Genomic DNA, 122441 nt, shown 5'->3' on the forward strand with positions numbered 1-122441 from the left:
CACCGGGAGCCCGACGTGGGATTCGATCCCGGGTCTCCAGGATCGCGCCCTGGGCCAAAGGCAGGCGCCAAACAGCTGCGCCACCCAGGGATCCCCTTCTTTTCTTTTCTTTTCTTTTTTTTCTTTTCTTTTCTTTTCTTTTCTTTTCTTTTCTTTTCTTTTCTTTTCTTCTTTTCTTTTCTTTTCCTTTTTTCTTTTCTTTTTTTCTTTTCTTTTCTTTTTGTTGTTTTCGCTATTAGGTTGCAGAAGTCTTACTTTGGATATTAACTCCTTGTTGGGTGTATGGTTTGCAAATATTTTTCTCATTCTGTAGGTTGTCTTTTCATTCTGTTGATTGCTTTCTTTGCTGTGAAGAAGGGTTTTAGTTTGATGAAGTCCCACATGTCTGTTTTTGTTTTTGTTGTCTGTGCCTTTGGTGTTATATCCAAGATATCATTGCCAAGACCATTGTCAAGAGGATTTTTTCCTATGTTATCTTTTAGGAGTTTTATACTTTTGGTCTCATGTTTAAGTCTTTAATCCATTTTAAGTTGATGTGTGTGTGTGTGTGTGTGTGTGTGTGTGGTGTGAGATAAGGGTCTGATTTCATTCCTGTGCAAATGGATATTCAATTTTCCCAGCATCATTTGTCAAAGAGACTATCTTTTCCTCGTTGTGTGGTTTTGGCAGCCTTGTTGAAGATTAATTTCTGGGCTCACAACTCTGTTCTGTTGGTCTATATCTGTCTTGATGCCGGCACTATCTTGTTTTAATCACTGTAGTTTTGTTCTAACAGGGTTTTTTTTTTTTTTTTTTTTTAATCTTTAGGGTTTTCTCTATGTAAGATCATGTGATTTGCAAACAGATTAATTTACTTCTTACTTTTAGTAAGAAGAGTTTTAGTCATGAAAGTGTATTGATTTTGTCAAATGGTTTTTCTGCATCTATTGAGATGATTACATGACTTTTATCCTTCATTTCATTAATGTGGCATATCATGTTAATTGATTTGCATATTTTGAACCACACACCACTCTTTATAGTTATAGTTTCCTAATTAAACAGACCATCAAAATTTACAAATTGCACTTAGCTGTGAGGTCTTTTTGGTTTGCCCTATTCTATAACAGTCTTCTAGGCTCCAAGAGCCCAATTTAAGATGGGTCAGTATTATCTAGTTTGCTATTGCTGGAACTGTTCTTCTGAAACAGTCTTTTAATTAGTTTCCTTACTTTCATTTGTTCCCCTATCATTTATTCTCCAGAATTATCTTTTAAAATCATGAATCAGATCATGCTGCTCTGATATATAGAAGCATTTGCTGAAGAGAATGTGTGGTCAGGAAGTGTTTTTAAAAAAACAGGAATATTATGCCATATTCATATATTGTGGAGAATTGCCCAGGAAAGAGGGAAAGAACAACTTGGAAGAGAAATTGAACAAATTATAGGAGAGATGTTCTTGGGTAAGTGTGAAAGGACGGAATCAGGACATTGGCAGGAATTGCCCTTCAGAGCATAGGTAGTCACCCTTAGTAACAGGAAAGAGTATATGGGCACACCTGTAGGTGGCTTGGGAAGTGTGGTGAGGGGAACCTGATGATGCTCTCTGCTAATTGTCACTATTTTCTCATCTGAGAGTGAGCTAAGAAGGAAGTGGTGGAGGATGTGGTGAGAGGAGATGGTATAAAATAGTCATCTTAGGAGATCAGATTGGGGAGGGAAGAAATTAGAACAACCTAAGAGGGTTTGGAGGCAGTAGTGTCGGCATGAATCAGAGAGTGATCAGTTGGGCGGCTGAGCGGCTGAATGCTTTTCCTCTGCTTAAGGTCAAGTGCTCAGGTGGAGGTTTGAAGTATGTAGTGAGTTGAATTTTGACCAGAGTTGGAGTCCTGCCATACGACTATGTGAACGATAGGGGGCAGTGAGTTGCATGCACATGCAAGTATGATATTACCGAATCACGAAGTCTAGATTTTTTTTTCAACATAGTGATTTGATGATTACATACATTGCAAAATGCTCACCATAGGCATAGTTATACAAAGTTATTATGATATTATTGACTGTATTCCCCATCCCGTACTTTTTTTTATCCTCATGACCTACTTATTTTATAACTGGAAGTTTGTAGCTCTTAATTCCTTTCTCCTATTTTGCCTATCCTCCCACCTCTCTGCCCTGTATTTATGAGTCTGTTTCTGGATTTTGTTTTGTTTCTTTGATGTTGTTTTGTCTTGTTTATTTGTTATTTAGATTCTACATATAAGCAAAATCATATGGTATTTGTCTTTTTCTACAGTCCCTACATTCCTTTAGAGGCATTCCAGTGAATTTATTGAACTCTCAACTCTTTTATGGCCTTCATGAGTAGACATCTCATCCCTTTGTCTCTTTCCCTTCATCTTTCCCCCCATCTTGTAAAAAGAGCATAAAAGACCACTGGAAATAATCAATTTCTAGGTTTTTTCTTTCTTTTTATTTCCAATCAGCTGATACCATAACAACATCATTTTAGTACAACCAAATCTTTTGTGAATTAGGGGGTTTTATTTGAGGCCTATGAAATGGTTTATATGAGAGAGAGATATAAATGCTCAGAGTGCTGCCGTAAACAACTCTCTTTGTAAAATGAACATGGAACTTCCCAGTAGCCTTCAAATGCACAGAAATCATGATTATCTTGCTCTAGCACTGGGAGCAGGTGGGGCTGGGAGAGGTCCAGGAATACCAGTGGTAGCCTTGGGGTCAGCCAGGGAAGGATGGGAGGTGGCCTTCACCACTTGAATATAGTTCAAGGCTGTGAGGGTCATGATGTGGGAATGGAGGGACCAGAGCACTGTAAATCTACTATGTGCATCTGACAGGCCATCTGGGTACTTCTTATAGGAAAATTAGGAAAATGGCCATTAGCAAAGCCAGAAGGCTTAAGAGTTTAAGCAAGCTTGCAAAGGGAGTTGGGGATTCTTGTACAATTCGAGTTTTGGTGACTTTGAATGTTCGATCCCATTGAGTCAAGATAGCATTTCTGGCTCCCTTCCATTTCCCTGGGCCAGTCAAGCGGAACTGGTATGGTGTGCATGGGCCAAAGAAGATGGTCAAAGCCAGGCGTGGGTCCGTCAGGAGCAATGAGAATAGGTTGGGTTTTGCATTGATATTGGTCAGGAGTTCATCTATGTATGTGATGTAATCTGATTGTAAAGCTTTGCAGTAGCACAAGCCAAACCTTTAAAAAAGGAAAATTGGGGATAAAGAAGACAAAAAGATAAAATAATGATAATCCAGAACAAGAAAAAGTGCCAAGAGTAAACAGTGACAATAGAAAATTTGAAATGGTTTGTGTATTCTTCCCTCAAAGCCCACAGCTGTCTAATGGTTTTGTTGTTGTTGTTGTTTAAATATATGAGTTCCTTGACAAGATACTCTATAGGCATGGTACTCCACATGCTCATAATGCAGCTAGTATTTCTTTAGTTCTTTTGTCAAATAATTAGCAATTTCTAGAAAAAAATTTTTAAATAAATAATTTCACTCTTCCTAAATTTTTCTAAAACTCAATTATTGTTAGATTTTTATAATGTGAAAGTCCACAAGAACCCCTAATGCTGGTATCAGGCCCTAAAATCACTGACTGACCTTTGTGACAAGAAGCCTTTCCATTGTGCAGTTCTAATTAATTATCTATGTTATAGCAGAATTCCATAACGGAGATCAAATCGTATTCCAGGTTGAGGGTGAAATAGAGACATCTAGAATGTTTTTATTATTTTGGGATTTAGCGCTTTGACAAGGATAGAGCAATATGAAGTTTGAAAATATATATAAATTAGAGAAGTGATAAAAATTCTTAAATGCAGTGACTTTCAAACTTTCTTTTGGTCTCAGAAATCATTTTTTAAGTGAAAATTTATATTAAAGCCCAAAACAGATAAACAGTAAATCAGATAAAACCAGAGATGTTTTAGCTGGTTTAGGAGTGAGGAGGAGGCTAAGACTCCCTTCTTTGCTGGCCACCTCCCCTCTGTAATCCCTGGCCCTTGAGTACCAGCCAAAGAGCAGAACATAAGTGGAAACCTCTCCTCTAGGGGACAGGGTCAACAAAGTTATTCTGACAAAAGGCCAGATGGTAAGTACATTAGGCTTTGAGGGCCATATTATGGTCTTTTTTTTTTTTTTTTTTCATTTTATGGTCTTTGTCTCAACTACTCAACCCCCCTGTTGTAACTCAAAAGCAGCTATACACAATCTGTAAGTGAATAAATGTGGCTATGTTCTCATAAAACTTTATATTTGGCCACTGTGGTTTAGGTTTCATATAGTTTTCACATATCATAAAATATTCTTTTATCTCACCCATTTAAAAACATAAAAGAAAAATTCAAGTTGTCATCAGATTTGGCCCTCAGGCCATAGTCTGCAGAATCTTGCTCTAGAGTAGGAATCTGAATAAAACAATAGAGCTGGATACGGATTTGTTGAATGAATGAGTAAGCAGACCCTTCTGGCGTCAGAGGGAATGAACACAGCTCTTTGACTGATTATGAATAAGGTGTGGAATAATGTATCTGGGAGATGAGAGTTCATTATATTTGGTTTTGAATCCAGACTCCATGTGGCATTGGATAATCATGGTCTGAAGTGATGATCTGGGGACACTTAAACTTCTCAATTCCCTTTGTTCCCTCTTCCCTTAACAGGCTATCCTAGATTTTTTCCCCCTAAATCTCAGGTGTTCTTTTTCCTCCAGTGTAACTCACCTCTGTCTGCTATTGTTCTACCAGTTTGAGTTATGAATCAAAAAAGATGTGTAAGTGGTTGACTTGGTTAACTTACCCACTGGGTTTGTTTTCTTTTCTTGCGTTAACTTCCTCTGTCATGGCACTTTGTGGTGGTAACTTATTTATACCTATGAAATATACAAACAAGAAGGACAATTTAACTGCTTTCGTGGGTGAAGATGCTTTACTACTGCTCATCTTTTATTTTTAGTACCCAATGACTTGTCTGTTCTTCTGGCAATAAATGTTAGAAGCCCATATGAATTGGTGGTATATAACGCTACCTGGTAATAATGCTGTCACCCAAAAAGTTGTAAACATCTGGTCATCTCACTACTTATTTATTTATTTATTTATTTAAATTTTTATTTATTTATGATAGTCACAGAGAGAGAGAGAGGCAGAGACACAGGCAGAGGGAGAAGCAGGCTCCATGCACCGGGAGCCTGATGTGGGATTCGATCCTGGGCCTCCAGGATCGCGCCCTGGGCCAAAGGCAGGCGCCAAACCGCTGCACCACCCAGGGATCCCTCACTACTTATTTAATACAACAAAACCTCACAATTGAATTTTGTTACTCAATTGAAATTTTACATTTTCATTGAACTTGTTGATTCAGTGAAAATAACAGGTAGACACAACTTCTATTTTGTGGCCCCTGATTTATCTTTTGTGCTGGTAATGGCTAAGATTCATTACAATAGCATAATTCCATAAAGAATAGAATGAATCCTGCTTTTAAAGATTCTGTGGCGTTAGATAGGAGCTGGGGATGGTCTCAAAATTTCCAATATCCCAAATAACATGGCAAACCAAAGACATGTGCCCTGTAGTTTCTCATGCACATACCTTTCAGGACTCGAACAGCCCATCGTGCTTGTGTTTCTCCTGTGGGTATCATGGAGCCTAAGGGTTTGATGAGGCCAATGACAGCCAGGGTTGGTTTTGGCAGATGCACAGGGAAGATGTACTTGTACAGCGATGCCTGGCCATTTTCAACTTTGACTACAGTCTCATCAAGGAAGGGGAAAGCAAAGGTGTATCCAGTGGCAAAGACGATGATATCAATGGGCTCTTCCTTTGGGGTGTTGTTAAATACAACAGAATTTTCCTTCACCTCCTTTATGCTTGGCTTTATGAGCACTTTTCCTGTGATGATACAGCCTGGAAGCTCATCATTTAGCACAGGCTCTCTCAGCTGCGTCCTAAACAGAAATGTGGGCAGGGAAGAGATCTGCCAGTGACCAGTGTGGCCAGCTCTCCCTCCCCCTTCACTTCTCTTCTTCATTCTGGGACTCTCCCCTTGTCCAGGCAGGAGGTGCCAGTCATGGGAGAAGTTACCTCTATGGGAGGGATTCATGCATGTCCAAGAAGAATGATGAAATGTGCTTGCCATTTACTAGAGTTTGGAAGCCTGTGGAGAAGGGGGTCAGAGCTTTCTCTGGCTCCTGTTTCCCTTGCTGAATTTCAGCACTCGGTTATCACTGTCATTAGAGATAGGGCAGTGCTGAAGGACTACAGGGGAAGCCAGGGACTTCTACATCTGCTGAGGACTCCTGGGAGCTGTCTCCTCCTAGGAAGCGATTGTATGAAGAAAGCATGCATGTGTTTAATAGGAACAAGTGCAGGATTATCTTCTTATGCCTATGCCTTTGGAATCACTAAGCAAATGCTTTGTGAGATGATTTTAAATTAGCTGAGCCATTTTGAGCTTATGGTGAATGCATGGAAAGAGACGGTGTGTCAAAGTGGAAAGAATACTAGAATAGGTAGGAGGAAGGGTGGCTTCTTGTTCTAATGTTTATACTTAACAGAGCTTGAGGAAGTCATTTGGTCCCAACTGGTTTTTATTCATCTGTAAAATAGGGTTACTGACACTTGCCATCCTTAGTTCATTGGGGAGGATGAAGAGCATATGAAATAGTATATATGCAAAAACTTTGGAAATGATAAATGATTAAATCCAAGAGTGAAGGGATTATAGTTCTTTAGGCTCATTTCACATCTTCTAAATTTATGTGATTAAACAAAATTCTTTATGGTCCCACAGCTACCATCCAGGTTAGACAAAGCTATGGTAGACACAGCTCTGATGCCAGGAATCAGAACACTTGAGGGGTTTGGAGGTAGGAGGTGGAAGAGGGCAGGTAAGTTTTTCTTCATATTCAATCAAGTTGTTGTGTTATTGCCTGATTTGGTTATGTCAGTAGAAGGATCAAGGTTCCTTCTTCCTAATAGCCCTCAGCAGATACACTATATTTACCTGTCTTCTGGTACTAAGCCATAATTTGCATGATTGAACCAGCTGTTCATCTTCCTTGCCATCAACCACGTCACAATTGGAGTTGGGAGAGAATTTCTGAACATGTTCTGAAATCGAGTCATGAACACCATGTCCCATGGGTATCCTGAGTCAAAGACTCGGCTCATCACCCATGCCCCTCCAGTGGTGCTGAGGAACACCTGAAAGCAATCAAAGAAGTCACTCAGTTTGACACACTGCACAGGGTTGGCCTTGCCAGAAATTCAGAAGTCTCATGATTAGAATGATACCAAAAAGTCTGCCACCCTCAAAATACATCCTCAACAAGATAGTTTTGGCTCTTCCCTCTCCCGTTTTAAAGTTATTCTTTTGATATCATGGTTTGAGTATCTAGAGTATTAAAATGCCTGAGAACATATAATTGAGAATTTATTGTCTGCCAGACACAATGACAGTGAATGAGATACTGTGACCACCCAGGGGGATTGAAAGTCTCATGTGAAAAACAATGAGCAGGTGGTTACAATTTTGTAGGTAATAAGAACAGGGCATGGCAGCAGTTGAAAGTCATCTACAAAGAGTTTCAGTAGAAACCATTGTTTGAATTGACAATAAAGTTCAGTAATACAATTAGTGAATTCTTTTTTTTTTTTGTTTTACTTTACAGATTGAGTTTACCAGCTGACTAAGTTTGAAATTTCCAATAATTAGAGAAATATAAATAATAATATGCTACTCACATATAGTGGTCATAGTCGGTAAGACTGTGTTAATTTTTATTTCAGGACCTCCTTTCCCTTCTTTTAGGATAATTCCACCAAACTGCTAAATCTCTCCAAATCAATCAACCAATCAGGTTCCTTTTTGAAAGTCCTCAAAAGGAATATTAAAGTCACACACTCCCAATCCTTTTTCTTTCTTTTTTTTTTTTAATTTTTATTTATTTATGATAGTCACAGAGAGAGAGAGAGAGGCAGAGACACAGGCAGAGGGAGAAGCAGGCTCCATGCACCGGGAGCCCGACGTGGGATTCGATCCCGGGTCTCCAGGATCGTGCCCTGGGCCAAAGGCAGGCGCCAAACCGCTGCGCCACCCAGGGATCCCCCAATCCTTTTTCTTCATGGCTATTTTCACTCTCACAGTTAGTGACCTAATTATCTATACTTATTTAGTTGGCATCTGTGCCCCCCCAGGACTCTATTCTTCATGATGTCAGAAATCTTGTTTTTACTGTGTTCTTCAGTGTATTCCCAGTGCCTGGCACCACATTTGGCACATCAGAAGCCAACAACTAATCTGTATTTGTTGAGGAATGTTAATTACAATTATTACATAAATTCATACTAGGAAGAGACCACTGTGTTGGGGTGAGATAGTTGGGGATGTACACGGATTGTAGTAAAGGAGAAAAGGCACCAGAGAAGGGAGGAGTATGGTATGAGCAAAGGGGAAAACAGACGCAGAATCAGAAAGGGCTCAAAGTAGTGGGGGATAAAGATGAAATGGCAGATTTGAACCAGATTAAGGAGAACCCTATAATGCAGGGATAATCCATCTGCAATTTATTATTTGTATTTTTTTTTGTGTTGCTTATTTTATTTTATTATTTTAGTAAAATGAGTTTCCCTGCACATTTTGGCAGGAGCATGGAGCCAGCATAGCTTTCTTAGCTTCCACTGTTTTTGCAAAGTGATCAAAAGTGGCCTGTGCTTTCTCAGATCTGCTTCCTCTGCTGCTCTCTCCCACTTTTTATTTTTTGGTTGAGTATAATTGACTTTTTTTTTTAAGTAAGGGGAGTTATTAGAAGTTTTTAAACATGAGAGAATCATAATGAAAGGTGGCTTCTCAGAGGATTTGTTTGTTGGTGTTAGGGTATCTGTATGGATTGCCACGTGTGGGAGGAGGGACTGGGCATTTAGGGATGTGGGTAGTATTAGGAACAGGTGCTTCGAGTCAGAGGGATTTGCACTTGAAGACTGGCTCTGCCATCTGCTAGTGGCACAACTTCAAGCATGCTACTTAGCTTCTATAAGCCTAAGTTCCTTCATTTATAGTTAAGGGTACCGATATGATAGTACCTACTCCAGCGGCTTCTTTTGATGGCTGGTTGAGATCATGCAGTAAAGCATTTATTGAAGTGCTTGACATAGAAGAAGCCCCAGTAAATATGAATTATTCCTACAATTATTATTAAGAGGACAGTGCAGTAGCCTCAGTGTGAGGTAATATGGACCTGCTGAGGGTAGTGGTGGTTAACAAGGAAAGGAGAGAGCAAATGGGAAATCTTAGCAAGGAAAAGGATAGGATTTTTTGGGATCCCTGGGTGGCGCAGCGGTTTGGCGCCTGCCTTTGGCCCGGGGCGCGATCCTGGAGACCCGGGATCGAATCCCACGTCGGGCTCCCGGTGCATGGAGCCTGCTTCTCCCTCTGCCTGTGTCTCTGCCTCTCTCTCTCTCTGTAACTATCATAAATAAATTAAAAAAAAAAAAAAAAAAGAGTATATTTAAAAAAAAAAAAAAAAGCATAGGATTTTTTCACCTATGGGATTAGAGAAGACAAAGGTGTCTCCTGTAGCTCTTGTTGGATGACTGGGAACATGACAAAAATAGGAAGTCAGAGAAGTTGGTCTTGGAGGAAAAATGACACTTCAAATTTGCAGTAAAATTTATAAACATGTAAGAAAAAAACACTTGAAAAATCTGATTTTTTGCATGTGTGTGCTTTAGGCATATTTCTTTCTTTTATCATTTTTCACTGTTTGCCTGAGGCACACACCTTAAGATAAAGCTCTTCATTAAATAACATGAAGAATGGTACCTTTTTTGCCAGGCGGCTGGTCTCTACAGCAATGTCTGTGCCTGAATTCCCCATTCCAATCACAAGGACTCTCTTGTCCTTAAATATATCTGGATGTTTATACTGTCGGCTATGAAAGTATTGGCCTTTAAATGTATTTATACCTATAGAAAAAGAAAGTCAAATAAGGAATTTTACAGAATCAGTGAATGAAACACAAATATTGTTTCCTTAATAATTTCCTTTTGATGGATTATTTTGGTTGTTTTTAATAGCATACTCAGTTTTAAGAAAATCCAAAATATGAATACATGACTTTCTATGAAGACATAGAAATTAGTGAGTGATTATTTATTTAATGGAGGTACTTACTCCATTTAAAAGTTGGTAGAAATCAACAGGACAGTAATATTATATTTATTAATATTTGATTATATAGAACTTTTCACAAGCAAGGAGCAAGAGCAGAGAAGTTAAAGGAAACTGAATCAGTTCCTCTATTCAGCAAAATTTTTTTTTGGCGTCTATGTGCTTGGTACTGTGCTAGTTGATATTAGTGAAATAAGATAAATGAAATGTGGTTCCTTTTCAAAAAGATCCATATGGTTTGGGGGAAATTCACTGATAGTTCACTGTGGTGATTGACTATAACTCAGGCTGAGTTTGCTGAGTCAGCAAGAGTTGGCTCAAAGAAAAAGGGATTATGTTAGTCATACTGGGGTTTAGATCTACTGTTTTAACTGGAGAGGGAGAAATTAAGGAGTCAATCCCATTTACAATTGCACCCAAAAGCATAAGATACCTGGGAATAAACCTAACCAAAGAGGTAAAGGATCTATACCCTAAAGGATCTATACCCTAAAAAACACTTCTGAAAGAAATTGAGGAAGACACAAAGAGATGGAAAAATATTCCATGCTCATGGATTGGAAGAATTAATATTGTGAAAATCTCTATGCTACCCAGGGCAATTTACACGTTCAATGCAATCCCAATAAAAATACCATGGACTTTCTTCAGAGAGTTAGAACAAATAATCTTTTTTTTAAAAAAGATAATTTATTTATTCATAGAGACGCACGCAGAGAGAGAGAGAGAGAGAGAGGGAGCAGGCACCATGCAGAGAGCCTGACGTGGGACTCGATCCAGGGTCTCCAGGATCACGCCCTGGGCTGCAGGCGGCACTAAACCGCTGCACCACCGGGGCTGCCCTAGAACAAATAACCTTAAGATTTGTGTGGAATCAGAAAAGACCCCGAATAGCCAGGGGAATATTGAAAAAGAAAACCAGGGGCATGCCAGATTTCAAATTGTACTACAAAGCTGTGATCATCAAGACAGTGCGGTACTGGCACAAAAACACATAGATCAATGGAACAGAATAGAGAATCCAGAAATAGGCCCTCAACTCTATGAAACTAATACTGGACAAAGCAGGAAAGACTATCCACTGGAAAAAAGACAGTCTCTTCAATAAATGGTCCTGGGAAAATTGGACAGCCAAGTGCAGAAGAATGAAACTAGACCATTCTCTTACACAAAGATAAAATGGATTAAAGATCTAAATGTGAGACAAGAATACATCAAAATCCTGGAAGAAAACACAGGCAACACCCTTTTTGAATTTGGCCACAGCAACTTCTTGCAAGATTCATCTATGAAGGCAAGGGAAACAAAAGCAAAAATGAACTATTGGGACTTAATCAAGATAAAAAGCCTCTGCACAGCAAAAGAAACAGTCAACAAAACCAAAAGACAACCTACAGAATGGGAGAAGGTATCTGCAAATGACATATCAGATAAAGGGCTAGTATACAAGATGTATAAAGAACTTATGAAACTCAACAGCAAAGAAACAAACAATCCAATCATGAAATGGGAAATAGATATGAACAGAAATTTCACCAGGGAAGACATAGACATGGCCAACAAGCACATGAGAAAATGCTCTGCATCACTTGCCATCAGGGAAATACAAATCAAAACCACAATGAGATACCACCTCACCCCAGTGAGAATGGGGAAAATTAACAAGACAGGAAACAACAAATGTTGGAGAGGATGCAGAGAAAGGGAAACCCTCTTGCACTGTTGGTGGGAATGTGAACTGGTGCAGCCACTCTGGAAAACTGTGTGGAAGTTCCTCAAAGAATTAAAAATAGAGCTACCCTATGACCCAGCAATTGCACTGCTGAGGATTTACCCCCAAAGATGTAGATGCAGTGAAACGGCAGGATACCTGAACCCCAATGTTTATAGCAGCAATGTCCACAATAGCCAAACTGTGGAAGGAGCCTCGGTGTCCATCGAAAGATGAATGGATAAAGAAGATGTGGTCTATGTATACAATGGAATATCACTCAGCCATTAGAAATGACCAATACCCACCATTTTCTTCGACGTGGATGGAACTGGAGGGTATTATGCTGAGTGAAGTAAGTCAATCAGAGAAGCATAAACATTATATGGTCTCATTCATTTGGGGAATATAAAAAGTAGTGAAAGAGAATAAAGGGGAATGAGAGAAAATGAGTGGGAAATATCAGAGAGGGTGACAGGACATGAGAGACTTCTAACTCTGGGAAACGAACAAAGAGTAGTGGAAGGGGAGGTGGGCAGGGGGATGGGATGACTGACTGGGTGACTGGCACTGAGGGGGACACTTGGCGGGATGAGCACTGGGTGTTATGCTATATGTTGGCAAATCGAACTCCAATAAAAAATATACAAAAAAGTACAAAAACAATAAAATGAGCATTGATATCATTTGCAGGTCATATGTAGATTGTGATTCCTCCACTGGACTCCTATAAAACTCTTTTCATTCCTTCTTTACAGGCTACATACCCTGTGAGTGCCAAATAAATTCATTGTACTCTCTATGTCAATTTTCTGGATTCTTGGAGTGACCCTGTACCAGGCACTCCTCCCTGGCAGTTTGAGTAGTTTTCCTTATCAGGGATTTTCTGTGTGTACAAGAACTGAGAAAGGACTGGGCTGTCTTGTCCATTTTTAATTGTTCAAGCAGAGGCTGTTGAGCCTTTCTCAGGGATCTTGGAGAATAGTTCCTTGTATAGGGAAGAAGACTGGACTTGGTGATTTTCGATTCAATGATTCTATTCCATGGCAGTGTTCAGGATGTACTTTATTCTGACTTGACTTGAATAAGGTCTGGGGGCCATTGGAAGTGTAAGTTTATTGTGAGATGAGCCTTGAGATCATTCCAGGCCATATTTAGATGATAAACATTTCCTAAAGTTTTAACTTTTTGAAAACTTACTGCAGATAAAATAAACCAAACCATTGCATCTTCTATTCCCTCTGTATTGTAATCCAATGGAAATTTGATATAGATTAACATGAATCATGGTTGCAAAAACCAGATAAGGAAGCTGAAACCCAAAGATGACTTAACTTGACTCCCAAGATTCTTCTCCCTGTTGACTACTGACCTAGTGCCATATACTTCTGGTCTAGCTAAACCTCTACAGAACAAACAAAAATCACATTACTTTTCCCTTTATTCATTTATTGACCTTTGTGGCCTCTAAACTCAGCTTTGGTTGTATGCTACCACTGAAGCTAACAACTTGTGTAAGCATTGTGTGTCTTAGAACTTTCTGAATGTTACACATCACTTAAGGAGTGACACTGAACCTCAGGTGAAAAATAAAATTGCTTGCTAGTTATTTATTCTACTTTTTGGCACTTACAGGTTGTTTGGAACAAATGAAAATCAAAAATTGGGAGAAAGTTCTGGTTAGAAAAAAAATTCCTTTTACCTTACAACTTTATTTAATGGAGGAACTGTAAAAATTCATTCCTGGACCAAGCCAGTAGCAGGATGGCTCCCATGAGACAAATTAAAGTCAATTTCAGAAAATGATGTACCTGGAAAACAGTCCAGTGGCAAATGTGGGTTAGTAAGGAAACCAGTGCAGACCATGACAGCATCAAAGATGGCAGACTCTTGCTTTCCTTCATGCTGAGTGACTACCTCCCATTGGCCGGTGACAGTAAAATCTGGGCATTTTGTTACTTTGCAGACTTTAGTCTGAAAAAAGAATCATAGTCACAATTGTCAAGTTTCTAGTAAGGGCTTTCTGGCCCAGTTGACATTTCAAATGTTCTAGAGCACAGACTAAACATAATTAATAAGCATAAACTTAGAAATTGAATTGAATTATCAGATTAACCATTATTTTCTAAATGGAAGTATTCTAAGTTTAGAGTTGTGGTGGAGTATTTATGGGAAATGATGAGACCCAAAAAGTTTTAGTGATTTGCTCCAATTCTCACAGTAAGAATCATGGTCTTCTGATGTCTTTTTCATTATTCTTTCTGTTGTAAGAAAGAATATTTCATTATTCTTTCTTTTTTTAAAAATTTTATTTATTTATGATAGTCACAAAGAGAGAAAGAGAGAGAGGCAGAGACACAGGCAGAGGGAGAAGCAGGCTCCATGCACCGGGAGCCCGAGTGGGATTCTATCCCGGGTCTCCAGGATCGTGCTCTGGGCCAAAGGCAGGCGCCAAACCGCTGCGCCACCCAGGGATCCCTCATTATTCTTTCTGTTGTACACCTAGAGCTGTACTTTAATAGGGGCATGGATAATATAAATTGAAAATATAAATTTGGTCTTGAGTATCTTACCTTATGAAAGGTCCTATAGAGTATATTGCCGAAATTTTCCCAGATTCAGAGAATGATTGAGAAATGCTAATTTTATGGCCTCAATGTTCTGGGAGAAGTCCAAATTTCAGTCTATTTTTTGTTTTAATCAAGTACATATATATTAATGGGTGTGAGGTTCTGATTAAGAAAATATATAAAATAAATGTATAAGTCAAACTTAAGGCATAAATGCTCCACTGGCCAAGAGACTTTGCTGCCTTTCTTCTTCAGTTTTCAGAGAAGACAGGGTGTCTCAAGTCTTTCCTAATGGGGTCAGTATTTGGATAATATTTGAAGTGCTTGTTGGATTCCAACATTGGTATTAGGAAATCTTCCTTTTTTATTTTTTATTTTTTTTATTTATTTTTATTTTTTTTAAATCTTCCTTTTTTAAATAAAAGTTTGCAATTAATTAAAAATTAATTAGTTTTTAAATAGAATTTACTTTCATCTTAAAAATAAGAACTGTTTGTAATGAAAAATTTGGAATGCACAGAGAGGAAAGAAATCTCTTATAGACAGCTACTTGTATGTAGTTTCTTAAAACTTTGGTGAACATCTAGTTTTAAACATTTTTTCAATTATTTTATTTTTTAAAATGGTTTTATTTATTTATTCATGAGAGACAGAGAGAGGGAGCTCCCACTGAGCAGGGAGCCTAATGTGGACTTGATTCCAGGACCCTGGGATCATGACCTGAGCCGAAGGCAGATGCTTAACTGACCGAGCCACTCAGGTGCCCTTCAATTATTTTAAAACAGGCTTGGGGCAGCGTGTAGTAAAGGAGTGCTTCAGATTCAGAAACTCTGATGCATTAAAAAATATTTCTGTGGATCATGTCCATTCTCTGTGGTAGTGCTTCATTTTTACTGTGTGCCTTGCAAAATAAGGAAGTGGAATAAAATACTCTTTGGAAAACTGGAGTACTTTTATTTTCTTCCAGCTTGATTGAAAGATAACTGGCATACAACACTGTATAAGTTTATTTTATTTTATTTTTTAATAATAAATTTATTTTTTATTGGTGTTCAATTTGGCAACATACAGAATAACACCCAGTGCTCATCCCGTCAAGTGCCCACCTCAGTGCCCGCCACCCAGTCACCCCCAACCCCCGCCCTCCTCAAATAAGTTTAAAGTATATGACATAATGATCTGATATATGTATATACTGCAAAATAATTACAACAAGCAATAAGTTTAGTTTATATCCATTACCTTGCATAATCATAATTCTTTTTCTTGTGATAAGAACTTAAGATCTACTCTCTTAGCAACTTTCAAATATACGACACAGTTAACTATATATTAAGCATGCTATACGTTATATCTCCAGAATGGATTTATCTTATAACTGGAAGTCTGTACCTTTTGACCACCTAACCCATACCTCCCAACCCCCACCATTCACCTCTGGCAACCACCAATCTGTTCTGTTTCTATGAATTTGTTGTTTTTAGATTTCATATCCAAGTGAGATCATACAGTATTTGTCTGGCTTATTTCACTTAGCATAATACTCTAAAGGTCCATCCATATTGTTGCAAATGGCAGGATTTCCTCTTTTTTCATAGCTAACCAACCTTCCAGTGTGTGTGTATGTGTGTGCCACATTTTCTTTGTCCACATACCCATTGATGGACACTGAGGTTGTTTCCGTGTCTTGACTATTGTAAATAATGCTGCAATGAACGTGGGGGTGCAGATAGCTCTTTAAGATAGTGGTTTCATTTTGGTCAGTACTTTTAAGGTTGTGAATATGAATCTTATTTGCTACTAGTTTTGGTTATTCATGTTGCTTAGGAATTTATTACCATCCCCATCGGTAGCAGGGTGAGGGTGAGATCTAAGAGAAGGACAATACATGGATTTTCATGTTTCTTGGAGAGGAAAAGAAGGGGGGAAGAGAGTGTATTCATATGCCCCCGTCCTTCTACCTTTTTCCTGTCTCTGTTCTTGGAAATGGGAAGGGAGGTGGGTAAGGCATCTGAAAAGAACAATATTCAAAGATTTTTCTATTCCCAAGGATATCTAGAAAATATTTCCTTCAAATAGAAAAGATTTCCTTCAAATAAACATAGCACAGGATTTTTCTTATAAAGGGATACTCAAGAAGAGAATACCTAGGTACTGGTAGAAGTGATCAGTGTCCCTATGTGCTTTGGTCCCAAGCTGAGAATGTGGTTTGATATTTTTAGGTCTCTTTTGATACTTGGATTAAATTATTACAAGCCAAAAATTTATACACATGAACCCTTACAGAAAGTATCCACCTCCACATTTACTTAGGGTAGTTATGAGTACCAGACGAAAAGGAATCCAGCTAGGTGTCATCAATCTTGCCAGTTCCTCATCTTGTCTACAGAACCAAGGGCTAGGCTATTGAGAGAAATGGGAAACAGGCAATACTTCCTGACTACTGACTGATGTTTTGTGTCTTACCTTGAATCGAATGCATTTCAGAAGGCTGAACCGGTTTGCATACATTTTGAGATATTCCAGGAATTGAGAATTTGGCACATAGTTTGGATAATCTTCTGGGAAAGGAAAGTCTGAGTAACAAGACATCTCCTTGCAGCTGTTGGAAACCACAGACTTGTAGAGGCTGGCTCTGCCTTCTTCAACATGTTCCTGTACAAAAAATGTAAGCACATGAGTGTGTATGCATGTGTGCATGTGTGCGCACATACATGAAATGGATGTTCGTATTTAGACATTTCAAACAGTGACAAAGATTAAGGTTACCCTTTCTAATGGGATTTGTTGTCTTGCCCTTGAGGTAGGGTGAACACTGAACATTGAATTTTATTATCAGAATTGCAATTTCATTCATTACATGTTAACAAATAAGCCCAGGATGGACTCACCTGTCCAGCTTCACATGGCATTATTGCGAAATACAGGAAAATATGGAGATAGACCAGAGCCAGAAAGTAGTATCTGGACTATGGATTGTTGCTAGGTATTTTGGTTTCACAGGGTGTTGTCGAAAGGATTATGGAGAAGGGGGTGCAGATTATGAAGACCGCACAACCATGTACATAGTGAAACACTCATTTCCCCCTCCCCCCATTTTGACCTGAATAACTGGTAAATATCAATATCTCAGACAACTACCGCCAGGTTGAGTAATAAGCAGTTTTGGTATATTTAGATATTTAGTCTTTAATATACACTGCCTCTGTCTTTTGGATGTATTTTGGAGGATGTTCTGAGTTTAATGGGAATGTGGCTCTTAGTATTTTAATATTATTTGCCATTTTGGTTATGCATAGTTCTTCATTTTTTCCCTGTGATACAAAAATTAATTTTATTTGTGTGAAAAAATGGAAAGATGAACATAAACTTCACACATGGGGAGGAGGGCTCATTTTGTTCCTTCAAAGGATGTGAATCTAGATCTGCCTGAAATGTATAGTGACTACAGAGAGCAAAATTATGAACATATCTTTGTGGTTTGAATTAATGTTACTGATCTCATAAACTAATGGGTTCACTATATCTTTTTTTTTAAACCTTTTTTTAATTTTTTAATTTTATTTATGATAGTTACCCAGAGAGAGAGAGAGAGAGGCAGAGACATAGGCAGAGGGAGAAGCAGGCTCCATGCACCAGGAGCCCGACGTGGGATTCGATTCCGGGTCTCCAGGATAGCGCCCTGGGCCAAAGGCAGGCGCTAAACCGCTGCGCCACCCAGGGATCCTGGGTTCACTATATCTTGCTTGTCTGTGGCCCCGCCTCTGACAGTCTCACTTGTCCAGAATATATCTAGAAAAACTTACACTCAAGAGCCTAAGAGAGTTGGTTGTAAAATAGACTTTCCATACAGGCCTCCAACCTCCACTTGTTAGTGGACGGAAGTGGGCTCTTTGCCAATGTATCTCTTTTCTTTTTAAAGGTTGCCACATCCTCTCCCACCCCAACGATTTCCATTGCAACCTTTATCTGTTTCCTCTTTGCCTAAGGCTGTGGTCACTGGGAGAGACAGAGTTATGCACCTCTGAGGGATGAATTAAGATCAGTGATTTATAATCTCTGTAATCTTTGGCATGTCTCCCTAATTGGAAATGGAAGTGGTCTCCACATGTGTTTTCTGGGGTTTCTGCTGATCGCTGGTCCAGTTTTGCATGATGACCCCTGATACCCAGAACAGGCACTAAGGATCCCCCTGTGGGCTTTCTGGTAAGTATAGCCCCTGCTAGACCAGATACTTTAATTTGCAGGTTTGGAATTGGCCACCTGGTTTGAGTGCAGAGACACATCTAACTAGCCTTGGGGGTGTGTGTGTGTGCATATGCATGTGCATGCACAGAGATAGGAAGAGGAGGATTGGATGCCTTTAGAAAGCTCAGGAGGTTCATAGCATGTTAGAGCTGGAAGGCCCCGTTAAGGTCACCTCACTTAGGGATTTCCTCTCAGGTGTCAGAGGTATCTCAGAGTGGTCCAGTCATCTCAAGAGGCCACTGTGTCAAGAAAAGGCTGCAGAATGAAGGTGGGTGGTTTTTCCTGCTTCCCAGCCCCCTAGCTTTTTTTCAACCTGGTTTCAAGTTCTCATTTAATAAATGAAACAACAGGGCTGGAATGCCTTGTTAATTGGGCAGCTGCTGGATCACCCTCTTTGCCATCCTTTAGATGTCCTGTCATGGGCTTCACAATATGTGTTCACCACTGCCTCTATTTTTCTTACTTTTCCACACCCTTAAGCCCGACTCTTTCTTCACCCTCCACAGATGCTGCATTTTCCTGACAGCATTGCAGGGACTGACTTCGGAGATCATGCATCTTCCTTCCTCTCTACCTCAATGTTTTTCTTCATGTTCACTTTTCCTCCCCTCCACCTTCCCCCCACCATCTTAGAGGAGGTTATGCCTCTCCACTTTTCTGAGGCAAACCCTTCCATGTGCCTATAACTCCACTCCTTTCCTTTTCTGCCAGGATCTCATCCCAGTTTGGGCTCACATATGTAATGGTTTCAACCATCCTTACCTACTCTTTTCCCATTACCCTGGCGGCAGTCTGAGGATAGGATGCATCTTTCTCATTTCTGTGTTCCCCTGGGCCTTGCACGCAGGCATTTGACCTGACCAAGTCACACGGCCAGGTGTGGGCACAGCTGGATCTAGAATGCATTTCTCTTGATTCTTAGTTCAATGAGTTTTGGTGTTAATAATTAAGTGTCTGTGACCTATATAAGGTGCATTTTTCTCCAGTATGGACTAGGTTCTCTGGACTCACTTTTGCTTTGATGGAAATTACTTTAACCAGATAATTCTGCTACTTCCTCATCTAACTGAGAAGTCTCATGTTGCAAGCCAATTCTGGACTCACTTTTGCTTTGATGGAAATTACTTTAACCAGATAATTCTGCTACTTCCTCATCTAACTGAGAAGTCTCATCTTGCAAGCCAATTCTGGACTCACTTTTGCTTTGATGGAAATTACTTTAACCAGATAATTCTGCTACTTCCTCATCTAACTGAGAAGTCTCATCTTGCAAGCCAACTCCCAACTCTGATAGATTAGTCCTATTTTTTTCAAGTATGTGTTAAGAAGAGTTCTGAGGCTTATCAGAGGAAGTGTATCATGCTGGATTAGCAATGTCTTTTGGAGGAGGGGAGAGTTACAGCACAGGTGTTAGAGTTCCTCTATCCTAATGTGATGTTTGTACTTGGAAACATGGAAACAGATGTGCTCTTTCACCTCGTGCCCTTGGGGAAGTTTCTATGTGCTGATGGTCACATTTGGTGGTTAGGCACATCTCAAGATATGCAATTTGGGACGCCTGGGTGGCTCAGTGGTTGAGCGTCTGCTTTCGGCTCAGGGCGTGATCCCAGAGTTCTGGTATCAAGTCCCACATCAGGCTCCCTGCATGGAGCCTGCTTCTCCCTCTGCCCATGTCTCTGCCTTCTTTCTGTGTCTCTCATGAATAAATAAATAAAATCTTAAAAAAAAAAAAAGACATGCGATTCTTCTCTATGTGAGCCAAGCTGGACTATGCTGGGAGAACTGCAACCAACTAGAAGCCTCGGCCTCTCTGGCCTTTGCTCACTGAGTTAGAAAACACTTCATTCCAGTTCCAAATTCCACTTTTCTATAGTGAGAGGAGTGCTACGACTTCCTGTTAGCTCCTTATGGGCTCTGAGGCCCGGATATCTGAAACCTTGCTTCTTTTCACTGTTCTTGATGGCTTTCTCATCAACACTTACTGTTCTTGTGCTCTTGAGCAGGAGGGGAAGCAGGAAGCTTGGAAGTGCTGATGCGAATACTTTCCTGGCCATGCCATGGGACTCACGGGGCTTCAGTGGCCCCAGTAGTGCCCCCGAGGCCCCCATCGGTCCAGGCCTTCTGCTTCCTCACCTCACTTTCCTCTCCAGGCTGGACTGTAACCCTGCTGAGGTTTGAGACTATTACTTTCTTTTGCTTAGGGCTTCAAAAAAGGCTCCAAACCCACATTCTTTACTTCCAATGGTTCTTGGCATAGATTGGGGCTGCCTGGAGAGCAGGACCTTGAGTAAAGAGCTCATCCTACACTGAGCCCTGTGTCACTTCACCTCAGATGGAGGAGGCCTGGGAACAGAAGCAGCTCCAAGTGGCTCTGTCTTATAGGCAGAGGCTGACATTCCTGCACTGCTGGGTTCGTACTTTTGTCCTGAACACCGAGGTCCCTGGCCTTGAGTCAGACCCTGTAGTTCTGCTCCTGCTCCCCTTATTCTAGGCTTTCTTGGCATGTCCCAACCTCTCCGTTCCCTGCCACCCTTTGGGGGCATCTCTCTTGGCCCTAGATCAAGTTTGCGAGATGGCTCATACATTCCCCACCCAAGCTTAGGCTGTGCCCTGCTTCTTTGTTTTACGAATTTCAGAGGTCTTCCTGGCTCCCTGTTCAGCAGATGCTTCCAAGCCCTACCCCGCCACCCCCACCCCGCCCGTCCCGGCCCAGGGCGGTCAGTGTCATGGGAGAAATTCTACTTCTTTTCACATCCGTGCAGTCTTTCCCGACAGACACATCGCACAGCCCCGAGCCCCCCACTTACGGTGAATCTCCACAGCCCCCCGAGGTCGTCACTCCTCTCAAAGCATGTGGGCTCCAGTCCTTCCTCCAGGCAGCACTTGATGGAGGCCAGGCCACTGACCCCAGCTCCCACAATTGCAACCCGCTTGGCCATGTTCTCCTGTGTGGGGAAAGCAAAGCAGAGCTTTTTATTCACCAGTGGAAGCCCCACCCCATGCTTGGCTCCTCTAGCCAACCAGGAGAGAACCAGGGAGATGAAGAAATGTGAGAAATGTTCAGGCCACTTCTTTGCCCCTGTTCCTGGTGAGCTCCCACCCCCTCACTTGGAGCTGCTGCCCAATGTTAGCACGGTTGCTGCTGAGACAGAGGGGCTGAAACTGGACCTTTTAGTGGAGAGTTTTGCATCTGGACTGTGCTGCTGCCTCCAGCCTCCCTTCACTGACTCCAGAATGGCATAGAGTAGTGACCAGAATCACCTTGTCAAGCACGTTTTTCTAAATAAACATATGAAACCAGAGCTCAGATTGGTGTAGCGAACTGATGCAAGGCCACACAACAGTGGTGAAGTGCAGTTGGGATTGGGAGCTGAGGCACCTTGGCCAATGTGGGTCCTGCTACGGCACTGCCCCTGGAGAGTCCCAGCCCTCTGGCGCTCCGTGGGCCTCAGCGCGGTCCATCCTCCTCCCACCCACAGCAGTGAACAGCTACCAGGGGAAGAGAGAGGCTGCTGTGTGTGGACAATCATCCCTCCCCTCCCCATCAGATACTGATTCACCCCAGGGAATGTGGCCCTGTCCCTACTGGCACAGGTGGAGGATCATCTGTTCTTGGGCCACATAAGAATGCTGATAGGCAATATAGCATAGTGGTTAAGCAAGCAGGCTCTGGCAGATTGCCCGGGTTAAAGTTCAGTTCTGTCGGTTACGGCTGTGTGATCTTGGGCAAGTTAGTTAACCTCCGCGCATCACAATAATGGAGAAAACAGTGGTCGGTTCCTTGCAGTGTTTGGTGAGAATCAAGTGAGTCAACACATGTCAGTTGATGTAGAGCTGTTCCTGACACATAGCAAATGCTCAATAGATATAAGTTATTATTACTGTAAAAACATTTCCCCAAATTGGTGTCCTCTCCTGCCTTTCCCATCAGTGAGCCTCTGCTCTTTTATTTCCTATACGGTCTGGTCAATATACACGTTTCACCCTAAATCATACAATTTTAGATGTGTTCACTAATACGTTTTTGTGACAATTTTATCTCCTTATGTTAGTGAGTTTTTAAAGCACATAGGTCACAGAGTAGATGCTGTTTTCTTGTTTCACAGATGAGATCTTTACACAAAACTGCTTTTTAGGATACACATATTTTGCTTTTTAGGATTGGGAACCTGAGAGAGGTAGCTCCACTATAGAGACGTCACATATTTTGCTTTTTAGGATTGGGAACCTGAGAGAGGTAGCTCCACTATAGAGACGTCACCTGCTTGCTCTCTGCGATTGCTCCTATGGCCAGGGAGGCACTGGGAACATAATATAACAGATGCCCAAGCAATAGCTCTTGAATGAAAGGCCCATTTTTTTTTTCAAGTGTTCTTTAAATGTGTTGTAGGGCTGGTTGCTTCCCTGTAACAACTGGCTCCGATTGACTGGGGAAGAGCTGGTAAATTACCTTTAGGAGAAGTCATGCTCTGGATCCTAATGGACAACCTTATACAATTTTCCTCTTCCTGGGTTCTAGAGAAGTAAAGTGACCCTACATTTAGAGATGCAGCTGATGTAAAGCAATAAATGTAGGTGTTTTTTTTTAAATTTTTTATTTATGATAGTCACAGAGAGAGAGAGAGAGAGGCAGAGACACAGGCAGAGGGACAGAGACACAGGCAGGCTCCATGCACCGGGAGCCTGATGTGGGATTCGATCCCGGGTCTCCAGGATCACGCCCTGGGCCAAAGGCAGGCACTAAACCGCTGCGCCACCCAGGGATCCCTAAATGTAGGTGTTGAGCCCAGACACATTTGTTTTAAATCCCTGCTCTATCAGCTTGGCGTATAGGAAAATACCCTCCTGGGGGAGCCTCACGCTCCTCATCTGTAGAATGGGACATAGTGCTATGCATTTCTGTGGGACATAGTAGGCATTCAAGGAAGAATATCCACTCTTATGAGAAAAATGACTCTAGGAAAGAAGGGGAGCATTGCACAGATAATACGATATTTGCAACTGTGTGCAGAAGCACGCTGGCCCTATAAAGACAGCAGGCCTGATGATAGCAAGATGCTCGTGTCCTTTGCAGGAGACCAGGAAACAAAGCAGTTTCCTTCTGTAAGGGGAGCATGTGGAGCCATTTCCAGTAGCTGGACTGAGAAAGAGGGTGGGGCAATTTCCCTAGTGTGGCTCCACTGAAACTAGACATCAGCAGGGAGAGAGATCTAACTTCCCTGGAGAGACGCTAGTCCATGGATATCTTGCCATGTATCCAGGGCAGTGTCCCAGGCAGGAAAAATGGGCTCTTGGTATAGCGAGAACCAGTGTGTACGTACGTTTCCTTGAGTAGGATGTTGTAGGTTCAGGGACATACTGCTGAATGGCAAAGGCAGGCGCTTCACCGACTGAGCCATCCAGATGCCCCCAAAGTTCCCAATTTTTAACCATAGAGTTAGAAACTGCTGTTTTTTTCCCCCCCTGGGCATTTTATACTGCTTCCTCTACTTTAGAGAAGTAAAATGCAAATATATAATGTAGTGAAGTCAGATAGAGTGCTCATTTAAGTTTACTAGGATAATGTAGGGGGTCAGAACATGAGACTAGGCCTGCTATTTCCAAAATGATGCACAGAGGTGCTCTGATTAACTTAAAATATCAAGGAATGTACACGTTTATTGAGTATGGAGCAAAACTGGAGGTAGTTGATAGTTTTAATGCCAATTAGGATTGTGTTCCATTAGATGATGTCATCTCTTTGCAATGCTAGATTGCTGGCAGTTGCAATGTTAAAAGCAAGTACCACATGAAAGTTGGTTAAGGTGGAATGGGGAATGAAGGGATGATATCCCATCTGATTCCAAGGATTGAGAAGTTGTACGGTGCCTAGCAGGAGCATTCGCCTCATTATAAATAAGTGTGGTTATTCAAGGAAATAAAATGATTATTTTTCTTTCAATTTGTGTATTATTTTTCAAACAACTACAAAGACATAAGAACAGAAATACTTAATTTGTTTGTACCTGACTACTCATACACTATAGGGCCCCTTGAACCTAGACAGTTAGAGTCTTACCATCCAGATTTATTTTGTTTTGTTTTGTTTTATTTTATTATTTTATTTTTTACGATTATTTATTTGAGGGAGAAAGAGAGAGAATGAGTGGGGGAAGGGCAGAGGGAGAAGCAGACTCCCTGCAGAGCAGGGAACCAGATGTGAGACTGGATCCCAGGACTCTAGGATCATGACCTGAGCCGAAGGCAGACACTTAAACGACTGAAACACTCAGGCACCCTATTTTGCACCCTATTTTATTTTATTTTATTTTATTTTATTTTATTTATTTTATACTTTGCTTAAAATAAAATAATGTTATCTAGTAGAACACAGCCCTGATTAATTTAATTTAATTTAATTTAATTTAATTTAATTTATTTTTTAAGTAGGTCCTGTGCCCAATATGGGACTCAAACTCATGACCTCAAGATCAAGAGTCATTTGCTTTACCAACTGAGCCAGCCAGGCATACTGGTTTATTGGCCTGGGGACCTTACCTATTGATATCAGGAAAATGCAAGTGAACCTATATCTGAGTCTAGCACTATATCAATTAACCAGTGTTTCTTAACTCTCTCTGGTGCAACTTACCTGTATGTTTCCTAGTGCTCCATCTCTACTAGTGCTGTCAGACTTACATCCAGCCCTTTATTTATACATTCCCCATCCCTCTCTTCCTCTTCCCTCTTCTCTCTGTCTGCCTGTCTCGCTTTCTTACACACACACACCATCTTGGCACAATGATACAATACACACACACACACACCATCTTGGCACAATGATACAATATCCTTAGGTAGGCTGTGCATTTCAGGACTAATCAGAGATAAGTAGAGTTAGTTGGATGGTTGGCAGTTAGAGGTGCTCAAGGGTACCTCCTTAGCCCCTGAGAACAGATGAACATAAACTGGTAAGAAACTCATGTCAGAGCAGTGCCATGCTCTGCTATTCCTGTTTCCCAGCCGCCATTCCCTGCCTCCTCAAGCCCATTCCTAACCACATATGAAAAATTCTGATAGGATTAAAATTTGTCAGTTACAAGGCCATAGACATTTCCTAGGCTGGAGGAGAAACGAAGAATAATAAAAGCTGGAGACTTAGTTTCTCAAAAAAGTAAAACAAACAAACAAACAACAACACAGCAGTTTCTAACCCTATAGTAAATCAGATGACATTAGACTATTTGTCTACAAAAGATTTCTAAAGCCTTCGAAATGTGTGGTAAATTCAGCTGGGGGTGGGATTAACAGTAGAGATCTGACAATAGAAACTCAAGAAACTTTGTCGTAGTGCCTAGAATGGAACACTTCTAACCACAGGAAGCACAGCAACATAAACTACGCAGATTCTAGAGAGGGGTTACCTCTCTCCGCACTTGTGCCAAATGTGATGATTTGGTAGGCCAACCTCCAAACTGTGTCTGACACCATGTTAGAAGGTATTATATTAACGGAAACATTTAATGAAAAATTACTGATTTCTCTAAGCATTATGAATCCAAGTTTTTCCCTTTTGATTCACTACTTAATAATCTACCAGCAGTGTACTTACCCGTGTATGGGGGAAGACTTGATAGTATCTGCCTTTAAGGTTCCTTGGTCCCTTTGCAAATGCGCAAGCTTTTAACACTGTCTGTACTTGGGGGCAGGGAATGATTGTTTAGTCCGTCCCAGGTCACAGACTGAGGAAGGGACACTCTGCGGAGGTGATTCTGTCCTGAAGCACAATAACAAAACAGAAAATGTCTGGGCCCTACCTCGGAAATTCAAAGAAATCAGAGATTATATCTGGTTATTTAGTTTGTGTACTTTATGTGTTTGGGATTCTGACAACCCCCATCAGAGTTTGGACTCTGGAGCTAGCAGAAATTGGAATGAGTGAGCATGAGCCAGTGTCAGCCTGGGAGTCTCCAGCACACAGCATGAGTGGCATCTAAGAGATAAGAAATGTTATGTAGAATTTGGGACCTAAGGTTAATCGTTGTCTACATTTTAACTTGATTAATGGTAGCAGTGAAATGCTAAGAGAAATATTGACTAGTGGGTAATGATGTGGAGAACAAAGGAAAAATAAATGTAGAAAAATTAAATTTCCTTACAACTTACAGCCCATTGACAAGTGCTCGAGACAGGCAGAGGGACCTTCCTCCAGGAACTCAACTGCCTTGATCTTAATATTTGCTAGAGGCAAAATGTACCTTAGCTCAACATTAGACCACCTCCAGGATCCTGTAAGTCCTCTTTAACATATTAAAATGACCCTTTGGGGACACCTGGGTGGCTCAGTCTGTTAAGTGTCTGAATATTGATCTCAACTTAGGTTGTGAATTCAAGCCCCATGTTGGGCTCTGCACTAGGCATAAAGCCTACTTAAAAAAAATCCCTTTGGACATTTTCTTTATCTCTACCCCACAAGATATATGTTGGCAATAATCCTCCAAAAATATGACCCACTGATATACATGTGAAGGTTCCCATGACTAAGGTTTTACTAGACAGCAGTAAACGACCCCTCTAGGTCCTGGAAACCTTGCTTCCAAATTCTTTAGAGACTTACACTCTCCTTACTCCCTTCCCAACTTGAAAGTATATAATCAGCCACTCCTCACAACCCTATGCAGCTCTTTCTGCCCACAGGTCCTGTCCTCATGCTTTAATAAAACCACCTTTTTTTGCACTGAAGATGTCTCATGAATTCTTTCTTGACTGTTTGCTCCCAGACCTGAACAATTTCACAATGGGTGACATGCCCTTTAGACCCACACTTGTCCCTGCAAAATAGAAATTAACTTAGGGAGTCACAGTAGCATCTTCATTGTTCATCAATTTCACTCTTCAGAGGGAGAAAATAAAATAAGACAATCATGTCAACAGCCGCTACACCAAAGATTCCTTTTTAAGGGTTTGATCCATTTCACATTTAGAGAGAATTGTTATTTTTAAACCATACATCACCCACATTGTCAAATTCATTTTTTAAAAAAGGTTATTTATTTATTTTTGAGAGAGCAAAAGAGGGAGGACACGGGGTAGAGTGAGAGGGAGAAGCAGACTCCCCGCTTAGCAGAGAGCCCGATGACTCTGAGATTGATCCCAGGACCCTGAGATTATGAAGGCAGACTCCTAACTGACTGAGCCACCAAGGCACCCCATTGAATTAATTTTAAAAAGCCTTTTAGGTACAGATGATTGCCCAGACATTTGGGAAATATAACAAATATATGGGCAGAGCATGACCTTTTGGTCCCAAGTCCTGGGTTCAAGTATTGTCTCTAAGAGTTGTTATCAGAGTAATCTTGGGAAAATTATATAACTTTTTAAAAATTAAGTTTCCTCAATTAAAATATAACATATAAGTCAGATGGCTGTCGAGGGGATGGGAGAAGCCAAGCAGAATCTTGTACATAGTAAACACTGTGTGTGGCTGTGATGATGGTGATGATGATGTCATTGCCAGGCCAGATAAGGTGTCTTGATTATTGACTCATAATATTGAAATGACTCCCACAGGCACAGAGAGTAAACTCCATGACAGATCGGTAAGACTGAATGAAGCAGGGGGAAGGTTCTGGAAGAATAAATCTCTTTTTCCTGATTTCCATTATAGTATAACCACACACTTAAAGCTCTGTATCCAGAGGAACTTTTGTATCACTGAGTCTGTTTGCTCATGAGGATTACCCTTTCCCTTATTTCTGGCTATTTAGACTTGGCATGGAGACAGCATTGTTAGCTGTGTTGACTTCAGCTGTCTTCCTGAAGCGATGAAGATGATAATATTTGGATGATTTCAAAGCTAGTTTTTACTCAGAAAGTAATCCTTCTAAACTATTATTAGTTCAAGCATGTTTTTCAAATTATTAAAAAATTTTTTTTAAAAATATTTTATTTATTTATTTGAGAGAGAGAGAGGGAAAGAAAGTGAGCACAAGTGGAGGGAGGGGCACAGTGACAGAGAATCTTAAGCAGACTCTGTGCTGAGAGTAGAGTCTGACTCAGGGCTCTATCCCACCTTCCTGAGATCATGACCTGAGCCAAAACCAAGAGTCAGATGCTTAACCGATTGAGCCGCCCAGGCGCCCCTCAAGCATGTTTTTAAAAGCCAAAAATATCTTTGACATCGAGCTGGGGACACCCACCTTAAGAGCTGGGGCTGCAATTAGTGCCCAGAACCTTAGCACCCAGGCACTCACCTTGATACATACACGCATCTTTGGTAAACACGTAGTAGGTCCCCGGGCCTGACCAGGCATGTTGCTGACATCAGTAGAAACAAAGAACTTAAAATGTTGGTTGAGCATAAACATGATAATTTATCAGATTATCTCAGTTCCCATAATTAGTAAGAGATTTGTAGTAATTAAAAACGAGAACACTGGCTTTCAGTGGCATCTTTTTTTGTTAATTTTAGTGCTTATTGTAAATTAGTTGTTCCTAAGGCCATGGGATAGGGAAAACTATCCAGTCCCCTTTTTGAAGTGGACCTATGCCCTAAGAAGCCAGATTGGTAGACAATACTGCTCTTCAGAAAATATTTTAGACTTTCTGCCTTCTGGGTACATGGTAAGATTGAACTTCTTGGTCTCTTAGTGTTTGGCTGGGAACATGTGACTAGTTCTGGTCAGCAAACTCTGAACCAAGGTAACACATGTCCTTTCTGGGCTCAGAGTGGTTAGTTGCCAGTATAAGACCCCAGAGCGCTTTGTCTTCAGTGTGGCAGCAGCTACGTTCAACAGGGCTGTTCCATTAGCCTGGATGCCTGAGTGACTCTGATGAGCAGAGTCTAACATGAAAGAGAAGGAATCTGTCTTATTTCAGGATTTTGAGATTTGAGGATTGGTTTTTAGGGCACCTTACCTACCTTCTATTGATGGATGCACTAGAGGGATGTTTCTGGCTCCTTCACTGTATTTCTAAATCATCTTCTGAAGTCTTCCTCTCTTACCCTGCTCCCCCCTCTCCCTTATCCCACTCTGATGTGTAGCTAGAGCTAGAGAATCTAAGAGTTGAAAGCGAACATAGAATTTACTTAGTTTTAGTCCCAGTTGTAAATTAGACTTACCCAGTACAATATTTTTTCTTTCTCCCACTAAAAACAAAGTTAAGAAAATCGGAAGTGCCTACCTATCATCTCCCACCTGCCAAACATTATCTATCTATCTATCTATCTATCTATCTATCTATCTATCTATCTATCATCTATCTATCATCTATCTATCAAGGGGTTCCCTACCTAGATAGGTCTTCTCCAGCTTTCTAGATGGTGATTGATTGATTGATTGATTGATTGATTATCTTAAGAGTGGGTAATTCCCTATGTGCCTTTCACATTGAGGTTGTTCTTTATTTGCAGAATAGTTGGACTGAATAGGGAGGCAGAGAGGGTACCATGCCTACTTAACACCAAGTGTTTTACTTGGAATGGGTCCTTTCTCTGCCAACAGTGGTGGATCAGTAACTCACATCTCTATCACATAAGGACTGGAACAAATGGCAGCTCCTTTCTTTTAGAGTCCCCTTCAAGTCTCTGTAGCTTGATGAGAATTTTGTGGGGATAGCCTACAGCAGTGAGTTGGAAACTGTCATATCACTCCAAGGTCTACCCTGTAACTGTCCAAGGGGTTTTTAATTAGTGAGAAAAGCTTCCATGGTGACATATTTAGAAGAGTATAGTGTAGTATAGCGAAGCAGGAAGGACAGGGGCAAGGAATCAGAATCCTCTCATATTCTTATTTAGGGTACAAATAAGAATTACAAATAATCATACAAATGATTATTTAGGGTAATCATTCTTGTTTGCTTAACATACAAGGTCAGGTGAGATAATAATGTGATAATAACCTTGTAAGTTCTGCATAAGTCAGTGATCTAAACCTCCAAAGTTTGCATTGTTTTTTCTTGTTCATCTTGGTGTTCTCAGACACCATAGGGTGAGCACTCAACACGCCCTCAGTGAATGAATGAACTGCAGGCCAGCTCTTTGCTTGAGGAGGAATATCCAGGTTTCTCCATGATGTTATGAGTGTTGTGGGAATAAGGACTCCAAGTAGGTCCTTTGTATTTACACAAAATCTTTCTAAGGCTTAGGTGATGTGAAAACTTATTTGATGTATAATATATGTAACTTGCACAGCAGACAGGGTCACCCTGTTCCTAGGCACATGCTCCGAATGTCACAATCCTCTGCAGACTTTTGCTTCTTCATGGCCTTCTCCCTGTCTGCATTAACTCCCTGATTATACTGTTTCTGTTTTGCCCTATACCAGTGTAGGTACAGAGCTTAGCTCCTTCTGTATTCCATAAAAAGTTCACCTCCACCAAATATTGTTGTGTTTAATAACTTTACTGAAACTTTAGGGAGTCACAGGGAGAGGTTACATTGCTCCCTTCATGGCATTCTGCTATCTCACTGGCTTTGTTCTTCCTTTTTGTTCGTTTTTCTTTCTTTTTAATTGCACCTCACAATATTTTTAAAAAATATTTATTTATTTTTGTGAGAGAGAGGGAGAGAGAGAGAGAGAGAGAGAGTGGGAAGAGAGTGTGGACTCCAACAGGGTGCTCCATCTCACGACCTTGACTAAGATCATGATATGAGCTGAAATCAAGAGTCCAACACTTAACCAATTGAGCCACCCTGGCATCCCTTGTTCTTATTTTCTTTCTTTCTTTCCTTTCTTCCTCTTTTAAGTAACTTGAACATTTCTCTTTTCTCCTGCAGAACCCCATTCTGCTCAAACCTCAAGTCTCTCTTTTTTCCTCAGGCACTTGTGAAGATATATCTATTTCTTAAACAAATGCAGTCCCATTCTTATTTAGACATTTTAATACCTAAATTAATATAATATTTATTAATGTAGACATTAATATACTTTTATATCATCTTATCAGACATATTAAGAGCATTTGTGAATCTTTGACAACTTGTAGTTTTTAGTATTCTTGGGGGGTAAATTTTATTTTTGGTGTGTAGAGAGGGAACAGAAATGATTAAAATTACATTTTTATCTTGGATATAAGACAGACACTGAAAAACAAAGAATAAATGACTTTTTTCCAGTTCATTATCTGGTACACCATCATGTGCTGGCAGTAAAGCCCAGCTGGACCCACTTACAGGCCACATAACTTGGGAAGGTCATTTGACTCTACTGAGTTTCAATCTGCTGATGCATAATAAGGGTTTGAGGATTAAAGAAATAAAATTAAATTTTTTATAGCATCTACAACATAATAAATGATGAGTGAATGAGGGCTTTTAAATGTTTATCCCAGTTACTTAGGTTGTTAGAAGTAGTTCAGTACCAAGAGGAAGTAGTTGAAGTAGTTCAACAACAAGAGAAATTTATATCAATCACTTTCTATTGTCCAGCAGCACAAAGTACAGGAATGGCTAACAATAAAACTTTTTTTAAATGGTTGCAATTAAAATCCCTCTCCCAGGATATGTAGCATATAAAGATGGACAATGAGGTGTAAAAAGACAAGTTTTGGATACCCATCCACAAGGGTGAAGAAGCCAGTCCTTATGGTGGTGTGTTTGGTCTGTTAGTTGAAGAAACAGGGACATGACTGGCTATGTGGCCCTAAACAACGCCCAGTTTTCTTATCTGAGAGCATTCTGTTTATCCCTTCCATCCCTCAAATGACCCAGGGACTTGCAGTGATCCTTTGGTTCCAAAGTATAAATCCTATTATTGCATGATCCTGAAGAGTACTGAAATGTCCTAATCTATTTTCTAGAAGTTGGATTTGGTGGCTCCTAGGCACAAAGTTGTCATTTTTACCATTAATGCCAGCAAACATGATGCAAATGGTTTTCAGTCTAACCATTACCAAAAACTTGGCTATTGAGGAATTAGGATAGGGTTGTAGACTATTATATCTGATGGGTTTGGTGATCATCTGACCCCTCTTTTATGCTCAGGTGAGAAAACTAAATCCTAGAATACTGAGGTGAGTTTTCTAATTTGACAAAAGTAACTTAACAGTAGAAGGCAAGAGTATAAACATTATTGTAGAACAAAAGCAAAGTGGTTTGGTAACAGAGAAGCAGAGGAGAGGTCTTCTGGCTTGGATGGGACTGAGGAAACCTTGATGGAGAATATCCTCTGACCTAGTATTGCAGGAAGGGTGGGGTCTCAACTGTTAGAGGCTGGGAAGCCATAGATAGTGTGAAGCAAAGCCAAGTGCTGCAGACTTTTTAGAATGGTAAGGCAGTGGTTAGGTGGAGAGCAGAATGGTGAGAGGTAGGGCTGGAAAGGTATGTTACAGCTAGTGTGGAGAATCCTGAATGACAAAAGAGGTGATAAGGAGCCACTGAAGTTTTCTGAGAAAAGGAGAAGGAAAGGATGGCACCACAGTATCTCTTTGTTGGTGGCCTCACAAACACCTTCAGGTGTAGACTTCTAGGAAACTGGAAGCTTTGGATTAAAAGGAAGACACACCTATGTCCTAGAGTTGGCTGTGGAAGCAACAGATGACTAAGTAGGTAAATTAATTTAAAACCTGTAATTCATAGCCAAACTATGGAAAGAGCCCATATGTCTATTGACAGATGAATGGATAAAGAAGAAGATGTGGTATATATATATATAATGGAATATTACTCAGCCATCAAAAAGTGAGATCTTGCCATTTGCAACAATGTGGATGGAACTAGAGGATACTATGCTAAGTGAAATATGTCAGTCAGAGAAAGACAATTATCACATAATCTCACTCATATGTGGAATTTAAGAAACAAAATAGAGGATCACAGAGGACTTCACAAGGTGAAGTCAGGGAGACAAACCATAAGAGACTCTTAACTATAGGAAACAAACTGAGGGTTGCTGGAGGGGATATGGGTGGGAGGATGGGGTAACTGGGGGATGAACAGTAAGAAGGACACATGATGTAATGAGCACTGGGTATTATTTAAGACTGATTAATCACTGAACTCAATCTCTAAAACTAATAATACATTGTATGTTGATTAATTGAATTTAAATAAAATAGTATAATGTTATATGTCAATTATATCTCAATGAAAAAGATAAAGTTAATTGATCATATAAGTGTTGGTCAATTTCTGGATTCTCTATTCTCTTCCATTGGTATATATATGTCTACCCTGATGCTAATACTATTTACTACTATAGCTTTACAATGAGTCTTGAAGTAAGTAGTGCAAGTCCTCTACCTTATTTTTTCCCCAAGATTTGAATTTCCATGTGATTTTTATTTTATTTTATTTTTTTACTCAGCACCCCTTGTCCCATGAAAATTTTAAAATCAGCTAGCAAAGTCTGATGATATTTTGGTTGGGATTGTGTTGATTCTGTAGATTAATTTGGAGAGAGTTGACATTTTCACATTAAGTTTTCTGATCCATTAGTATTGTATACCTCTTTAATTGAGTTTTCTTTAATTTCTTGCAATGCTTTGATGTTTTCATTGTACAGGTCTTGCAAATATTCTGTTAAATTCATCCCTAAGTATTTCATGTTTTTGGATGCTACTGTAAAGTTTAATTTTTCAATTTTGATTTTCAGTTGTTCATTGCTAACCCATAGAAATAGAATTGATTTTTTAATATTGACCTTGTATCCTATGATATTGCTAAACTCAATTACTAGTTCTTGTAGATTTTGGTAGATTTAGGTTTTTCTTTGGACATCATCAAATCACTTGTAAATAGAATGTTTTATTTCTCTCTTTTACCCCCAGAAAGTAATAAAGCCTGTAATTCAATTAATTAAAAAATATAAAAATGATGTTATGAACCTGAGAATGTGCTTCCTGCATCTCTAAGCACAGGTTGCATAATTGACCAAAGGCTTTGCTGCTGTGCTTCAGATACATTGTTGTGCTTGTACTCTGGCCCACCTCTCAGAGCTGCTTCCAGCCAGACTGAGTATGGCAGAGAGGCTGAAGTGGATCATGCAGGACAGTCAGGATTCTTTGATGGTTTGAGGACTCCCCAGTGGCTCTGCTCCATCTCCCTTGGACTTCATAGCAGTCAGGGATGTTTCTACCCAAGCCTTCTTTTATCCCTTTTTCATTCAGAGGCAGACTTGCATTCATCTGTGGTGACTCTTCCAGCCTCTTCCTGCACTTTCCCTATTTTCCCCCTCATACAGGCATTTTCCTTAATAAAACCTTACTTGTTTAATCTCATTTGGCATCTGACCTTGATTAAAAGAACCTAATCTCAGGAGACTTTGTTTAAAGTCTCATTGATCCATCATCTATCATATGGCAGATTGGACAAGAAAGTGAGTAATGTTCTATGTACACACATCTGCCTTCAAGAAACAGCCAACAGCTCTGCATTGGAGTTTGTGGGTCAGTAGCAGCACCTTCCAGCATGAAGGACCAGGTTTAAGGAAGGATCTTCCTTTGCCATCCTCACTGTAATGTGAACGCTGGATTCTTTCTGCTTAAGCTTTTGAAATCTTTATTATTAGAGATTTTGTTCCATGACACAATTCAAGAGGTTTATTTTAAAAATATCTATTTTTCCTGTAAAGAGCAAATGAGACATATTTGGTTTTTCGTAAGAAAAACCAAGCTATCATAGAGAGAAAGGTGGTTAAAATAAAAGGTTAGTAAAAGGACCATTATGGGGAGAGATTTGGGATGAAGGTGACAACCAGTTCACATCCTTTACAGGAGAAGAATATGATAACCTGCAGCAAGAAGTACCAAGGCTGAACCCCAGGGGCAATTTGGCCCTGAGGAATGGAAAAAGTCATGGACTGATCTCTAAAGCAGGTTTTTTTTTTTTTGGAGACATATGAAACCAATGTCTCAAATTTAATGTGCACAGGAATCTTCTAGGAAGCTTGTCAAGATTGGAGATTCCAGCAGAGACTCTCATTCAGTAGGTCTGAATTATTACTGCACTTATATTTAAAACTGCACTTCTGTAAGCTCTCCGAGATATTCTGATGCATATATTCTGTGGGTCATGGTTTGGAACAAACTAACCTAGGTGGTTTGTCTGGGATATTTTCCTGATTCAGGGTGTATAGAGGCAGAAGAAGAAACTTGAATGTGTCATCCTTAGTCAATCTCAGAGTCTGGAAATGAACTATTTATGTTTTTTAAAAATAGAATAGTTGGAAAGATTTCAATAGGTCAACCTTTTTCTATAATTTTCAAGGTTATACATGTAATAATAATTCTGTCCTAATGGAGCTATTTTCCTCCACTGATTCAGTATCAACCTGACACTTGTTTCCCAATCTAGTCCACTGTAGGATAATAACCATAGTTAGTTCCCTGGGTAGTGAGAATGATGAATGAGGCAAGTTATGAAAAATAATTAGGACAATGGTTTGGATATTACAAAGTAGGGATAGGCAAACTTACTCTATGAAGGGCCAGATAGTAAATATTTTAGGTCTTGTGAGTCACACTGTTTTTGTTGCAACTACTTACCTCTGCCATTATAGCTTGCAAGCAGCCACAGACCATAAATGTATGTTGTGGCTGTTCCAATAACAGCCACAAGTTCCAATAAAACTTTATTTACAGAAATATGTAGTGCTCTGCATTTAACCCACAGACAACAGTTCACCTGTTCTAGCAATACAGGCTTTCAATTTATTATTATTATCAATATTATTTTTATCAATAATAAAATGGCTTTCTGCATCATATTGCAAGCCATATATTGCAAGCCATAATGGCTGGCAAATAATTTTAATAATTAGCAAAGTAATCAGTTTTTAATCAAGAAGTATATATACCATCTGCAATTTTTTCAAAGAAAACTGCCCATAGGACAATGAAAAATTATTTTGCATTTCAATAAAAATAAAGCTTCCACTGACAGATTGCCATTACATTGCTCTGGATACTTCAGGGACAAATCCAGGCCAAAGTGAAGAACAGTGTCCACACAGACTTTGGAAGAGTAAGAGGAGAAATTTGCTTAAATCTCTAATCTCTGACTTTTTCCCTCTTCAGAAGGCCTTGGGCTTAGGGCATAGTTTATTTCCCAAAGCACAGTTCATGGAGAGAATGACTGTAGTAGACTGATAAACCAAATGTTTATTATGTTGCTCAATATCTGTTGATGTTGAATTGCTTGTATGTTTTTTAGATTTCAGTTCCAAGAATATATGTCTCCTAACAAACTGCTATGCTTCCTTTTATCAAATGACAGAGATTAAATATTGTTTCACTTTTTGCATTGGTTATTTTTAAGGTTAGAGCTAAATACAAGGCTCAATTATTATAATACTTTTTATCTACTTGGGACATATACTTCTTCCTTGATGCTTGTTTTTTCAAAATGCCAATGATTATCTTAAATGTTCTTGTATAGGTTTTCATTGTAAATTCCTTCAAATGCTTTTTAGATCTGGCTGGTCTATAAAACAAGTATTATGAATACAATTAATTGATTATATTTGCAAGAAGAATACTGTTATCTGTATTAAGTTCTTCCAAAAGCAACATATATATGATTACAAATATAATAACTGTTAATAAGTACCTTATCAATAATAAGGGTTTTTGTAAATAAGTATATTCTGGGTAAAGGTTATGATCTGCAGTTCAAGAATCAAGCAAAACTGGGTTCCAATCCCAGCTCCATGACAAGACCAGCTGTATGGTCTTGGGCATGTTACACAACTGCTCTGAGTCTCAGTTTCATCATCTGTAAAATGGGTAGAATAGCCTCACACATCTTGGAGAATTATTGTGAGATTTAAATGAAGTTAAAACATATGATGTGTATTTAGCACAATGTCTGGTCTATGATAAGTACTAAATATGTATATAGCTGTTTGGTATGTTTACAGCTGTGTTTCTATCAAAATGTAAGAAATGTGGCTATTGGCTTAGCTTTCACCAGGAAGCTCAGGAGTCTTGCGATCATTGCCATCAATTTCTGAGTCTAGCTTCTCATTTTTTATGCCAGGACTTTTGTTTTTTTTTTGTTTTTGTTTTTTTTTTAAATTTTTATTTATTTATGATAATCACAGAGAGAGAAAGAGAGAGAGGCAGAGACATAGGCAGAGGGAGAAGCAGGCTCCATGCACCGGGAGCCCGATGTGGGATTCGATCCCGGGTCTCCAGGATCGCGCCCTGGGCCAAAGGCAGGCGCCAAACCGCTGCGCCACCCAGGGATCCCTATGCCAGGACTTTTGAGTGATTCCTTGCTAACCAAATGGAGCATGACCTAACACCTGAGAGGTTTGTTACCAAATACAGTCCAAGTAAGAAGACTATCAAGAACATCATGCAGGAGTTTAAATATTTACCCACCATTGAAATTTTCCAATGTTTTCAACCATGGAGCTTGTTTTTCCTTCTGCATATTTCTATTTTTTTCCACACAGCCCTCTTCCATGGGGCTGGCAGTACTATGTAGCCAGTGCTATTTAATTGTCCTTTTGGAGAGTCTGGTGAACTTGAGGGAAAAGTGAAATGGCAAAGAACTTTCATGACACCATTTTGGTGTTTTACCCGGACCTAATTCTTTGAATTCTCTACAGCAACCTCTCTCTGCTCCTCCCAACTCTGAAATATAGAATCTAGATTTTGTATTTTTTCTTTTTTTAGTTTTTTTTTTCTTTTTTAAGGGAACTGACTGACACTAAAGTCAACTTTATGCTGATGGATTAGAACCATTGAAGCTGAAAAAAAAGGCCACAACAATAGCGAGAAGCCCCAGAATTTTCAACAGGAAGGAAATAGGGAAATCACTTGAAGCTTTTGGTGCCCGTGTCTTTAAAGGCTTCAGTATCCTTTGTTTCTGGGTGAGGATGGCACTCCTGGCCCCCTTCCACTGCCCGGGCCCAATGAGGCGGTACTGGTAGGAGTTGCAGGGTCCAAAGTAGAGCTTCACAGCAAGTTTGGGGTCTTTTAACAAGAGAGACAGGAGGTCTGGCTTCGCACCTATCTCTAAGGCAAGCTCGTCCAAGTAGTCAACGTAATTGGTCTGCAATGTCTGGCTCAGGCTCTTTCCAAACCTTAATGAAGAAAGTGCAAAAGGGTAGATTCACAAAATGTTCTAAGTTACATAAAACAGTAGGTGCTCGATAGATGTTGGAACAATGAAGGGATGAATGAATAAATGAGGTTTGAATCAATCTCTGGTGGAAGGTGTGAGCTTATTTCTTCAGAAGGCTTAGATCTCAGATTGAGAGTAGGCTGTAAAATAAATAGCCATGAATTCATGGAAGTTCTAGGGATGTGACAAAGTTTATGACCATGATTATTATTTGATATTTAGTAAGTGGCTTCAGTTCTCTAGGCAAGTACAAATTAGTCAAGCTGCAAAAATTCATGAGCTAACACAGATGAAAGCTTAGCTCAATGTCTTGCTTAGTATTTGCTTGTTAAATTATTAAAGCAGTTGGCACTCTGGCTGGCATATAAGAGCTGCTCAATAAATATTAGATTAATTAGAATTTGACCATGAGACACCTCCTATGTGTGATGTCAGGCCCCCAAGTCTACTGTCCAAGGGTGCATGATCACTATTGCACCCCATTCTATCCTATCACAAAGCATACATCTACTTTCATCTCACACCAACTCCTAATTTACTTTGATAGGACATCCCCCAGCTAGCTTTTCAGAGACACTCGGGCCACTATCACTACTGCTGTTCTCATCCCATTTCCCCTCTCCCCACAGAGAGTGGGCAGCCTGAGAAGATAGGGAATCTAACACGGGCATCATACAAAACTGAAATAAAATTAAGTCCAAAAAAAGTCCTAATTTGGTAAAAATTCTATCTTCATATAGTTGGTTCTTAAACTAGTATGTATATAAATCACCTAGGGAGAACATAAAAGCACAAATTTCCAGTTTCATCCTGAGGTTCCAATTCAGTTAGTCTGGGTTGTGATCCAGGAACTTGCATTTTTTAAAAAATTTTTATTTATTTATGATAGTCACAGAGAGAGAGAGAGAGAAAGAGAGAGAGAGGCAGAGACACAGGCAGAGGGAGAAGCAGGCTCCATGCACCGGGAGCCCAACGTGGGATTCAATCCTGGGTCTCCAGGATCGTGCCCTGGGCCAAAGGCAGGCGCCAAACCGCTGCGCCACCCAGGGATCCCAGAACTTGCATTTTTAAGAAATGGCTAAGTAGGGTTTGAGGGTAGTTAGGTCACTATACTTTGAGAAACACTGCTTTATGTAAAGAATTAAAGAAAAATTCTTACAGATCTATTCTTTTTTCATTCCTCTTGATAATGTCCGCCATCATAGTGCTCCCTGAGGGCAAGGTACACAAGCCTAGAAATAAAAGGCTGGATTGAGTAGTGGGTTTGATTCAATATCATTGCTTTTTATAGTAGTTGATTCCTACAATTAAACTCTGGCTATTTACCCATGTTATGCCAGTCAGGACTGCAGTGTTGTTGGACTCCAGGGTGTGCCTCTCTTATTGAGTTCTATGTTATGCTGCCCTCAAGGGGAGCATGGGCTACAGCATGAACTCTGAGGGGGAGGGAGTGAGAAAAGAGGCTAGAGAAGGAAGGCCAGCCTGAAGAGCTGGAAGCCTTGCCAGGTGGCTTGAGCTCTATTCTGAATGTGATGGGAAGCCATGGGAGGGTTTTCTGCAGGTGGTAACAAGATCAGATTTGGTCTTTAGAAAGATCCTTCTAGGTGGTGAATTTTGGAAAATGGGCTCTAGGTAAGTGAGTTTAAAGGAAGTGAGACCAGTTAAGAGGCTGTTGAAGTAAACCTGGTGGGGGGGGGGGTGAAGTGGAGCAGTGGGGACAGAGAAGGTAGATTAATGCAGGAGTTATTACTGTGTGCTTATGATTCCATCCCTGTCTACAGGTATTCTCAGACATGTTGAAATGGTCCATTTCCTCTAGATACAGCTAGTTATCAGACATACTAGAGTCAATGAGATAAAAACCGAGCCCATCACTGAAGCCCTCCTGGTCAGACTTGCATCTTCTTCCACGTGTCCTCTCTCTATTCAGAGCCCTGCTGTCCATCCAGTTCCCATGGCCAGAGATCTGCAAGTCATCTGTGATTCCTCCCTACTCCTCTCAGATGCTCTACATTCAGCCGATCATTCTGTCCTGCAGATTTTATCCCTAACTATTTCTCACATTTCTATTGTCTTCTCCACTTTGTCTCTTTGCCTGGCGCAGCTATACCATGTGTCAGCAGAGCCTTGCAGTGTAATGGCCTTCTCACTGATCTCAGAGACCCCATTCTTTTCTCATTTCAAATCTGTCTTCCACATTAATGCTGAAATAATCTATTGAAAATGTAAATCTGATAATGTCTATTCCTTGCTTACCTTTCATTGGGTCCTCTGTCTGAAGAGCTTTTTAAAATGGAGATTCTAGGTCTGTCCCTAGGCCAGACTTAACCAGGGTCCCCAAAGGTCCACCAGATGATTTTATGTGTGGCCAGATGTGGAAAGAGCCAACTTATGTTTTATATTGTAAGCTTCTTAGCATGTCTTCCAAGGCTCCCATGTCCTGGCTCTTCTCCTGAAAGAATGATCTCTCACCCCCCTCTGCCTCACATGTCATGTTACGGGAATGTCAAATAACTTGTATTTCTCCATATCCATCATGCCTCTATGCTTTGGTTTAAGTGATTCCCTTTTTCTGCATCTGAGAAACCTGGTCATCTAGCAAGTTTTCCTGGACCATATGCCCTCCTTTATTCCACTCTGCTACTGCAAAGCACCCTTGTCTTCTCATGTACTCCATGCATCCCTCTACAAAGCATTTGTCTTAATACCTGGAAATGATCTGTTTAAATTGCTCTCTATCCTACCAGGTTCCATCACAAGGATAGGTATTCAATGAGTTTTGTTTGAGCTGAATTGAACCCTGGGGTCAGGGAGATAATAGCCTTCTGAGGAATGCAAAGTGCTATATAGTTACTTAGACAGAAACCTTTCAATAACTTTATAACTTTGTAAGGTTCTGTGAGACTGAGATTCTTAATGTATTAAGAGTTAATTTGGAGTTATTGTATGGGTCTCTAGATTTGCACAGAGGAATTTATAAACATCATATAGGTAAAACCATGAGTCATGGAACTTTTGCTTCTCAACTATTCTCTCATGATTCCAGGATAGGATAATATATACTTAGTTTTATGGTAATTGAAATTCTCTGAACTTTCTAATATTTTAAAGAGATGATTGTAGATCTTTATTATCATTCTTGTTATTATTTTATCTCTGTATTTGTTATTTTGCAAATTCCCCACTAATTTTTTAGCATGTTAATTTCTCAAGCGCAGCCTAAGGTTGGCAAATTTCTTACTGGCAGTGCCCATACTTAAACTCGTTATTGAGCAAACTCCATCAGGAATAAAACCCTCAGCTCCTCACTTGCCCATTCACATACCTTTGAAGACCCTGGTAGCCCAACGAGCTTGAAGTTCGACAGTTGGGAAAATGGAACCTAGGGGCTGGATGAGACCAATGCACGCCAGAGTGGACTTCTCCAGGTGAGGAGGGAACATGTATTTATACAGCGAGACCATTTTATCCTCTACTTTAACAAGTGAATCTTCAAGGAAGGGAAAAGAGAAAGTATATCCTGTTGCAAAGACAATGACATCAATCTCTTCCTCCACTGTTCCATCTTCAAAGATGGCAGAAGTTTCTGTGAGCTCTTTCACTCTTGGTTTCACCTTGATGGTTCCATAGAGTATACGACTTGGAAGATCATCATTTAGTACAGGTTCTTTCATAAGATATCTGAAATGCCCAGAAGAAAACTCTTAGAGGGAACATCTAATGAAGAATCTTGAAACTCTCTTGATATTTTATGAGGTTGGCTCTTTGAATAAAGTAGTTTCTCAAATATCCATAAAACTTTCTAACTTGATTAGTTGGCCTACCCCAAACTTTACTATCTGACTTCATTGTCATGTCACAAATCTCTCCCTCAACACAGAAGAGAAAACATGTAGGTGATGTAGGTAAAAGACATTTCATAAAAGGAGGCATCCCCGAGGGCTTAAATACCAGTACCTACGGTCAATCCCTGAATATTCTAGTCATTGTCATCCCATTAATGTTTCCACTATTGTTTTATGATATCTACCTTTAATTATCTTGTTGCTCCATTTAATCTGTATCTGATCATATATTAGAAAGGAAAATTTTGTTAAATCCCCATTAGTTTTGAAAGTCTTATTAAGGGACCAGTATAAAGGCCAGTCAGTGTAAAATCTAATGCATAAAGTTAAGTTTGGGGATATTTGTTGATCCCAAATATCCATGGAGTTTCTGTATGTCATAGCATGGGTGATGAGGTCTGGTTGTATTTCTGAAATTCCCATTTTTGTAGGTTTGAGAACCATTTTTTTTTAAAATAATACATGCCTCATGTATCAGATCTCAGAACTAAGCAGTCACATGGCATTTGTTGAAAGATTCCAAAGTTCTTCTGTTTTTGTATTTTTTAAAGGGAAGGAGCCTGTTATCAACTAAAGAAAAATAAACATTCATACTGTTTTCTTGTGTTTATAAGATAAGTGATATCTTTGAGCTTAGTAGAGATTTATTTTTTGGCAAAGAGATGATGAATATGTTCTCAAAAGCTGCTCATGGGAAGAACCCTTATGGCGTACAGAATTAGCAAAGCATGAGTTATCACATGGAGAATTCAGAACACATTTCCCACCACACCCCTTTGAAAGGAAGATTGCAATCTCTTAAAGCAATCTTTTCCACTGTTGGACAGCTTTGGGTATTAGGGACTTCTTCCTATAATCTAAGTTCTGCTTTCTGGAGTAGCGCATAATATTTCTTTTTTTTTTAACTTTTTTTTTTTAAATTCAAGTTTAATTGGCATACAGTGTTATAATAGTTTCAGATATACAATATAGTGATTCAACAATTCTATACACTTCTCAATACTCATCAAGATAAGTGTACTCTTAATTCTTTTTGTCTCTTACATCCATCCTTCCTCTCACCTCCTCTCTGGTAACCATCAGTTTATTCTCTGTATTCAAGAGTCTGTTTTGTTTGTTTGTTTGTTTCTTTTATTTCTTAAATTCCATGCATGAATCAAATCATATGGTATTTGTCTTTCTCTGACTTATTTCACTTAGCATATATTCTCTAGGCTCATCCATGTTGTTTCAAGTGGCAAGATTTCATTTCTTTTTTTATGGCTGAGTAATCCAATTAAAAATGGGCAGAAGACCTGAATAGATGTTTTTCTGAGGAAGACACAGTTGGCTAACAGACACATGAAAAGATATTCAACATCACTAATTATCAGGGAAAGACAAATTAAAACCACAATGAGATATCATTTTACACCTGTCAGAATTACTAAAACCAAAAACACAAGGAATAACAAGTATTGGTGAGGATGTGTAGTAAAAGGAACCCTAATGCACTGTTGGTGGAAATGCAAATTGGTGCAGCCACGGTGGAAAACAGTGTGCAGGTTCATCAAAAAATTAAAAATAGAATTCATACGACCCAGTAATTCCACTACTAGGTATTTACCCAAAGAAAATGAAAACACTGATTTGAAAAGACATATGCATCCTCATGTTCATTGCAGCATTATTTACAATAGCTAAAATATGGCAGCAACCTAACTGTTCATCAACTGATGAATGGATACAAAAGATGTGGTGTACAAAATGGAATATTATTCAGCCATAAAAACGTTCAAAATATTTATACCTCATCTTCTTAAGTATTTAATTTTTAAAAGATATACAGAACAAATTTGGAATTCAAATTCTAGGATGTCTATGATACTCATACTCCTGGGTTGTAGTTTGAAATACCATGTTAGCAATTTGGCTCTTTATAAAGAGGTACCTCTGATAACCTTGCTTACCAATGAGTATACCATAAAAAAGCAAAAGAACTCTACTTGTTTTGAGGCTCAAGGCCATAATTTTCATGGTTGAACCACCGATCCATCTGCTGTTCCATAATCCATTTTCGAATTGTTTGTGGCAGGACATTTCGGAGCATGGACCTAAACCGGCTGTGGAACACCATGTCCCAGGGATAACCATCTTCAGAGATACGGCTCATGACCCAGGAACCATGTCTGGTGCTGATAAATACCTGGTAAGCAAACAGGAATGCTGTTTAAATCAAGGCATTGTCCCTTTAGGGAGGAATCTACTGTGTAGATGACATATCACATGTATGGCTCAGAGAAGTAAAAGACTTGCTCTAGGTTACATGGCTGATAAGTGGCAGGGCTGGGAGGTAAACCTTGGCTTCCTGACTTCCAGATTTTTTATGATACCACACTGTAGTAACCAAATAACCAACCAACCAACCAACCAACCAATTAATGAGTAATGAAGCATTGGTTATATGGCTGGGATTTTCCAATATACCCCTCCTCCTTTCTCTCCTCCATGGTACAAAATAAGCAGAGAGCATCGCACCTGAGCAGCCTTCTTACTCAACTCAACGGCAATATCTGAGGCCGAGTTCCCTAGTCCAATCACCAGGATATGTTTCCCCTCGAATCCCTCTGGGTGCTTGTATTGGCGGCTATGCAAATACTGGCCTTTGAACCTCTCGATACCTTCAAGGAGAAGAAGAGAGAAGTCCATGAACTATGTTAATTTCAATAAAAGTGCATTAACAGCTTTTCTTTTTCCAGAGTCAATTATTTGTTTTGCCTCTTCCCCTCTTAAGACAGTTACAATGGCAAGGCTGATTGGCAAACTCAATAAAGTATATGAGAAATGTTAGTGTATGCATATGGAACAGGACCAAAAGAGTTGATTTCAGAGCCTGCAGCTTTCATATTTATTAAAAAAAGTAAATGGTTTTGATGATTAGAGCAGAGACAGATGCTGGCTTCCAACTACTCATTATATAATTTTGGACTGTATGATGGTACTTTATTTTTTTAAAAATAATTTATTTATTTATTGATGAGAAACACAGAGAGAGGGGTAGAGGCATAGGCAGAGGGAGAAGTAGGCTCCCCATGGGAAGCCTGATGTGGGACTCGATCCCAGGACCTCAGGATCACACCTGAGCCAAAGGCAAATGCTCAACCTCTGAGCCACCCAGGTGCTCCTACAATGATAGTTTAATATCACATAGCACATGTATTCTTTTAAGTGTTTTTGGACATATTGTGAAGTGCTTTTATTATAGTTGTGTAATAATTAGAATATCATTCTTATTTTGCAAAAGCAAACGAAAATTAAAATAAAGAAAAACCAGGCACATAGAATTTGAAGGTTGGTTTCCACAGTGCAGTGAGTCAGTAACTTATTGGATAAGCCATTTTGAAGATAAGCCTCTCTGTCTCTTTCCCAGGAAAATATGACTTTATTAAAGTATTTGTCTTTGATGGTGAGTGGCTTGAAAGAACCTTTAGGTCATTAGTTCGCCAAGTGAGGTCATTTGGCCAGCATTATTAGTTGGAACCTGGGAACTTGTTGGAAATGCAAATTCTCAGCTTCGTGATGCCATATCTGCTGAGTTGGAAATGTCAGAGATGGAGCCTAGCAAGTTGTGGTTTTAAAAGCCCTCCAAGGGATTATTTTTGAGAATCACTGCTTAAGGGTAGAAGATCTCATGCCTGGCTACATATTAAAATCATTTGAGCAATCCCTAATTGATCTAGGCCTACCTATACCAATTGAATTTTGAAGGTCATTAGGATATTAGAAGTTCCACAGGTGGTTTGAATGTGAGGCTTGGACTGTGAACCACTGTATTAAATGTTTCTCTGAGGGTCTTGAGAAGGAAGTATGCTCTCTGAGGGAAGGGGCTGGGAGGTACCAGGACAGACACGTGTGGGGTTCCATTGTCTGTACTCCTCTCCTCTTCTCTCTCTGTACCCATCATGGTCCTGTAGGAGCACTTATTCCCAGGGAATCTCCTCAATAACCCTGTCTGTAGGCATGGCTCTGAGGAAAAGTCTCCAAGGACACAACAAAGTAACAGCGTTTGGCAGGATAGATAAAGGACAAGATAGATACATGGCTATGAGGGCCTCTCCAACAGAGAACCCCTCTGTTGGGTGAAAATTCTCTGGAATTCTGGGGAAGATTTAGTAACTTTGGAGGAAATAGGCTGAAGTCCCTGTGTCATGAAGACCCAAAGAGGTCAATAGAAACAAAGTTGGAATGTGGAGACTTTCATCTTTATAGCTCTATCCAGATCTTAATGTTATGCCCAGTTGCAGTAGTTAATTCTGCTTGTCAATCCAATCTGCATATAAAATGCCTGGACACTGTAGGGAAGCAATCGCCTCAAATGTGTCTCCTTGGAACGTGGATTATTTTAGGCTAATAATTTTTAAGAAACAAAAGGCTCAGAAAAGCCTTTGACTTCCCTCCTAACTGCCTAAAAGAATTTAGATGGAGGACCTGCTCTAGGAAGGGAGCTGACACCATAGATAACTACAGTATAACATGAACTAGGTGAGGTGATAGGGTCTGTTTGTTAATACTCCTCTCTGTGTCTCATTCTTTCTGAGTGGCCCAGTAAACATGAGTTTACCGAACATTTACCCTTTTTCATCTTCCTGTGAATTGTCTTCCTTCCCTTTATAGTCCCCAACCCCTACCCCCTTCTCATTAGCTCTGAGCTAATGTCATTCATTCTGAATGACACACAAACCTCAATTGCCTGACTGCCTGTTGGCCGCATATTCTTATCAAGTCACTGTATGCATTATTTTATTTAAAAATTAAAAAATATTTTATTTATTTATTTGAGAGAGAGAAGGAAAGAGAGAGAGGACATGAGGGAGGAGGGGCAGAGGGAGAGGGAGAGGCAGACTTCACTGAGTAGGGAGCCTGAGGAGGGGCTTGATCCCAGGACCCCGGGATCATGACCTGAGCCAAAGGCAGACTCTTAACTGACTGAGCCACCCAGACACACTTGAATTTTATTTTTTCCTAGTAATCTGTTTCATGTTAATTTAACTCAGACTAGCCAAAAGAATGTTGAAGTATGGAGGAAAGTTTTTCTTCCCCAACGACACCTACTCTGAAAGGCTGGGAATCTCCAAAGGTCTCACCTGGAAATGACTCCAGTGGGATGTGAGGGAGGATGTGATGGCCACTGCAAACCATAACTGCGTCAAAGACAGCACTTTGCTTCTTGTTGTTCCTCTCAGTAACAACTTCCCATTGGCCAGAGGATGAGAAATCCAGGTGTTTTTTCACACTGAGGACTGTTGTCTTGAATGAACACAGAGAAGGCATCACTGAGCATTACTCTGGCATAACAAGGGCTTCACCCAGTACCTTGGGAGTGGGAATAGGTAGAGTGCAATGTGTGACTCTAGGTTCCATTTGAATCCCCAGTTCAAGCTACTTAAGGCAAAGACTGTTAAGTGTCCCCTTCTCATTCTTCTTTGGCAGGGAGCTACCAAGAATATGGTACTTAGCCATGGGAATCAGTCTGTTAAGGACTGAATAAGGACTTGAGAGAGACACACAAAAGAAAGACAAAGTCTGAGCAAGATATAGAACACATCTTCATCATACAAATGATCACACAGTATTATTAAGAAACTTTTATGTGCCTACTACTGTGCAGACTCTGTATTAGAGAAGATGCTTCATGTGAGGCACCTTGCATAGTGTGTGGCACATTGTCAGAATCCCATTAATGGGAATTGAGGCTGTTTCAACTAAAAAATATATATGGACCATTAGTGTAAAGCTTGTGAAAAGACTATAAAATGTCTGGGTATTTTTGGGTGAGAGTGAACATTTCAGATTTGCAGTTTAGGAGAGTAGATTAGCTAAAGTACTGTAAATTATTGCTATTCAAAATGTGATTTAAGAACCAACATCTTCAGAGGTTATTAGAAATCCAATGGAGACTTTTACAGGTTGAGTGGGGCCCTAACATCTTATGGCTTATATCAACTCAGAGACCAATAATGGAAATGAGTGTTCCTAACCCCTCTCTAACTTCCAGGAAACCCAACAGCAGTAACACAATAAATAAGCTCTCTTGCAAGTTTAACCCGATCTTTCAAAGAACAGATTATATAAATTACATACCATAGCAGGGCAATATATCTATTAAGTAAATTGGTAGTCAAGTGGACAAAGACCTATAAAAGCTTCTGGTGTAAAAAAAAAATCTGTTATTCATAGGATGGATCCACCAGGAAATGAGGAAAACTACATTAGATGCATTTTTAAAAGACTTTTAAAAAATTTATTAATGAGAGACACAGAGAGAGGCAGAGACTTAGGCAGAGGGATAAGCAGACTTCCTGCAGGGAGCCTGATGCAGGACTCAATCCCAGGACTCCCGGATCACGCCCTGAGCCAAAAGCAGATGCTCAACCACTGAGCCACTCAGGCATCCCCATTAGATGCATTTTAATGGTATTTACAAATATAGATTTCCACCCACAATCAGCTATTATAAATCAATATAATACAAACCTAGAACAAAACTGAAATTGCTGAGAAAATGAGATGTGTTACAAAAAATAAGCTCTACTAACAGTTACTTATTCAGAGATAAAAGTTAATTTTATTTCCTAAGCACAGTTACTAGTTTTCAGAGTGTAGGTTATTGATAAAAATTCAGCATGTTTAGTGAGAATATTGTTTTCTTCTTGTTGATTATTTGTTTTGGAAGGAGCATAGGAAAGATAGTTCTAATTGTTTTTCAAAAAAGATCCAGTCATCCTTATGTTGTCAGAGAAAGTATCATGCCCCCCAACAAAATACAAAAAATAGTTTCTACAGGCCTATGAAATAAATGAATGGAGAACTGTGAGCTTATTTGGTACATTTTTCTCAGAAATTCTATTTCTACAGAGAAGATCCAAAAATGAAATAGTTTGAGTTTTTTCCTTCTGTCCTCTGAAGGGAAATGAGGCTAAGAGCCTGCAGTAGTTTAGATATTAGTATAAGAGCAGTTTCATCATCAATATCATCATTATTCAAACCTTAAATTTTAACAGGTGGTTTTCCTCTTCTGCCAGTGTGTATAGATCTATAATATCAGGGGTAGTGACAGTACTTTTTGGGTTTTGTATCATGTTCTTATCTTTCAGTAAAGAATTGGATTGAAATACTTTGTTTTATTCACAATTTATTTTTTCTTTAAGATTTTATTTATTCAGGAGACACACACACACACACACAGAAAGAGAGAGAGAGAGAGAGGCAGAGACACAGGCAGAGGGAGAAGATGGCTCCATGTAGGGAGCCCGATGTGGGACTCGATTCCGGGACTCCAGAATCATGGCCTGGGCCGAAAGCAGGCGCTAAACTGCTGAGCCACACAGGGATCCCCCACAATTTTTTTCATTACCAGAGTAACTTTTCTATTTAAGTGTGAGCTGAAAATATTTAGAGAAAACCATTCTACCCAAAATACAATACCTGGAACTGGATATATTTTAGAAGATCAAACTTTCTGGCAAAAATCCGGAAATACTCCAGGAGCTTAGAATTGTGCAGGAAGTTTGGAAAGTCCTCAGGCATTGGAAAGTCACTAAAACAGGACATTTCTTTGCTGGTGTTGGTGATGACAGATTGATAGATACTTGCTTGGCCATCTTCAACATTTTCCTAAAAAATCAAATCAAAAAGGGTGAGAATCATCTTACATTTAAAACAATTCCTTGATGTTTTATTCCTCTTCCAAATCTAACCCTTGGGTGATATGTTAATCTTTCATTGCTATAGAATGACTGCAGTGTATGGGTGATGAGGTGCAGTCTCTACTCCTGCATCCTGTGTGATAGGGTCTACTTGGGGCTCTCCACTGTTGCTCCCTGGCCAGGCTATTGTCATTGGTGGGATTGGGAGTGGGGACAATCCTCCTTTTGGCACAATGCAGGATATTCAGTATTCCCATTCTCTATCTACTTAGTGCCAGCCATTGTGATGATTAGCCCCATTCTGAAAATCCCCCTGGGGAGACTATACCCACCTTCCACTTCTTTGAGAACCAATGAACTCTGGAGCATTGGTCTGAAAACATAAGGGAGAATTTCAATTAAAATGAATACTTCTAGGGGCAGGTTTTCAATCTTAATTTGAATACCCCACTTCATTTTATGCTTAATGCAAATCAACCTTCCTCAAGTGATAAAAGTGAACAGCACTAGTACCAATCAAATCTTAAACTTAAATCTAAATGTTAGCAAGTATGCTTTGATAAAACTGGAGGTAGCACATGCTGTGGTTCAGTTTGTAGTTGCCTCTAAGCACTCTGCATACAGATAATGTTCTTTATCTTAAATTTTATAAGTACAGTGATTCAATGTTTCTGAAGTCAGCATGTTATCAAAGAGGCTTGCATAAGAAAATTTAAATAATGCCACCCAGGAAGTCCTCAATAAATGCTTCTGCATATGCAGAGACTAAAGTGTAATCCAGGCCAAGTATCTTTGCTATTATGGCTCAATGTTAGGGTGCAGTATAAAGAAAGGGAAGGGTTGCAGGAACTCATAAATTTTTTTAAAGTTTTATTTATTTATGATACACATAGAGAGAGAGGCAGAGACACAGGAGGAGGGAGAAGCAGGCTCCATGTCCTGGGAGCCCGATGTGGGACTCGATCCCGGGTCTCCAGGATCGCGCCCTGGGCCAAAGGTAGGCGCTAAACTGCTGAGCCACCCAGGGATCCCAGGAACTCATAAATTAATTGGAATATGTTACTCTATGTTACATAAACAGCACGTATCTTTTCCACAGAATAGTAAATAAAGGAAAGGAAATACTCTAGTCCTGCCACCATAATAAATCAATTGCTTATGTTTTTCTCTCATCATTATTCATAAAGAATCATTATGTTCCTGCCAAATCTTTAGGCTTCTTAGATTTTTGGCAGCAGTGAAGGAGGCAGCCAGAACTAGCACAAAGGGCCTGGTCTATGGAGTTAGACATCTCTCTTTAGGCTGTGTGGGTCAGGATCAGTCAGTGCACTGAATTTCCATCTTCTCATCTCTAAAATAGGGATGTACTGATGCTCGATTGTTATTGTCTGTGTTATGAAGGAAGCTACAAGCTTCAGTCATGCCATTGGTTACAGCTCCTTGTTCACTGTGGTACTAGGAAGGAAGCGAGGGTAGCATCTTGGACACCAAGGTAACAGACACGAGCACATTCACCATCACACCTGAATTTTCTGTACAAGAAGTTGTATTTGATTTCAAAGACTTACAAAAGAGTAAACTGGAATACTGCATCTTTTTTATCAGCAAAACTCTTTATGTGCATTGGGCCTCACTGAATATCAGGATTATTAATACCAATATGAGTTACTAAAACTAAAACAATGTGTTCAGATGATGTTATTTAAGAGTAGCATGTAGAATACTTGCTAACCTAAGTCTATGTTTATAAGGATCCTCCTCCCTCATACATTCCTTCTATCTCTCTTTCTTGTTCATTCACTCATCCATTCATTCATTCATGCTTACTATAGACCAGGAGTCAAATGCCATTTTGAATGTGAATATGACTGATGAATTTACCTTCTCTAGTCCTGAATCTAGACTCAGATGATACTGTTGTTAAAGTTTCAGGTGGCTTAATAAAAGCTAGTCAGATTAGGGTCAGCCAGCTTTCTAGGTGATTAGAATTTGGTGTGTGGTGTTAGGGGTATGTAAGTGTTTGAATGCTAAAGGAGTTTGTATTAGAACATGAAGTAGTTTCTGTCTCATACATCAAGATACAATGACCCTGAACTCTGGATGAATAAATAATGGTGTTTTAATGTTCAAATACTAGCTTCAAATTGCATAATACTAGAGTCAAACTGATACGTAAACTATTTCTGGATGTTTTAACATGGTTAAGTACAATGTCCTTGGTAAGATAAAGTATCTGACTTTCTTATCCAACCAAATTCTCAAACTTGGAAATATAGTTGACCTCCTAACAACATGGGGTTGAAATGAGTGGGTCCACTTATACTCAGATGTTTTACTGTATAATACTTAGGATTTTCTTTTTTTTTAATTTTATTTATTTATGATAGTCACAGAGAGAGAGAGAGAGAGAGAGAGAGGCAGAGACATAGGCAGAAGGAGAAGCAGGCTCCATGCACCGGGAGCCCGATGTGGGATTCGATCCCGGGTCTCCAGAATCGCGCCCTGGGCCAAAGGCAGGCGCCAAACCGCTGCGCCACCCAGGGATCCCAATACTTAGGATTTTCTTAATGACATTTTCTTTTCTCTAGCTTGCTTTAGTGTAAGAATATTGTATGTAACAATATATAACCTACAAAGTTTGTGTTAATTGACTGTTTATGTTATCAGTAGGGCTTCTGGTCAACAGTAGGCTATTAGTAGTTATGTTCTGGGAGACCCAAAAGTTATACATAGATTTTTGGCTGTGCAGGGGTCAGCACCCCAACCTCTGTGATGTTCAATGGTCAACTATATTTCATGAGGCAAAGAAATACCAATTTTTTTTCCCTCAAGACCAGATAATTTTATAAGTGGTACAGAGTAGAGTTAAACGTAAGAACCCTGGAGTCAGACTGGGTTGATATCCTGATTCTACCACCTTTAATGGCTTTATAGCCATGGGCAAATTATATAAGTCAATTTCCTCAGTTTCTCCTATAAAATGGGGTTCATTAATAATTATAACATTGATCAATTGTTATCAGGCTGAGATTAAAGTGCTTAACACCACACCTGTCTTTAAATAAGTGCGCAACACATGTTTGCCTCTGTTGCTACTATTATAGGTCATGAGGGTTAATCTTACTAAACCAGTCATAGATTTGAAATAGCTAAACTAAGATTGTTATACTATAGCTTGCACATTAGTGTTATCAAGCACCAATAAAGTGGCTATGGAATGTGGTTGGCTCCCCTGTCAGGTCAATTTTATTTTTTTAAAAATCCTATTTATTTATTTGAGAGAAAGAGAGAGAGAGAGAGAATGAATAGAGGGAGAGTGAGAGGGAGAAGCAGACTCCCACTGAGCAGGGAGCCTCCTGCGGGGTTCAGTTTCAGGTATCTGAGATTATGACCCAAGCTGAAGGCTTAACTGACTGAGCCACCCAGGCACCCCTGTCAGGTCAATTTTAAGGGCACCTGGAGTGATGAGAAGAACTACTTTTATGCTTGAGCTCCTACAGTAATTTCAGAGTCTGGGCAAGACTCTTCTTTGGGAGTTATACTGGTGTAATCTGTCAACAATTGATGATGACATCACAATTTTTTTCCTGAAGATCAAGTAATAATATTTATTATGGTTGATTGGTATACAGCTGTCAAAAAAGCTTTGTTTTTACATGTGCTTCTTCCTATGTTAGCTGAAGCAGATGTCTATGTATTTAGACAAATCTGGGTGAAACTGGTTTTTGCTGAAGCTTATAAAGGGAGAATAATTCTATTAAAAAACAAAATACATATCAAGTATCTCTCCTGTCCAAGCTCTGAACTTGGAGTTAAGGACAAGATGCAAACAGGACACAGTTCCTATCTCTAGGGACCTTACTATTACATTGAATAAAAATGCATTCGGGATTTGAGGATGGAAAGGTAGAGACAGATTAAGATAAGAGGCTTTTCTGTCAACCAAGACAGAGACAGAAGACACAGCTTTCAAAACAGATGAATGTAACATATATTTATTTAAAATACAAGCAGTGCCAGGGACACCTGGGTGGCTCAGTTAGTTAAGTGTCTGCCTCTTGATTTCAATTCAGGTCTTGATATCAGAGTCTTGAGTTCAAGCCCCGTTTTGGGCTCCACACTGGGTGTGGAGGCCACTTAAAAAAAAATCCAAGCAGTGCTTAAAAATTATATTTAAGCACAAATACTGATAAATAACCTGAATTTCCTAACAGATAGAATTTGCTACAATTTTTCTGTTTAAGATAAATCATCATATGATAAAATATTTTCCTAATATAGAATTTTCTGAATGTCAGAAGACTATGTAGTAAAATCAAAGTAGTTCAGACAGCACTGATTTAGAATTTACAATCTTTTGATCAAAGGTTAGAAGGAAGTTACTCTTTGACTCTATAAAAATAAAAAGGTTATAAAAACTAATCTAAGTTTAAGAAAGATTATAAGGGTAATATTTAATCTGCCAGAAGGAGCAAGCTTATAGATTGAAAACAGATTCACTTATTACGAATGGGAATTACAAAAACCTATAAATTGGTCATTTTCATTGTGAAGCATTTTTAAAAAAGATTTTATGCATTTATTTGACAAACACACACACACACACACACACAGATTGTGTACAAGCAGGGAGAGCAGCAGAGGGAGAGGGAGAAGCTGAGCTTCTCCTGCTGAGCAGGAAGCCCAGTAAGGGGCTGGATCCCAGGACCCCGGGATCATGACCTGAGCCAAAGGCAGATGCCCAACTGACCGAGCCACCCAGGCACTGCTCCTGTGAAGCATTATTATATTGACCTCTACCAATCAATATTTTGTTCTCATGGCTAGTTACTCTAAACGGTTTGAAATAGTAAAATTGTGTTTCTTTCAAAATATTCCGTCAATTCTCACTCATACGTGGAATTTAAGAAACAAAACAGAGGATCGTGGGGAAGGGAGAGAAAAATGAAATCAGAGAGGGAGACAAACCGTAAGAGACTCTTAACCATAGGAAACACACTGAGGGTTGTTGGAGGGTAGGGGGTGGGGGAATGGAGTAACTGGATGATATGCTATATGTTAATTAATTGAATTTAAATAAAAAATAATTCTATCATTCCAAATTTTTACTCTTTCAGGTGGACTTTATATCTATCTCCTCTTGAAATGAGTGTGACTAAAACTACTTTTATGTTCTTGTCCTATAGACAGGATCAAAATTATGGTTCCCAAATGCCATTCAGTGGACTAGTTGCATTATAAGAATTCAGGGGAGCTTTGAAATATATAACCTCCGAGTAGATCTGGTTTGGGCCCAGATATCTGTATTTTAGAAGTGCTCCTTGCACATGAACTGGGAATCACTATGTTTATTAGACTGTCATTGCATTCTGTTGTCTTTCCATTACACTGATATTTCCCTAGATCTCTGGCTTTGATCAATGATAATAAAATGAGGGAAAGGCAGTCATCTCTTCTGGAGAAAAAGTGGCTGTTTGTTCTAAACCAGTGAAGAGGAACAGAATTTGCCACCCTAGAATATATCTATTTGGCATGGGGATTATTTTAAACTGGCTATTTTTAAGAAACAGCAAACTTAGGGGAAGCTCTGAAAACTGAGTAGAAGTTACCCCCGCCCCTTTTTTAAAAAAGATTTTTTATGTATTCATTCGTGAGAGACACACACAGAGAGAAAGAGAGGCAGAAACACAGGCAGAGGGAGAAGCAGGCTCCATGCAGGGAGCCCGACGAGGGACTTGATTCCAGGACTCCAGGATCACGCCCTGGGCTGAAGGCAGGTGCTAAACCACTGAGCCAGCCAGGGATCCAGAAGGTACCCTTTTGTAAGAGATATTGACATGTAGAAGGGAAATCACTTGTAAGAGTGTCTCCCTGGAGGTACCAGGATGAAGGGGATGAGTCTGTCTAGAAACTTCTACCAAAGGAGAAGGCAGTGACTTAAATATGCACAACAACCTTACCCTTACTGCTTTTCCTGGTCACCTGGTCACCTCTGGTAACTGACTCCCCACCCTCAACTTCTTCTCTTGTCTTTAGCTGAAGGTGGTATTTAAGGTGATAACTACTTCAGGGATTTGCTCAGTTTTTCTGGGTCTCTCCCATGTACATAATTGATAATATATGTTATTAAATGTTTGTACCTTTTATCCTGTCACTCTGTCTTATATTAATTTATTAAGCCAGCCAAAGAACCTAGAAGGGAAGGGGGGAAAACTTTTCTGCCCCTACATTAGTCCTGTATAATGTTAAACTTTAAGTGAGCAGTATGTGCTGTTTAGAAGAACAAGTCGTTTGGGGCACCTGGGTGGCTCAGTCGGTTAAATATCTGACTCTTGATTTCAGCTCAGGTCATGATCTCAGGGTCATGAGGTCAAGCCCCTCATGGGGCTTCTCACTGAGCATGGGGCCCACTTAAGATTCCCTCTCCTTCTCCCTCTGCCCCTCCCACCTTGACCTCTCTCTCTTTCTATAAAAAAAAAAAAAAAGAACAGGCCACTTGAAACAGAAGAAAGACTGAGCCATAGGAAAAACAGAAGTGCATGTTTGGATCAGTGCAGAGACGGTGTCATGTGGGAAGTTCCATTTGGAAATACCTTATGTGTCTGTTTCACATTTTTATCTCCCTATTTTCAACATTTGAGTCAAAAACTTTGATGGAGATAAATATAGGTGATCAAATTTGTGTATACCCAAAGCATAGAATTGGAAGAATTGAAAAAGAATTGACAGAATTGAAATTTCAAATAAACATTTCTTGACCAAGAACAAAACCAACTAAATACTATTTAACATGCACAAATGTGAATTCCTATCAATAGGATTAAAAATTCAGTTTCAAAAGGATAGAATGATAGTGACCCAGATCATCAGTGGTTCTAATAAAAAAGGTTCAGAATTTTTAATTGATCCCAAAATCAGTGAGAATGATTGGAGTTAGGTGAGACAAAGCCTGATAGAGAACCTTCTTATGTTTCAATATTGTGGCTAGTTTTAAGACCTGTCAATTGCCATTTATTAGTCACTAATGGTAAGCCACTTCCCTTTGGTTTTCTTATATTTAAGTTGAAATTAACAATAAATAATATAAAAGAGTATTTTAAGTATAAAATGAGATAAATCATGTGAATATAATGGTATGAATGATAGCTTTAGTTTTGCAAATGCAAAAAAAGCTAATGTAACACAAAATTTATTTTAATAAGGTGGACTGTCCGGGCCAAGTGTAGCATAAGTCATGGTGGGCAACTGTTAGACCAATTGATTATAAATTCTTCGAGGGTAGTGACTGTGTCTAATTCATTCCCCATTATCTAAAGCAATGCTAAGTACCTCTTTGGTTCTGAAAAATATATATGTTGTAAAGATAAATTGGTTTGGAATATTGGTTTTGGAATATCTTGGGGGAGTCACATTTTAAGAGAGAAAGTGAAATTTCAGATCCAATCTACAGGAAGGAAACCAAGATGGAGAGACATTTAAAGAATATTATGTGAAGATTAATTAAAAGATTATATAGATTATATGAATATTGAGTACATGTAGCTGGGAAAAGATATATTTATATCCAAATGTAAAAAAAAAAAACAAACAAAAAATGATGTATATTGGTAACTTTCCTATGCACACAGGTATTAGGAATGATGAAGGAGGCAGAGGTGGTTAGCGGCTAGAGGAAGAGTATGCTTTCCTCTCTTAACGCCTCACTAAGATGATCAAATGTACAGACTCAGGAATCTTATAGACCTTCATTTTTGTGCCTTTTCCACCATCCTGGACGATTTGTTCATTCCAAAACTTAGCATCCTCTTCATTTGTCTGTGAGGATAATCATAATACCTACTGAAGGAGTTCAGGTCAGGCCCCCCACGGCCTCAAATGTACCACTTTGTCATGTGGATTATTTTGACCTGAAGACACTTGAGGCTCTATTGGCTCAAGAGAAACTTTTGTTCTCCTTTAACACAGAAGAATCTGAATTGGGAGTATTTCCTAGAATAAGGGTTATTAACAGAGATAAATTTTATCTGAGTGACCTATCAGAATGAGTCTACTTTTCCTATCACCCCATGAAGTTCATTTCTTTCCTCTGAAGTCCCAGGACCGTACCCCCTTCTCCTTAGTTCAGAATGACATATATACCTCATTTTGCCTGTCTTTAGAATTTCCATGTCTATGTGGATTCCCAGGGCACATGCCTTTTAAACTTGATTTTCTCCTGTTAATCTTATGTCAATTTGATTCTTAGTCCAGCTAGAAGGGCTGTTGAGGGTACAGGGGTTCTTGCTCCCTGGCACTACATTTTAGGAGTATTGTGAAGAAAAAATAAGATGACGCATGGCAAGTACTTTTCCATTGGGGAAAAGTGCTAAAAATACGTTAATTACCCACCTTACCCATGTTCCAAAGCTGCCACTAGGGGGTGCTGGAAAACCTTTTGAAAGAATTCAGCATCCTCTTAGCTGGGTAGGGGCAAGGATTCTCAAATTTTGTTTTAACTTGTCAGCACTAAGTATGTTAAGTGACCTTAGAAGAATTGTGTGTAAATATAGAAATGAAAGAATAATCTATTTTCCAAATTGATTCTGTATGGTAGAGTAGTGAAGTGGGAAAGCCTGAGGGGTGAAGAGGGGGGAGTGGGTGTGGCAGCTGGAAGCATCCCTTTCAGTACCTTCTCTCTTTGGCAACCCAGTCTGTTGGTAATCAAGACTTTCACATGGCCCCATTAGCTGCCTGGGAAATTTTGTATACTGTAAGTTTCACACTGGAGAGAGACTATTTGTCTTTTTTGGGTTTAGGAAATTGTTTATGTTTCTCTATTAAATATAGTTTTGAGAGGTTTGAAATGTGATATTGTGACAGGTTTCAGGAAATTATATACTTAAGGATTTTATATCTAATAAGGTTTAATTAATTCAAATTGTAATCTAACTTTTCTTTTTGAACCCATAGGAAGGTATCTCTAATTCTGAAATGTTAGACACTGGGAACTGGGAATAGGATAGCAGGAAAAATATTCTGGGGCAGAAAAAATACTTCCTGGAATTCATCAAATCATATTTTTGACAGACCACTCAAAACAACTCACCTCTTCTGTTGCCAAATTGATGATAATCAAGTAATGGACATTTGAATTTTTTATCTTAAGTCCCAAATTAGTATAAAACAGTAACACATTTATTATTAAATATAAATTTGTGGGCAGCCCTGGTGGCTTAGCGGTTTAATGCCACATTCTGCCCAGGGCATGATCCTGGAGACCCTGGATCAAGTCCCATGTCAGGTGCCCTGCATGGAGCCTGCTTCTCCCTCTGCCTGTCTCTCTCTCTCTCTCTCTAATAAATAAATAAATAAAAAATCTTTTAAAAAAATATAAATTTGTTATAACTTCACATTCTTCCTTAGGTCAAAAAATCCACCCAAGGAGGGAAAACCCAATGGAATCTATATGATCACCTAGAGTTGTTCACCTAGAGTGAACAGCAACAACAAAAAACGTCTTTGGTTAAGACAGGAATGACTACCTTATTATATCACCCTTTCAAGAAAAGCTATAATGTTTCTAATGATTAGTTGTTAGTAAGAAATGAATGTGATTCAAGCTGTTTTTCCAGATTCTTCTCTGCAAGTTACCTGTCTTATATAAGGATCAACATCTCTATCATTAGCTCTGATTGTGTTTGCATAGTTGAATGAATAGATTTTTTAATTTGGTATTTGTGCAATTAGTTTGCCAAATTTGTTTCATCATAGGATTCATTTGGGACGCCTATTAAATATAGATTCCCTTCCTCAGAAGATTTTGATTCAGTAAGTCTGGTCTGGTGTTGCGTATCTTTATTTTATTGATTTAGTGGTAAGTATCTTTACAAAACCCTCAAGGTATGTCTCATAGTCATGTGCATTTGAGAAACCTAAGATTAGAAAATCCATTTTGGCATAAAATTAGGTTCAAACTCACAAAGCACATGTGCTAGATGTAGTGTTTTCCCCCTAATTGATCAGCTTGTAGGCAGAGCCCTTCAGATGGTCTCTGCTGATGTCAGAGTCTGCTTTTAGTGTATTCAAACCTTTTGCTTCTGTCTAGAATGTTCTCACCTGTCCGAGCCCTCCCTTAGATGTACCTGATACACATCCTAAAGTTGTTGCTCTGGAGTTCTGAGCTGGGACTTTTGTTTAAACTTTTTATTTTTATTTTTTAATTTTTATTTATTTATGATAGTTACAGAGAGAGAGAGAGGGAGGCAGAGACACAGGCAGAGGGAGAAGCAGGCTCCATGCACCGGGAGCCCGATGTGGGATTCGATCCCGGGTCTCCGGGATCACGCCCTGGGCCAAAGGCAGGCGCCAAACCGCTGCGTCACCCAGGGATCCCTTGTTTAAACTTTTTGAGTGAAAATGCAAGTTAGGGCACGGTTATAAGTAGGACATTAGCTGTTAAGAAGTCATAGAGACCTGGGTTTGAATGCTAGTTCCTCCAGCATGACTATGATGAAATTACATAACCTCCCTCAGTTTCTGTTTGCTTGTGCATAAAATATATAGTTATTGTAGCCAACATTTATTGTACTCTAAGTTCTTTGCATGAATTAGCTCTCTTAATCTTCAAAACAGCACCGTGAAATAATTAGACCTTTCTATTATTATTTCAGTTACACTTAGAAATCTAAGACACAGGGATGTAAATTACTTGCCCAAGATCTCACACTGAGGAGGTGGCAAGCTAGTAATTAAACTCAGAAGACTATGGGAGGGAATAATTATGAATCTATATAGCTGTTTACATATCTTTCTAATATTCATATAAAAGCTGATGAATGGATAGCATTATCAATAATATAGTTTGGCTAGTAGAATGAATTGAGTGAATATATTTAATAATGTCATTAAAGAGTTCCTCAGCAGTTACTTTACAGTATCATTAGTAAAGCTAAACAAACCAACATGGTTCATTTGTCAGAGAAAAATTAAGTCAGTAGTAATAAGAGCACACTCTCTGAAAAAGCATCCGCTCAATGAGTGGAACAGAAGTGGCATCTTGAAAAGAATCCCCATCACTTCTATTTTGTAATATGTTCTCCAATATTAGTATATTGCTCTGAGAATCACAAGAATGTGGGCTGCAAGACAGCGTCAAGATCCATAAGAAAGGTCCTTTGCATGCCTGGGTTGACTATCTGGGTTAGGATAGTAATGATCTGGGAGAGATGACAGTTTATTTCTTTAGTTCCTGTGTAGCTGCATGAAATAAGTTTGATCAAAGTTGCTTAGAAAATCCCTCAATAAGACCCATCTGTAGGCACAATCTGTTCAAGAAACATGAAGATCCCACCTACTTTGAACCTCCACAGCCCTCCAATATCTTCAGTCTGCTCAAAGCAAGTGGGCTCCAGTCCCTCATCCACACAGCACTTCAGAGAGACCAGACCACTGACTCCTGCTCCAATCACTGCCACCTTCTTTGCCATGGTGTCCTGTCAATGAATTTATCAATTAGTACTACTTCACTGGGACAAGAGGTAGGAAAGCCCTCATCGTGTGGTCAGTAATCAGCTTTATTTGTATTTTTTTAAAAAGATTTTATTAGGGAGCACATGAGAAGGGGGAAGGGCAGAGGGAGGATAAGCAAACAGGGACGCCTGGGTGACCCAGTCAGTAAACCCTTTGTCTTCAGCTCAGGTCATGATCTCATGATCTTGGGGTCATGGAATTAGGCCCCCCTGTTGGGCTCCCTGCTGAGTGGGGAGTCTGCTTCTCCCTTTTCCTCTGCCTCTCCCCCTACTCATTCTCAGTCTTTTAAATAAGTAAATAAAATCTTTAAAAAATGCCAAACAATTTATTATTATTATTTTTTAAGTAGGCTCCACACCCAGCATGAAGCCCAGCACAGGGCTTGAACTTGAGACCCTGAGATCAAGATCTGAGCTGAGATCAGAAGTCAGACATTTAACCAGCTGAGCCACTCAGGTGCCCCTAAGGATGCCAAAAAATTTAATAATATAGTACTAAGTATATGAGCCAAATCTCATTACATTCTTTAGAGTGCTGAGCTTTTCCTTTTCAGCTACCATCCCCAGCTATTATCCTTACCTTCGAATTGCCTTTTGGTGCTGTCTCTTTGACACAATGGTTTTCTCTGTTGGCTGTGGGCTGGGACACAATCATAAGTACTTTAAGAGTTGGAGGAGGCTGTGAGAAGTGGGAGGAGCTTCTCACCCCTTCAGTCTTTTGCAACTTGAAACGCCTGGGCCTTTGTTAGAAGTTCTGAAATTAAGCAAGACACTTATATTCTGAGGTCCAGGATAATGATCTTTGAAGTAACACAATTATACACTTACACATATCATACACATAGCATAAAAATCATTTCTGTAATGGATGTGACCAATGTTCATAAGCAAAGTAGCAAATATGAATAAATCAAAAGAAGTTAAAATTATCCCTAACCTCACTGTATGGAGATAATTATTAAAAACATGGACATTTTGGCATATCTTTCCAGATATTTGTGTGTGTGTGTGTATATATATATATATATATATATATATATATACATGAATAAAAATAATTTCCAATTTGATTTTTCACTTTCCAGTGTATCAATACCTTTATATCTATAGTAGCATTTTTTAATGGCTGCATGAATTCTGTTTAGTTGATGGGTTAGTTATCTACCTAAAAAATATTCATTTCTATGAGTTAGGCACTATTACTGGCATATGACTGTGCCCAGATGAATGAAACAGATTATGTCCCTGGTCTTCTGGAATTTACAAAGCTCTGGACTGCCTTTCTTAGACTTGATCTAGATCAACATCTGGATCCTTGCATACTACACTCACATGTTCCTAGATTGCTTATCCTGCCCAGACCTATATCTTATCTTGATGTTTCTGCTTGTGTGTGTGTGTGCTAGTTTAGATGAACCTACTGGGACTTCCAAGATCTTCCTGTCCATTGATCTCTTTTTGGATTGATATAAAAATGGCTAAATTACTATTTATATTTAAATTTTTTAAAATTTTGGATAGCTTCCTTTTGCTTACAATATCAGTTAGTGGCACTATCATTAATTAAGAAGACTAATCAGGGGGCTGGAAAGCCTTTATGTACCTTGGATATAATCTAATTGATGAAGATAAAAGACTCTGTTCTTCAACCTACAAGACCAGTGGATCTAAGAACCCTGAGATTTTTTTGAAATGTAAATTCATTCAACAAGTATTCATTGAACACATCCTAGGTACTAGACATTTTCTAAATGCTATAGACACAGCAATGAACAAAAGAGATAATATTCCCTGCTCTCATGGCACTTGCTTTCTAGTGGAGGGAGTCAGACAAACAGTTAATAAAACAAAATAAATAAGTAGATTAGCTGGTGATAAGTGTTCAGGAGGAAAATAAAGGAGAAAAATGAGCTCTGGAGTATAGGAGTGAAGGATAGTGTTTGATAATTTTAAATAGGAAACATTATTTTCCTGAAATTTCCCCAACTGAATCTGGTATGATGAGAGTCTTTTTCTGTCAGATAGAGCAACTACATAACAATAGTAAAAGACAGAATAAGGATCATGATCAATGACCAAGGGAGAAAAGAGCTTAAAAAAAAAAAAAAGAAGAAGATGAGTTACCTCATTGATATTGGGCCACAAATTTTATAACTAGCCTGTGATCTATTCTCCAATTTTATCTTCACTGTCCCTTGGTTAATTATGATCTTAATAGAAGCCTTGTAAGTCATATTTATACCCGGTAATTGTACAGAGAAAACAAAACACCTGGATATACTAGAAAATGTTTTAACTGAATACTTGAGAGTGAAAAAGTATGAACAAAAATTTACAGTGCTCCTTAAGCCTTCATGTGTGTATGAAATTCTTGGAGATTTCTTAAATATGCAGATGTGGGGGCACCTGAGTGGCTCAGATCATGATTCCAGGGTCCTGGGATAGAACCCCACATCAGGCTCTCTGTTTAGTGGGGACGCTCCTTCTCCCTCTCCTTCTACTGCTCCGCCTGCTTGTGCACTCTCTGTCAAATGTATAAAGTTTTTAAAAAACACAGATGTCGATTTAATAGCTGTGGGATAGGCTTGAAATTATTATTTTATTATTATTTTTAAAGATTTTATTTATTTATTCATGAGAGACACACACACACAGAGGCAGAGACATAGACAGAGGGATAAGTAGGCTCCCTGTGGGGAATCCAGGACCCCAGGATCACAACCTGAGCCAAAGGCAGATGCTCAACCACTGAGCCACCCAGGTGCCCAGCCTGAAATTATTTTATTTATTTATTTATTTATTTATTTATTTATTATTTTTTAAAAAGGATTTTATTTATTTATGAGAGGCACAGAGAGAGAGAGCCAGAGACACAGGCAGAGGGGGAAGCAGGCTCCCCACAAGGAACCCAATGTGAGACTCGATCCCTAATCCCGGGATCACACCCTGAGCCGAAGGCAGACGCTCAACCACTGAGCCACCAGGTGTCCCCCTGAAATTATTTTTATTTTTTTTATTTATGATAGTCACAGAGAGAGAGAGAGAGGCAGAGACACAGGCAGAGGGAGAAGCAGGCTCCATGCACTGGGAGCCCGACATGAGATTCGATCCCAGGTCTCCAGGATCACGCCCTGGGCCGAAGGCAGGCGCCAAACCGCTGGGCCACCCAGGGATCCCCCCTGAAATTATTTTAAACAAGCTTCTGTGTGAGGCCAATGCTGCAGGTCCTTGGACTGCATTTTGAGTTGCAAGTTTCTACTATGTTTTGCCAAGTTGCCTTCCAGGAAGCAGATACATTTGGATAGTATTTCATGCTTACGAAGTGTTTTAAGTGTAAAAATACTCTCATATAGATTAATTCATTTGGTTAGTTTAGAACCATAGGCATTTTCATTCATCCTTGTTTTATGGATATGGATATAGGCTTTGCTTGGCTACTAGAAAGTTTAAGAACAACCAGGATGGTAATGAAAATAAAACCTTGTCACATAAGGGGCTACTGAAGAGACTTTGGATGTTTAGCCTAAAGGATATATGTACATGATAATACTTCAATATACTGTTATAGGGAAATGTTTACATAAGTCTATTTTGAGTGGACATAAAATCTATCTAGGACCAACCATGTGAATGTTACAGAAAAGATGAATTTGCCTCAATATAAAGAAGAACCTCTGGCTAATAATGGTGTATAAATATTGGATGGACTATTTTGTAAAGTAGTGAATTCTATATCTTTGTAAGTATTCAAACAGAAGTTAGATAACCACTTATTATAGGATACTAGGAGGATTCATGCAGGCAGGGTGTGATAGTGAAGTAAAGTTGTCACTAAGTATAATATTATAGGGTCTGAGATCTTATCCTTATTAATTACAATTCTATTATAGGTATGAAGTTGCTGAGAAGACTTTAGATTTGATTTGCAAGTATGCTTGAAACTGTTGGTACTATTCACCCATCTACATGGTTTGGGCCCTGCAGTCACCTCCCTGAGCCTTCCTGAAAGAGTCCAAAGTCTCTTAATTATGGATACTCCCATGAGAAGAATGTATATATCAACTGTGGTATCTCTTCCTCCTTCAATTTTAGCTTTTTATTATCTTTCTCTCTCTAGAGAGAAAAAGAAAGACAGGAAGAGAGAAGACTCAAATTACTAAAATTAAAAATGAGACTGGGGGCATTACTACATATTCTACAGAAAAAAAAATTGTGAGATAGTACAATTAACAATTGTATGGAAAAATTGGTTAGTCTAGATGAAATGGACACATTTCTAGAAATGAAAAAGCTACCAAGACTAAATCACAAAGAAATAGACAATCTAAACAGACTTATAACTGGTAAGGAGATTGAATCAGAAATTGAAAATATCCTGACAAAGAAAATCCTAGGACTTGATGGCTTCACTGGTGAGTTCTACCAAATATTTAAAGAACTAATCAAATCCTTCTCAAACTTTCCCAAAAAATTGAAGAGGAGGGAACACTTATGTTAGAAATTACCCTGAGGGGATCCCTGGGTGGCTTAGTGGTTTAGTGCCTGCCTTTGGCCCAGGGTGTGATCCTGGAGTCCTGGGATCAAGTCCCACATCGGGCTCCTTGTGTGGAGCCTGCTTCTCCCTCTGCTTCTCTCTCTCTCTCTTTCTGTCTCTCATGAATGGATAAATAAAATCTTAAAAAAAAAAAAAAGAAATTACCCTGATACTAAAGCCAGCAAAGACTCCACAAAAAAAGAAAACTACAGATCAATATTTTTTTATAAACACTGATGCAAAAATCCTCAATAAAACACTAGCAAACAGAATTCAGCAGCATATTGAAAGGATTATACTCCATGATTAAGTGGGATTTATGCAAGGATGGCTCAACATATACCAATCGACCAGTGTAATAGACCACATCAAAAAAATGAAGGAAAGAAAACACATGATCATCTCAATTGATTCAGAAAAAAAATTGACAAAATTCAATACCCTTTCATGATAAAAACACTCAATAACAGGGATAAAAGGCACATGATAAAGGCCATATATGAAAAACCTATAGCAAACACAATACTCAACTGTGGGAGACTGAAAGTTTTTCCTCTAAGATCAGGAACAAGGCAAGAATTCCTTTCTTCACCACTTCTATTTAACATAGTACTGGAAGTTCTAGTAGGGCAATGAGTCAAGAAAATGAAATAAAAGCATCTGAATAGGAAAGAAGTAAAATTATTTCTGTTTGAAGATGACATGATCTTACATATAAAAAATCCTAAGGACTCCACAAAGAAGTTATTAGAACTGGTAAGTGAATTCAGCAAGTAGTAGGATACAAAGTCAACAAACAAAAATCAGTTGATTTCAATATACGAACACTAAGCAGGAGCACCTGGGTGGCTCAGTTGGTTAAGCATCTACCTTTGGCTCAGGTCATGATGTCAGGGTCCTGGGATCAACCCCCAAGTCAGGCTTCTTGCCAGTGGGGAGTCTGCTTCTTTCTCTCCCTCTGCCTCTCCCCTTGCTTGTGCTTTTTTTTGTTTTGTTTTGTTTTGTTTTCTCTCTCTCTCAAATAGATAAATAAAATCTTTTTAAAAACCCCAGTGAGCCATCTGGAAAGGAAACGACAAAAACAATTTCATTTATAACAGCATTAAAAAGAATAAAATACTTATGAATTAACCAAGGAGATGAAAAACTTGTACAATGAAAACTATAAAACATTGCTGAAATAAATTAGAGAGGGCATAAATAAATGGAAACACTCTCATGTTCATAGCTTGGGAAGACTTAATTTGTTAAATTCTTGTATTACCCAAAGCAATATGCAGATTCACTGTAATTCCTATCAAAATCCCAAAAAACCTTTTTTGCAGAAATAGAAATATCCATCCTAAAATTCACATGGAATCTCCAAAGGAATCTGACTAGCCAAAACAATCTTGAGAAAGAACAAAATTGGAGTACTTATGTGTCTTGATTTAAAAACCTACTGCAAATCTACAATAATCAAAACAGCATGGTATTGGCATAAAGATAGACATATGGATCAAAGGAATAGAAGAGAAAGTCCAAAAATAAACAATTGAATATATTATCAAATGAATTTTGACAAGGATGTGAAGTCCATTCAGTGGGGAAAGGAGAGTGTTTTGAACAAATGTGTTGGGAAAACCAGATATCTACATGCAAAGAAATAAAGCTAGACCTTTACCTAACACCATATACAAAAATTACCTCAAAGTAGATCATGGACTTACGTGTAAGATCTAAAATAATGAAACTTTCAGACAAAAATATATGGCAAAAACTTCATGATGTTGGCTTTGGCAATGATTTCTTGGATATGACACCAAAGGCATGGGGAATGAAAGAAATAGACAAATTGGACTTCATAAAAATTTTAAAAATTTGCATATCAAGAAACACTGTCCACAGAATAAAAAGGCAACCTACAGGCTGGGAGAAAATATGTGCAAATTCTGTATATAAAGGATTGGAATCCAGAATATATAGAGAACTCCTAATACTCAACAACAAAAAACATACAACCTAATTAAAAAATGGGAAGGACTTCAAAGAAAATATATGGACATTTCTCCAAAGAAAATATATGGATGGCCAATAAGCACATGCAAAAATGCCCATCATTAGGGAAATGCAAATAAAAACTTTGATGAGATACCATCTCACAACCAGTAGGGTAACTACTAAAAAAAACCTCAGAAAGCTGTGAACTGTTGGTGGCAATGTAAAATGGTATAGTCACTGTGGAAAACAATATGGGGCCTCTTCAAAAAAATTGAAAGCAGGGTCTTGAAGAGATATTTATATATCCATGTTCACAGTAGCATTATTTGCAATGGCTAAAACATGGGAACAACTCAAGTGTCCATTGACTGATGAATGGATAAGCAAAATATGATACACACACACGTACACACAATGGAATATCAGGCTTAATAGGAAAGAAATTTTGCAATGCGCTACAACATGAATGAAATGTGAACACATACTAAGTGAAATAGACGTGTACTATATGAGTCCATTTATATGAGGTATTTAGAATTGTCAAATCATAAAGACAGAAATTAAATGATGACTTCTAGGGGCCGTGGGGAAGGGAAATGGAGAGTTATTGTTTAATAAATAGAGAATCCAGATTTGCAAAGTGGGAGACATTATGGAGATGAACAGTAGTGATGGCTCAATGTGAACATATTTAATACCACTGAATTGTTAGTTAAAAATGACTAAGATGGTAAGTTTTTTAATGTCACATTTTATTTTAACTCATTAAATAAAACAAAACAAAATAAAAACTAAACCATGTCTCACTCCCTGAGGACAGGAATTACTGAGCTGGGAGGACAAGTTCTCTTACAAAGTTGCTTAGACCTTAGGCAAATGACCAGCTAAACTAGTTTTATTGTCACATGACCATGACTCAGTTTTTTTCTGCTTGAATGAACTCATCTGTATCTCCTGTGTGATGTGTACAGTTCCATCACTTCTTTGTGCTCTATATTTTCTGGGGCAGTTCAGATAAGGGAATGTTCTATAGGCTGGATTAAAAAAATAAGTTTATCGAGATATAATTCACGTTATATAATTCACCAATTTAAAATATGCAATTTGATGGTTTATAGTATATTCACAGAGTTATATAACCTTTACCATAGCCAATTTTAGAACATTTTTATCACCCCCCCAAAGAACTTCTGTACCCATTAACAATTACCCAAATACTCTTGGTCATAGGCAACCACTGATTACTGTTTTTACTTTCTGTTGCTATAGATTTTCCAACTCTGAACATTCCATAAAAATGGGATCATATTTTGTGTGTGTGTATGTGATGGCTTCTTTCACTTAATATAATGTTTTCAAGGCTCATCCATTTATATCACATATTAGTATTTCTTTTTCTTGATGAGTAATATTTCATTGTATAGATACTGCAGCTTATTTATTCATTCACTAGTTGATGGACAGTTAGGTTGTTTTTTTCTTTTTGACTATCATTAACAATCCTGGCATATGTATTCATGTGCAAAATTTTGCCTATTTCTGGACCAGATTTTGATGAAATTTCTGGAAGGTGGAATTAGGATGGGACCATTTTAACAAACCAGAGCAGAAACCATGGCCCAGAACATATGGGAGAAAGGTGGAGCAGGGATGGGAGGTATCTTTATCGATAAAGGCTATTGAAGACACCATCATACCTATTATTTATGCAATACTTATTAATTACCAAGCATCATCATTGTTACAACAATCCTATGAGAGAATAAACCTTGTTAGCTTCATTTTATGAGAGAGAAAGCGGATGGGCAGAATTAACTAAAATGCTGAAAATCACATAATAAGAAGGACTTTGAATCTGGTCTACCTAAGTCCACTTTTAGTTGCTGCACCAAACTACAAGCCCTAAACTCCATTGTGGCAGGTGTGGGGAGAGTGTGGGACATTGATCAAGATAATTAAATGAGAATTTATGTAAGAGCTGAGCTAGTTCTTCATGTTTCTAGTCATCACCTTCCAGTACAGAGCCTGGGACCAGCAGTATTTACTCCAGGATTAATTCTAATTGACAGAACAAATTTTGAAGTCCTTAGAAGATTATGTTTATTCTCACAGTCTACCATATCCCAGCATCCTTCCTAGACTTCATTCCCAAAAAACTTGTTGCTATTTCCTCAAACTGCCTTTTGCTAAGTCTCCCAGCTCTTCCTTTTGAAAAATGCAGTCTGACAATTTTTGTCTTTAGTTGGAATACTATATCTCTTTCACTTAATCTCTAAGTCCACCATTTTACCATTTATATTCTATCTGCCACACCTGTTCTACTTTTCTTTTTTTCCCTCTGTGCTTACTCTCGAATTAATGAAATCTATTTATCCTTCTTCCTCCATTAACTCATTTGTTGTCATTTATTATTTTTAGGAGTTTCCCTAGGGATCACAGTAAGCATCCTTGGCTGCTTAAGGTCTAAAATATATTTGTATTTTTACTACTTCCAAGATAATGAAAGGTCTATATAATACTTTAAAGTTCTTTACTTCCCTCATACCTTCTGTAGTACTGCTGTCATGTATATTTAATTTTTCATACATTTAATGCCTCATTACACATTTTAGTTGTTGCTTCATGCCATCAATATTCTTACACACACATTTACCTATTCATTCTTCAGTATTTCCATGGTTCCATCTGGGATCATTTTCATTTGCCCAGAGAACTTTTATTATTTTGTTTTCTTTATTTTTGCCCACAGAGCTTTGACTTTCCTTTAGTGTGGTGTACTGGAAACTATTGCAGTTTCTCTCTCTTTTTTATGAGTTATTTTACTTTCATTTTTGATGTACATTTTCAAAAGGTATAGAATTCTGGATTGGCAGTACATCCACCTCTCAGCACTTACAGAAAAAAAGATTCTATTGTTTTCTAAATTCCATCATTTTGATGGAGAAGTCTCCTTTTGGTTCCCCTGTTGATGATCTTAAAATATTCTTTTTGTGTTTGGTTTTCATCAGTTTTACTGCCAAGTCCATGGATGTTCTCTCTGGAGTGTTCTGGAAGGTAGTTAAGCTGAGTTTGGCTGACTGAAAGCTTTTGGTGAGTCACAGTCAAAGGCCTGGGGTATTTTCCAGGCTCCCTTCCCTTTGGAACTTCAATTTTTACCTCCTTAGTTCTTTGGGATTTTCAAAAATCCAACCTCTTAGCTTCTACTTTCTAAATGGTACATGCCTCAAACCCTGAAGCTGACTGTCTGGTTCACCCTCAGTGAGCTTTCCTTCTTTACAGATCTTGGTTCTTGCTGTCTTGGTAATTCCCTGATACTTTTAACAAATGCAAAAAATGTTTTATACTGTTTTTCTAGTTGTTTTCAGTGGAAAGATTGGCCTAATATAAGCTAATCAGTTATAGCTGGAAGACTTCAATGACTTCCAACTATTTCTAATAGTTTCCTATGTTTCTATCTCATATAGGTCCAGAAAAAAAATCATTCAGTTTCTTCTACTCTTTTCATCTTGCCAACATTCTATTGCTGAAGGTCTTGTGAGACAGTATCTTCCTGGCATGGCTCTTTCATTGCTCAACTTTGTGCATACCCTCACTCTGAACCACTAAATTCTTATCCCACTACAAAGATGGAGATGTAACTGTAAAACACTGATAAATACATTACAAAATATTTAAGATATATAAAATGTATACTATGAGTACACACATGTACTTACTTCCCAGTTGAAGTCCTCCCTCTACCCTGATTTTTTATCCCTTTCCATACCTGTCAAAGGGTATCCAGTCTCTTGAATCTACTGTTTATCTTTTTTTGGTGCCTTTCTTTATGCTTTTGCATATATGCACAACTCAAACATTATATATGGTCAGAAATATGTATTATGCCACATACATTCTTGGGCAACTTGCATTTTTGCTTAATGCTATCTTTGTGAAACCCATGTTTTCTAAGTATATGCAGCTTTAATTCATTTATTTTCATTATATGGAGAATTCCTTTATATAACTGTATTGCAATTCAGTTAGCTCTTCTCCACTGATGAATATTTATATTCTTTCAAATTTTTTCTATGACAAACAATGGAGCCCTAAATATTCTTTTACTTATTTACTCGTGCACCTGTATAAGAGTTTCTCCAGGGTACATGCCTCACTGTACCCTTTATATTTATAGCATAGTATAAAGAATAAGTTATAGCGGATATTAGAATTATCTTCTCTTAAAGCCCATTTATTCAAATCAGATCTCAGAGTTACTTAGCAGAGGCTAACCTCAGAGTCCAGGACTAGCTGCCTCCAAAACCCAGAGAAAAAAAATAATCACTGTTAAACTCATTTGTTCTTTGAGAATTATCCTATTCTCAGTACAATTAACAATAAGAACTTCATGTTCTTCAGCGAAAATTCAGGCCCTTCTATTTTCATGATCTAGACAAACCATAACACTAGAATGAGAGTATAATAGAATAAGAGTATACTGTTAGAATGACAGTAGAACTATTCCAAAGTTGGAATTATGGAGCTTTGACAATGGGGGCAACCCCATTAATTGGAGCATGTTGTGCCACTGTAGCCAATATCTTTCTATTTTGCTTTTTCCTCTCAGGGAAGGACTGCCTGAATCATTCCTTTTGCTCTGTTCTCACTTCTACTTTTGTATGCTGGAAGCCAAATCATAAATAAACAGGTCACATACATCACTCAACAACTGGTTTTAAGCCTAGGTTGGTCTAGCTCCAGATTTATAAAAAATCAAAACAAAGCAAAAAAAAAAAAAGAAAAACAACAATGCCAAACATTTCACTAGTTCTCAAGGATCATAACTTTGCCAAAACACCCAATTTTTATTTCTAAACAAAACATTTAATCCTACAAATATAATTGAGTAGCATGTGAAATTATTTGTGTACAAGATTATACATTGAAGAAAAATGGAAGAATATTGGAAACAAACAAAATGTCCATCAATAGGAGATTGATTCAATAAATTACAGTGCCTGCATGCAATTGAATAATATGCAACTTTTAAAAGAATGAGAGAGTTCTCTGTATGCTTGTTGCTAAGGCATATTATTAAATAAAAAAGCAAAATATAGAGCAGTATATATATTTTGCTGTTCTTTGTGTAAAACAAGGGGAAATAAGAAAGCACATTTTAATTTTCTCATATTTGCATAAATAAACTGAAAAATGATGCTGGACATTAATAAAAGTGAATACCTGAAGAGACCAGAGAGAGGGTAGGAACTAAAAAGAAGGGGATGAGGACCTGGGCAGATAGAGGTCAGGAATGAAAGTAAGATTTTTCACTTTTTTACTTTAAAGCTTTTGAAGCAGGAAAATATATAATTATAATATAAAAAAAAACAAGTATATAACAAACTCAACACTTAGTATTAGTCCATGATCAAAACAACATCTTCATTTGAGTTATTTCCTCCAGTCTTGCCTAAGTAAGGTGTGAACGCTTGTCTTGCATTTTCATTGCTGAAAGGATAGGGCAATGGAGGTTGCCTTGGTGGCTCAGTTGGTTTAGCATGCAACTCTTGATTTCACTCAGGTCGTGATCTCAGGATTGTGAGATTGAGCCCTGTATGGGGCTCTGTGCTGAGCATGACTTAGAGATTTGAAAAGACCCCAAACCAGGGCACTTCACCATGAAATTTCAGAACTGCATGTATAACAAGAAATTCTCATGACCTTCTAGAAAAAGAAATACAAGTCATGCATAAAGTCATGTAGAGAATGGACATGACAATGAGCTTTTAGTAACGTAGAGGGTAGAAGGCAATGAGACCATGACTTCAAAAGTCTAAGACAATTTGATTTTTAGCTTATAACTTAATATCTAGCTGAACTGCTTACTAATCAAGTGTCAGCATAGATATATGAGAGATATGGCATATGTTGTTTTTTGGGTATCCAAGAGCTTCCAAGTTCGTTTTTCCCTTTCTACCTTGCACTGTAGGCTGGGAAAGGTGATTATTTCAGATGCTTTCACACTTAGAAATCACCACACAATTTCAATTTTGGCCAAGGAGACATAAATAGAACTCTTCTAGTGGATCTCTGAGAAAGAATTTGATTGCCCTTCATTTGTCTCTCCCTTCTTTTTTTCCTCTCCTTTTCCCTTCCCTCCCTTTCTCCTTCCTATTTAGTTATCTATCTATCTATCTATCTATCTATCTATCTATCTATCTATCTATCTATCTATCTATCTATCTATCTATCTATCATCTATCTATCTATCTATCTATCTATCTATCTATCTAGACATAGCATAACCTTCATCTTCTTACTTTTATGATATTGGGGTGTCTTGTTTTTTTTTATTTTTTTTATTTATGATAGTCACACAGAGAGAGAGAGAGAGAGAGGCAGAGACACAGGCAGAGGGAGAAGCAGGCTCCATGCACCGGGAGCCTGAGGTGGGACTCGATCCCGGGACTCCAGGATGGCGCCCTGGGCCAAAGGCAGGCGCCAAACCGCTGTGCCACCCAGGGATCCGAGGGGTGTCTTGTTATACATTTTCCCTTTTTTTTTCTTTCTTTTTCTCTTAACACCAAATTTCCAAAGGGCCTTATTTTCTTTTGTCTTCCTTTTCTCTTCTAGAGCTAAGACTGTCTCATTAAATGCAGTCTATGTTTACACCGGACCTGTCTGTTCAGATTGTATCAATCATTTTAAACGTGTCTAGTTCTTCTCTTAGATTTGAAATTCCTTCCCAGTAGTCTGTGCTCCTCTCTGCCTAGATGCTTTTTTAGTTTTTTTTCTAATGTATGAAGCCCCTTTCACAAGCTTCCCCCTCCTTTCTTCCATGTAGTTTTTATTGGTTCACCTCCAAATAGTCTTGCAATAGGGTGTTGTGGGGTGGTAAACTGAGAGACCATACATTGTAATTTGCTGATTTTATTCTTTAACTGCAGTTATTTTGCAGTTTTTTCACTGTCTTTAAGTTATACCGAGGGCATGATTTGGTGGAGAAATTACTTTTTCTTTGTAATTGTTTCAAATCATTTGATGAGGATCCTGGGGGATGGGTCACTATACAGCCATCACTGTCCTCAGCTACTCCAGAATTTTTGCTTATACATGTGCTTGTTTATATGTATTCGTTTAGATAATAAATTCTTGAGAGACAGGATCTGCTTATTTTTTCCTTACTAGCATAATGCTCTTGCATGTACTTGTTGCTAAATGATTCTCTTATTCAGGGTCAATGAAATGGTCCCTTAACCATTGGGATGCCTCGAGGATTACTGATATATTCCTATTAGTTTTAAATTTAAGGCAAAGAGACTGACTAGTATTTACCTTTCAGTAGTATCAGTGAAAACTAATGAAAAAGTTGGAATAATGATAAATTTTTAAATAAGTATAGTAAGATTACTTTCATATGTGGCTAGGACCTTGGGGAGGGGATACTTCTTTGCAAGGAGATCATCATTTATAATTACCATACTTCCTAGTTTTGTGGATTTTGTGTTGCAATAACACCTGATTAGCTTGTTTTCTTAATTAGGTTAAGTGTTTCTTACTGAAATGGTGTTCACTTTATCCATTTGCTTTTCAAACTTAAAAATAAAAATCATGGCTGGCGAAAGGCAATGTTAGCTCACACTCTCCATGACATCATGTATTTTACATGGAAATTTTGTGAGACTTATGGAGGACTATGGTCTTTACAAAGCCTCTCAGAAGAGCAGATGCTGAATTTCTTTTTGGTGCTTATTCTTCTTTTAGCTGTCTTCACTATCAGGAAGTTCTTCCTTATATGAATCCTTCATGTTACTGAATCCTTCCTGTTAACCACAATACCTTCAATAAGAAAACAAATAGCTTGAATTTTTGTTGGTTATTTTCTCCACAGACATATCCATAGTTTTAATTCCTACTGCATTTTGTGTAATTTAAAATTATATAGCTTAATTTTATAAGTCAAAGATAATTTTTGTCTATTCTTAAATATTCTACCATACATGCTGGGATTATAGATCATACTTCATTCTTTGAAAATATTCCACAGGTAGAAGACTTAATTCACAGAAATTAAGGTGGAGGGATAGAGCCAGGCAACTGGTAAAGCATCTGAATAAAGGACTATTTTAATTTTAATTTTTTAAAGATTTATTTATTTACTTGAGAGAGAGAGAACATGGGGCAGAGGGGCAGAGGCAGAGGGAGAGAATCTCAAGCAGATTCCCCACTGAGCATGGAGTCTAATGCAGGGCTCTATCTCATGACCCTGAGATCATGACCTGAACCAAAATCAAGAGTCAGATGTTTGACTTCCATCCAGTGCTCTTGAATGAGGGATTACTTTTTAAAAAAATGATAAATATATCTATTTACTTAGTAAATATTTATTGAGTATATAGTGTGTGCCAGGTATTGTGCATACTTGTACTCCTGGACAAATTGTTGTGCAAAGACTTTCAAGAATGTACTTTAAAAAACAAGTAATTATAACTAGCACATTGGCATGGGAACATGATTGTTTCCAAAGTATTTGAAATATTTTGTGTTTCATAATAGTTAAAGCTGTCTTTTACAATTTTGTTTATAGTATTAAAGTTCACGAAGTGTTGCTTTTATAGATAAAATAAAGGGGCACTTCAACTATGACTCTTTTTGAATTATCACAACTTCAAAACTATTGAAAATAATACCTAGATTTTTGCAATGACCTCTTGACTGATCTTCTTGTTTTTACTCTCGCCCACTTAGAATAAATTCTCCACCATGCAGCCAGATTGTTTTCTTATATTGTTAATTTAACTTATCCCACTTCTCTGCTTAAAAGCCCCCATCAGTTTCCCATTAAAGTTTTTGAGTCTTTTAATATTTGTTAAAAATATTTTAGATCGGTCGCATTTTGTTGAGTGTAACATATCTACAGAACAAAATAATATTATAATGTATATAATTGGAACAGTGAAATCTAATCAACAGTAAGCTCTGTCACAACCAGATATTTAAAAGGAATGCAAACACCTGTATAAGTTGAGTTTTAAGATAAATAGAGGCTCAAGATTATAATGTATCCAGGAAAAAAATGTGGAGAAATTCCCTACATTTTATTTTATCATTTATTTTTTAAAGATTTTATTTATTCATGAGAGACAGAGAGAGAGGCAGAGACATAGGCAAAGGGAGAAGCAGGCTCCCTGTGAGGAGCCTAATGTGGGACTTGATCCCAGGACCCCAGGATCATTATCCAAGCCAAAGGCAGATGCTCAACCACTGAGCAACCCAGGTGCCCCATGAAAATCCCTATATTTTAGAATAAAGTCTAAGCTTTTAGACTATAGTTAAAAGACTATAGTCTTGGCAATAAGTTCTAGAGAAGCCAACGTGACTGCATCTTTGCTGTGCTATTTCTCTTAGTTGCAAAACACTTGTTTGGGGGCACTATTAACCTTTCAAGGCTACCTTTGGTTTCCCCTGGTTATAACACATGGAGAAATGTACAAAGGTAGTTGTTAGGGATAATCACCAAATGTTTTCAGAAGAGGATATTTTGTTGACTGAGATGATGGGTTTGAGGTTACTGGGTTGGAGAAGCCCTGGAGAACAGAATTGTTCTAATAATCCAAGAGTGGAAGGCTGGTGGGGAGAAGACACGGAAGGCATTTAGTTTGGAACCAGGGGATAGAGCAGCTGTGGGAAGAGTTGAGAAGAGGGCAGGGGTGGCATGTCATCAAAGAGGAATTTGAGAGAAAGCAGGGATATCTATTGATTTCTAATTTAAATTTTAATGTAAATTTTAATTAAATTTTTGCCTTATAGTGTCACATATATTTCTTTGTTTTCCCACAGAAACATCTGAATTATTTGTTAACACTTCAGAGAATTAGGTTTACTTTTAAGGAATAATCTTGTGGGAACAAGAACAGAGATTTCCAATGGAATTAATTTATTTACTTTAAGGAGTACACTGTACTCCATACTCAGATTTGCATATGTGCATGGAAGGAGGTTCAGGATGAGTATGGATATCTTGGAGACCTTGGATGAATATGGAGTCCTTCTTCTATTCCTCCAGATGTCTCTGTTTTCAGAACGTGATGACTTCAGAGCTGCAAATAGCTAAGGAGAGAGATAATACAGGTTTTTTTGTAAGATTTTAAGCCTTATGGACCAACCTATATTATACTAGGAACAAAAGCTTTCTTCATGTAGCCTATTTGGAATCCTGTCTTACAGGTGGCACTAGGATACCTGAAACAGAATATTAAGTTTGGATCTAAACAGTAGTGAGAGGGAAGCCTGGGTGGCTCAGTGGTTGAGCATCTGCCTTCGGCTCAGGGTGTGATCCCGGTCCAGGGATTGAGTCCTGCACTGGGCTCCCTGTGAGGATCCTACTTCTCCCTCTATGTCTCTGCCTGTCTCTGTGTCTCTCCTGAATAAACAAATAAAATCTTTAAAAACAAAACAAAACAGTAGTGAGAATGGGAACTAAAGACTAGACTTGGAGCCATAAGAACAGAGCTGAGAGTTATGGCAGAGAGATGGCTCATAGCAGAATGAACATTTGAACAGATGGAGGGCAGGTGTAGGAGAAGACCTTTCTTGCAGAATATGATTCAGGAGTGGTGGGAAGCTCTAGGCAGGCAAATGCCTCTCCATCTGCTGACTGGTACATGAAGTTCCACTTTTAGGTCTTTATCCATTTCATTTAGGTGGTGCCTTTGATGCCTCTGTCCCTCCTGTGACATAAGCACAAGGCTTCACGTGGTAGTTGCTAAATCCTGATAAAATCCAGATACCCAGAAAAGAGGGTATGCCAGATAAAATACAAATTTTGCACAGGCTATACTTACTTTAAAACATTATTTATTGTTTATCTGAATTTTAAAATTAACTGGTTGTCCTGTATTTATATTTGCTAAGTCTGGCAACTCCGTCTGGAAAGGGTCAACAATATTAGCAGAGGTCAGTCATTTAAAACTGAGTGTAAATTAATTTGTCAGATTTTTTTTTTCTTGAAAGCAAGGTTTTTATGGGGAGGGGTAAATCTATGGGAGTCTATGGGAAAAAGGAGTCAGGATGCTGGCCTTTAGAGAAAGTCTTTATGGAGAAAGAATAAATAATAAAAAAGCAGGAATTATCCAAGGAGGTGGTAATAGAGATGGATTGTGGAGTGAAAGATATCTGTGACAAAGGGAACAGCATGGGCCAAACCAGAGAAGTGAGAATCATAATGGTATGAGTTTAGGAAATAGGACTAGGCAATATCACCAGAGTATTAAGAGGGAGGCAGGGAGAAATAAGAATAAGAGATGAAGACTAGACCAGGAAGGCCTTGTATGCTCTTGAGCTTGGACATTGTCCAAAAAGTGATGGGTTTTGAGGATGGACTTGCCATGCCACACTTGCAGCAGTGTGGACGGTAGATGGGGGTGGCAGGGCATTAACTTCCATATGTTTACTTTGCCAGTAGAATGATTGATATGCAATATGCTTGCTTTACTCATTTATTTATGAGTCTACTCCCTGAAGGCATCAGGGTTGGGATGCTTAAGGATTTCTGTAATACATTAGGGTAGGTTTGCAATATGAGTCAGCCCCTTAATAACTGCAAAACTCATCAGATGATTAGCAGTGTGGGTTAGTGAAGGCCCCGTGATAGATTAATGCTTCAAATGCCTTAAGATGACATTTTTTTTTTTTTTCCTGTAGGGAGGAGTGATTCACGAGCATAGACATTCAGGCTCTGGTTATAATTATTTTATATAAGGTGAGAAAAGGTAGTCAGTGCAGCTAAACTCTATTACATTTAAGCAAAGGACAGTTGAATGAGCTTATAATATAATATAATATAATATGTAAACTTTAAATTGCACAGGAATTTCAGCTATCACTTCCTTGTGACTTTAAAAAACTTTCCCCCTAGTATTCATTTTGCCTTCAACTATTTTTTTTTTACTAAACATCATATTAGGACACTGCATCTACATACATCTTTGAAGATTACTGAGTATTATATTACCAGATTGTGGTCTTATCTCTTTAAAGAAATTAGTAGACATAGGCCCAGGGTGTCACATCCAAGGGGCTGCCTTTGGTCCAGGTCCCAGCCTGGAACTTGATCTCTTCATTCCATATCTTCTACTCAAAGTCCACATACTAGCTAGGTCTTCAGAAAGAAAATCTCCCTTTCACTGCAGGGTCCTGCTTTTTCTCCAGACTCATCCCTTGTCTTTTCCACCATTTCTTCAAATGTGCCCTGCTTGTTTGTATCTCCAGAACTTTACAGACAGGGGTCTTTCAGTAGGGATGGTTCCTTTTATTTTCTCCTGCAACACTTTTTTTGTTCACTTCCTTTACTATTTTTCTTCTGAGGACTGCATGTTTTCCTGGACTATTTCTTCTGATCCATTAATCTGTTCATTCTTACTAGTAATATACCTTCACAATATTTTATCTTTATACTAAGATGCTTGGTAAAGTAATTTTTCCTTTACTTTGTTTTCATCAAAATTTTCTAGATTCCTTTTCCTTAAGAATTCTTACAGATCGATTGTGTAATTGTCCTGTTAATGAGCAATTTGTTGGGTTTACTAATTCATTGAAACTCCTTTCCTGTATATTAGCATATTACTGTCTCTAGGTTTTCTCTTCCATTGTTCCAGTTATTCTTTTTTAGTCTCCTTTTACTTTCCCAGCTAGGATTCTCTCCTTATTTTCTTTTGATTGTCCTACATTTTCTCCTTAGCTGATTTCATCCATATCCATGGCTGACCTTGAAAGTAAAACAGCCAGTTAATTTACCAGCAAAATGGGTTTATTCCGGAACAGCAGAACTGCAGTTTGGAACATGCAAGCTATAGCAAAAGCCATAGGCAAGTCTGCAGAACAAAGCAGAGGAACATTCTTTTTTAGAGTGAAGGGGGGAGGGGGATTGGGATGAGCTGTTGCAATCTAAAAGTCTATTGGAATAAACTGGGAGTTCCAAGTGTAGTGGATTTTCACTGGTTGAGTTGTGAGAATCTCTCATTGTCTGGGCTGTTGCTGAGGGAGGAGGAAAGTCTTTCCTCCTCCTACGGCTCTGTGAAGGGAAGCAATGAGTGGTAAGATATGGGAAGTCCCTATTCTGACCTCTTTGACTCCATTTTACTTTTTTTTTTCTTAAAGTAGACTCCATGCCCAATGTGAGGCTTGAACTCATGACCCTGAGATCTAGAGTCCATGCAATTTACGGACTGAACCAACCCCTTCCTGACTCCATTTTAAAGGAAGTTTCCAAAAATAAGATAAAATAAGATAAAATAAAATAAAATAAATAAAATAAAGGAGGTTTCCTTTATTATGTATCACCTCAACAACTATTTTTACTCATGCTAATCTGAGATCTTTCTTTTCTATCTTCCAAATCCATATTTCCAATTGCCTTTGGGTCATCTCCACAAAGATCTCAAATTTAGCTTGTCCTAACTTGTCCACACTATTCTCCTCCAGACCTGGTCCTTTGAGATTACTTTATTCAGGTTGAAGAGTTACCATTGACCCAGGTTCCCAGAGAATTTCTAATGTCATCTACCCTCCACATTCAGGTAGACACTAATTCCTATCAGTTCTACTTTTCATCTCCAATATCACTACCACTGCATCTGTTTTGGTTAGAGTATCACAATTTCTTGCTTGGACAATAAAACATTCTCTTACCCGTGAGCCTTCCTACTGACCTTTCTTTTGCTAGTTCAGTTTCTACACATCTGCTAGGGTTGCTAGTGAGCAGGGGAAGGAGCACAGGGAGACAGACAAGCAGAGTCTGATGCTGGGATCAGCCTCACAACCCTGAGATCATGATCTGAGCTGAAATCAAGAGTCAGATACTTACCGATTGAGCCAACCAGGCACCCCTAGAATTTTTTTTATTGAAGTTAGATTTGCCAACATATAGTATAACACACAGTGCTCATCCCATCAAGTGCCCTCTTCAGTGCCTGTCATCCAGTTACCCCATCCCCCTGCCCGCCTCCCCTTCTACTACCCTTTGTTACCTAGAATTGTTTTCCTAAAAGAATTCTGGTCATATCATCCATTGTTTCCTCTACTGAATCTCCGTAGGAGACATTTTTGGGGGTCAGAGGTTGAGTATATTTCCCTCTACCCTTTTGAATTCTTGGCTGAGACTTTGGTAGTAAAGGACATAGAAAATTATTAACCTATAAACTCCTGTATACATGGGAAATACTGAGGGAAAAATAACTCCTCAAGGTGGCTTAGAATTCCAGTTTTTTAAAAAAGATTTTATTTATTTATTCATGAGAGACACAGAAAGAGAGAGGCAGAGACATAGGCAGAGGGAGAAGCAAAGTCCATGAAGGGAGCCTGATGTGGGACCCAATCCTGGAACTCCAGGATCATGCCCTGAGTCGAAGGCAGATGCTCAACCCCTGAGCCACCCAGGTGTCCCAGAATTCCAGTTTATATAGCATCTTCAACAAAGAACAACAAATTTGTGCAGAAATGACAGGACAAAAGAAAGCAGTTTTAGGTTTCTGAGAGTAGAGATAAAAGCTAGTTAGTAAAACTAGTTATATAGATATTTCTGGTGACTTCTTTAGGCTGATAGGGTCTAAAATAGTCTCTAGAAATTAACTTTTGTCCTTACTTGTAGAGCGAAGAGGAGGGACATCTTTATAAATTTATGTCCTGATTTTAGGCAAATGAGGGAGACAGGGAAGAGAGCATCTCTTACATCTACTTCTTCTCAATTGGCTTCAGCTCAAAATAATCCATATGCCAAAATGGTCTATTTTGGGATGGCATAATCTGCTACTCTTCAAAGTCATAAATTCCAAACTCCTTAGCATAACATGTAAAACTCTGTGTAATCTGGCCCAGGCTTCCTGTCCTCTTTATTTTCTACATCTTTCCTTTTTACTCCCATTACTGAGCTTGTTTTAGCTATACCTTTGCAGACCCTATTACTTCTGTTCAGAATACTCTTTCCCATTTTCTACTGCATATTCTTCATAGTCTTTGTCAAATGACTTCCTCAGAGAAACCTTCCTAAAAATGCCCAGGAAAAATTTCTCTTCCCCATACTCTATTCCCTTAATACCTCCTTCCTTTATATTTTGATCATATCTTACTGTTTATTATATATGTAGATATATATGCACACCCCCTACTCGGATGTAACATTCTTCATGTATGAAGTAGGTAGTACTCTTCACACTTATGACTAAATGCACTGTGACTATTATACACACATATGTATATGTATATATGTGTATATTGTATATATGCATGTATACATATGTATTTATGTGTATTTACATGCATTACACACACATATAAAGTGAACAATGCATTTAATCATGTTTCTGAGGAGTATTCCTATATATGAAGACTATTACATGGCTGGTGATATAAATATATTCTTTTTGTTCTTGATGGCCTCATGTGCTATTTAGAAGAAATGATAGGTACTGGTCAAATAGCTTGTGGAAAGAACTCTGGATCGGGGAGTAAGAGGCTTAGTTAGGCCCTTAATCTCCATGTTACCTCAAAGTTTCTATTTCCTTATTGTAAAATAGGGCAAGGTGATGTTAATAATTAGAGGAAATGTCATAAATATTAATAAAGTTTGTAAAAGATTCAGATATAACACAATGTATAAACATGAGAGAAGAGAATCAATGTTAATGAGTTCTTGTAATCACAGTGCTAAATATATTACTTCATTTAGTTTATTACTGTATGCTAGAATTTTAGAAACTAAGTAGAATGTTAAATACATTAATATAATATAATATAATATAATATAATATATAGCTTCTTTTGTGTCTGATGACATGAAACAGAGCTGTCTCTTTCTACCAATCTGGTTTAAAAATCAGTGATTATCATTGATAATGAGTTGGTGAAAAAAAAGATTTTACTTATTCAATTTGTTAATAAGTTTACCTTAGATTCAATCACAAACATACATATACATGCTAATAAACACACACAGATATTTTAAGGATGATCTGGCTAAGTCCCATTCAGAAAAATCAAGTGCCATTTAAGTCACCGTGCTCTCTAGTCCTTTGCTACTCATTTTGAAAAGAAGATTTATTTATTTATTTTTGAGAGAGAGAGAGAGAGAATCCTCAAGCAGACTCTCTGCTGAGCATGGAGCCTGACATAGGGCTTAATCTCAGGACCTGAAGATCATGACCTGAGCCAAAATCAAGAGTCAGATACTTAATGGACTGAGTCAACCAGGCATCCCGCCCATTTTATTTTGCATTATTAGTGAAGATGATGGGAGGGGACATACGTATGTCTATTTATTACATAAGACTATGTACACAGAAATTGTAAGTAACATTCTATCAAATTTAATGAAAATTAATATAGTCTATTTAATCTGTTAACAATCTAATTGGTTTTATTTAATGACTCATGAATTGGGCAGCATCCCATCTAGCAAATAGAAAAGAGCTCTGAGGAGCTGTACAAAATGATTTTATAGAAGGGGATGGGAAAAGGGTTTCTAGCAGACAGTCAATTGTTTCAGACGAGGTCAACTTCCTATGGGGGAGGGAAGGGGTCTATAAAGTGGATTACTAGTGTTGACTAGGTAATTCCAGATTGAATGATTAAAAGTTACACTCTATCATTCCTATTGTTTCCATTTACATCCTAGTATCATACTAAACAAAATACACAAACATGTTTGCATGCGCATATGCACACGCACACAGAGAATATTACTTTGGAGTCATATGCAGTTTGAACCTCTTTTGGCTACTAGAATCAATTTTATATATCCTGAAAACAAATTGAGATAGATTGGTTTACATTTTTCTCCTCAAACCACTGGTATTTCACTCATTCATGTCTAATCTTCTTTTTTTTTTATCATCACTCCAGTTTATTTTTTATTTTTTTTCATGTCTAATCTTCTTTACAGTGTTCTCTTTCTCCAATTAGACAAATTGAGTTAGAATATTTATCTTCCTTTTATTAGATACAAACTTAGTATAAATATCATAAGTGTCAATATTTTTACTATTTTCTTTCCTAAAGGAATATTGAAACTGTTGAGACTCTTCAGGATTTATTTTTAGCTCATTGATGAAATTCTGACATTTTATTGGTGGACAGCCAAGAAATATAAGCAGTATTGCATAATTCTCTGCTTATGTCTTCCAAAGTAAGTATCCATTATATTTTAAAAATAGCTTTTTTGAGGTACAATTGACATGTAGTAAGGTATATAAATTTAAGTGTACAATTAGGCAAGTTTTGGAATATGCAAACCTCTGTGAAATCATCACCACAATTCACATAACAAATGTATGCATCACCCCTCAGAATTTCCTCTACAATTGCTAATTCCTCCCACCTACATTTCCCTAGCTCCCAGCTTCCCACCATCCCTAGAAAAGTACTGATTTGATGTCTTGCACTCTAGATTGATTTGAATCTTCCAAAATCTTATATAATTAGAATCATACAGTATGTATTTTTGTATGGCCTTTTTCACTTAGTATGATTATTTTGACATTGATTTACATTGCTATGGGTAACAATAGGTCATTCATTTTTATTGCTGAGTAGTATTGCATTGTGTGAATGTTCCATGCTTTATCCATTAACATTTTTAAAAAGGTTTATTTATTTATTTTAGAGAGAGAGAGAGAGAGAGAGAGAGAGGGAGAATGCAAGCAAGAGGAGGGGCAGAGGGAGAGGGACACAAGCAGACTCCCCACTGAGCGGGGAGCCCAATATAGAGGCTTGATCCCAGGATCCTGAGATCATGATCTGAGCCAAATTCAAGTACTTTGCTCAAAAAACTGAGCCACCTAGGTGCCCCTATTCATTAACATTTTGATTGCATTAAGCTTGTGTATAGTTTTTGGATGTTACAAATTGCTGTTAATATTTCTGTACTAGGTTTTGCAGAGACATATATTTTTATTTTTTATCGGTTAATGAATATCTGAGAGTTGAATGATTAGGTCATATGGCAGGTATATGTTTAATTTCTAAAAGACTGCTACACTATTTTCTAAAGTGGTTATACACCATTTCACATTTCCATTAGCAGCATGTGAACTCTAATTACTTTCTTGGTAAAACTTGTTATGGTCAGGGTAGCTATGTATTAACATTTAATTTTGCATTTCTTAATGACCTGATGTTTAATATCTTTTCATATTATTATTTACCATCTGTACGTATTCTTTGGTTAAGCATCTGTTTAAGTCCTACCATTTTTAAGTTGGATTGTGTATCTTATTACTGAATTTTGGGCTTTCTTTATATATTCTGAATACACATCTTCTGTGAGATGTATTACTTGCAGATGTTTTCTCCCTATCAGTAGTCTGTCTTTTCATTCTCTTAACATTGTCTTTTCAAGAGTGGAAGTTCTTAATTTCTATAAAGTCTAATTCATAAATTTTTTTTGGTTTGTGCATTTGATATTATATCTAAGACATCTTTGCCTAGCGGAAAGACTTTCTTTTATGTTTTATTCTAGAAGTTTTATACTTTTTGGTTTCACATTTAGTTCTATAATCCATTTTGAGTTAACTCTTATATATGGTGCAAAGTATTAATTGAATTTTTAAAATATCATATAAGTATCCAATTGTTCTAGTATGGTTTGTCGAAAAGACTATTTTATCTCCACTGAATTCCTTTAGGAAAGTGAATGAATTGCTTAAAAAACGCATACTGCCAAAAGTCTCTTAAGAAACTCCTCTTAAGAAGTACATAACCTGAGTAGTCTACATCTATTAAAAAAACTTGAATTTGTAGTTTAAAATCTTTTCCACAAAGAACTTCAGGCCAAGATGGTTTCACTGGTGAATTCCACCAAACATTTAAGAAAACAATAATGCTAATTATAGACAAAATCTTCCAGAAAATTTAAGAGGGCAGAATACTCTCTGACTCATTCTACGGGACGATTGTTACACTGATACCAAAAACCAAGCCAAAATATAACAAAAAATAAAATACAGATCAATATCCATCATAAAAATACGTGTAAAAATCCTTAACAAATGTTAAATATAATCCTATAATCCATTATAATCCTATAGTCCATGTATAAAATGGATAGTATATCACGAACAAGTGGAGTTTATTTCAGCAATGCAAGTTTGGGTTAATAGTCAATGTAGTTCACCATATTTTAAACAAAACCATATGATCATCTCAATAGATGCAAAAAACACATCTGACAAAAGCCATCCTGCATTACTGATAAAAACTGCTAGTTAACTAGAAATGGAAGGAAACTTCCTCAATTGAATAAAGGGTATTTATGAAATATCTATAGCTAACATCATACTTACTGGTAAAAGACTCAATGCTTTATTCCTAAGATCAGAAACAAGGCAAGGATGTTTGATATCACTACTTCTTTTTTTTTTTCCTTTCCTTTCTTTTTTTCTATATATTTTTTGTTGAAGTTTGATTTGCCAACATATAGTATAACACCCAGTGCTCATCCCATCAAGTGCCCCCCTCAGTGCCCATCACCCAGTCACCCCTACCCCTGCCTGCCTCCCCTTCCACTACCCCTTGTTCATTTCCCAGAGTTAGGGGTGTCTCATGTTTTGTCACCCTCTCTAATTTTTCCCACTCATTTCCCATCCTTTCCCCTATAATCCCTTTCACTATTTCTTATATTCCCTGTATGAGTGAAACCATATAATGATTGTCCTTCTCTGATTGACTTACTTCTTACTCAGCATAATACCCTCCAGTTCCATCCATGTTGAAGCAAATGGAGGGTATTCATCCTCTCTAATGGTGCATTTATATTCCGTTGTATATATATACTACATCTTCTTTATCCATGCATCTTTTGATGGACACTGGGGCTCCTTCCACAGTTTGGCTATTGTGGACATTGCTGCTAGAAACATCGGGGTGCAGGTGTTCCAGTGTTTCACTGCATTTGTATCTTTGGGGTAAATCCCCAGCAGTGCAATTGCTGGGTCGTAGGGTAGCTCTATTTTTAATTCTTTGAGGAACCTCCACACAGTTTTTCAGAGTGGCTGCACCAGTTCACATTCCCACCAACAGTGCAAGAGGGTTCCCCTTTCTCCACATCCTCTCCAACATTTGTTGTTTCCAGTCTTGTTAATTTTCAACATTCTCACTGGGGTGAGGTGGTATCTCATTGTGGTTTTGATTTGTATTTCCCTGGTGGCAAGTAATGCGGAGCATTTTCTCATGTGTTTGTTGGCCATGTGTATATTTTCTTTGGTGAAATATCTGCTCATGTCTTTTGCCCATTTCATGATTTGATTGTTTGTTTCTTGAGTGTTGAGTTTAAGAAGTTCTTTATACATCTTGGATACTAGCCCTTAATCTGATAGGTCATTTGCAAATATCTTCTCCCATTCTGTAGGTTGTCTTTTAGTTTTGTTGACTGTTTCTTTTGCTGTGCAGAGGCTTTTTATCTTGTTTAAGTTCCAATACTTCATTTTTGCTTTTGTTTCCCTTGCCTTCAAAGATGTATCTTGCAAGAAGTTGCTGTGGCCAAGTTCAAAAAGGGTGTTGCCTGTGTTCTCCTCTAGGATTTTGATGTATTCTTGTCTCACATTTAGATCTTTCATCCATTTTGAGTTTATCTTTGTGTATAGTATAAGAGAATGGTCTAGTTTCATTCTTCTGCACGTGGCTGTCCAATTTTCCCAGCACCACTTATTGAAGAGACTGTCCTTTTTCCAGTGGATAGTCTTTCCTGCTTCGTCTAATATTAGTTGACCATAGAGTTGAGGGCCCATTTCTGGATTCTCTATTCTGTTTCATTGATCTATGTGTCTGTTTTTGTGCCAGTACCACACTGTCTTGATGATCACAGCTTTGTAGTACAACTTGAAATCTGCCATTGTGATACCCCCGGCATTAATTTTCCTTTTCAATATTCCCTTGGCTATTTGGGGTCTGATGTCACCACTTCTATCCAACATTATACTGGAATTTAAATGCAATAAGGTAAGAAAAAGAGATAAAAGAAATCCAGATAGAAATTGGAGAAGTAAAGCTATCTTTATTTTTAGACCACATGATTATTTATGTAGAAAGTATTGTGGAATCTACAAAAAAGTTACTAGGATAAATAATTGAACTTCCTTGTATAAGCAGTAAACAATAGGAAATTTAATAATGTTATATACCATTTATAATAACATCCAAAAATATGAAATAGGATAAATCTGACATAAGATGGATAAGAACTATACACACAAAAAAGCTATAAAACATTGCTGAGATCTAAATAAAAGAAGAGATAAACCACGTCATGGGTAGGAAGATTCAACATTGTTGTGACATCATTTCTCCCCATGATAAAATATCCTTAAGAAATTTATTCAATTTTGCTCATTCTGAAAATCTATACTCGCTCCCCTTCACCTGCCTTCTTCCTTATCTCAAGTACCTCCAAACTTGACAATTCAGCATATGATTAAATCTCTAGGCTAAACTTTGAGACCTGAAGGACATTCTCATTAATATAATGTAAGCCAAATAACAAGCAAAAGCACTGGGAATGAAAGCATTTTGAGCAAAGTATAAAAGTGTTGGGGTCTCTGAGCTTCACTGACAGCTCTCGTCCTGGTTGGCTTTACTGTCCTGTCCCATTGGGTCAGGATGGCATTTCTGGCCCCATCCCACTTCCCTGGTCCCATCAGTCGAAACTGGTAAGGGCTGCAAGGACCGAAGAACACCTCCAGGGCCAGCTGGGGATCAGTCAGGAAGAGCCATGGTATGTTAGGCTTGGCTCCTATGAAGGAGCTCAGCTCATCCATGTATGTGATATAATCTGTCTGCAAAGTCTGGCTCTGGCCAAACCTGAGGGAAAAAAAGAACACATTGGAATGAGTATCACAGTTGTAAACCAAGCACTGATTGGTTACTTTCTACCTCAGAAAAGTCATATGTTAGTCAGCAACTCCAAGACTGTCCCACTTCTCTTTTCCACAACATTGACTTTATCGTTTGTTCTTTGGCTATAGATGAGTTGGTTTTTTTTTTTTCTCCTTCTTAATCTCCAAGTTTGATGTTATTTTGGCCTTTTGTCTCTGACCTGGAGTGTACTGCCCCCAGTGTGTCAAGGTGACTGATTAACTGAAATTAACTATTTAACATATGGTTATTCTTTATATGACATTGCTTAGGATCTGCCCCAGTGTTAGATTTTGGAGCATAGTCTCATTTAATTTTAGGAACCCTGAAGAGCAGGCTACCATTTAAGAAATGAGGTAGACTTTGGGGCTTCTCTTTCTTCTTCTTATTCTTACTGGCCTGTAATATAAAGAGCAGTAAGTAGAGTGAGCTGTGTGAATTGCTGGAACATTGGAGTACCCACTTCACAGAGTTGTCCTGTGAACTGGATGAAACTCAGGGGAGGTTTTGTTGAATCTGAAGGTTCCAAGTCTTCTCTTCTCTAGACCCTTCACCAGCAACTACCTGGCAGCACTCAATGAATGATGTGTTAAGAGGAAGAAACTTCCTATACAGCCACCTATTCATCTGAGTGGGATTCATTATCTAGTTATTCTTTCAATAGATTTTAATATATAACTTGAAAAGGATTTACTTATATAAAAGTAATTAAGATAAAAAGTTACACTTACATATCTGGTGTCTAGCCACTTAAATGACTTTCTACAAATCTTATCTATGGTGTACTTGAGGACACATGTTTGAATGAGTCAGAAATGAACATGCTTTTAGGAGAAAATACTAGGGAAAGTGAAATCAGTTTAGTTCTTCATTTGGTTTTCTTGTAACAGTGTTGCTACTGCTCAATTCCTGGCTAGTTGACTTGCTGGCAGACATGTGGCTGATGGAAAGGACTTCTTAGAGACATTTGAGCTGGATAATTCTTTGTTTAGGCCTGTCCTCTGCATTGTAGTATGTTTAGCAATATCTTTAGTTTCTACATATTAGATGTCAATAGTATCCCCTCTACACTTGGGACAATCAAAAATATCTCTGGGCTTTGCTAAATGTCCTCTAGGGGACAAAATCACTCCCATTTGAGAAACTGTACCCTAGAGTGTAATGTGCTCTATACTACAAGTGATGTGTTATGACTGTTATTTTCAATATACTGCTTGATCATAGCAAGTGTTCCAAAAATATGAACTTTGACTACTAAAAATATTTTAATATATATAAATGTTTTCCTACATATAAGGGAAAACTTAGGTTTTGTTTCATTAGTAAGTACAATCTCTTACCATTTGAGTTTCTTTCCCATTTTCTCATCAATATCATCCATCATTTCACTTGTAGTTGGCAAGGTACATGAGTCTAGAAAAGGAATGAAGGCAAGAAATATTAAAAAAATTAAAGTCAGAAATATAATGATAAATGATGAATTTTTCTTAGTATTTATGAACCATGTCCCTGAAAGATTTTTTTTGGTCAAGAAGAGCTGCCTTTTATATCTTTAGTATAACCATTTACAGAAATAAGGACTTGAGAAGTCAATGAACCCTCCTCTATGAATGGCAAAGCTGGCTTGCAATGAGATAGTGACAGCAGAGAAGTTTGTAGCTTCAGATCCCCCAATCTCATATTTCTGTGACATCATGGGGAGCCTAATCCTCAACGTGCCTTAGATACACCTCATAAGTATAGTAGCTTAACAGTTTATTCATATTTCTTATTTGCATCCCCTTATTAAGAATTCTTTCAAGAATTAATATGGTAAAATAGTTCATTCTAAGGTACATGGAAATTAAAAAGTAACAATGGAAGAGAACATGGGTTTTCCAGCATCAGCCAGCAGCTAGAGGGGATATCAAAGGGAATCAGAAAATTTTTAGTGTTTTACAATACCTTATCAGTGGAGGGGGCACCTGATTGCTAATTGTAGCCCTTTTGCCTTTGGAGCAGTGGCAGAAAGCTATTATGACATTCACAGTGCCAAACACTTCCTAGTTATTGGTAGCATCTTAACCTGCCCTTGTAGTACCCTGTGGTCAGTTGTTTGCTAGAATTTTTGTTTACTTTGTTTGATGTTGTGTCCCAAGAGTCAAGATGGAGTGTGGTACGTAGTAGTGCTCAGTAAGTATTTGCTGAGTGACTAAATGATACCTTTTGTTCCGTGTCAATTTCTTGGGTTTATGAACTGTAGCAATTTTTTTGTAAAACCTCAGGTGCTTGGCACTGTTGTGCCTTTAAGGGAAAAACACAATAGAAGTATTTTACAGAAAGCACCCTTATAAAAGTTTTCACAGCAGGGTTTATTTAAATAATGATCTTTTGCGGTACATTTGAAATACCTTATTTATCCAAGACATTTTTAGAAAACATATAGTCTATGATTATAGCATTTTCTTCATTACCTACAGTCTAAGTTTTTATGGGCAGTATGTTAGATGAAGTATACCTATGTTGGCCAAGGTTTTTGAACCCTTGAATATAAAGGCGCTGTAAGTAATAATGATGATCAATATGATTGATGTAAATTAAATCAATATATTTGAGACACTGCCTTTCTTCATGTAATCCTCATAGTCTTGATTTCCTCACAAAAGCACATTTGCAGTCCCTGGAGACCATGGGGTCTGGAGTGGAGGGAGGAGGAGAAGATTTTGAATAGAGTAGAAGCAGCCTGACATTGCTATTCTACAGTTTGACACCAGTAATGTCTCTAGCATTGCCCGCAACATCCACCACCGCCCTTCTAACCTTCACAATGTACTTGACAGTGCCTTTGCCTACTTCTGTCTTTTTCTTTGTTTAAAGCCTTGCAAAGTCCGTCCAATTTCCCTATGAGAAGTCTAAGCTCTTTCACACAGCTCTTAAGGCCCTCCATGCTGTAGTCCCTTTCTTTATTTCTTGCCACCCCTTGCCTCTGTCTTATATTCCTTTACAGAACACCCTAAGACTTCTTCTATTTTTAACAATTCCTCTGGCTCTATTTTAAACTGTGTAAAGTCAAGGAGTGTGTCTTGTTCCCTTTATATTCCTAGCACCTCACACAGTACTTGGCATACAGTAGGTGCTCAATAAATGTTCATTGACTAAATAGATGAAAGACAGAATGGCCCACCTACTTGCAAACACTTTAGCAGCCCAACGAGCCTGCAGGTCAGCTGTGGGGATGGCAGCCCCAAGGGATTGGACAAGGCCAATCACAGCTAAGGTTGGCTTCTCTATTAGTGGGGGGAAGATGCCTTTAAACAAGGTGACTTCACTGTTTCTGCTTTTGATGATGGAGTCATCAAGGAAGGGGTAGGCGTAATCATAGCCCGTTGCAAAGATGATGGAGTCGATGGCCTCAAACATGGTACCATCCTCAAATACAGCTGAGGTCTCTGTAAACTCCTTCACACTGGGCTTGATGGACACAGTGCCACACAGGATGCGGGATGGGAGCTCATCATTGAACACAGGCTCTTTCCTCAGGGGACTGTTCAGAAACAAGAGACAAAGGCTCTTGTAACATACCTCAATTTCAAGAAATATCTGCAATTGTTCATAACACTGGAATCAAATTTGAGGAGTTAAACATTAGCATGAGGACGACTGAGCTCTTCTTTTGTGGCAGTTTTTTTTTTTTTTTCATATTGCTTGCCACCATCCTTTGGAATTTATGTTTGGCCTTTGAAGCTTGAAGATTCCCTTAGGGGTACTTACACTATTTGGAGATTCACCAAATAGATGAAAATAAAACTAATTCCTAGACATAATCAGTAGTTCAGAGAGCAGAATCTGGAACCAGATGTCCCAAGTTGATAATCTACCTCTGTCTCTCACTAGTGGATGCTTCTCTGTATTTGGCTCTTTGTGTGTAAAATGGGAATAGCAATAGACTCTACCTCACATGGTTGTTGTGGGAATTAAATGAACATTACCTGTAAAGCACTTAAAACAGTGCTTGCCACATGCAAGCATCATCATTAAAAGTGAACTATTATTATAAACGAGGTCTTCTACGAGAAAAATCTAATTTGGGGAGTTGTTTTATTACCATATTTGGTTTCCCTTTTTTGGTTGCCAAATTCTAGGAATGATGTGTTTTGTGATGACATTCTTCATTTTGACTTGTTTCCTTTCAGGGATTTTGGAATGTGCTCCATGCATCTCAAATACTCAGGAAGTTTATGATTCTTAGAATCTGTCTATATCTTCCACATCATTCTCTATGTCTATAATTCTGCAACATCTTTCATTTTCTAAGGTGACAAAAAGTAAGTCACAGTAAAACTTATTTTTCTCTCCCTGACCCCCACTAAAGGGAGGAGTAAGAAGGTGTCATCAATATCTTGGGTAGTTGGAACCTTTTCTAAGAGGGAGCTTCATTCTTGGAATGAATGGATTTCCAAATCTATTCAATTGTCTAAAGGGTAAAACCAGAATATGATTTGCAGTTACTCTTATGAGGCAAAAAGTCTTAAACAGCTCAGGCTTTAGAGCTTCTGTTACATTAAACATAATTTTAAATGCATGAAATCAACATTTTTTTTTTCTTTAGGGATGTAGTAGTCTGCCCAACTAGGTAAGATAAATGCTGTGGAATGAGGGTCTGGCTCCTAAATCTGGGATTTGCTATTCTAATTTACAGCTTCTTCTTACTTTTCCTTACATGATTCTCTAAACACAATGAAACATTTTTTTTAAGATTTTATTTTTAAGTAACCTCTAACCAACATGGGGCTTGAACTCACAACACTGAGATCAAGAGTCACATGCTGCTCCTACAATGAAACATTTTTGTTAGCATGGGCCAAGATGAAATTTCTTAGTGAATCCTTCCTTGTCTTACCCACTTCAATATTTTTCTATTAATATACTGATTCTTCTCCCTAGAATGCCTTTCTTCCCCCCCCCCTTTTTTAAGAGAGAGCGAGAGAGCACTTGAGTAGCATGGCGTACAGAAGGAGAGAGAGAGAGAGAGAGAGAGAGAGAGAGAGAATCCATGCCTAGCATGGAGCCTGAGATAGGGCTTGATCTCACCACCCTAAGACCATGACCTAAACTGAAATCAAGAGTCAGATGCTTAACTGGATAAACCACCCAGGCACCCCTAGAATGCCTTTCTACTTAGTAGGTATTGCTACTTAGTAGGTATTGAGTTCTGTCTCTATAGAGAAGTATATTAACAAATTTTAATTTTACAGGCTCCATCAGTTTTTTTTTTTGAGATTTTATTTATTCTTGAGAGAGAGAGAGAGAGAGAGAGAGAGGCAGAGACACAGGCTGACAGAGAAGCAGGCTCCATGCATGGAGCCTGACATGGGACTCGATCCCGGGGTCTCCAGGATTACGCCCTGGGCTGAAGGAGACGCCAAACCGCTGAACCACCTGGCTGCCCCAGGCTACATCAGTTTTGTGAATCTTCATTGTTTTATACATTCCATGTGTCCCCAGACTCTATGATTGAGGAGGTGTGCACTTTCATTTTGAGATTTTCTTTCTGAGGCATGTTAATTAATACTATTTTGTTAATTGCTCCTTAGAAGCCTATTAGAGGGACGCCTGGGTGGCTCAGCATTAAACATCTGCCTTCGGCTCAGGGAGTGACCCTGAAGTCCCAGGTTTGAGTCCCAGATTGGGCTCCCTGCATGGAGCCTGCTTCTTCCTCTGCCTATGTCTCTGCCTCTCTCTCTCTTTCTCTGTCTCTGTGTCTCTCATGCATAAATAAATAAAATCTTTAAAAAAAGAAGCCTATTAAAAAATTTGAGTAATCTCAAATTTTATATCTTATTAATAATATAATAATTATCTTAATATAAGAACCAATATTTGTAAAGCTTTATAGTTTACAAAATGCCTTATATATTTTTTATATTACTGGATATCACAGTAGTCTTAAAGAATAGATATTATTATTGCTATCCCCATTCACCCTTAGCAAGGATGAGATATTCCTCAAAAAGACAATACATGAATTGGCTCAGCTCTCAAAATTCTATGCTATAGCTTATAGCTACCATAAATGAGTCTTGCATAGCAGGGGGATCTAGCTGCTTGCTTCTTTACCACTTTGCATTTTCTCATACACCTTTGCCCACTAGAGTCATTTCAGTAAGATTTTCACACATACATGATCTCCAGGTATACTGTGTCATTTTTTAAAAAGTAGATTCTGATTCTATACTGTATCATCTATGCAGTCCTCTGTTTATTCTCAATAACCTCAGTGAGATGACTAAAGTTAGACCTAGAGAGAAAAATTTCAACTTAAACTAGTGTCCCACTTTTCTGGATAATAGGAGTTACTTGTCGTACCCATTTAAAGGCATCAGGCCGTAGTTCTCATGCTTAAACCATGTGTTCATCTTCTTGACATATAACCAGTCAGAGACAAATGAAGGAAGTATATTTTGGAGAAAGGATGCAAAGCGGGTCACATATACCATGTCCCAAGGATAACCATCATTCCAAACCCGGCTCATGACCCAGGAACCACTTCTGCTGCTGATAATGACCTGGTGGGGAAGGCAACATGGATTTCAATATCACTCTGTAAGAAAGAAGCAGATATAACAAAAATGGACATTTTCTCTGGACATCTCCATACATTTCCCTCAATATCCAGGAAGAAGCATTTTTGATGAGTTGGTTCAAGATGGAAAGTCCATGATTGGAACTAGGTAGAGGCAGAACTACTCTGTTTCTCTACCCCAGAGGGCTAGTGCATAGCTGTTGAAATAATGAGAACCTGACATCTTGGAACAAGAAGGCTGTGTATTCAATTGTGGTAGGTTCAGTCTTCACAGAGTCATAGACATAGATGGTAGGACTGGTAGGGACCAGCCAGTCCAGAGCCTCAGTGGTGGTGGGTGGTGGTAGTTGCTGGGTTAAGTGGGGATATTTAGCTAAATTTCTTCTGGAAATTAGATTGAGAAGATGCCAAAGAGTTAATTCTGTTCTCTGCCTGAAGTTTCCTCTTCCAGTCCTTCTTATACCACCACTCCATGACCTCTGCTAGGCATCCAAACCATGGCAGCTGTCTCAGTCCTGAGAGAAGCCCAGGTACTTATCTATTTTTTATTGCCACTTTTGTGATAACCTAGGGGAGTTTGACTTCAAAAAATTCATTAGGTTTTATTTACATCCATTTAAGAATTTGTTTATTGAGCACATATTTCCTTGGGAGTAAGTTGAGTTTTTCAAGGATTATTGGTCATGGATGATTAAGCTTGGAGTCCTTTGGGCAGTCTTCCTTGACTTTATTCAGGCTAAGTTAGGTTCTTTTTTCATGGTGCTGCCACTGCTACACCTAATATCATTGAAGTTTTATTACTTCCTTTCATGAAGGTGTGTACTTGTCATCTCACCTCCACCCACTGACTGCTCCTGGAAGTCTAGAAGTAGTCTGAGTTATTTCTGTGTTTATTTTTAGTCTGACATCGTTCTGGCATATAACATGTGCCCAGTGGTTATTAAGCACTGGCTATTGAATAGATAAATGATAGCAAGAACCAAATCTTACATGTCTTCAGACCTTCAGAATGATAAGCACTATACCTTTTACAGGGTAGGTGATAAGAAATAGTGTTAAATAAAGGTGGATCCTGACTAACAACAGTTTGTTTAGAGGTGATCAGAAAATAAAATTAAAATAAAAAAGGCACTCATATATACATATATACACATGTACACTTATCTCTGATTCTAGCAGAACATACTTCCTTACTAGCCTGAACCACATTACCTTCACATGCAGAATGTCTCAAATCCTTCTTGATTCAAAGGGCATATGCAACAGGTGGAACCCTTGTAGTATGACATGGCAAACATGAGCCTCAGTGCCTAAGCTGTTGATTTAATAACACAGCTCTATCCTAGGTTTGTTTCATAAGGTATACCTGTGTAGCCAGACGACTGAGCTCAACAGCGATGTCAGATCCTGAATTCCCCAGGCCGATCACAAGGACCCTCTTCCCCCTGAAGGCTTCTGGGTCTTTATAGTCCCTGCTATGGAGGTACTGACCTTGAAACTGGTGTAGGCCTATGGAACATGAGGAGTGGTTTGAGTTGATTTTCAGAAGAAATGATGAAGATTCACTGTTTTCATTTTTTAAAAATTCCTATTATCAGTCTTAATTTTTTAAAAAAAGTTTCCTAGTGGAAATGCACTTATCCTTTTAGTGTTTTTTTGACTCTAAACACCCAAATAAGAACTTACAATGCCTTAGAAAATCTATAGTATGGGAACTTATATTTTGATAGTAATAATAGCTAATATTTATTGAGTACTTAATGTGGGCTAGGACCTCTGCTAAAGAATTTACATGTTTAACCATTTAATCTTGGTAACATCTCTGAACGGCAGATACTAGTATCTCTATTTTAAAAGACAAGGAAATTGAGACAAAGAAATTAAGTGACTTGTCTAAGGTTACATGATAAGGAACGAGTGGAATAAGAGGTTGAATCCAAGTGTTCTAAGGCTACATTCAGAATAAATATACTGACTCTTAACCTTTATGCTTTCAATCATCTATTCTTCCTGAATCTTCTTACTCTTTTAATTATCATGGCCTATGAACAACACACATGGAGATGAGAACTCTAATATTTTACAGTGAACATGTGTTCTGGTTGCAAGGAAAGAAGGAAGGAAAAAAAAGGAAGGTTGCTTATCTATTGTATTTATTTGATATTTAGCGCTTTAGTATAGTAATGGAGTATGCCACTATACACACACAGACACACACACATATACACACACAGAAATTTCTAAAGTTAATTTGCAAAATGTGGCTATAGATGGCATTTAAAACCCTTCCTCTCTATCCTCTACCTGTCTTCATCTGATCTCTGACTTGCAGGTCTTCCATTCTTTTAGCATAAGGGTTCAGAAGGTCAGTTATTACTATATTTCATATATCAGACTCCAATATTTTGTTTTGAAATCTTAAGAATAACTATTATGCACAAACTATGGAAAGACCTAGTTCAACTGTTGATATTTGTGTATAAGGCCCCAGACTATTATATGTTTTCCAAACTTACCAGGAAAAGAATCAGTTGGTAGATTGGGGTATACATGATGTCCTGAACAAATCATTACAGCATCAAAAATAGCAGATTCCTGTTTCCCATCCTTTTCTGAGACAACTTCCCATTGTCCAGTGACTAAGAAGCTGGGAGATTTCTTTATACTAGAAACCAGGGTCTTAAAGAAAACCAGAAAGAAATTCTTTCTATTTACAATTCTATTGGTTTTAATTCTCTCTCAGTGTTTTCATAGAGGAAATAATTGTTATGAGATCACCTGATCATTGAGAAATATATGGGAAGACAGTGATTCTTCAAATCTCCCAAGGAAAATTACTCAGTGGGGCATATTTACTTTTTTGACATCTAGTTAGTAGATTTGGGATAAACTGAATATTCTTGTGAAAGATGCCATGTCATTTGCTTATTGCCACCCTCAACTGACATTCATAGCTTCTTTCTGACTTCATTTTCTATCATTTCCATAAATATGAAAATGTCTCAGGGTTCAATCCTTATTTTTCCTTTGTGATGTACAGATACTCTCCCTTGGAAATATTAGCCACTTCCATAGTATGATTATTATGTAAATATATATTAAATTAAATTAAATGTAATAAATAAAAAATAAATGAAAATTTATTAAATATAATCACAATTCATAATTTTATTATCTTTCTTTATATATATATGCTTTGCATTTAACAGTAATGAATTGAGGTTAAGAATTCTAAACAAATAGAAATTATTGTTATTTACAGAGCCAATGTATCTCTGTTATAACTGCTAAGTCTCCTAATCTAAGGAACTAAGTAGGTGAAAGATGAGAGCAATGACTACTAATCATCCATTTAAATTTTTACTCTCCTCATAACGGCAGAACATCTAAAGAACTTCTTGGCATTGAACCCAAGAAGTCTAAATATGGACTAGAGAATTTAGTATTGTTTTGAAAACATGACAGTATGAGGGTGGAATGTACACTATGATGGTATAGGCTTCTCTTGTATTTTCTATTGTATTCTAAAAGCTCTCAAAAACTAGTGGAGAGCATATTTAGGGGAAAAAATAATTCACAAATACTTTATAATTCAAACCAACATTTGATTGGCAAGCTAACCAAACATTTGGCTCTTATTTCTATACCAGAATACTATACTCTTGCTTCCTCCTCAACCGATAAACATACTGATATCAACAGCACCAGTTACAGGGCCTTTACCTCAAACTGTATATATCTTAAAAGATTCTTCTTTTGAGCAAATATTCTTATGTATTCCTGGAGTTTGCTGTGGTGCATATAGTTGGGATAATCATCGGGATAAGGGAAGTCTGGAAAGCACATCATCTCTTTGGAAGAGTTGGTGAATACAGACTGGTAAATGCTGGCTCTGCCTTCTTCTGCACGGTCCTAGAAAGAATAATAAAGCTTAAAGAGGAAGCCAAAAATGATGTTCCTTTAAGTGAATATTCAATTTTAAGTTGACTGAAACCTTTTTAATGTGTAAAAAAAGAAGATATGAAAACAATTCATAGCTCTCTGTGAGATGTGGGAAAGAAAGTCCTTTGCATAGCACCTGGCACAGAGCTGGGGCCCTATCCGTTAGTTCTCTTACTCGAATTCCCCTTGTGGGTTAGCTCTGTGTTGGTAGTCCATAGAGTTTTCTTTCTTTTTCCAAACACAGCAACTGGTCCTGATGTCATGTTCATGTTAAAAAAACACGACTAGATGGTCTAAAGGAGGTGGCAGGTTTTACTCTACTTGGCTATATTGAATTCAGTGAACAGTTCACTACCAACAGAACCTTCTCTTGAAGTGGCGGGTATATTTATTTGGCATAATCAGACTCAGCTGAGGGCCCTTTTAGATCACAGATTCCTGAGTCCCACAGCCAGAGTTTCTGATTCAGTGTGTCTTGGGTGGGGCCCGAGAATCTGCATTTCCCATGGTTCCAGGCAGTGCTGATGCTGCTGGTACAGGAACCAAGCCTTGAGAGCCACTGCTCTATTATAAATGAACTCTGTGCTTGAGGAGTTCTCTATTCACCAATTAGGGTGCTCACCCCTCACCAGAGACACACGAGAAAGCAGAAACCTCAGAACTTGTATGAAATCTTGTCACTTGATTATGAAGCCACTGTGTCATTGAAAAGTGTCTTCTTTTTGAGAAGTAGTTGAAGGCTAAGTGAAAAACAAACATTTCCTCTGTGCTGTAAGGACAGGATAAAAGTTCACACAATGTGCTGCCTTGAAAATACATTAAAAAAACTGGCAGCCCCTGCTTCCCTCAAACTCAAAGGAGCTTCCATGAAATGTGGGAAAGGGATGGAGGGACATGTTCCTGCTGGATTCAAGGCATCTCTCTCCCTCCAGCCCCATACCAATCTCTGGAAAGGAATGAAAGGCTTGTGTCTGGGGTCGGGGCAGGGGCTGCCTGAGGCCTCAGTGTTTGGCATCAGATTGAAACTAAAAAACTTCCTCTACTCATGGTTGCTGTATTTCTCATAAATAGCCAGGCTCAGAGATTTTTTTTAACTTTCTTAAGCCTAACTTTGAGATTTCTGCTAAGATCAGAAAAAAAATTTCTGACAGCTCGTGGCTGGCAGATTTTCAGGCTTGAGTCTTTCCCATTCACCCACAGTTGTACCTTTTGTTGCTGGGTGAGAATAAGTGGGGAGGAGGTTTCTCAGTTGTTCACTGAAGGGAGGGAGGGCTGAGACTCAGGCAGGGGTCTGGTTAAAAGAATTTAAGATTGCTCTGGGGAACAGAAAGGCTAAGACCTTGGATTACTTCCATTATGACTGAATCTCTGCTCTTTCGCCTCTTGACCCCAGCCAATCATAACAGGAGGAGGAAGAGTATGTACCCTACGGCTCCTTGGAATTTTTCCTAAAGGACTGTTCTACAAACAAAGGAAAACAGATGTATTATATAACGACGGACAATTGTTCCCGAGAGCTCATATTTTCAATATCAGCATGTGGTGTGGTTTGAGTGGGAAGGAGGAAGTTAAGCCTCTGGCTGACGGAGCTTGCCCTAGACCCAGAGATCCAAGCAGCCATGGTCACATTATCATGGCCTGTCTTGGGTTATAACCATGTCCATGTCTCATCTTCCCCACTAGAACATAAGCAACCGGAGGGGGAGGTCAGAGGCTAATTCAAGAATGCTGTGCATGCATGCCAGCAGTCTGCCTTGATCTTCTTTCAGATTCTATCTCTGCTTTTCAATCCCATTTCTACTTGCCCAAATATACCTCCAAGGGCCAGCTCAAAAGTTGCCCTCTATGTCATGCCTTTCCTTGCCTCTTTCTTACCAACTGGAAGTCACCCCTAACTCTACCAAGCTCTGATCATCTCTACTGCCCTAATCTCATATTCATTTATAGTTATTCCAAGACTTGTTTTATCTGATTTTAAAATGCTGGCTGCCTGCTATACCTCTTGTCTGCAGTTATGCCTAACATTGTACCCTCTACATAGTGTACTCCGAATGTATTTGTTGAATTAATATATGAATGAGTGAGTGGAACAAAAGTCCAGATAGTTCTGGTTCCATTGTATCCCCTTTTGTATTGCAGCAGCATCAAAGTCTTTTGAGGACATGAGGCCTTAATATTAGAGTATATAAAAGTTAAAACATGCTCACATTCAGCCTGCTGGTGTTTAAACCTCATTTGGTTTCTATTTTGCAGAAAAAGCACATGGTGAAAAGTTCAGAATTATCAGGTTTCTCTCTTTCAGAATACCTTCTGCCTAACAGGACTTGCAAGATAAAAACTTATGTAACACATTTTTCAAAAATCCATTTCTGAGAAGGGTTTGTATATACCAAGCAACTTTTCCTGGAAAAGAAGAAAGGGGTACAGTGTATGGAGGGGACTGAAATTTAGACTATTTTTATGTGTTTACATACCCATGGGGCCGTGAAGTATATAATTCTGCTTTAACAGTGACCTTATAGGAGTGAGATACCCTGTCTTGTGGATAACCCAGAGTCTGACTTTGCATTTTACTGATCTGTCATCTGTTGCTTCCTTAAATAAAATTTGTGATCTGGCTGCATTGGTTACCTTACAGATCCCTGGATATACTATATTCACTGCCTCCTCTGTGCGTTTCATGCTGGTCACTCTTACCTAGAAACCTCTCCCACCTGGTACTGGCACATTGTTAGTGACTGCCCGTCTATGGGATACCATTCAAGACTACAGTGGGAATGGCACTCTCTGGAGTTCTGTCGTGTAATGTCCTATACTTTCCTTGTCTGAGAACATCCTTCAAGTCTCAGCTAAGTGCTCTCCTTGCAGGAAATTTCCCTTGACCTGCTAATATTTCAGTAGCGCCCCACCCCACTCCTGCTCTCCCTCTTTTAAATCTCAAGACACTTGTTCCTTAAGTTGACAATCACCAAGTGCTATCTCATTGTTGCAATTTTATAACCTCTTATTTGAAATTCTTAGAGCCAGAGATATTTTGGAATTTGTAGATTTTTGAATATTTCTCCATAACTTCCAGTGAGATCTGGGACAGCACCTTATAATTAAATGCAAGAAAATTTCTGCAGTGAAACACAAAATGGGACAAATAAAGATTATAACTAGCTTAATGTCAAATTCAACTCATGTTTCCTGATCATATGACTTCAGGAAAGATTTTGCCATCAAACAAATTTTTGCCTATTTTCCATCAAAAGATCGTGGACCTATGTTATAGTTTACTTCACCAAATGGATTGGAAACTATTTACATAGAGTAATTATGTCACATGTTTTTCATCTCAGTACCTGGCACAAAACTCTGCCAAAATAGATGTTTAAGCAGCATTTAATTGTTGCTGATGAGTCATAGAGAGCCAATTCATGATTTAGGCTAAGGTGGCTACATCTCCCTGAACAAATGTATATAATGAAAATTGAAACCTTAAAAAAAAACAACCTCCCCCAAAACTCTTGATTATTTCCTAATGGAAATGATCTTATATCTCATATGATACATTCAGGATTATAGGACCTCTCACTTAAAAAAAAAGTCTTGAGATGAATACAAATATTCCTAAGTTAGCACTGATATATTCTATTAGAGCAATGTGTTGTTGTGGGTTGGGCAAGCACTGAGACCAAGACAGAATTTGGTTACAAGGCAAATGGTGTGGATATGATGTCTTCATGTCAAATATGTATCATCTACATCCAATCACAATGGTTGGGAAAGTCAAGACAGAAAGAAGTTTCCCCAACCTGGCTTTCTAAATTTAAAAACTGTTTTTATGATAATATTTCCTAATTATATCATTTATCCAACAATAAGGCTGAATGGCAAAGACAGTCATTTTTTCTCTCTGGTTTTGGAACTTGCAGAGTATTTGATAACCACACACACAACACACATGATCATTATTTATCATAACTTTGCAATGTCTTTGCAATACACATCAGTTAATTATAACATCATATCCCATTACAACTGGAAGGCATATTAGAGGAAACCTAATCTCCAACCTTGACATTTGACAAATGAGTATTCAAGGTCCAGAAGGAAAAAAGTGACTTGCCTAAAATTAAACTTTCCAGAAAACCAAAGGTTGGACTATAACTCACACCTTCTGACCTTGGTCTAATTTTCTTTCTTTCTTTCTTTCTTTCTTTCTTTCTTTCTTTCTTTCTTTCTTTCTTTCTTTCTTTCTTTCTTTCTTTCTTTCTTCTTTCTTCTTTCTTTCTTCTTTCTTTCTTTCTTTCTTTTTTCTTTCTTTCTTTCTTTCTTCCCCCACCCCCCTTCTATGTTCCTAGGTTTTCTGCACAATGGGGAACAGAGATAGAATCTTTTTAGTTACATGGAGGAGGCAGTGGTACGTTTTTGTTTTTATTATAAATTACTGACATTGGGATCCTTTACAGCCTCGAGATCTGGGCTCTGTTACACAAGTAACAATGTTTTATGAGCTAGCATGAAATAGTTTTGAGTGAATGGACATTAGCATGATGGGAGAGGTAAAATTTTACTTTCTAGATCTGGAACTTTTGTGACCTACCTCTGAAGTCTGAATAGAACTGATCAGGTTTGATTTACAGAGGACCCATTTCCCTTCTATTGGTATCCCAGTGATATCCCACTCACCGAGAATTTCCACAGGCCTCCGACATCATTGCTTCTCTCAAAGCAGGTGGGCTCCAGCCCCTCTTCCAGGCAGCACCGGATGGAAGCCAATCCACTGACGCCAGCCCCAACAATGGCCACTCTCTTCCCCATGGTTCCCAAGATGGAGTGTCTGGAGAGAGCGAGAGCTTCTTCAGAAAAATGTCCCTGAATACTTGGAATTTTTCAGTAGGAAGAACCAGCCAAGGTTTTTGTGTCAGGATCCTTACCTTAACACAAGAAGACATAGATGCACATTAACAAGTTATGCTCATTTTTTGAACCACTTTTGCTATATACTAAGATGCAAAATCTGGTTTCTTCTCCTGATTATTCAAATGCCCCAAATAGCAGAGTCAGTGAGTGTTGGAGCAGGAAGGACCTTGAAGTTCACCAATCTAATGCTCTCAATCACAAATATAGCAATAGTCATGCCAAGAAGATTAGAAATTACTTCTTTGACATCTCACAGCTAACAAGTAAAGTTGGAACTAGAACTCAAGGCTTCTAAGCAAAATTCACTGTTCCAAATCACTCCTACTCACTTTGAATGCTTGGCTCTAAGGGGTCTTAGTCTTAATGAGCTGCCTTCTTTTCCCCACAGAACCCAGCAGTTCTTTAAATGTAGAAGAAGATGGTGTTTAACAATGTCTTTTGATGTAAAAATTGAGGAAAGGGGAGGAGTTATTAGTCTTAAAGTAAAAATTCCTTTTCCGTTGTATTTATCACGATGTAGAGCTGTGGTAAAACCTGGAAGAGAAGGACTGAATGTGGTAGGGATAGCAAAACAGGGGAGGGGATGGGGAAGCGGAGGAAGAAAGGGACAGGGGAAGGGCAAGAATGAGGTCCCTGGTCCTAGTTTCAAAACATAAAAGTAATTGATACTGTTCACCGAAGCTGTAAGGTGAAACTTCTGGAAGATTAAAGGAACAATGGTTCTTTTATTTATTTTTGCTTTGGAAGTATAGAATATATAAACAAAGGCTGTGCACCTGGGCTGTTTGTTAGGCTAATAGTGAAAAAAACCCATCAATTTTCTGGAAATGTAGGAGGGCATGACATCAGGAGCTGAGCTAACACTTGGAGATGTTGGGTTTGTAAAGCTAGTGAACTCAAAGGACAGAATTGTGAAGCCACTGAATCTTGTCTCCAGCTCCCTCCTACTTCTTCCCACCTTTCCTGCTTCTCCTTCTCCCCCTTCTTTTCTCATACCCTTCCTTTCATTTCTCTGAGTGCTTACCACATGACATTTGTTATAGTAGTCTCTTAGGAATTCAAGATTAAAAGACCCAGTGCTTTCCATCCAGAAGCAGACAGTCTAATGGAGATAGATGATTGATGTTGCAGTGAAAGTTTGATTCAGTGAGTGCAGCACTCAGGCAGGAACCTGAGTCCACCTAAGAGAAGAATAGGAGAGGCTTCAAGAGGAAGTGAGAAGAAAACTGAGTCTTGAAGGAAGAATATATGCCTGCCAAGTAGTCAAGGAGCAAGGAACACATGACAGGCAGAGAGAAAAATATGTGCAAATGCACAGAAAAGTAAGAGAACTTGATAGAGCAAACTACAATTATTTCTATGTTGCTGAGAGATAGGTAGGTAATGGGCATAGCATAAGGTAAATTCAACATGCAAGGCTCAGATTATGAAGGATATTGAAGTGCCACACTCAACAGATTGGATACCATCTTCTAGGTTAACATGATTTGTTCAAGAATTCTGAACAAGGAAGTGACAAGATCAGAAAAGGTCAGATTCATATGGAAGCTAGATAAAATAGATATCTGGCTGGCTGGACAGTTAGATTCACATGGTCAGTGACTAGAATCAGGGGTACCAGGAGGCAATTTTGATAGTCTAGAACAGGTGCCAAATGCTTAAAGTAGAGCAGTGTCAGGGGAATGGAGAATAGAGAGACATAAGAGATATTTAGGAAGTAGATGTTTGGGAACTTGTTGACTGATTACAGACTAGATGCTTCAAAGAAGGTCTTTTCATCTTTGGATTTATGTTGTGATTTACATGCATATCACTATTGAGTTAGTGGAGAGAGCAGTAACCATTCTATTTCACAAAGAAAGGGACTTAGTAGAGGAATTGGGTGTGTGCAACAGACAGAAGGACTGGAGAAGCAGAAACCAGGAGTTTGTTGGCCACATAAGGCCAACAGGCCTTATAAGATTATATGCTAGAGATACATCCAACGTGCAGGAACTGCTGCTGTCACCACTGACACCTCCAGAGGGTTGGTGGGATGTGGAGTTTGGCTGATGTAAACATACCTGTTGGAACATGTTTACAGATCAACACAGTCACAGAAATTCAGCCTCTGTTTCCCTTTGCCTTCTAAGTCCAGATATGTATCTCACTGGAGAACCTAATTGCATTCAAGCCCTAAGTGCAAAGAAGTCTTAGAAATTTAGTTTTTAGCCTTCTAGTCCTTATGATGCAGGAAGGAACCCAAGTGGGGTAGGGATGATGTGCTACGTGTCACAAAGCAGTGTCCATCACAGTGGGTTATGTGGTGTTAAAAGGAAGCCGTTCTCACATTCTTAGAATACCTAAACCTATTCTATTCTTCTCTAATAGTAATACAGTAAATCCTCAGAGATTTATCCTTTTGGTTGTACATTTTGTGGTAATTCTTACTGGACTTCAGATCTCTGTAAAATGAACAAATTGAACTAGATAATTACTAAAGTTCTTTCAATATTCCATGAATCTCTTAACTTAGTAAGCTTCACTAAACTTTTTCAAAAATAGAAAATATAAGCTAAAGATGACACAAATGCATTTAAATTGCTTAAGAGGATCTTTCTTGGTCTATGTATCCAACTGTCAAAATTTTGATTTAATTTGCTGCTGAGAATTGCTTGTTAAATAGGAAGTTTCAGCTAATGGAACTGAGAATATAAGACAGTCAAGAACATGAAGCATGAAAGAGAATCTTTGGAACTGATCTCTTTGGAAAGAGCTGTTGGTATGCTGCGTGTCATTTTCCCATCAAAGAAATGGAATCAAAAGACCTGCTTCTTGAGACAAACATAAGGCAAGGGGCTTACTTTACTGCACCTGGAGAGCAGTTTGGGGGCTCTATGGAATTTTTGTCTACCTGATCTTGCCTGGAAAGTCTGGAGGATGGGATTCCTGCTGCTAACTGTGACAGGGAGTTGCATTTACATTGTGTTTGGCCGGTACTCCTAGAGTTTTTTTTTTTGAGACAAACCATGTGTAAGGGTTTCCTGAAGGCCAGATATGAGCCACCAAGACAGAGATAATATGGGGTCATATTAGGTCCTGTGTAATAGGGCCAGAGAAGTGTCTGCCAGGATAGGGTCCATTCTTCTGGGTCAAGAGAACTACTGGGGAGAGGTCACCATTGTTTGGAGGCCTCTGAAGTATAAGCCAAGACATCCATACAAGTAAGAACTAGTTTTAAACATCTATCTGCCCAGAGACCTGAAGGTCACAATGTTATAATACCAATGAAACTAGATCTCTACCTCCCCTCCCCCTGCCCCCTGCCTGGCCTATTTTTTTAACCTCTCTTTCCCTTCCTTCCTTCTACTCCTTTCCTGGCCTTTCTGAAAGCTTCAGGAATGTCCCTATTGGCATCATGGGGAAGAAGAGTGGAAGCATAGAGTGGTAAAGAAATGCTTCATGTCCCCTTGAGGTTCCCCTGGCAGCAGGTCCAGGTAAAGGTACTAGAGAAAAGATTAGGACTTTAAATGAAGTCCAAGTTTTTGGTTATTACATAGAGACTGAATCTTCCATTTTCTGAATTAAGAGTGTGGTTGTGACTTAACAAGACTGAGGAAATATCTATTATCCAAAAGTGATCAAGAAAGTCATGAGCTTGTGGATCATTCCCTCTAAGTTCCCACAGATTGACTGGATCTTTAGAGACATAAGTGGGGGTACTCTGGGTACTTAATCAGATAAGTGATAATGTCATCAGAGTTACTTGATAGATTAAAGCGGTCGAGACTGAGAAATAAGGGGAGAACATTTTTCAAAGTGCTCTGGAGCTGCCCCTTCAGCTCTGACCCTAGGCATGATGGAGGACCAAGAGGCAGAAATGCACTAAGACCAGGGAGAAGGCATTACCAGGGCTTCTCCACCTTCCCATGAACTGGGAGTCTATCTCCTGATTGGTCCCAGCTCTCCATGTCTTTAAAGTGCCATGCTGTTTTTCTGTATTTCAAACCACTGAGTCTGGCAGCACCCTGAGGTTCACACTAGATTTCCAAGAACTTGATAAAGATCAGATTGAGATTAAGGAACATTTGTAGAATGTTAACAAATATTTAGAAAGTGTTTTCTTTCCATTTCCCCCAACACCCTTGTAAGATAATTATTACCATGATTCTTAATTTACTAATGAAGAGACTGAGCCATTTGACTTAATTAAAACACCAAAACTTTATGACTTTATGGTGTGTTTTTCCCAATATTTTATAAAATGAGTGTAAGGGGAATACTTACTTTAGAAAGCATGGAGAAGATAATATTTCAGAGGATGGTTTGACAAATATTAGTTGAGCACCTACAATGTGCCAGGCATTGTTTGAGGCACTGGGATGAAACAACAACAAAAAGAGGACAGAGTACTGTCTCCTAGAAATACACTGTTCTAATGCAGACTCCAGGATACTGTATGCAAAATGCTTCACACTGTGCCTGGCACCCAGGTAATGACAGGGTGGTATTAGGGTTCACCACTAATAATAACCACTATTGTTTGTGTTGACTGTTTACTCACTGTGTAGCAGGCAGTGAGCTAAGGATTTTAGACACATTATTTCATTTATTTTTGTAAAGATCTGGGAAGTAAAATATATTATGTTTTTCCATTTTACAGAGGAAAAGTTGATATTTAGAGAGGTTAAGCTGCATAAGGTCACAAAGCTTACATGTGATGGGGCTGTGACACGTTGCTGGCTTCCCTTGAGGGAAACAGAGGTAGGGGTAAAGGAATGAATGCACACGGAGTATTTATTAGGTGCCAGGCACTGCAGTAAAACATAAAGATGGGAGTAAGCCACACATATTTCTGCTGCTGATACATTTTTGATTAGACCTGCACAGTAACAGAGGCTTATAAAAAAGTTATTCAAAGTTATATTCAAAGTTATTCAAAAAAAGTTATTCACTTAGAAGGGTGAGCAGTTTACCATGTGGGAAGGGACTGGAGAAAGATTTGCAGTTGCATCAATGTTTGAGTTAGGTGTTGAAGAATGAGGAAAAAAAATGTGGTTGGAAAGAGAGTAAAAGCCCTGTCAGCCCTGGGGACCACAGGAACAATGCACACACCTGTGACAGTGCACAGGGAGGGTGGCCACGCACCTGGGAGAGTGCACAGGAATGCATGCCTCAGAGGGAGGTATGTCCCCTACCTGAAACTTTCAAAGCCTTTTCTCCAGGTAAGGATGTCTCTTTGCAAGGGATCTGAATAACAGTCACACTAAGCGGTGAATGGCAAAGAAAGGGTTGATATGGCAACTCATGAAAGGGGAGTTTGGCTTTTAAGAGACAGCAATATCTTAAACCAAAGGAATATATTTCTAATGGTAGAACTTCCAGCACTAGAGAAAGTCGGTTTTTCATAAGCAAGGTAGCCATGCATTCTTGTTTATTCCACGTAATCTTGGAACTGCTGTCCTGGCATCTTTATTAATAGTGCCTTCTCTCACTCTCAAAAGTGGTCTGGTTTCACTGAAAAAAATGATATGGTCACCTTATTATAAGAGATGCTAGTTCAGATTTCATCCCAGAGGCCCATTGAGCTTCTACAAACACTACTAGCTCTCTTTCTGATGGCTACTTTCTTAGATTAGAGTCTGTTTCCTGAAACTCTCTTACAGTAAATGCAAAATGGTCTTCTGTAAGGCTCAATTTTACTTATTGAGCTGTTCTACTTTATAAGAAGACAAGTCTACCAAGGAGAACCATTTTCCTAAATGATTCAAACAATATTTTTCCTTCATTGTTTCCCCAAGGCTTTGACTCAGAGCAAATGTTTCAAAATGGGCTTGTTTCACAGTGTATTTAGGGTTTGTGTTCATGTTGGTGGTGATACATTCTAAGTAGCTTTTCCCAAAATTCCAGTTTCCACCAGACTTTCCCTTTTCTGAGCTCCTAATCCTTTTCTAGTCAGTTTCACAGCATCCTAAACTATTGTTATTGTTGTTGTTGTTTTTACTGTAAGAAGTATACTTTTTAAAAAATTGATGCATCATTAAAATATAACATTATATTGGTTTCAGATATATGACATGATTTAATATTTTTATATATTACAAAAAGATCACCACAATAAATCTAGTTAATGTCTGTTACCACACATAGTTACAAAAATTTTTTTCTTATAATGAGAACTTTTAAGATTTACTCTCAGCAACTTTCACATATATGATACAGTATTATTAACCAAGGTCACCATGCTGTGTATTACTTTTAGCTTATTTATTTTATGACTGGAAATTTGTACCTTTTGACTCCCTCACCCATTTTCCCTGCTCCTTATCCATCACCTCTGGCGACCACCAATCTGTTCTCTGTGTCTGTATATATAAATGAGATCATAAGATTGGTCTTTTTCTATATGACTTATTTCACTTAGCATAACGCATTCATGTTTGATCCATGTTGTCACAAATGGCAAAATTTCATTTTTTTTGTGGCTGAATAATATTCCATCGCATATATACAACATTTTCTTAATTCATTCATTTATCAGTAAGCTTTAGGTTGTTTCCATATCTTGTCTATTGTAAATAATGCTGCAATGAAGATGGGGGTACATTTATCTTTTCAAATTGCTGTTTTTAATTTCCTTGGATAAATACCCAGAAGTGCAATTGCTAGATCATATGGTAGTTCTATTTTTAATTTTTTGGGGAATCTCTATGCTGTTTTCCAGAGTGTCCACACCAATTTAAATCCCCACCAACAGTGTCCAGGTGCTCCTTTTTCTCTACATCCTTGCCAATACTTATTATTTGTCTTTTTGATAAACCATTCTGACAGGTGTGAGGTAATGACTTACTGTGGTTTTGATTTGTATTTCCTTGATAATTGATGATGTTGAGCATCCTTCCAGTAACTGATGGTCATTTGTATGTTCCCTTTCTAAATTATTCTTTAAACTGTACACTGTGTCTACTATTACGTGGTGAGCTTCTTTACCTCAAACCATGCCTTATTCATTTTTCTATCCCTTTACCTAGGGCACTGCTCAGCACATAGAAGATGTTCAATAAGTATGTTTTTATTAAATAGCTGATTAACTACTTAGAGATTATAGTGTGCTTTGGAAATATAGAATTGAATTGAAGGAACTGCAAGGAATATAAGAGGTTTGTAAAATCTGTCCCTCCCTTTTTATTTATTTATTTATTTATTTATTTATTTATTTATTTATTTATTATTTATCCCTCTCTTTAAAGTGACTGTGTTACAAGAAGATGGGACAACAGAAGCTACCTGGTCAGGCTCTTGGATTTTTAAAAATACTCTAGTTCCTCATTTTTCAAATTCTATAAGTAGTTTACAGTTTGGATATGAAACTTAACAGAAGTGGCTTACACAGGGTGCCTGTTATTTGGCTTCCCTGGGCAACAGACTAGGATTTTGAAGGAGATGAGAGAATTTACTTTGGACTTTGTGGTAAAGTATGGGGAGTCTGTTATTTGCCAGATAAGTTGATTATTGCAGAATACTTGAGGATCTGGGGAGATATTCCAGATCATGTTATATATTGTAATTCTCATTATTGTAATTTGCTAGATATAACTGTATGCATAGTTTCTTATGATTTCTAGATCCCTGGCTTTCTTCTATCATATCTTTGGCCCTGTTTTTACCACCGAGATACTCCTGCATACCTTTGCACAGCCATGCCTCACTGGTTCTGTCTTATCTGAGGGATAGAAGAAGGGAGACAGGGAAAAAGAGTTAGCCTTCCCTTTCCTGAAGTTTCCTTCAATAAGATATTATGGTGCATCACCTTGCAGTGACCCCTCATGTTTGCTAGGAGGATGCCCTGAGCCAAGGGAGCAAGGCTAAAGGGCCAGAAGAGCAGGATCCCTTTTCCTTTCTACAGTGACTACTTCCTCTTCTTGACACCACCCTGCCCATCCAGTGAACTTAAGCTCAACTAGATTCTTATGGAAATCTTTAGCTAATAGCAGTAAGTTTCTTTCTTTTTCTCAAGGATCGTTCTTCTAAAGTTGGGACTTCAAATAGTGTCGGGGAAATGTATCTTCCCAATTCACTTGTTATGAATTGCCCCTCTTTAGGGTTTGACAATCACACCCCACTGGCATTCACACTTGTTTTTTACTGTTCTCATCATTTCTCTGCACATACCCTACCTGCTAGGATGTCTAGCATCCAAATGCTTGTTACACACAGCATATTCCTTCTTATCTTTCTGATGCTGGGGGTAGGGGCCCTTCCCCTTTCATTTTTTCCATACAAGTCCTATACTTGGGTCAAGAACAAACTTCACTGTCCCCAAGAAGGCTTCCTAACACCAGCACTCTTTGCTGCTGAGCTCCCAGAGATCAAACACCATATCCCACACTACTTAACATTGCAGACTTCCAGGGATTGTTTGCTAATTGTCTCATGAGTTACCTCGGTAGAGGGATTTCATATTTTCTATCACATATACTTTTAATTTTACTTTCCTCAATACCTAGTGGAGAGCTGGGTATTCAACAGGAGCTCCATTAGTAAATATGGATTTAACCTGATAATCCTTTCTAAGTGTTTTCTTATTAGTGGCACAAAACAGTGATTAATTTTATCTGCCAGGGTACTATCTGTACCACAGGATTTGGAACAGACTTTATCTTTTCCCACAGGAATGCTTTGGGCCATCATTCTTCCTTTGTTTTGAATATAATATGCTATGTTTATCTTTTCAGGCAAGTCTATGCCAAATAAATATTTTTTTTGTCTTTAGAATTGGTTGCAAAACAGATTCTCTACATTTGTTGTGTTATTCAAAACTAGTTTCAGGTTTTGGATTCACTTAAACCCATGAGATTTTGACATACATTTTCCTTCTGACGTGATTGAGGGGACAATGGGGAAGGCGGTGAGTTAGATGCTGAGAGTTTTTCTGAGTTTGAGATTACGTCAGTCACTCCACAAAGATGACTTACTGCTTGACCAAGGCATTCCCATATGCAAAAACCCCTGGTTGTCACCCAAGCCTGGTTTCCCCAGACTGCTATTCAATTCAGTTAGATTTATTCACTAACTCATTTAGTCATTCATCAAAATATATATGCCTACTATGTGCTATGTCCAGTTGTGGGCACTGGGGATTCAATTCAAATAATTTGGACAACAAGCTATTGAGGAGTCACAGGAAATGTGGAGATAAAGAAGGCACTGTTCCAGCATTTGTGGACCGTCTCTCATGGATGAGTTTGTGCAGAGAAGAATGGCAGTGGAGGGGAGACATTGAGACAAGTACATGCATTACTTTGGCGGGGTTGTTGGGATTGATCACCATCAACGCTGCATTATTTTTTGGTCTGAAGCTAGAGGACTGGACCAGACCACTTGTCTGGCTCTTTATTCTTTATTTCCGTCTTTCTTTTGTTCTTTAAAATAATATTAAATATAATATATAATGATAACTACTGTAAGTATAGCAATGTGAAATAAAATAAAATAAAATATTTTAATTATTATAGTCTTTATTTTTTATTATTATATGATATTAAAAAATTATTTTGTGTATTTGTTTATTGATTGTTTTCCCCCAATAGAATGTAACCTTTTTGAAGGTAGAGACCATTTCTACCTAATTCACTGGTAGATCACCAGGGCCTGGGATAGACTCTATCATGTAATAAACATTTAATAACTGTTGACAAAAAGTATGAATTCTATTTGTTCCTAAGTATTATCATTTTTACTGAAACTTTTGGACTGGGAAACGTAATAATGATTTTGGAGCTGGAAGCATTGGCATTGAAATGTTATTTACAGCAGAGCAGCAGTCTGAGAAAGAAGCAAATTATGTTGCCTACAGTATTATCTGTTTATTGTTCTGCAAGAAGACTGATTGAGAAGAGGTCCGGGAAATAACACAAAACACTGGACAGGAGTAATGTTATCTGAGGATGCAAGTGACACAATGACATTTAGATAAGAGTTTGCCATTATTTTGTTGGAGAATTTTCAGGAAGTTACAATTTTCTCATGTAGAAGCTCTGGGTCTTAAAGTGATAGTTTAGAGCCTCTCCTTAATTTATATACTTTTGGGAAAGGAAGATTAATAATCGCCAGTAATGCCTTCACACAAAGGCAACTGTTCACCTATACACAGAGAATTTTCAATCTCTTGATTTTGTTGCCAATCTTTGAGCCAATCCTTGAACCAATCCACACCTCCTCCAACCCCTGCTCCTGAGGTGGAAAGTGCACACTGGCCATCTGCAGGGTCTGGGATGAGTCTTGCTTTAATAATACAAGTATCTGATAGAAGCTCTTCACCTGTCCCCTCACCAAGCCTTTTGATAAATCCTACTGCACTGGCCCCTCTAGCATCCACAAGACTGCACAGATTTCCAACTCTCTGAAGCAAAATGACCAGGATTATGCCTTTGCATAATCCTTGCTGCTCACTGCCTTTACACTGAGGCCATCTGTGCTCACTTGGGCTATTCCCAGCTGATGGCTGAGAGCAGCAGGGACACTAAGCAGGTCTAATACTTATAGACACAGGATTCTTCTGATGCCCAACTTTGGATCTGCAATTCTTCTAAGGCCTGGCCTTGACACACCTTTCTTAGATTACTCAGCAGTCTAGGACTCTTCACCCAGCCCTCCTCCCCTCTTTGCTTTGTTCAAACCCACCTCCCTGTCTAACAGCCATTCCTGTCTCCTTGCTCCCTTGCTGTTACCTCTCACAGCTTTCTCCTAATAAAATCCCAGCTCAGTTACTTCTCTTGGCATATCCTTCTTGAAGAACCCTGGACTAACACAACACACCCATTCTCTATGACTGGGCTTTTACCTTCTTTGTCTTTTAAATCAGAACTGAACTTCTGGTTCCTAGGCCACTTGATTGGAACTCTGATATTATCTGGTTCTTATTAATATTCTTTTCTCTTCAATTAGTTGCTGAATCTTTCCTACATGCCATTTGCTTTTGGGGGTACTCTTATTTAAATGGGTGGGCCATCTAGAATTACAGTGTACTTCCAGAACTAGCTGCATTTGAATATTGCTACCACCTAGAAACTCACCATCTTGTCATCATTGTTGCAAGACCAAAAAATCAACTTGTCCTCCTCTTGGACATCAACTATGCGTTGATCTAATTGCACACTGGAATTTTTACCACTGGCCATCCTTCTGTGGTGTTAGTCCTGGAGTGAGCAGATTGGTTACATAAGCCTGTGGCTTGCATGATTTGGGGTTTTGTTCCTTTAATACTAGCCCATAGCTGATGTTTCAGCTTTACATGTATCAAGAGTTGGAGTACCAATAATCTACAAGAGATATTGCAATATACTCCCCCTAGGAGAAGTTACATTTTCAGCTGTATTCAGCAATCCTTATTAAGACTGAATTACAAAAAAAAGAGACTGAATTACAGATCATTTATTGAGATTAGTTGAAAACAGAAGAAATATGAATGTAGTGGATATTTGAGTGACACAGAAAATATTCTAAGGAGCACAAAAGCCAAAGGGAAAGCTGGTAACTTCAAAGTGAAGCCTCACTACCAGCATAAATTTTTCTAATGTCAGGGAGTTTCTTGGGCTTTCTACATACCAGACCATACCACACCAATTCTGGACTCAACCAGAATTGAAAGTTTCTAGTTGTCAGACACCCGCCCAGTTATACAACATGAAGGAGGCTATAGATTTGCACATAGGCTATAGTATTACAGCTTAATCCTTTTGGCAATCAGAAATGGGCAATTATCCTGATCAACTTAACGTTTCCAACTTAGCAACCTCTTTATTTTCAGGGCTTCAACCATACTTAAACTGATAACTGAGTCTGTGAGAAAGAGTTATGAATACAGTAGAAACAAAAGTCTGTAGGAAAAAGTTTGAATGTAGGTACCATCTAAGGATTAGAAAGTGTAGTCAGAATTTCCTGTACTAAATAGTGTTATCTTAACCTGGGGAAACTGTCAATGGATAGATGGTTTTCCAGATTATAGGTGCTTCTCTCCTATACTTTGTCATAAGGATTAGCTTGCACTGTGCCACAGAACTGGATGATCCCCAGATACACCACTGTTTCTTTGTGTATGTATTTCCTCATCTGTAATATGGGCGGAGGGCATGTCCTGTCCAGCTTCCATCCTGTTCTTGAAAAAGGGACGGTAAGGTCAACATGAAGGCACTTGGAGAACAGTAAGGTTATCTGCTAGAGATGGTGAGTATAGTGAACAGGGTTAACCATGTACTTCTGGACGTCATGCAGCAAGTTGATTTGCCACATGACTTAGTAACATGGGCTTCTTTTTATTAGTTGGCTTTTAACCCTCAAATAGTTTCAAAATGAGTGATATTGTCAGTTGGAATAACTATAAAAAAGGTTTTTTTTCAAAACTATAACTTCTTATGTCTTTTCAGTATTCCCAATTACTGTTATAAATGTGAATGTATCAAAGAGAGTGCAAATTTGACTTTAAATTGTTCTGTCACTTTACATGCTTTAAATATCTTTTTAAGAATAGTAGATTGGATACTAGAAGAAGGTGCTTTTAAAAACACAGAAGATTTATTGATTTAATATTAATTATTGACATAATTTGTTGTGATATGTTAATTTTGATACTAATCTCCTTGATAAAAGGAAACCAAAATACTTAAGAGCAATAAAAGTAAATTTATATTGTATTACCCAATGGATGTATCATTTTATATAATGAATATGTGACAATTTGAGGATAAGTAATGAACAATATTATTTATTTTACTGAATAAAATGACTTTAAAAGGAACATATTGAATACTTTTATTTAAACTAATATGTCTTAAGAATGCATTTTAAAGGGGATCCCTGGGTGGCTCAGAGGTTTGGCGCCTGCCTTCAGCCCAGGGCACAATCCTGGAGTCCCAGGATTAGGTCCTGTGTCGGGCTCCCTGCATGGAGCCTGCTTCTCCCTCTGCCTGTGTCTCTGCCTCTCTCTCGCTCTGTGTCTCATGAATAAATAAATTAAAAAAATCTTTTTAAAAAAAAGAATGCATATTAAATATGTGTAGTCAACATACATGCAAATTTATTGATTACGTTAATAAATATTCACTAAGTGTCCACTATGTACAAGGCACATTGAAGGCACTGAGGATATAGTGAAGAATCAAACAGGTGTTATTTATGTTTAGATCCTAGTTGCAGGTGAGAAAGGGGATGATAATTATACTAAGCAAAATAAGTCAATCAGAGAAAGATTATTATCATATGATCTCACTAATTGTGAAATTTAAGAAACAAAACAAAGGATCAAGGGAAGGAAAAAGAAAACAAAAGGAAGTCAGAGAAGGAGACCATAACAAAACAAACTGAGGGTTTTTAGAGGGGAGGGATTGGGGGGATGGGGTTACTGGGTGATGGGCATTAAGGAGGGCATGTGATATAATGAACACTGGGTGTTATGTAAGACTGATGAATCACTGACTTCTACCTCTGAAACTAATAATACACTAAATGTTAATAGAATTTAAATTTAGAAAAATAAACAGGTAAAAAAATGGATAAGATTATTTCAGAAACAAAAGTGCCAAGAAGGACACAAAATAGGATGATTTGAAAAAGGGTTGTTGCTGATGTAAACTGTATGGCCAGGGAAGGCATCTCATTTTTGGGATCGCTCTATGTGAATTAAAACCTGAATATAAGAAAGTCCTAGCTATGTAGACAGAGAGAGCAAATGCTCTCAACTGGTAATGAATGTAGTGTGAAAGAAGACCAATCTCATGAAAATACAGGAATGGAGGAGAAAGGTACCAAATGGGGTTGAAGGTAGAGTGGGATCTTATAGGTCATGGCATAAATGCCATCATAGGTCATGATGGGACTTGCGTTTCAAACTAATTGCAATGATTAACCATTGTAAGGGTTGAAGTATGTTGGTGACAAGATCCCATTCGTGTTTGAGAAAGATCACTCCTGCTTGCTGTATAGAGAGTGGAAGGCGCAGGAATGGAAGCAGTGGGACAATGTAGGAGACTCTTAGAACCATGGGGGAAAATTAATGGTGCCTGGTCCAGGGTAGAGGCTGTGGAGTTCTAGGGAAGCAAAACATTTGCTGATGCTGTGGATACGCCGGTGGTGAGGTGTCAGGGGCTGAACTGTGTCCTTCTCCAATTTCTTATGTTGAAGTTCTAACCCCCAGTACCCTAGAATGTGACTGTATTTATAAATCAGGTCTCTAAAGAGATGATTAAGTTAAAGTGAGGTCTTAGGGTAGGCCTAACCCAATAGGACTGGTGTCCTTAGGGAGAGGGAATCTGAACAGAGGAACACACAGAAGAAGGATTGTGGAAGACTCAGGGAGGAAAAACTGATCATCCACAAGCCAAGGAGAAAACCTCAGAAGAAAACAACCCTGCTGACATCTGCATATTGGCCTGTGGCCTCCATAATTGTGAGAAAATATATTTCTGTTGTTTAAGCTGCTAACGCTATGGTATTTTGCTATGGCAGCTCTAGCAAACTCATACAGGAGTCAAAGAAAAAAAATTAAGGATTATACCTGGGTGTTTGGCTTGAGAAACTGTATTTAGATGTCTCATTACCAGGATGAACAAAATTTCAAAAAAAAAAAAAAAAAAAAGGGAACTTAGAGTCTCTTATCCATTCCCAGTCCTTTCTGGATACCAACACAAAGGGCTGGCTTAATGGAGCTAGTATTATTTATCAATGCTGGTAAGTTGGACTTTCTATTATTTTGTATACACAGAAGAAAAACTTTTACAAGATACTTGCTATCAAAAGGGGGCTTTGCACTGAATTATGTTAAGGGCCACTGACCTCTTACATCTTAAGCAGGGAAGCCACATGGCCCAATATTCCTAGAGGGTCTTGCATTTATACTTTGAGTGTCATCTCCAAAGATAACACATGCAGTCACAGGTTCACAATAATAGAACCAAAAGAAATTATTTACCTTAAAACCTTGAACTTGTAGTTGTATCTTTAGGGTAACTCTAGAGTATTATGAATTCCTATTTTTGTAATAAAACTTATGGTAATTATCTTGTGATACACCCATGTCAAAGGATTATTCTGGGATTAATTAAGTTTTAATATTTTAATTAAACTCTAAAATGATAGGTACTAGCAATTTCTAAAAATCTTAGATAATTGAGAGTACAGAGACTGGATTTATATGAAAGTGTTGCTGCTTACTGAAAGCAAATTTATATATTTTTCAGTTCTCTGTTACATTCCAGACTGTAACAGCTCGAAGACAAGAACCATTTCTAACTCAGCTTTTTCATCCTAGTGTCTAGCATGGAGACTTGGCCATAATAGGCTAGCAATTAATGATTGGGGAACTAATCTAAGATGCTGGCAAAGAGACTTTATTAATGAAACAGTGTCAATCTTGTTGCTGCAACTGTTGCTGAGAATAACAGCTAGCAGACTTTTTTTTTTTTAATAAAGTGTTGCATCTGATTAAAGCTATCTCTAGATTATCGCATAATAATGCACAGGCCTGTAGAATCAGATTTTTTGAAGACAAATAAAAGAATAGCTAAAAATAAATAACAACCTTTATCACTCAAAAAGTGTAAGCCACCTGAAGAGGAGTAAATTTAAAAACAAATTTGTTAATGTCTATTCTTACCTCCTAGGTTATAAATTCTGTGAAGACAGGGAAAGTGTTTATCACCTAATATAAGGCCCAGCCCACAAAAAGCTTCATAAATATATGTTGTATGCATGATTTAGGAAAAGCTACTATCATATTTCTTAAAGTACAAAACTTTTTGGTCACCAGGGTTTCTTTCTGGCCTTGGCAGGCAACTATAATAGTAAAATGGTCACTTGGAAGGCAGGGAGAATGCAGTATTCCAGGGGTGTTACTTGAGATATTACAAATATTTTGTTTTTAAGCATTATGGAATAGGCAAAATTAATTTAAAATGAATTACATATTTTAAAAATACTCAAGGAAAAGATCTGGACAAAAGTACTTTATGTTTTTTTATTCAAATAGATGAAAATTAATTTTTATAGACAAAAATACTCATAGTTTTTCAAGACTTCCACTTGGAATAACAATAACCATGTATGAAAGGCCAGTGTTAGATGTTCACCATTTATTTATTTATTTATTTTTCCCACAAAGAATGTGTTTATTTTGTATTATTTTTAAAAATAAATTTATTTTTTATTGGTGTTCAATTTACCAACATACAGAATAACACCCAATGCTTATCCTGTCAAGTGCCCCCCTCAGTGCCCGTCACCCATTCACCCCCACCCCCCGCCCTCCTCCCCTTCCACCACCCCCAGTTCGTTTCCCAGAGTTAGGAGTCTTCATGTTCTGTCTCCCTTTCTGATATTTCCCACACATTTCTTCTCCCTTCCCTTATATTCCCTTTCACTATTATTTATATTCCCAAAATGAATATGGGGAAGATGTTCACCTTTTAATTAATTGTCTTGAGAGCAGATGGTTTTCCACTAAATCTCCTGGCTTTAAGACTTGAAGACAGCAGGACATTCCCAAACTCTTGTTGCACAACTACTCCAGCCCTTTGGTGGCCTCTGTCACCACCGTAGGCTCCAGTGAGTTGGCTTTGCTACCTCACTTCAATCCCTGTCATTTGACTTTAGTAATTCCTGTCTTCTCTAGGGTCTGATTCCTGCCTCCCCCTCCAGCTCCAACCCAGAGCAGATTTGACCATTGTATTAATCATGTCTTTTTATTTTCTATTTTTAATGTTTTGACATCTTGCAGCCTTGCTAGCTGTGGCAGGACTGTCTTTCCCAGGGCCAGCTAATCCATAGAAATAGCAAAAAACTCACCTGGCCCAAGGAGTATGGCTT

General features: G+C 38.4%; 3 protein-coding genes and 2 long non-coding RNA genes across 7 annotated transcripts; 1 reads left to right on the forward strand and 4 right to left on the reverse strand.

The window, feature by feature from the left end:
• Positions 1-2434: 2434 nt before the first annotated feature.
• On the reverse strand, positions 2435-26459 carry FMO1 (flavin containing dimethylaniline monoxygenase 1). The gene is made up of 9 exons (XM_025430364.3): positions 26305-26459; positions 21521-21658; positions 16932-17120; positions 13707-13869; positions 9837-9979; positions 7020-7219; positions 5606-5961; positions 4812-4884; positions 2435-3204 (listed from the first exon to the last, which is right to left on the reverse strand). Exons 2-9 carry the CDS (start codon positions 21650-21652, stop codon positions 2862-2864), a joined length of 1599 nt encoding a protein of 532 aa, XP_025286149.1. The 5' UTR covers positions 21653-21658; positions 26305-26459; the 3' UTR covers positions 2435-2861.
• LOC125755414 (uncharacterized) lies at positions 15705-45251 on the forward strand. The gene is made up of 3 exons (XR_007411914.1): positions 15705-17133; positions 44683-44796; positions 45114-45251. It is a non-coding gene; the product is annotated as an uncharacterized LOC125755414 (long non-coding RNA).
• FMO2 (flavin containing dimethylaniline monoxygenase 2) lies at positions 36216-62503 on the reverse strand. The gene is made up of 9 exons (XM_025430366.3): positions 62381-62503; positions 61627-61764; positions 50073-50261; positions 47732-47894; positions 45126-45268; positions 44594-44793; positions 42089-42444; positions 39923-39995; positions 36216-38722 (listed from the first exon to the last, which is right to left on the reverse strand). Exons 1-9 carry the CDS (start codon positions 62453-62455, stop codon positions 38359-38361), a joined length of 1701 nt encoding a protein of 566 aa, XP_025286151.3. The 5' UTR covers positions 62456-62503; the 3' UTR covers positions 36216-38358.
• A 15710-nt stretch (positions 62504-78213) lies between these two features.
• Positions 78214-82288, reverse strand: LOC125755415 (uncharacterized). The gene is made up of 2 exons (XR_007411915.1): positions 82158-82288; positions 78214-78403 (listed from the first exon to the last, which is right to left on the reverse strand). It is a non-coding gene; the product is annotated as an uncharacterized LOC125755415 (long non-coding RNA).
• Positions 82289-89342: 7054 nt separating this feature from the next.
• On the reverse strand, positions 89343-106039 carry LOC112648627 (putative dimethylaniline monooxygenase [N-oxide-forming] 6). 3 transcript variants are annotated; one of them, XM_025430370.3, is made up of 9 exons: positions 105935-106039; positions 105372-105619; positions 100479-100667; positions 99272-99434; positions 98122-98264; positions 96539-96738; positions 93361-93716; positions 91534-91606; positions 89343-90139 (listed from the first exon to the last, which is right to left on the reverse strand). In XM_025430370.3, the coding sequence occupies exons 2-9, from the start codon at positions 105501-105503 to the stop codon at positions 89797-89799; spliced, it is 1599 nt and encodes a 532-aa protein (XP_025286155.2). In that variant the 5' UTR covers positions 105504-105619; positions 105935-106039; the 3' UTR covers positions 89343-89796. The 3 variants fall into 3 exon arrangements, with proteins under 3 accessions (XP_025286155.2, XP_025286156.2, XP_025286157.2); XM_025430371.3 differs by having other exon boundaries at positions 105372-105522; positions 105620-106010; XM_025430372.3 differs by having other exon boundaries at positions 105372-106010.
• Positions 106040-122441: the final 16402 nt, after the last annotated feature.

Source organism: Canis lupus, chromosome 7 (genome assembly GCF_003254725.2).
Source record: "Canis lupus dingo isolate Sandy chromosome 7, ASM325472v2, whole genome shotgun sequence".
Lineage (NCBI taxonomy): Eukaryota > Metazoa > Chordata > Mammalia > Carnivora > Canidae > Canis > Canis lupus.

Bases quoted from the DNA above. Each gene is read 5' to 3' on its own strand.
- FMO1 (XM_025430364.3), bottom strand. From the start codon at position 21,652: ATGGCCAAGCGGGTTGCAATTGTGGGAGCTGGGGTCAGTGGCCTGGCC. The intron at 9,980-13,706 runs GTACATCATTTT...CTTTTTCTATAG, and splicing joins GCCACTGGACTGTTTTCCAG to GTATAAATACATTTAAAGGC. The intron at 7,220-9,836 runs GTACCATTCTTC...GATTGCTTTCAG, and splicing joins CCAGCCGCCTGGCAAAAAAG to GTGTTCCTCAGCACCACTGG.
- FMO2 (XM_025430366.3), bottom strand. From the start codon at position 62,455: ATGATTGTGTCCCAGCCCACAGCCAACAGAGAAAACCATTGTGTCAAA. The intron at 50,262-61,626 runs GTAGGTGGGATC...TTGATTTTTTAG, and splicing joins GAGGGCTGTGGAGGTTCAAA to GAAAATGTTGAAGATGGCCA. The intron at 39,996-42,088 runs GTATGTGAATGG...TTTTATTTCTAG, and splicing joins GGCTACCAGGGTCTTCAAAG to GCTTGTGTACCTTGCCCTCA.
- LOC112648627 (XM_025430370.3), bottom strand. From the start codon at position 105,503: ATGGGGAAGAGAGTGGCCATTGTTGGGGCTGGCGTCAGTGGATTGGCT. The intron at 93,717-96,538 runs GTACGACAAGTA...GTTTCTGAACAG, and splicing joins GGCCTGATGCCTTTAAATGG to TCCCCTGAGGAAAGAGCCTG. The intron at 91,607-93,360 runs GTAGGTGGGCCA...TTCCTTTTCTAG, and splicing joins GGCTGCTAAAGTGTTTGCAA to ACTCATGTACCTTGCCAACT.